At 41.5% G+C, this 144,179-nt stretch overlaps 1 protein-coding gene and 1 pseudogene across 2 annotated transcripts; one reads left to right on the top strand and one right to left on the bottom strand.

The window, feature by feature from the left end:
• Window positions 1–31,247: 31,247 nt before the first annotated feature.
• On the bottom strand, window positions 31,248–102,607 carry adgrl2b.1 (adhesion G protein-coupled receptor L2b, tandem duplicate 1). Of its 2 annotated transcripts, XM_085378818.1 has the most exons (22): window positions 102,491–102,607; window positions 86,555–86,768; window positions 81,750–81,859; window positions 79,482–79,496; window positions 77,446–78,246; window positions 69,289–69,588; window positions 65,890–65,990; window positions 63,863–64,048; window positions 61,858–61,896; window positions 57,799–57,982; window positions 56,095–56,217; window positions 54,203–54,408; window positions 53,760–53,933; window positions 52,412–52,621; window positions 48,184–48,404; window positions 47,354–47,420; window positions 45,138–45,229; window positions 42,087–42,255; window positions 40,039–40,167; window positions 38,868–38,964; window positions 37,673–37,798; window positions 31,248–33,082 (listed from the first exon to the last, which is right to left on the bottom strand). In XM_085378818.1, exons 1-22 carry the CDS (start codon window positions 102,564–102,566, stop codon window positions 32,211–32,213), a joined length of 4,512 nt encoding a protein of 1,503 aa, XP_085234944.1. In that variant the 5' UTR covers window positions 102,567–102,607; the 3' UTR covers window positions 31,248–32,210. The 2 variants fall into 2 exon arrangements, with proteins under 2 accessions (XP_085234944.1, XP_085234943.1); XM_085378817.1 differs by lacking the exon at window positions 79,482–79,496.
• Window positions 102,608–141,877: 39,270 nt separating this feature from the next.
• On the top strand, window positions 141,878–142,815 carry LOC146613364 (uncharacterized; annotated as a pseudogene).
• The last annotated feature ends 1,364 nt before the right edge of the window (window positions 142,816–144,179 follow it).

The following is a 144,179-nucleotide window of genomic DNA, read 5'->3' as shown; positions in this document are numbered from 1 at the left end:
TGTGACTAGAGAGTATGCTGCATTCTTTCAGCCTTCTTTTATCTTAATCACAACAATAGCCACAATGATTATTGTAATTATACTGTAACCGCGACTCTCGACTCATTTGATGACATTGTAAAACAATGATAATTCTATTCTAGGTGCTTATTTGTCCAAGCAATTGAAATATTGGGTAGAGTGGCTGTATTTCAGACACGCCCTGCTACACATTCACACAGGAGCTGCCTAGTACAACCACAGATTTCCTCTGTTGGCAACCGACCAGCTCTACTCCAGTGGTTGAGGCTTGAGTGCCTTCATCCACAGCACATCAGCTGAATTTATAGGGAGTAGGGTGTGTGATATTTGCAGCTCTCCAGCTCCTGGTTGTCACTGAATCCCTTAATTTCCTTCCACTTGCTGGGATTCAAACCAACAACATTGGAATACCACATTCACTGCAATCATTTTGTGGCCGCTAAAACCTAGGGAGTGAAGTTATTGGACCCATTTTGCTTAAAAATCGCCTATTCTTCTTTAGGCAGGGGGCGTGAGTGGTGAGCTTGGGAGTGATTGTATGAATATTGCTACTATTAAGCCTCACATGAAACGAGGGCAAACTGATCAACGTGTATGCTTAAATATGTTCAAATCTGCATTATTCTAACATTGTGAGCTGTTCTGGTTATCTCCCTCTTATCAGTCACCAGCTCCTATTAGGATGTTGCATGTGGTTCCAGGACATTACCCATTTCCTCCTCTGTATATCAAAGCCTCGAGGTGCCCCTCCCTCTAACCCCCTAATTTACTCCAGATGAGCACAATGGGACATTTGATTTAGTGTGCAAAGACACATGTATACAGCTGTGTCAGCTTGCCTCAAACAGCTGGCGCAGAGCTTCGGTACAACTTTTAATCATGCATTTGTTTATGTAATTAAGATTTAAAAAAAAAAAAAAACAGCGCCAAAGACTGTGTCGTATTGTGCTCAGCTGCGGTCCGATCAGATATTTCAGTATGATGTAGGTCCTGTCTCTATTGTAGCTCACATTGCTAGCAAATGCTCATGGTTTAATGACATGCAGGTGATACAAATCAAGTGCAAACTGCCGAAGGTCTTCCAAGAGTGTGTCAACAAACGTGACTGAATATATTTTTGCTGAATATGTACTTTGGACCCCAAACAAGAGGCTTAAATAACCTGTTGCAAAGACCGCTTGTGAGCTAACATGTGGTCCTTTTTTTTTATCAGCCTTTATTTAACATTTTTATTACAGTGATAAAATGTCAGACATGAGCTGCAAGAATGCAGGACACATTTTGTATATTCACTTCCCGTTTTAGTTTTACAGCCATCAAGTATTGATGCTTGAATTTGCTGCTTGGCACCCTAGTCCTGTGTTAGCTCCAAGCAGGGTGAGCACTGGGCATGAAGAGGTATCATATATTTACAACACGTCTGTCTGGGAATGTTGATCTGAAAACCATAAGGGCTTTTCTCTATTGGTTCTCTGTTCACTGTGCTAAGTCTCCTTTGTGTCTTTATGTGGGAAATAAGTTTTTTGTCCTTTAGCAGCCTTCATGGTGCACTACTACACAAATGCCTGTAATTTCCCAACCGCAAGATAATGTATTCTTACCAACAGAGGATGGTCTCAAAGTGCTCAGACAGTTGCAAAGGCAGCTAATTTGGGATAGATGCACAATATCCCTTTGAAGTTCTGCTTTAGCGCTAGCGCTCTAAAATTTCCCCCTTAGAAAGCAGCACATAAGAGCTCCTCTGTTGTGCACTGTTTTAGTTGCTGAAGGGAAAGCAATGTTGCATTTGATTAAGTGGAAGGTTTATTCATTAACAAAACAGGGCGTGCACGTGGAAGTCCAAGTGCAAAGTAAGAAAGTGTTCTGGGTCACCTTGCCAGAATCCTGCTTGTTTCATTTCAAATAACTGCAATATTTTCTTCTTCAGATGAATAAACTATATATTTTTTTCCAAGATGTATCCAGGGTTTCCTCAGAACTGTTTCTTCCCTGAGCTTTTATTAATAGATAAGGTGTTTCATGCTTACTGTGCGGGGTGAAAATATTGCCCAGTGCAGAGACACAGAAACCCTGTCAGTGTTTTTTTCCACTGCAGTGTTTCAGCGATGGCAGAGATTATGGGAGGATAACACTGCACAACATGGCCGCCCCAAAACCAGATCAAAGCAAAGACAATCAAAGCCAGAGTGAAAGCTACAGCAGTAAGCTCTTTTAAATGTCTGGCTCCCCCCACTCCGCCCCGACTGAGCAAAAGTGTTACCCTCGACTCAACTGTTTCCATCCCCAATCTTTCCTCTTCTGGGGCAGACATAAGCCCCTTTGACTGAAAACTGGACAGTGAGTAGGCCGGACGTAAATCCTTCAAAGCAATGCAAACAACACAGTAAATGACCTATGATAATATTAAACCTGAGCTGTCGCGCTGTAAAGCCTGTGTAATGCCAATACTGATAAGACATGACACTGGTCATAATCATTTATGGTTCAGGATTTGGCTGTACAAGATTGTCATGACAAACGATTTATCATGACTCATGTATGGTTTTACATGAAAGAGTGTAACCATGGGGCTCGTGCAGGCTCCATCATAGCAGAGTTGTCTTGACCCACTTTCCCACAGAACAGATTACGCTATAGAGGATTGGGTTACTTCTCAAATGTAATAAGTCACCCTTTAAAAGTGTAATAACTAATTAAAATATTTTAAGTTCATTTCTAATTTCCTTTCTTCTTTCAAACTGGTATAAAAGTATAAAAGTCCTCTACAGGCTGCAGATGTTGGACATTGAGCATTTTGTGAACTTTTATGTTATTCGGTGTTTTAGCCCTTTTCAGATTTTAGAAGGAAAATAGTGAACAGATACCCACCTTAGTGTGGTCAGCTAGTACAAGTGTAGTAGTCATATTATAAGGAAAGGTTTTTTAAAAAGTTTTTTAAATAATATATGTTTTTAAGCCATAAATACATATGAAAGAGTTCAAATATGTCACAAAATCTAAATATTTAAATAAAAATAGAAAAAAGTCAATATGTTGAAATTAAAGACGGATAAAAGAAAAAGACTCAAAATTCTGAGCTTAAGGTTTTGTTCATTTTATTTATTTATTTCTATCTTAAAAGGGGCTACATAAATAAATCTACTTACTTTTTTTTTTTTGCAGAACACTGAAAAACTCAGGATTCAGAGATTAAAGTTTTGTTTTCTCCACACTCTGAAAAGTCACAGCAAAGTCAGAATTCACCTTTTCTAAGATAAAAGTCAAAAATAATTTTTTTTTTTAAAAGGTCAGAATTGGGAGATTAAATTTATATAGATAATAAAATAGATAAATGTACATTTTGTCAGAAATGTGTCTTTTTCTCAGAATTCAAAAAAAGAAAAAATTCACAGCCCCCAAGTTGTTTTTTTTTTTTAAAGTGGCCTTAATCCTTCTCAATAAAGTAAAGTAATGCATTTGAAATATTTAAAATGCATTACTAAACTGCGAAAGTTGCGCTTAAACATTTGTGAGAAACATGTGTTTGCATTTTCCTGTGCTTTGTCATTATGAGCAGCAGGGAGGCGACCGCAGTGATCTCTTTTCCAGACACAGTCTTTTTCATTGCTTTGTTTTGATCGGTTATTACAGAAAAGGAGGCCTTACTTAAATAAGTGGGTTGCTATTTTTCTCCGTGTTTTGAGTCGCACTGCTACAGTGAAGCCATTACATGAATCCGTTTTGAATACAGATATGAAGGAATTACATTTGTTGCTTTCTCTTTTTGTGCGGTTTTATTGCAGTTGAATTGCTTTGACAAGTAGAGACTGCATCAAAAGTGGTTACATGTGGTTTGTTGAACTTGCAGAATTGAATTAATTATTGTTTCGGTATTTTTAGGAATTATGCAGGACTGATATCATTTTTCAATTAACTTTTCTTTTCTTTTTTAAATTGAGCACGAACTCTATTACTCCAAATTTCCTCTAGTGGTGCTGCTACCTCCATATGAGAAATGCAGACAAGAGCCAGTGCACATTCAAACAAGAGAATCAATCAATCAGTCAATCCCCACTGATACTATATAACGGTGGCTACAGAAATCTATTGATGCATCACCATATTTCAAAAGTCAGGCCTCCTTAACTTTTCAGCCTTTGACATTTGACCTCCTTGACATTTGCCCATGTGGTTTTAGATTGATGGATGCATTTTTTCTTCCTCGCAGACAGCTACTGGTTTCAGTTTATTTCAGTGTGGTATGAAAATCTATATCAGAGCACGGAGCCTTGCTTGAGAAATTTAATCCGCCACCCTGGGCATTCAGCTTTCTTTTTAGTAGCGGTTGCATTAATGATAATGTATTCTATAAACCTGAATTGTTTTTGGGATGTGTTGAATTGGATGTTACATTAACGAATATTGTATTTTTCTTCTTTTTCATTTCGAATCAAAGGTTCCTGCCAACATCGCCTAACCCTCATCGATCCGCAGGTAAATAATTTGTATTATCGCACCGCGATACAGTACAATGTTCAACATTCATAAATATCTAAGAGTATTTGCTCCTATGGATTAACTGTCCAGAGCAAGATTTTAAGCTCTGCAAGTTCATTTTCAAACTGCACTCGACAGTAAACAGTGGCTCCACGGAAAGAATGAAACACATTGATCGGTGTTTCATTCAAGAGTTGGGCGTTCACCTTGTAATCGGAAGGTTGCCGGTTCGAGCCCCGGCTTGGACAGTCTCGGTCGTTGTGTCCTTGGGCAAGACACTTCACCCGTTGCCTACTGGTGGTGGTCAGAGGGCCCGGTGGCGCCAGTGTCCGTGCGCCCCAGGGTGACTGTGGCTACAATGTAGCTTGCCATCACCAGTGTGTGAATGGGTGGATGACTGGATATGTAAAGCGCTTTGGGGTCCTTAGGGACTAGTAAAGCGCTATATAAATAAAATACAGGCCAGAAAGATATAGACTCTGCATATGACCTCAGCCTCACCCGTTTCCATTTGCCTCAGAGATAGAGGTGACAGGTACACCGGGAGACCTCTCAGGGAGAGATTTACCGTGTGGATCAAATGTTTTAAGTGGACTTGCAGCAGCAAGGGACAAACTTGTATCAATTAGGAGCATCGCAATGATTACGAGTGAGATCAAACAGCCGACTTGGCCCTGCTTGTCAATTCCACAGACAGCATCTTTTCGAGTGCTTATAATGTCTGTGAGAGCAGAGATGAGCCCGCTGAGGGGGAACTTTCATTTTGATGATGTTTCATCAATCTGTTTGAAGTTTTTTTTTGGTCCCTTTTTTCTTTTTGGCTGCACTCTTGCTTGGTTTGCAAAAGCTTTCACTCCAGGTGACTCATAGCAGTATTTTGCTATGTTTGCTGTCCTTGAATATCTCCATGGTATCTAAATCTACAATTTAATTAGACCAAACTATGTTTTGGGGGGAGGGTTGGTTGGTTTGTTCCGAAAAGATAGGTCAAACTGAAAATGACAGTGCAGCTGATAATGGTCTTATCAGGTCCATACTGCGGGAAGATTTCTAACTCGAATTTAACTCTCCCAGTAATGCACAAGTTGCTGCTTATTTTTATCTACAGCCTCTTCTTGTATTATTTTTACTATTAGTCTTATCAATAGAGCTTCTTCAGTTATGACAGTTCAGTTTATAACTTTTCTATTGTTCTATTTTCCTCTTCTTAGTTTCCTGAGTACTGAATAAATTACTTTTTGGCATGAGCACAACAGACTGTGCTTGTGTGTTTCAGGCAAATAAAATGTCTGCTGCCGCTGCTCTAAATATTTAGCCATTGCAAACACGCAGTTCATGCTCTGTGTCTGCTTTAATAAGATGTGACTGTTTCTGGATCTAGCTCCGTTCACATTATTGCAGTTTTCAAATAGCTCTACATTTTTTTTGTCTTGGACATGAAAGAGAGGACACGAGTTCTGGCCCGCGATGCGAGTGTTCAGCAGGGAATGTGTTGTTAAATTGCTTAAAAATCAGAACTGAGAAGTCTGCACAGGCTTCCTCACACATAGCGCTGAAGACATGGTTGATTCCAGGAGGGCTTTCTGATCTCACCATATTCAACTTGACTCCAACTTTCCCTTTATAAATCAAGAATGTGGGAGCGGTATTCTTAGCTCATCTCAGGGGCTTTTTTTATAACCCTCTTGATAGTTCTGATTCCTATGTTCAACATCTTTTTCCAGCTAAGGTCTGCCTCATACCATTGTAATTAAGACCAAGAATTATCAGACCGGAATCAGATGAAAGGCTCATAAAGCACTGCTGAATTCAGACGTATGCCAGGGGCCAGCTCGGTTACAGACTTAATTCATATTCCCTTTGTTCCTCTCCAGTCTCACAGAGGGCTTGGGGCAGCTGAAGGACTGGTGGGTCTAGTGACAATATAACAGGTATTAAATAGACCATTTCCAGTGTCACCATGTGGTAACCGGAGGCTTCAAAGAGCCACCAATTTGCTATGAAATTAAACCTGGGATCTGTCTGACCCACATGATGCCTTAGTATATCTTTAGCGATCCACGAGTGAAATGTTGTGATTCAGGCACTTAGCATGCACTCAGCAGCGGCTTCTAAACAACATAATTTTCTTGTAGATATTAGTCCAATGTGGCATTCATGTGAAAGACTTCTGTTCACTCACCGTGTGTATAAATCACGATGTGTTTCTAGAGGATGTGGCATGAACTGGAGTGTGCTACATCATCCGTTTTGCTTTCCACTTTTGGCTCAAACCCTCTAATAGGCTGTTTCAAGTCTATTTCTGTAAACATGGCAGAAATTATGCAGCCTAACCTTGCAAGTAAAATGATTCTGTTTGTAAAGCCTGTTTGGTATTCCGGTCATTCCCAACCAAACCATCTGGTGGCGGTCTTTGCACTCTCCCCGTGGAACATTACTCTTAGTGATCTTGTTACCCTATCAGTTGCTACCTCATTAAAATGAGTGATGATAATAAATTCCATAGGCCACGTTCAATGAAATCATATTTATCTGCAAATATGCACACTCGTATCCCTCGTGTCATACATATGAGAGCACAAACAAGCCCGGTGCAAAAGCACAAGGAACCACTCCACTATTAAAATAATTCATTTGAAACCCAGTCTCACTGTGCAGCACCTTGCAGGGACACGCTATAGACACACTATAGACACATAGGAAAGGCTGCTTTTTCTCTCTCTCTTCTGAATCCAAACCAGAGAGGAATGTTTAATCAGCCAAGGCCACTGTGTATGTTGCTATGCTGTGTTGTTGAAGGAGGTTCTGGGAGAACAGAGGGACCATCTCTCATCTGTATTCTCTTCAGATGGCTTGCGTTAGTAGGATCATGCAGATATGGGATTTTTCTCTGAGAATTAAAACCCAGATGTCACGCTAACAGACACACACATCCGCACCACAGTAAAATATTATTTATGGCTCCGCAGTCAGCATAACTAATGCCTCACACTCAGCAATCACTCACAGTGAACAATGCAAAAATAGTCTTCAATTTGAACTTGTTGGCAATAATCCAGTTCCACCCATGTACCAGAATTTATCTGCCCTACTAGCTCCGCTCACACACACACACACACACACACACACACAGGCGCACTTGAATGTTAAACATTAAATTATTTCACAGAAAGGAAAACAAAACAATGCTGTTTCTTCGATTTTAATCTCACAGCGGCCCGAGTTATTTCTGAAAGTTAGTGTGAGTGTCAGAAACACCGAGCAAAGGGACGTTTGCTGCACCCTGCATAAACACACTTGGTTAGGCTGTTTCTGCAGCACATCCTGTGGCGGTCGTATAATCGCAATGCTGAATGCAAAGGGAGCACACCTCTTTTGATGTTTAAATGTTTTATGTAATGCATGAAAGTGTGAATGCTGTCAATAATAGCGTAATAGTCTGTGCAATATCAGCTTGCCTATTTGATATGCAGGAACACTCGCACACAGAGGCTGGTTACATGTCAGAAGCCTTCCGCACAGAGATATTTAATTTAACATTATGATGAGTTCATATTTGTAGAGCATCACTGTATCTGCAGATAAATGTGACACTATGACATGTCCGTATCTGCTGTTGTTGTGGAATAAATTCCATCCTGGAGTGGCGGCAATTGACTGAGCTACAGATACGAAGTCTCTGAGAGCCTTCTGCTGTTTTACATGAAAAAAACGAGGCTTTGATGTCCCCCGCCGAATTGCGCCGCAATAACAACAGAAGACATCTCAACACATCACAGGTAAAGCAAATGCAACAATATGACAACTGGGTTTCATGCAGTGTTTGGGTATGCTAATGCACTAAACAAATAAGATCCGGCATGAATGTAGGCGCCAAAGAGCAGTTTAATATGTCTGTTCGTTGCCTTTGAGACAAACTACAAGCTACAGAAGTGATTATTGTGATTTTTGATTTACTAACATAGAAGAATATCCCTCATCTTTACCCAACGGAAGCCTGAGAGCCCTTCTTTTAAGACCCCTGATGGGATACGAGCTGCAGCAATGAGAAAAGATAGCACAGATTCACTGTGTGCTGAGAAAAGGGATCAGAGTTTAAGGTGGGCTAGTCTTTAATTATTGAGCTGATAATAAAACATGGAACCTACACAAATAGGGGCACTAGTTTAGCTTACTGAATGGTTTCAGCTGTTTTATGACTATTAAGGTGGTTAAAACAAAAATTATTTTAATTACAGCAGATTAATTCTTTTTACAGATGTCGATAAAACTATTGAAATAAATATATTTAATATTCAACATCGTAACAACCAATTAATTTTATACCAGTATAACATATTCTAATTTCTCTCTTTCTTTCTTTTTCACTGGAGTTGCATTTTAGTTTCTTATTTTGTCATTCATGAAGATAATTTCTTTTTCATTTCCACTCAAAAAAAAAAAAGAAAGAAAGAAAGAAAAAAGAACACTGAAGACATTTGGCTTTAACAAAAGTTATCTCGGGTGATCTCACATGCACAATCAATTCCAGGCTGGAAAAAAAGTAGGTGAACCTCTCGGCTAATGACTTTTCCAAAAGCTACTTGGAGTCAAGTGTTCCAGTTAAGGGCTGTGAATACAGACATACAGAGTCTGTTCTTCTCACCAAAGATAGGTCATAACCGTGCCTCACACCAACTTTTAGGGCGCTGTTAAAGAAGCATTACAGAGATGCAAGAAGCTGGAAAAAGATGCATTTCTCATGGCCAGAGAGGTATAGTGCAACCGTTCTTTGTCTTAGATGGTTCTGCACAACCTAAAATCCAAGTCAGAGATAACAGGTGTCACCAACATCCTCTGTTAAGCCAGGCTTTCTGTTTCAGAATTTGGACATGCTCACATTAAAAAAGGAACATTTCACGCATCATATGGCTTTTCTTTTGCAGAAAATAAACCTACTCCAACCAGAGATGTTATCAGATGATAATGACTATGAAAAGGTGATAAAAATCTATTTTAAAAAAATGTATTACCATTTTAATTTCAGACCAGTATGTAAATTGATGGCAGCTAAATTCAGCCAGCGTGTAAAGTTATAAAAGTAAAATGCAACACTGCTGCAAATTAGATAGACAATTAATGCAGCAGAAGTAATCTCTGGGTTTAGCGCACAGAGCAGAAAAATAAACATTTTTAACTTGAGTTAATTTTTTAATGCTGCTGGGGTTTTTATTCTAATGCGACAAGTTGCAGATTACAGCTCTGAAAATGTTCTTGATACATTTAAACATTGCAGGTTAGTGTCCCATAATCTAATAGAGGAGACGTAGAAATAGATTTTGTTTGTTGACAAATCAAAGTGAAAGTAATTGTATTGATTGATCTGTAATTTTGGTGATAAATAACCTGATCAGTTTTTCTAATCTGTGCATTTCCACCTGTAAAACAGACTTAACAGCACATTAGAAGCCCATATGAAACATGTATATATTTTTTTGCATCACTAGCTGAATGTGACATTGCCACGCACAGTTAATTCACTTTACAGTCAATTATTTGGGGGATGTACATCTTAACAACTTCCACATATATAACATATTCTTACAACGGAGAATCTACATAGTGCTTAAAACCTGCTGGGAAAAAAGGATCCGTGAGTGGCACTGTGCGCAGCATCAGTTACCACGGTGATTTAACCAGGTAAAAAGAGAGCCACTTTCATAAGACATAAAACTCTGACTTTAAGTTAAACAACATAGCTCACTAACCCATCAATCTCATTTTCAGTACACCTTTCTGGTTCACAGAAATACATTTCATGTCAAATAGAGAAAAATCAGGAATTTCGCTGCTCTCCCCAGGTGTGGGCACCTCTGAACGATCACAGAGCACACAACCTGCGGTGTGCAAAGGAGGCGATAGAAGCAAAACACCTTCAGAAATCTTTGGGACAATATTTATGCCTCGCTGAGACAAAGGTTGAACTTTTTTGGCAAAGATCTTCAACGCTTTATTAAATTTGTATCAAGAAATTTTACAGAAAATGTCAGGGTAATGGTCCATGACCTGAGCTTAGGAGCTCTTGGATGGTGCAACCACACGAGCGCCCAAACGACACAACAAAATCAGTCACAGGATGTGAAAAGGGAAAAAAAAGTCAGGTTCAGACAGACTGGTGACCTTAAATAAATAAAGATACTGTGGCATGACCTGAACAGGTTTAGGGTAAATAAAGACAAGCCAAAAATACTGAGAAAGAGACAGAGTTTAGCAGGGAGAAATCTTAAAAATGTTCCTTATCATCATGGTGCAGGAAATATCTAATGGGAGGCTGCTGCTGCTGAAGCAGGTTCTGCTAGATTGATGAGTCAACCCAAAATGTGAATGATTAGTCAGTGGATTTGATTAGGACCTGATATGTACAATTGTCAGTTTAGTGAGGCTGGGTTTTTTTTTTAATTTAAATGTGGAATTGACTTAGATGAAGAATGAATGAAGGCAGGCTACATGTTGTGAGTAATCAGTGCAAAAATCCTTTTTCCATTTGTTTTAACCACAATAACTACAACTGGTTTGCTTCTATGCAAAATGTGTATTGCAATATAAATGATTGTTTGTTCAAAAATAAATATTTTAATAACTTAATAGGGTTTTATATAAAAAGGTAAAATATTAATATTCAGGTTTCTTATCCTTTGTTTTGCAGGCTGTATGTTGGATGGAAATGCTAATGTAAAAGAGGCGAGGGTATAATTTTAATGTTTTCATTCTTTTTTTGGCAAAACACACACATGCTCTTTGGGAACCCTTTGAGTGAAACCTTTTTGAGTCTGTGCCCACATTATTGCCTTTTCTGTCCCGTCATTATAATTCCACACAACGGAAAAGCGCTCAGAGCCAGCACCAGCCGCGCATACTTAGAGCGGAAGACATTAAATGGAGACATACCTGAAGTGACACAAACTTGGCTGGGCCGAAATAGTTTCCAGATAGTCAATTAACCTCGGTGGCTGGTGCAGCAGTCTTACGTGGCTGGTCAGTCGCAGGCTGTTCGGGGATAAATGCAACCAGTCATGTTGACATGTCAAAGTTCATACATGTCATGTGTGTACTGCCAGCCTTTACACTTTGTTTAGAGCTGAGTTCACAGGGGATTTTCACCATGGAGGAGGGGGGTGAATTTGTGCACAGCCGTAATGTTATGCAAACACGCCAGAAGTCTCTGTGTCTGTCCGTAATTAACTCAAAAAGTTTGTAAAATGGTATTTCTACAACCCTTTGTTGAAAATATTATATTATTCATTAGAATTAAACAAAGGTTTTTGACATGAGAGAGGAAAAGAAAAAGCAGTCTTGTCATGTCCCGGCAATGTGAATAGTTTTTGGTTTTATTGCCCCAAACCCCAAAAGAAGGTTAAGTGAATTTTGTTGGTCCTTCAATAAAAAATAGATTTGAAACATTTTAAATGTTTCTAATAATTCAAACAATGTGGACCTGAATATGAGTTCAGACCAAGGTCAGAAAATTAATCTGCAACAATAGTTGACATGTACTATATATATATATATATATATATATATATATATATATATATATATATATATATATATATATATATATATATATAGAAAGGGTCTCCAGTATGAAGAGTTGGACAGCACCAGGGCCCGACATGGTTCACGCCTACTGGCTGAAGAAGCTGACTGCACTCCACGAGCGTCTGGCAGCACAAATGAACCAGCTGCTAGTTAACGAGAGACACCCGGAATGGCTAACTGAAGGCCGGACGGTCCTGATCCCCAAGGACCCCAAGAAGGGACCGGTCCCCTCCAACTACCGACCAATAACCTGCCTCAGTACTACATGGAAGCTCCTGTCAGGCATCATATCGGCTAAGATGAACAGGCACATGGGTCAATACATGAGCGGGACACAGAAAGGAATTGGCAAGAATACCAGAGGTGCAAAACACCAGCTACTGGTAGACAGAACAATCAGCCGAGACTGCAAGACCAGACTGACCAACCTGTGCACTGCCTGGATTGATTACAAGAAGGCCTATGACTCAATGCCCCACAGCTGGATACTGGAATGCCTAGAATTGTACAAGATCAATGGGACCCTAAGAGCCTTCATCAGGAACTCAATGGGGATGTGGCGTACAACACTAGAGGCCAACTCCAAGCCCATAGCACAAGTTACCATCAAGTGCGGGATCTACCAAGGAGATGCTCTGTCCCCACTGCTGTTCTGCATAGGCCTGAACCCCCTCAGTGAGATCATTAACAAGACTGGCTACGGATACCGACTACGGAACGGAGCAGTTGTCAGCCACCTCCTGTACATGGATGACATCAAGCTGTATGCCAAGAGTGAACGAGACATCGATTCACTGATCCACACTACCAGGCTATACAGCAATGACATTGGAATGTCGTTCGGACTGGAGAAGTGTAGTCGGATGGTAACAAAGAGAGGGAAGGTAGTCAGAACTGAGGGGATTGAACTACCAGAAGGCAACATTGCAGACATAGAGGACAGTTACAAGTACCTGGGGATCCCGCAGGCAAATGGGAACCATGAAGAGGCCGCTAGAAAGGCTGCAACCACCAAGTACCTGCAGAGGGTCAGGCAAGTCCTGAGGAGTCAGCTGAATGGTAAGAACAAGATCCGGGCCATCAACACATACGCCCTGCCCGTGATCAGGTACCCTGCTGGGGTAATAGGCTGGCCAAAGGAGGAGATAGAAGCCACTGACATAAAGACAAGAAAGCTCCTGACCATGCATGGAGGGTTTCACCCCAAGTCCAGCACCCTGAGGCTGTACGCTAAGCGGAAGGAAGGGGGCCGGGGACTGGTGAGTGTCAGCACCACAGTCCAGGATGAGACAAGGAACATCCAAGAATACATTGGGAAGATGGCCCCAACTGACCGAGTGCTCAGTGAATACCTCAGGCAGCAGAAACCCAAGAAAGAGGAGGGAGACGAGGAACCATCATGGAAGGACAGGCCCCTGCACGGTATGTACCACCGGCAGATAGAGGAGGTGGCTGATATCCAGAAATCCTACCAGTGGCTGGACAAAGCTGGACTGAAAGACAGCACAGAGGCACTAATCATGGCAGCACAAGAACAAGCTCTGAGTACAAGATCCATAGAGGCTGGGGTCTATCACACCAGGCAAGACCCCAGGTGCAGGCTGTGTAAAGATGCCCCAGAGACAATCCAGCACATAACAGCAGGGTGCAAGATGCTAGCAGGCAAGGCATACATGGAACGCCATAACCAAGTGGCCGGCATAGTGTACAGGAACATCTGTGCCGAGTATAACCTAGAAGTCCCGAGGTCAAAATGGGAGATGCCCCCAAGGGTGGTGGAGAATGACCGAGCTAAGATCCTGTGGGACTTCCAGATACAGACGGACAAAATGGTGGTGGCTAACCAACCGGACATAGTGGTGGTAGACAAACAGAAGAAGACGGCCGTAGTGGTCGATGTAGCGGTTCCGAATGACAGCAATATCAGGAAGAAGGAACACGAGAAGCTGGAGAAATACCAAGGGCTCAGAGAAGAGCTCGAGAGGATGTGGAGGGTGAAGGTAACGGTGGTCCCCGTGGTAATCGGAGCACTAGGTGCGGTGACTCCCAAGCTAGGCGAGTGGCTCCAGCAGATCCCGGGAATAACATCGGAGATCTCTGTCCAGAAGAGCGCAGTCCTGGGAACAGCTAAGATACTGCGCAGGACCCTCAAGCTCCCAGGCCTCTGGTAGAGGACCCGAGCTTGAAGGATAAACCGCCCGCAGGGGCGTGCTGGGTGTTATTTATATATATATATATATATATATATATATATATATATATATATATATATATATACACATGTATATATATGTATGTATATATATACAGTATATATATACAGTATATATATATAGTATATATATATATACAGTATATATATATATGCAATGGAAAGCATGTGGGGCATTTTAAATTTGGTGTAGTTGACTTTTGACCTTTTGGTCGTAAAAGAAATTATTTCACCCTCAACCGGAGGCAGCGGATGGCTGCCCCTCGCCAACCCTGATTCTGCTGGAAGTTTCTTCCTGTTAAAAGTGAGTTTTTCCTTCCCACTTTCACCAAGTGCTTGCTCATGATTGTTGGGGATTCTCTTTACCATATTTTTCGGACCATAAGGTGCACTGTCGATGAACGGGTCTGTTTTCACAAGGTGCACTGGATTATAAGGCGCATTAAGTGAAACAAAACAGTCAGATAACTCAAACTTTACTCAACTGATTCTTCTTGCTTCCTCCACTTCTGTACCATTGATTCATTAATGTTGAATTCTCTAGTTAACTTTTATCAAGTGGAAAAAAGTTAGCATTCATCCTTCAGCTTTACTCTGTTTATGTTATGCTAACATAGCTGTGTCACTAGCGATCATGTAGCACATCATTATGTGCTAGTCCAACTTCAGTAACTCGACAAAAGTCACTACTGTTTATTTTTCTGTCTTCATTTATGTTGGAAGTGATAGCAGAGCTGTCCGTTTAAATTTTTTCAGAAATCTCTCAGTCAGAACATGCTAGGTGGAAACTCGCGAGCTAACTTCCTGCTAATTTCTAACTCTGTTAAATTTAATAAATTCTGTTTTCATGAATACCTGGATTTTAAACTTAATTGTTACACCTGGTAAAGCAGCAACGCTGATCATTTTATTAAAGATAAAAGAATTTAGACAGTTTTTAACTCTTAGTGATGTCACAGTGTTCGTTTGACATTGGGACGGAGTTTTGGACCCAGATTACTCCGTGAGGCTCCTGACTACGGCAGCCATAATGCTCCAACAATCCATCAAGCGGTGCGGCTTCGTAGCTTACCAAAGTCGTGCTAAAACATTTTTTGACAGATTTTTGTGCACCATGTACCACATAAAATCGGTTCGAGGTCTGTAAGCACAACAGAATTCATACATAAGGCGCACTGGATTTGTCGATTTTTGTGAAATTTAAAGGATTTTAAGTGCGCTTTATAGTGCGGAAAATACGGTATTTTCCCTAGCTTTCTAATTTTGAAAAACATATGAGTAGATTTTGAAGACAATTGTCATTTGCAGCCTTACTGGGGACATTTTCTCACTGGAATGGCTAGCGAGTGAATACGTTATTGAGTTTTAAAGCAGATAGGTAGTGAAAACCATCCCGATGCCTGAAGTATTAAATCAGTGTGCTGCATGAGATCCAGATGTCACTCTGCTGCGATTTTTATGGAGAGAAAATGTCAGGCTAGGAGGTGGCAGCCCCAAGTAACTATTAAGTCTATGGAGTGACATAAACATTTATGTGCATCGCTCTCCCGATTCTTTAACGTTTCCATATTTCTCACCGCCATCTCACACGTAGCTACATTTCAGCTAGATCTTTAAAAGCTATGTCCTAATCAGAACGCCTATGACTGAACTGAGGCTGAAACATCTGGACGGTAACACCTCACAGCTTCTGGAGAGAGAAAAAAGGCATTAAAGTTTGCTGAAAGAGATCGCATGTGTCAGAAAAATGGATAAAGAGTCGGTGGTGGAGTCGGTTGAAATAAGGGAACAATGACATGCACATGGCTGCGATTACACAAAAAGAATAGAAAACGGGTGGAATCGGCATGCACCCACTAGGGACACAATTTTATAGTGTTAATTTTTTCAGGCTTTCTCCCTCGGTGAGGAGAATTGTTCTTTTAGACTTGTTCACAGTCTCAGAGCCTCCACGCGGCCTTTCCAGACTCATCCTGTTAGTTCAAACACCAAGGACTGAGACATTTCTATCTCAGGCTCGAGCAAGCCCAGTCACATCAGTGGAAACTTCGCCTCACAACTTTATTCAATTACTCAAAGAGATACTTGAAGACTTGTCCAGGCAAACGAAATGAACGCAGTGTTTTGTAGCAATTTGTTGAGCAAACCCTGTCAGTTTGAAGAGATAGATTTGCATGATATTACTGCCAAAAGCAATCATGGTTGACATGTAGGATATCCCAACTTTTTCCCTATATAAGCCTCGCAAACGTCATACCTCAGCGCCTACCGCCTGATTCGTCCCCCGTCAAATTCTACCCTTATATTTTGTTTTAACAGAGCTTAGGTGATTTAAGAAACCCTAACAGAAGAAGACATGCGGTTTGTATTCTCATGGCTGTCTCAGCTTAAATGTCTCCAGATTTTTTATGGAACGGCTTGTAGGGGGTGATTTGCTGACGTTATTTACATGGAGAAGGTTTTGTAGCCTCCCTGTTGGCCAGAACATCAGGATTTTGGAATTTTTTGGCAGTGACCTACATCTGGATTTCTGCACTAGAGGGTGCCCCACCCCCTGACTGCCTCTCACAGAGCCACAAGCCAGATTTTTTTTTCTCCCTTTCTCCGCGGTTCCACTGCGAGATACTCAATTGTGAATACAACCCTTAAATGTTCTCTGTCACACATATCACAGCAGAGTCCGGTTAAGTCTTAAAACAACACTTCCTCGCTGCATCTCTCTTACAAATGTGAAGCGAAGGAGAAAGAGACACAGAGCGTCCTTCGGGTCTTATTCTTCATGCTGTATGTGGAACAGTATGTGGAGCACCCAATCTGGTTTTCATCCTCCGCGCCCCACCCTGGCTGAAATACAATGGACTGGGAGCAGGCCTGTGACTTTTAACTCACTCTGCAGATTCTATGCTCTGCCGCCAGTCTGGCCAATCTGCAGCCCAGCAAAGCCCCTTGATGTGAGGGCCAAAGCAGCTTTGAATCTAATCATAAGGCCGTAGGTTCCCTTGTAATAGTACGTCCATGTTCCCTCACTTGGACACAATAGAATTGCGTTTGTTCGAAGCGATGTGGAAAAAAGATGAATTGATTTTTTTAGTCATCAATCTCTGCTATTGCATGTCAGCAATAGTTTAGTAAACACTTAAAATAGTTTTCCATTTTTTTTTGTCAGTTGTTGAAATTTCAACATAACTTTTACATGCAGTCGAACAGAGCGGTTGGCACTTTGCCCAAGGGCGTGCAATCAAATCTATATTTGTCTTTGTTACTTCCAGCCGTTTATTGAAGCACTGTTTTCCATAATAGGCAAGAATGGGCACTTTAATTAAAGAAAGCTGGGATAAATGAGTGAATGACAGTCTTTGAAATCCCAGTTGTTCATTCGTCAAACTTTGAACCGCCGTACTACAGACTTCTGTGTCTCCGCAGTGGGTTTTGAATGATTTTCTTGTTGTAGCCACCGTACAAACAAAGGCACCCCTGTAGATTTATGTCTCATCCCTCTCTCTCATATTGGACTCTGAGGGCTTTAAGGCTGTAATTAAATTCCAATCCCCACTCTCACTTCTCCACTGACTGTCCCTGTCTCTGTGGGAGGCTGAGAAGCTGGGTCTTACTGCCTGTTGTGGTTTGTTTGAAAGATCCAGAGTTCTCTGGAAACCCCAGCCATTACGATAGAATTCACACATGTGGTGCAGAGAGAGGGAGAAAGAAAAGGCCTTTGCTCTCGCACAGACGCGGGAACTGGTGTGACATCCGGTCTGGTCGAGAAGTTGAGACACTGCAGCATGTGTGCGTGTTTTACCCACATCACCACCTCTGCCTGTGAACTGCAGGATTTGAGCATTCTCACGTCAAAGTCAGGGATTGTCATTCCAACACGTTGCTATTTCATGCATATGATAGTGCTTTCGAGGGGTGTTAAGATGCCCATATGAATAACTCCATCATTGTACCTATCAAAGCCTCGCCTTAGCAGACGGCCACCCACTGCCAAAGCACAGATTGCTGGCATCAGCCCATAGCAGGGCCAACAAACTGGAATCAGCTGCAGCAGCAGGCTGTCAGTTGGGACCCCTGACAGCGATATGAGGGGCTAGGCTGAGCAAGTCCAGTCCGGCGGGGACCAGCGGGAGAGGAAGGATGAGTTCTGCACCACTGATCCAGAGTGACAGTGATGGACAGGTTCAGAGAGGAGAGCTGATGGCCAAGGTTTTTCTCCTGTCTGGACAGTGTTTGAAAAGATGGACATGACGGTCGCAAGGCTTCTGAGTCCAACAGGGCATGTGTGCCTGCGTGTGTGCATGTGCATGAGTGACTGTTCCAGAGTGTTGACGCGCGTGCACACGCTTGTCAAACGGTCAAGCAGAGCAATAAATGTGAAAAGTGACACTCAAAATCTGACATCAAAAACTTGTTTGTGTACAGTTTTAGCTCCATTTCAGGCAGAGCAGTCTATTAAATTATAGAACGTCTTTATTTTTAACTAATTATGTTTGCCTGAGTCTGAAAATGATTCTTGCTGCGTTTGTTTGACTTTCTTGAAGCAGCAGTAAGGACGGGTGCTGCTATTTATTGTATTCTTTTCATAGGCAATAAAGCCCTCCATTAGCTCTTGTTCTCATAGTCCCATATTTATCACTTGGTTCTTTTAATTATTTTAGGTTGATTGGACTCATTTTAAACATTTTTTTAGAGACATCACCCTTGAGTAGAAGTCCAGTTTCATATCTTCGGGCTCCTAAAACCTCCAAAAGAAAGAGAAGCAACAAATATTCAGAAATGAACATATTTGGCATTCGTAGTAAAAAAAAAAAAAAAGAAACATATCCAAATATCTGTTCATCAGCTAATGAGCTGGTTTATAAAATCACCTCATTTCTGGCCGGGTCTTTGCTCGAGCTGCCATTACTGTAAGCACCACTAGCAGAGGAGCAAATTCCCTCTTTTTCTCTCTTTCTCTTGTTTTATAGAGCAGGGAATCGACTCTGTCTTGTTAAAAACCTGAATTATTTGTCACAAAAGACGCTCCTCTGCAGCTCACGCTTCATCGAAAGTCAAGGTTCCCCTCTGACAAGTAATTACGTCAAGAACAAACATTCCCAAAGGCAGCAATTAATGCTGAACTCATAACGCACAATGATACTCCGGGGTCCCGGATCTAATATGAACGATGGCACCCCTGGTTGGCGTGTTTACCACATTGTCTGCATCTCACAGTTTGATTTTCTTTTACTCACTTTAAAGTTTTGCTCATCACGTCGAGTGCGTGCTTCAGTCACTCTAAATATTTCCTCTTTGCCTTTAATTGGCCCGGGGGCAGATTGTGCATGCTACCATACACAAAGACAAGCAACGGAAATCATTGCTTCCCTCCCCAGGTGAGCTGATTCATTTTTCAGACAGATATATTATCAAATGGTACAACTTAAGGATGCAGCCCAGCTATCCATTGTCTTTATGATGATTTTTTTTTAACTTCTCCTACAGGACAGATCACTCCCCCATCCTCCCCTCTTCCCCCCGTGGAAATAAACTAAAACGCAACCCCTGTCCTCCCCATTTCTCCTGGATGTCTTCAAGGTCTTCACCATATCTCACAGAACCCTTGTCCAAACTTGAATTATGTCAGTACATTTCTTCCATGGTCAGGAGAAGCTTTCAGAATAAATAGTTGATAGGCTCGGTCAGAGAAATGAAAGTGAAATGACCACTGCCTCTCCGCGCCGAGGAAGATTGACATGCAGCATTTGGAGCCTGGCGGTTTGAGGGACGGCTTCCTCTTTTGCGTGAGGTGGTCAGAGACAGCTCTGGGTTTAGGCTTTAGGGGCTTTGTGAGGTTGTTAAAAATGTTCCTGTTCACTTTTCCAGCTGCAGCCTTTTAACGGTGCATTAAACGACAGTTAACCCAGCCCCCCACCCCCCTCAAAAAAAAGAAAATCCACCAGGGAAAACAAGCAATGCTGTCTGAAAATCAAGGAAGGGTCAAGTACAATCCTCTGGCAACACAGACGTGCAAAGAGAAAAAGCAGATATAGTTTTAAGGTCACTTTAGATGGGAAAAAAAGACATATTAAACCCCTAAGTCACCAACAAAGAGGCCGCAAACAAGCGCCAGTAACACTTTAAGCTATCTGAGGAATTTTTCATCACTTGTATTTTCTCATATGTGAAGATAATTACTCTTATATGAGCAAATGTTTCATATTATTGCACCAGGGTTTAAAGATTACAGCAGGCATGTTTGGAAAATTGTAGTCGGCGCGCTGCAGTGACTTAATGCTAATGCCAGCAGGCTAACTTACCCAGAGTGACAGTGACAACATGTTGACGTTTAGCGAGGACGATGCCGACCATATTTACTATCTTAGCTCAGAGTGTTAGCAGATGTTTGCTAATTAGTCAGGCTGACAATATTTGATTCGCTTTATTAGAATTTAGCAAATCTAATGCAGCTTTACGATGAAGCTGAGCCGAGGTATAAAGAGATCACTGTAACAGCTGATCACAAGGGGGGCAATTATGGGGGAAAAAACAAATCCAAGTTCAAAAGTACCAGGGGTAAAATCATGAATTTCATAACAATGTAGTAGTTATTAAGATATTTTACTAAAAACAGATGCCAGCCGCATGGCGCAGCAAGGGGGAAAGCCAGGGGATCACAGAAATACATAGTTAGAGCTAAAGCGCAGCAACTAAATGTTTGGCGAAGCCAGAGTATGTCATGTTGACATGTATTTTGGCATTTGATTTTTATGCCACAGCAATACAAAAATCAAAGGAAACCACATGTGAAGTTACAGCAAAACACAGCTGGAAACCAAACCAAACCGCCGGCTCAGTCCAGCTCAGTCCAAATCCAGAATCCAAGTCCAGACAGCAGCTTGATCCAGTCATGAGGAATATAAATAAAATGAAAAAAACACAAAATAAGAGTGGTTCTGAAAAAAAAAACCCTAAACCATCATCACCACATACACACAAACACACACAAATAAATACATAAATGGGATAAACTTCAAGCAAAGTAAAAACTTTTAAATTCCACAATGAAGTCTGTTAAACTGCTGTTTTTAAATAAAATGTGAACGTTCATTTCCCATTGTGGTTTTATTGTTACTGGACTTTTTAGACACATTATGTTGCTCGGAAAATTTATTTTTGATTTTTTTTTTTATCAAAAGGCCGATGACCTCAGTATTTGCTGACTACTGTTAGATCAAGGTAAAGTTTTCTTAAGGTTTTTTAGCAGTATATTTCATAAAGGCATCCTTCAAAATAAAAGTCTAACGGATAAAAAACAGGAAAACTTCAAATGAAGGCGTTACATTCTGTTATAATATGAAAACTTCCCATCAACCTGGTAACTTCCCATTTTTCTGCAGTAACATTCAGTAGTTTCTGGGCTATTTCAATCACATAGCCACACTAGCAGCAAAAACTCATCATGTGTGATATTTCCTGTTTTTGAGATACTGGTCAGGTTTGCAGCAGGTAGAAAAATGGGTCACTATCAGGGCAACATGCTGTTTATTAATCTTTCTTTTTTATGAGAGGAGAGAAAACTTTTGCCACCGCCGTGTACTCTTCTTATTCCCACCATCATCTTTTTTCCCTCTCTAAACGTCTCAATACAGAGTATTCACATTCTTGGCACTCTCGAAGCAGACTCGAGTCAAGACCTTTCAGGGTGTAGACGAAGCAAAGCGATAAGGAAAGGAACAGAGGGTTCACTGCAGAGGCCCTGAGCGCAGTGTGGGATTTTCCTTTATGCATTTACTGAAAAGACCATTCCTGCCCTTTCTTTTTGACTGTGCTGAACAAGATGTGAGTTCTTGAAATGCAGCTAATGTGCTAAAATGCACGTCCATGAAAAAGTTTATTTATGGATAGTAAGGGGGGGGGCTAGAAAAAAAGAAGGAGTAATGTGACCAAGGCAGGAACAAGTGTTGCTCTGCGCTTTACAAAGACTGAAATGTGAAAGACATGTGGAGGGTGAAAACTTGGGAGATTTTTTTGGGCTGCCTGGAGCTTTTTTGAGTGTGAGCTCACACAGAACAGAGAACACAGAGCAGCAGCTCAGAGTGACTTTCCATAATGGTTTTTTTGCTGTCGGCTTCTGAATGTTTTTTTCTTTCTTGCATTGCACAAATGGAAAAGAAAAAAATAGAGAGATGAAGGAAATGCTTCAGAACAACAGAGAGGATATTTTCCCCTGTATTTATTATTTATTTAGCAGTGTTATATGTCTTACATTTTTAAATCATTCCTCTTCAGGAAAACCAGCAAGACTAGTGAGTCAACTGAGGATACTTGCTTTTCACTAAGAGCTCTGGGTCTCTCTTCTTTTTTTCACACAGTCATTCACCACATGGAGAAACCGTGGAGCCACTGGAGGAGACGTCAAGTGGACTGAACTGCAGGCCTCTTGTCGGGGTGCCCATAGTATGCGAGCAACCTTTCAACGCAGCGCTTTTGTCGGGTAAAAATGCAGAATGAATAGTTATTCATGTAGCGTGTTAGGTGGGAAAGAAATACAGCCTGGTTATTTTGCATTAAGGGCTTTGGTATTTATAGTGGTGTGAAATAATGTGAAACACAGTCTAATATCCTCGGGGATTTAGCATAAGAAATACATGAGAAATAAACCTTTTCTTGTGTTTCATGCACAGAAACTACTTGCTTCAAAACAGCAAAATATTTAGAAATGAAAAAACTGTGGATCCTAATTGTCACTTGTGTCTCTTATTCTTATTGCCTTCTATTGTCAGATATAAAAGACTCAAGCTAAAGTCATATCAGCCCAGCGGTACCAGCAGATTTTCTATGGCTTATTTTACTTAAAAAGTCATCTTTTTACACAAGTTATCCTCTCATTCTGAGCAAATCAGGGTTAAAGACCGTGAAACTAGTAGCCTCTCCGCTTTTGTACTCTTGTGCCAGAAAAGAAAAAGTCCCCCCACGTCTGGGGACATGCTTTCTTCTAATTGGCTCGGAGATCTGGGGCTCCTTAGAAGCGAGGCTCACAGCTCTGCATCTTCCTCGCCTTGCTCTGGGGCACGCTGATAGTAGGAAGCTGCAACAACTGAGGAGCTTCCTTCTGAAATTTGATCTGTACCTCCATAAAAGTGTCAGGACGTTTTCCCTGAGCATCAAACCGTGCGCCCAAACTGACTCTGACAGGAAGTTTAGATAACAAAATATTTCCAAAACAAATGTCACAATGAAGCATTTTTATTACTCTGTCCTCATTTTTCTTTTGTTTTAATGCGTTTGCGGGTGGTTTGGAGCATGTGTGTCTGTCTTAACTCCTAAACCAAATATTTTGCTGGAATATGAACCCTTGTTGATGTAGTCTGCATAAAAGGTCATTTAGTGGCTACAAGAAGGCAATAATAAAGCATTTCACCGTGTGTAGTAGCTCAGTTCATCGCAGCTCGGTATAGTTTCAAAGCCAGGGCCAAGCTTTCTTTTTCTTTTCTTTTCTTTCTTTTTTTAAACCCATCACTTTGATTTTCAAACTGGTGGCTCAAGAAAACATTGCTTTAGGCATCTATGTAACTTCAAGCATGACATTGATTATCTTAGCTTCATAATTATCTCCACATGTTACTGTACCACTGTATTTCACATCCAGACTAGGCTGGGCACAATCCTGGGTGGGAATGAAAGCCTTTTTTAAATAAAGGCACCCTGCAGTTTAATGCTATAAAACGTCTCAGTATTCCAACTGCGAAGTTGGCGCCAAACAAAAGCAGGGCACGCTTTCAGTCAGAAAATGACTAGAAATGGCTGCCATACATGAGAAATATATGTGATTTCAAATGAGAACAAGGCTTTAAATGATATGATGAGGAAACAAAAGTTTCTATATGGAGGCTTATATTTGCCACTGGGAAAAAAAAGAAATTAAAAAAAGGTAAGTTGAAATTTCAAATTAGTATTTAAAAATTTTGAGTTTTGAAGTTGACATTTTGAGATAATAAGCTGTTAATTTTGACTTAAACATGATGTAAAAAAAATTTATTAATTAAACAAATGAATGTTGAAATTATTACATGGATTAATTATATTTATTATTTAATAATTAAAAATGAATCTATTTTAAAATAACTGTATGCATTAATTTTCCTGCATTTTTCCATTTTATTTATTTTTTCAGTTCTCCTACTCTGTTATTTTTTCTTTACACTTTCACCTATACAGGGAGTGCAGAATTATTAGGCAAGTTGTATTTTTGAGGAATAATTTTATTATTGAACAACAACCATGTTCTCAATGAACCCAAAAAACTCATTAATATCAAAGCGGAATGTTTTTGGAAGTAGTTTTTAGTTTGTTTTTAGTTTTAGCTATTTTAGGGGGATATCTGTGTGTGCAGGTGACTATTACTGTGCATAATTATTAGGCAACTTAACAAAAATATATACCCATTTCAATTATTTATTTTTACCAGTGAAACCAATATAACATCTCCACATTCACAAATATACACAGCAAAATCTCCAGTGTTAAATTAACACTGGAGAGTGTCTATATGGGTCCACACCTCTGAGTGTTAAATACAACACTGTTGAGTGTTAATTTAACACTTTTGACAGTGTTATATGTTTAAAAGTAACCTAGTCAGTTTTGAAGATTAACAATGGCTAACACTGAGCAGTGCTGATTTTCTAATACTGGAATATTTCTAACATTTTGAGTTATTTTCCAGTGTAAATAATTGAAATAATTCCATTTCAATTATTTATTTTTACCAGTGAAACCAATATAACATCTCCACATTCACAAATATACATTTCTGACATTCAAAAACAAAACAAAAACAAATCAGCGACCAATATAGCCACCTTTCTTTGCAAGGACACTCAAAAGCCTGCCATCCATGGATTCTGTCAGTGTTTTGATCTGTTCACCATCAACATTGCGTGCAGCAGCAACCACAGCCTCCCAGACACTGTTCAGAGAGGTGTACTGTTTTCCCTCCTTGTAAATCTCACATTTGATGATGGACCACAGGTTCTCAATGGGGTTCAGATCAGGTGAACAAGGTGGCCATGTCATTAGTTTTTCTTCTTTTATACCCTTTCTTGCCAGCCATGCTGTGGAGTACTTGGACGCGTGTGATGGAGCATTGTCCTGCATGAAAATCATGTTTTTCTTGAAGGATGCAGACTTCTTCCTGTACCACTGCTTGAAGAAGGTGTCTTCCAGAAACTGGCAGTAGGACTGGGAGTTGAGCTTGACTCCATCCTCAACCCGAAAAGGCCCCACAAGCTTATCTTTGATGATACCAGCCCAAACCAGTACTCCACCTCCACCTTGCTGGCGTCTGAGTCGGACTGGAGCTCTCTGCCCTTTACCAATCCAGCCACGGGCCCATCCATCTGGCCCATCAAGACTCACTCTCATTTCATCAGTCCATAAAACCTTAGAAAAACCAGTCTTGAGATATTTCTTGGCCCAGTCTTGACGTTTCAGCTTGTGTGTCTTGTTCAGTGGTGGTCGTCTTTCAGCCTTTCTTACCTTGGCCATGTCTCTGAGTATTGCACACCTTGTGCTTTTGGGCACTCCAGTGATGTTGCAGCTCTGAAATATGGCCAAACTGGTGGCAAGTGGCATCTTGGCAGCTGCACGCTTGACTTTTCTCTGTTCATGGGCAGTTATTTTGCGCCTTGGTTTTTCCACACGCTTCTTGCGACCCTGTTGACTATTTTGAATGAAACGCTTGATTGTTCGATGATCACGCTTCAGAAGCTTTGCAATTTTGAGACTGCTGCATCCCTCTGCAAGATATCTCACTATTTTTGACTTTTCTGAGCCTGTCAAGTCCTTCTTTTGACCCATTTTGCCAAAGGAAAGAACGTTGCCTAATAATTATGCACACCTGATATAGGGTGTTGATGTCATTAGACCACACCCCTTCTCATTACAGAGATGCACATCACCTAATATGCTTAATTGGTAGTAGGCTTTCGAGCCTATACAGCTTGGAGTAGGACAACATGCATGAAGAGGATGATGTGGACAAAATACTTATTTGCCTAATAATTCTGCACTCCCTGTATGGTTTCCCTCGGACCTATTCATGCACGGTTGTCCTTCACAGTGCATTAAAGGGTCAACCTTGTGCCAGTTGCTCCCAAACTCACACTCGCATTTTTATTTTTCAAGGATTTTATTTGGTTGAGATTTTGGCAGATTTGGTCCTCCATACTCTCTGTGCTGTCAAATCAAACAACACTTTGAACTGGGACACACAGCAGAATCGACTACATTTTATCTTCACAAATGTATTTATTTTTTCCACGTCTAGACTCCAGTGAGATATGCTTTCTCACACATTCACCTTTCTAGTCCTAGATTTAAAAAAGAAAAAAACAGAAAGAGAAAAAATAATTACAATCATTATGTTTTGTCTCAAATGGCCAAAAAATGTGGGACCAATTGCTTAAATATGGGAAAATTCCTTTCTTGACCGTTTGATTAATGGCAGTCGTGTGTTGTGTTTGTGCCTCCCGGGAATGTATTGATATTACTTTAAGGGAGACAACCCAACCAAAACACAGCCCTCTACAGAGTGTTTACTGTATAATGGGTGTGACAGGCTACCTTAGCCCAATTCTGAGGTCACTGCTGGTGTTTCCTACGAGGTATGACAGTTTTACAACTGCGGGGCTCAGACTCAGATTGTTTCTGACATGTTAGACTGCTGCTGCTCGCCGTCTGTCTCACCATCTTTCCCCTTCGCTTTCTCCTCTTCAGCCTCCCTGACTCGGTCTGAAACACACTCCATTTCTTTCTTTCCCTGCAAATTATATACAGGCTTTCTGAGCCAGCCAGCCAGGAAAAGGGACTCTTGAGCATATTTTAAGCCAAAAGTCTTAATCTCTCATAATAGCTTTTATTTGTTAAAGTTGAGTGAAAGCCCATATTTCATTTAAATGGGCCTCTGCTGGGACCGATGAGGGCTAGTTGTGGTAATTTTCTAACAAGCTTTAAAACAACAAACTAGAAATGTCAAGGGGCTAAAATAAAATAAAAAATTAAAAGAGAATCACAGCATGGTTAAAGTGCCATAAACTGCACAGGAAAAACAGATTTTTCTTTTCCCCACTCCTATTCAACACACCTTTCACATCTATTCTCCACCAGCATAAAAATGCAAGGCAGCTTGATTTCGCCTTGTTTTGCAGGCAGGTTTGTGTCACACAGAGAAGCCGAGTGAGCCAAGGCAGTGCGGCGATGTTCGGTGGGATGGGTGGCAGCAGATGCAGGAGCGGTTCAGATATTCTTTATCTTCATGCTGCAGAGCAGTGAAATATGGAGGAATGCAAGCTTTACATTTACAGAGGCCCCGAGGACACACAACTCTCCCCCTGCATTGTGGTTGTGATAATATAATCATGCATAGTTTCTGCACTAGCTAAAGAATAAAGATTGCTATCCAAGAATATAAATATTGTCTGCAAGAATGTGTTTTAATTTTAATAATAATGCTCCTCCCTCCTTTCCAAAAGACAGACTTTGGTGGAGTGGGTCAAAAAGCTGTCTCTGTAAACATCCTGTTCATGTTAGCTTTGAGAAAGCTTTGGGGGGGAATTTGTTAAGAAAAAAAATGTACCTCCTTTCTAAGTACTCACACAGTATACAGTATATAGGCAGTCATTGCACACACACACACACAAGCACACCACATTTGGCCGAGGCTCTGTGATCTGATTTTGAATGCAGCATCTTGTTTGATGTCTTTTTGATGATGGACATGAAATAATGTCCAAATCACCAGAGGCTGGAACATCAAACAGTTCCAAATGAAAACACGGTAATGTCTTCTCGGACTGAGCCTTATTGCGCCTTCATTTGCCACTGCCCCATGGAAGCTGGGCTTTGACTACGAACAGATAAAAGATGAATTGATAAATGAAGCACTTTCATCTCCAACAAACTTTGACAACTTTTTCATTTGCAACACAAACACTGCATGGCTAATACGCTGCATCATAATATAATCAGATAATGAGAGACGGTAATGTCAGCAGCTCAATGAAAAGTCAAAGGTGGAAGGAATATCTTTGAAGAGGATGAATGGTCGGAAATCATCGCAGCAGGATAAGGAGTGCCCGGGAAATGCTGATCTTTGTATGAAGAACCCCACACACGCACACCCCACTCCAACACACGCAGGCAGACAAGCACAAACAGTACAGGATCATTTATATATTGTTCTATTTCAAAATCCAATGTTCTTTAAGATAATGGGGTGAGAGAGCTATTGCAGAGCACAGGTGACTTAGTGATAATGAACCAATATATATGCATCATGCAAAACTGAGCCTTATGCTTGGCAAAGAGAGCTCAGCACATCCATTCATCTCAGTTTCGCCTGTTATGAATCACAGGCGGGGAAGCCATCCTCGCAGTTGCATCACGCGTGCCTGTCCCGAAGGGTTCGTCTCGTGTGAAGTCCCGCTGCGAGCTCGTCACGTCCGGCGTTTATCATAAGACGGCTTTCGCAGAGGGTGCGGGCTCATTCCCGGTGAACCGCGAGCAGGTCATCAACTTTGCATTTAATTCGAGTCTTAAGTGAAAGGAAGCAGAGTTTCTGGATGACTTGCAGATGGGTTCGGTGTCTCCCGCGGGGCTTTTGGATGGCCCTGTGTAAACCGAGAGGCCGATGTTCAAACAACAAGACAGAAAGCCACGGTGGACTCAGAGCTTTGCTTTGGCCTCCGTGTTAGTTCCCGACAGCCTACTGGCACCCAGCTCCAGTTAATAAAGTGCACCACCCAGATCCTGCAGTATGTCTGCTGAGTGGGTGTATGTGTGTGGTCAGTACAAGCTGAAAAAGCCACGGATGAAAGACAAACTGCATGCCACATTTGCTAAGTCTGTGATGGGAGTCTCATCCACTCTGTCTTCTCCTCAGATGATGCGCAGCAGCTCAGCACATGGAATGATTTAGACACAGAGGATGATCAAAAATGATTATGGCACGTCTTGTTAAACTTGCATAATTACTGTCACAGCGTATTCTTGCAGTGGCAGTCAGAAGCTCGAGCTGATTATTTTTTTTGTTTCTTTTTGGTCAATAAAGCCCACAAAAAGAACTACACAGGCCACGAAGCTTCAACTGCTTTGGCGCGATCATTAAATGGCCGCGATAGTGGGCGCAGCTTTTTTAAATCCGCAGTTCATTCCTGCAGCACAGCTCATTAAGTAGTGGAATTTAAAGAGAAGAAAATAATCTAGTGACGTATTGCTTTAGGATGGTCCTGGCAGATTAAACCTCTTCTTTAATGACGATCTCAGATGTATCCACGTCAACAAGCTCAGTGGATAACCTCCAACCCGTTCGAGCCAACTGTCAGGAGCTTCCCAAACGCAAATGTTTCATTTTGTCTAACCGAGTTGGTGTTGCTATAAAAAGAAGCGATAACAGATGGATCTCAATTAGTTCTGAGTTGTGACTGCAATTTATCACACGCTGTCAACTTTAGATTACACCTGCAACTCTTTAGCTGAGTTCTTTTCCTTCTTCCCCAAAACGGATTTACACCACTGGGGGACTTTTTACGAAGCTTCTGCCGCCGCCGATGCTGCTGCTGGACACGGAGCAGACAGGCATTACGGTGAGACAACAAACGTCCCGTACAAAGCTGCGAGATGCAAGCGCAGATGCAAGAAGAGACAGAATGAGGACAGAAACAACATCTTGCTGTGAGAACATCATGGCTGACACACATAAAGGAGATGTTTTTCCTCTTTTTTGTGCACTGGAAGGCTAAAATCAGACAACATGCAGTCTCTGGGTAGAAAGACAACCATCAGACTGTTAGAACGATGCCGATTGAATGTTGCACTCACACTATTTGCACATTTACAAATGATTTTGATAAAATGCAAAACATTTGTCTAGTCTTGTGTCGATGCGCCTTCTTGCCAACAGAGCATGTCTGTGTTGAACGCGGGAGCTCCAGGGTGTCTCCTGTGGTGTCTGGCAGCGTGTCCTTTGGGTGTTTGGGTTTTGCAGGGTTTGGGCCACGGCTGCTCGATCTGATTGGGATTTGGAGGATTTTTTCTTTTGGATGCTGGGTTAAGACTTTTGGCACTTTGCAGTGTTTCACGTTCCAGTGTTGTCTGGGGTTCAACTGAGGGCACTATCCTGCTGTGTGTGAGGATGCTGCCATCAGGGAGCATCAACACAAAGTGTATTAAAGAGATAATTAATTCAGTTAACATACAGAATATTTGATTCTTTATGTAGTGAAAAGGGGGGATAGTGTGATAGCTTGGCAACCTGTTCAAATGGGCAGCTGGGACAGATTTGAGCCCTCCCCTGCAACCCTGAATTGGTTAAGCAGCTGAGAAAATGCCTGTGTGAATGGAAAAATGGGGATTTTTGTTTTTTATATGTCATGAATTATAAAATTATCCATGAATTTATTTATATTTGAAACACAATATGACGTCACTAGCAAATCACGTGTGCATTAATCCACCCAAGAAAATACTTCCACACAAATCCACAATTTATTCCCATTTACGCGAAGAAGAAAATTGATAAATGTGTCCACATGTTTATGTAAAAATGCTTGGTTTTTTTCACCAACGAGTCTGTAGTTTGGGTCTATTTGTGGGTTTTACCTTCAATAAAAGTGTGAAATATGTCTGTGATTTATTATTCCGAATGCGAATAAGCAACCAAACATCTGCGAACAAGAAAAAATTTCACATTTATTTGATATCAAACAGGAGTTGAATTAAATACCAGCTGATGATGGGCTCTTACAAAAAGAAATAAAATGAACCTAATCAGTGCTGCAACAACTTTTCACACTTCCCAACCATGTTCTTTTTTTGTTTTTTAACATTTTTCTTGGAATAATTAATAAATTAATTCGTGTCAAAGGATGAAATGTCCTCAAAAACTGCAATATCGCATCTACGTCGCATTAAAAAAGTCTCAGAAACCCGACAATTTCTTTCAAGTAAAATAAATTACACGAGGATCCAATTTTACTCCAAATCTGTGCATGGCCCGGTGTTAACAAATATTAACTACTGGCGAAAACTCATCATTCATGAAAGCAAAAAGCACTTCACAAGCAGAGACGTGAGCATGATGATTTCATATGGATTTTGCATCTCCCAAAAACTTTTTTTTTTAATGATTTTCTCATATTCAAACATACTACAACAAGTCAAGTGTGAGAGGAAAAGCACATTTCCACCATTTTTGATTAGCCTTGTCTGAAGAATCTTATTAACATTGAAAGGGCAAGAACTACTGAATGGTTGCCTTTCTTCTTCTTCTTTTTTCCTTTTTTAATTTCACTTTTTACACTAGTGGTACAGCAAAATATATTTTTTTCAGCTGTTACTTTGACAACAGTTAAATGTGCAATAGAGAAAATATAAGGCCTGAGTCTGAATTAGTGGTTTCTTAACTTTACAGTCCTGACTGTGTAGTGGAGCCACACTAGTTCTAGCTCTGCACTTCTTGACTAAAAAGACCCCGGTTCTTCAAAGCCCCCCCAGGAATACGTCAGGAGTTTCATAGTTCTTAGAGTACTTTCCCCCCTTTTTTTCTCTGTTTTTTTAACTCTTATTCTTCGATTTTTCTCACAGTACAACAGAAATGCCAGATTTATCTCGGCCTACGTGTCATTCTCTGCTCCTCTTTAGTCCAACAGCAGAGCCTTCACAGTCCACATTTGTCTGGCCTCAGATGGGATGTGTTTTGTGTGTTAATGAGATCTGTGTGCAAAAGTCATGTATTCATTCATTCCTTTTTCCACCCAACAACTTTTCACTTCTTGTCCTGACACAAAGAACAGAAAGAGCGTGTGAAGTGCGGAGCCAGGCTCGCCGGCTCTCTCCGATGCACCCGTCCTGCTAAAACCTGTGCAAACAAAGCGTCGCCCGCTCAGAGGCTGGTGATGAGCTGCATTTGTCCGTCGGCGGGCGCCTCTCCGTCATGCGCACAGTCTTCGTTGTTGGGTGGGATGATGCACCCGTCGCTGGTGCCCCGGTTTATGTGGTAGTAGGACAGCGGCTGCGGCGCATCGCCGAGCTCAGGCATGCTTTTGTGATACGCGTCCTCGCTCTCGCTTTGAGGTGAGGGGGAGAGCTCCTCCTCCTCTTCTTCCGGAGGGTATGGGGAAGCTGAAGGCGAGGGGGAGTCTCTCAAGTTTGGCATGCTGGTATAAAGGGAGTCTCTATTGTTGCTGGGTGAATGGGAGCCCATGTCCTCCTCTGCGGTAACAGTCTCAGAGCCATGGCCGCTCTGGCCCTCCAGGCACCTGGGGGCCTTCTGGGAGCTGTACAGCAAGGAATGAGTCCTCTGGGGCAGGAGAGGGGCTTCCAGCACCTCCTTGTGGTGGGGGTGCAGGAGCAGCTCCAGGGTGGCGTGGCCTCCTCTTCCGCTCCCTCTCTGCGGGGATGAGGCATCGGCGTGATCTGCCACGATGGCGTCATCCTCGCTCCCGCTCCCACCCCCGCCCCCTCCCCGGTCCACCGTCACCCTGGTCTGCGGAGGCAAGACTCTGTCCCTCTCCTGTGGAGCATCGCGACCTTTGGGAGCCCCGCGGGGCCTGAGGTTGTTGTGGACAATCTCGGATATGATCAACTTCTCAAAAGCGGCATCGTCCAGGTTGAGGCCCCCCAGGTCACCCGGGGCTCGAACGCCCACGGCCTCATAGTCGTCGTCTCGCAGGGAGTAGCTGTTGTTGAAATTGCCGTTGAGGGGGAGGGTGTCCATGGCACTGATGTCCCTGCTGTTGCTCAGAGACTGCTGTCCTGCAAAGAAAGGCGGAAATGAGCAGGTGAGACGCAACGTTTCAGCTTTTCACAGAACAAGGCGGTCTCCACTACATCATCCACATGTGCTTGATACTGCTCAGGACACTTTACTCTTGTACTCTTTGATCTCTTGATTCATTTTAATTTTAAACAAATATCCAAAAAAAAAGAGAAAAGAAAACTTTTAAAATTCAAAGGAGAACCCAATTAGCTTCCCACCACGTCCAAGCTCATTACTGCTGAATATCATTAAAGCCAATCTAAGAGATTATCCTGAACAATATTGAAGAAATGAGAACAAAAGATGGCTTAGAAATCAAAAATTATAGTACAGCAACATGTAATTAGGTAGCTCATGACCAGGTAACAAAGCAGCAGGAAAACAGAAGAAAACTGGAATAAAAGAAAGAAAGAAGTACAAGCTGATGAGGAAGTGCAGTGATGTTAACAATGAATAAAACATTCCAGCAAAACTATAAAAAAAAATAAATAAAATAAAGAAACGAGGGCATAACAAAAGAGTAATGTCAAACACAGATGGCAAACCACCTCTCTGCACTGGGGCCCCACAAGCACAGCAACAAGCCCCAAACACCACAACACACAGGCAGGGTGCAATGACTCACTTTGCCACCACTCACATCAAGTGTGTCTGCTCAGGCTACCTGGCCTAAGAACAGCTGATTTGCAAAGAAAGCAAAACAGATGCTTTTTTTCAATTGAAGCAGAAACAATAAAATCACTCAAATAGGAAAAAAGTGGAAGCTCGTAACATCCATCCCGGATTCAGTTGACCCAGCTGGGATTGTGTCCTTGCGCTTAACTCGAGTTTAGTGCAGAGGCTTTGCTTAAATCGCTGGACGTAGATGGAGAAATTATTTTGTTTACCAATTTGAGCGAGCTAAAGGACAAATCATGGACAACTGAATCCTGGACTCAGCAGGTGAAAGGGTTCAGCAGCAAGCAGTCTTTAAAAAAAGAAAAAAGAAAGAAAGTTGACAGAAAAAAAAGAAAAAGAAGAAGTCAAAGAAAATATTTCCTGATGAAACTATTTCTTTCTGAGAAACACAAAATTTTTCCGCCTTTTTCAAGTGTACATCTATCAATTTTACACGAGCGAAACACGCACACAGACGTACACACAACAGATTACTCCTATTCTGTGCAGCCCTCTGACTAAGCTCAAGTAGCAGGATGGATGTGGGGAAAAACAGAGGGAGGGAGGAGGCTGACGGCTGTGTCGTCACGAGCACACATAAAAAGGGGAAAAGGGGGAAACTGCACTCTTTCAAACTTGTCAGAATATGATGATGGTACCTGAAAAAAAAGCTCTGAAAACAACATCAAAGAGATTTCCTTTAAAAAAAAAAAAAAACCCGCAAAAAGAGTGCAGGGTGCAAAAGGAGACAAAAAGGCAGTGGTGGTAATGGTGGAGGGATTATTAGACAGTTCTCTCAAAAGGCCCGACTTCCAGATTTGCATTTGTTTATGCTCAGCTGGGTGATTTTGTTGCAGACAGGTATTGTCTACCGGGAGAGTGGGTGAGGGAGGGAAATGATGTGAACAGAATTCAACTGGACACAGAGACAGCTGCACTCTGGGAAGCTTTCCAGCAGAGATTCATCCAAGATGTTCTCCTTACCAATTTTACAGCACCGGATGAGCATCTGTGGAGTATTACTGAGTATTAATACACTTTATAGTAAAAGACATGCTCATCTTTTTCGCAGGAGCTAAGTGTAATGACTCTAGCAGGGGAAATTTAGAATAAGCTTGAGTTAAACGTGACATTCTCTCGGCACTTATTTCATCCTTGGATGGTGATCTTCACACCGGGATTTGACATTTGTGTGTCGCAGTGCTGTCTTCTCTCCTCAAACTAGTTTCCATATGTAGATCCTTACATCCTTTTACTATTATATTTTTGTCTTTTTACTTTCTGCTGCCCTCCTGTTTAAACGCAGCTCAGCAAAGCGGTCCTCTGCAGTGGGATATAAACTGTTTCTACAGGTAAAGTGGAGATTTAAGCTTGGACCCAAAATGATCTGCTAATTAAATATTGCCATTTTTACCTGCCTGCTCTGTTCTGGTGTTAACCTGCAATTATCCAACAACGATTAAGCAGGTAAACATTTTAGGCCAATAAAGCAAATGCTGTCTACACACACACACACACACACACACACACACACACACACACACACACACACAGTTTTGTGTTGAGCTGCTTCGCTGCTGCAGAGCTCTAGAGAGCAGGGCAAAAATATATATCACAAAAATGTCTTTGAGTTCCTGAACAGACATTTTATGGTCCCAACCCTGCTTCATTATCTCTAAGTGTGAAGTGCACTCATTGTGCTGCAAGCCAGTTTGCAGCACAAAACGAGAGCAGCAGCCGCAACATGTTAAAGCTATATGTTACTGCAAATCTTGCTCCTTATACACTTTTGCCATAGAGCTTGTATTTTTTTAAATATTCTCTTTTATCATCAAATGCGTGTGTATATCTGAGAGCTGTGACTCTGCCCGCATTGCGTCATGTGCTTCTGCTTTCTCCCCTTTGATTAGGTTTCCTTTGCTTTGCCAGTGAGGAACTAGGTCACCATAAACACTAACACAATTTACGCTCGGGTTTTTCTTTAAGTTAGCTAAACAGAATGCAAAGATCTCGCGTAAATACGTCGCTCGTAAATGGTATAAACGATCCGAATCGTCACCAAAAACCTTGCATTCAAGAGAGGGCAATTCTCTTATGACTGCTAAGTGGACGAGATAAGATAGCATTGACGTCTCGGAGTTTATCTCCCTCTGTGTTTACAAAGGAGAAAATTGCCTCGATAAGAACAAACAAAAATACAGAGAAGGTGTGAATGAAGAAGAACAAAGCGAATTATTCTCAACATTTCCATTCATGCTGTGTCACAACCGCAACCTCAACAGTTTCCATGTTTTTGGTGAATTTAGTAAACAGACTTAATGGAACAGTTCGACATTTTGAGAAATCGTTTCTGGCAGAGGCTTAAATGAGATGACTGGTACCACTCTCGGTATCTGTCTCTCAAATATGAAGCTGCAGTTGGGAGAGGGCAAGCTTAGAATAGCATAAAGACGGGAAGCAGGGGTAAACAATTAAGACAGCTCTGTTAAAAGAAAACAAACTCTGGCTACAGGCAACCCTAAAGCTCTCTGATAGACATGTGATATCTGAAATTATTATAATACATGCAAGAACTTTTGCTTAACTCTCTCTTAACCGGTAACTTCCTTTCTCCGCTCGTTGCCTGGGAACTGCTCAGATCAAAGAAAGAGCCGGCAGATGACCTGCCCGGAAGTGGCAAATTGTTGTTCTTGTATGGATTAAACAAATGAGATGGATTAATTAGCGTTAATTAGTGTGCTTTCCAAGTGCTGATAGATCGATGTTGTCACTGAAGGACCTCAGGCTGACTGTTTTGCCACAAAGACTGAAACCTGTTGTTCTTACACGTTTGCTTTTGCACAAATTCAACAGACAGGATAAAACCTGTTAATTAGTAAGTCTTGCACTTGCTGGTTGGCGGATTTTCTTATCATTTTGTGAGGCTAAGCTAGCCATTTCCATCTGTTTAAACCACAGACTGTAGTTAAAAGATGGATGCAACCTCAGGGCTGTCCTGTCAAGTCTGTCCTGTAAAAAGTTCCGTGCATTGAATTTCATTGACTAATAATGTGCAAATATCAAAGAAAATACCAGATGTAGCAAATATGATATCAATGAAATATATATTCATGTATGCAAATTCATTTTTTGCACTTCTCCCGCTTTTGATTAAAGCTGCTGTCGCTCCCTTCAATCCCCCGCCCCCCTTTCAACAAATTAGCTTTTAACCTAAACCTAGCGTCGTCCATGTCGAACTATGTGATGTTGGGAGGACACGAGTATGTTTGCTCTGGTTACAGATCCGTTTGCGTAGCCAAATACAAACATGGTACTGTAAAACAAGCCCTATGGAGGCTGCTGCCTTATTTTGGAGTGAAAAGTGATCATATGGGGCTAAGTTTTAGCTAACGCTAACTTAGCTGGGACAGCGCCGCCATAGGCTATATAAGTATAGATTCTACATTTATGGTTAAACCAAACTCGTGTGCTGACATCCACCCATCAGCCATGGCAGTCGTATCCGCAGTGTAAATAAAATTAATTTTGCACAGTAGTTACAAAGGGTAGTTTTTTATGCTAGAGTGTAAGCTTTTTTTCTCCTGCTCTTCATGCTAAGCTAAGCTAACCTGTTGGTTTTCCAATTATAAGAGATAAAACATTAAAATTAGCAGGCTTTCTAGTTGCAAGCTGGAGGGGTTTCTTTTCTTTTTTTTTTTACAATGCCAAGCTGTCTGTTTATCTCTAGTTTCACTCTTTTTGCTAAACTAAGCTAGCTTTGGGGTTGACTGGCAGAAATGAAAGCCGTTACAATCCTTTTGTTTGTCATTCATCTAAAAATGAGCAACTGAATGAAACATAATGTTGCTTTAAACATAAAAGGAAAAGCAAAAACAAAACAAAAAAGCAGATAAAATGCATAAGAAAAAAGGTGGAGGGCGGATGTGCACCTGGGGAGTGAAAAGCCGGTGGAGAGGGGGTGTTGCACACCACGGTTTCTGCCAGAAGGTTGTTATAAGGGTTAGTGTCGTGGGTTCGAAGGAGAGGGTTAGTTAGGAGGTAGTTGCCAGTCATCCCTGAAATAACAGGAAGAGAAAGACAGAGAGGGAGAAAAATTAGGAGGGGTGGAAAAAGCAGCTGAAGAAGAGAGCCTGAGTCATTGTATCTCATGGTCTGTGGTTATATGTTGGTTAGCTGTCCACATAAACAACGGAGCTGACGTTCACTGTCCAGAATCTCACACTGCAGAAGATTTACAGCCTGCGATCCGTCTGCCTTCTATTATGGACAAGGCAGCCATAGAAACGCCGGTCAAAGCAAACCATTATCCAAACAGTCATCTGCTCTAACTGACAAACAGTATTACTGCGACAAGTGTCAACCAAAAAAGCATAGCTGCACAATCAGCTGCTGTGTTTATATGGAACTAATTCATCTAAACAAACTCGTTCGGTTGAGACAAAAAACGAAACACGTCTAAGTGGCGCGTTGTGACCATGTCACAGCATCCCCATCATCCTCAGCATGCTTGTGTATATCTTTAGGAATGCAATAACCATCCCCTAAAAAAAATAAATAAAAATAAATAAAAATAAATCCAAACTAATTGAGAATTAGAGCCAAATCTGTGCTGGCGCTGTCTGCAGCCTGAGCTTCATGATGCTGGGATCAGTCCAAAACCTGCTCTGACCTCAGCCTGACTTTGCTCGTCTCCCTCCCCTGCTTTCATGCTGACAATCACCCCAGGATGAAGATGATTTAGAGGGCTGCTGCGCAGTCAGTCTCTCTGCTCAGGGTCGTTATTTGAACTCAAGTCCTCGTCTATAACTTTTTATGCCAGACTAAATATCGCACCTCCTTTCTGTAACTATTTTTTCCCCTCCGTTCAGAGGATCCCGGCGAGCAGGAGCGTAGCGGAAAAAGCTCTGAACTTAAGATACACAAGTAACATTTAATGCTATTTTTTGATTGCTTGGCGCTAAGAGAACGGAGGCATTAAAGGTCTTATCTTACTCCTTTCTGAGCTGCCACATAGCCAGGTGGGTCGCATCCATTGATGTGTTTATTGTGAATTCAGAGCTTCATCACAAAGAGAATGGCGTATGTGTCTCGTCTGGCGGTGGCGAAGGAGAGATGGCTGCTTACCCTGGTTGAGTGTGGAGGTGCTGTTTATGTCTCCTGAGATGAAGGAGGACTCTGACTGCTTCCTCACAGTGTCGTTCCACATCCGCCTGATGCGGCTCTGGGTTGAGAAAAAAGGCAGCCACTGATCAGGACTCAACACGGCGCGACTTTTATTGAAGGTTTTTTTGCCCCAAAGGGTTGAGTGGCTATGCGAGTTTGTGCTTCAAACCTGCACTTGTACACAAAAAAAAAATCCAGCTCATTCACCGCTTGATGACATGTTTGTGTTCAGGTACAACAAAGCCCTTCACGTGCTATTGATCCAACCAAAAATGGATACGCTGAGAGTCTTACGGTTTGTAATTTGAGAGGTCGGCCCTGAGCAGCATTTTTTTTTCTTTTTTCTTCAGATGCTAAGAGCAGGAGCATCTGCCAAATTCCCAGAGGTGCTCTTAAGATAGCTCTCACAAAGACAAGAAAGAAGATATTACCACATGCATGTATCTGGGTTTTTTTTTTTTTGTTTTTTTTTACAATTTTCAAATAGGGTCTACCTGCGGCCACGATAACACACATATGAAAGAAGCACTGGGTGTAAATGCCTTTTCGGGATTTTAAAAAAGGAAAGATTTCTTAACACAAGTGACAAGAAAACTTCAAGTCCATCCTTTGATCACTAACATTTAACATTACACAGCCAAACAATCTGAAAACTACACTTAAGCTACAATGTGAAGGCTGAAATGTGACATAACGCACTGCACTCTGTGACATTTCTATTTCAATGCCCAACCTCTGTAGAGAAGCTTGGCTTTACGGAAGAAAGTGCAAATTTAGCGTTTAAGAATCCTTTTCAACACTTTTATATTTTCAATCAAAAGATAAGAGTGTGTTACTTTGTCTCTCAAACTTCACACCTTGTCTGTACTCATGGAAAAGCACTCAGCCTGAAGGCCATTTGTAGCTCAGTCTTAAAAATGGCTTAGAGTCTATATATGTTTAAGAAAACAGGGCTAAATACTTTGTTTTATTTTGGCCTTCAAAAGTGCAAGAAGGTAGCGAAAAATACTTTATGAAAAGCCCGTAAAATGTTCAGTAATTAATGAATTACTCATTCTCTGCGGTGCAGTCTATTTTAAGGTACAGTTCTCTAAATCCTAAACCTTGATATGCCAGATTCTCTGGTGTGTACCTGAGTAGCGGACGAATAGCGGGCCGTGGATCGAGACGTGGCTGTCTTGGCTGAGCTGTGGGAACCCTCAGACGGCAGCGCCCCGCAGCACTGGGACTGACGGAAACATTTGCTGTACTCTTTGCGTACCTGCAGAGGAATAAAAGATCAGGACAAACTCAGCATACAGACACAGACAGCAGCCACCCCCTGAGAGATGCAAATCCCAAATCTTTATCAAATGCCATCCAGCTGACAGCAGTTTAAATGTCATATGTGTAAGGGCAGGAATAACAAACAGTGTGCAGCATATTGCAATATTGTAACAAGAAAGCATTTTGACATGAGTGTTGCTACATATGAATATATGAAATACCAGTTAAAAAAAACAAAACAAAAAAAATAAACTGGAAATGCTCCTATAAAGAGATACAAATAGCCACACCTGGAATCTACTTTAGATTCAGTGACAAGCAGGCAAATCTTAGCTTAAATCTTTAGAAAATTCCCCCTTTTAGAAAAGGTGAAACAATTACTGAATGTTTCCTCTATTTAAAAAAAAGACAATTATAGATAGCAGTTAACACACATATTGTTCTGTCTCTACAGCAGTTTAAAATGAAATTAATTTATTACCATAGAGGACAAAGAAAGGCAAAAAAATATCCTGACATTTAAAAACCTGCAACAAGCTGTTCATATTTGTCCTAAAAAGTAACTATAAACCAACTGGGCAATTAGTTAACTAGTTAATATCTCCTCGCTAATTTCCTGCCAATCAACTAATCACTTAGAGTGATTAATTATTAATAAAACTTATTAAACTTGTTTAAGTAATTCTCTTCCTTTAGTTTACAAAATGAGAGAAGACAACTCAAATCATAGCTGTCACAATGTTGGATAATTAAAAGCTACTTTCAGCTGCTCCCTTATTCACAGCAGGTAACTGAACATGTTTGATTTGGCAGTTTTACACTGGATGCCCTTTCTGACTCAATCGCAAAGGCCATTTGTCTCTATGGTTGGAAATGAGTAAACCGCAACATAACGAAGCCACAAAATGTGGAGATACCGGGGACTGAACCCAGGGCCTAATACACTCTATCACTGAGCTACATACACAGATGCCGGGAGTGCAATTATCGTGACTAAACAAATTCCCGCATAAATATTGCATATTTGTCACATGTTCATGTTTCAGATCATCAAAGAAATTAGACAAAGATAACTAAAGTAAATACAAACGGTGATTTAATTTATTAGAAAGCCATCCAAACCGCCCTAGTCTTCTGTAAAAAAGTATTTTTCGGCAGTTCATAGAATATCTTCCCTTGGTTATTTTTTGACGAATGTGAGACGAGCCTTTGTCCTCTTTTTGGTCAGCGGTGATTTTCTTCTTGGAGCTCTCCAACTGTAAAATCATGAACTCTGACCTTTACTGAGACAATTGAGGCCTGAAGTTCTTCAGATGTTGCTCTGGGGTCTTTTGTGACCTCCTGGATGAGCCGTCGATGCACTCTTGGAGTAGTTTTGATAGCCTGCTGTTCCGCGTTTTCTCCATTTGTGGATAATAATGGCTCTCACTGTGGTTCACTGGCATCCCAAAGCCTTAGAAGTGGCTTCGTAATCCTTGGCAGACTGATAGATGTAAGTGCCTTTGCTTGTCTGCTGTTTCTTTAGATCTGACCGTAATGTTTGGCTTTCTAAGATCTTTTAGCTTACTTCACTTTGTCAGGCAGGTTCTATTTAAGCGATTTCTTGATTCAACAGGTCTGGCTTTCCAAAACATTTTGGTAAATCAGAGTTAATTCATGATTTAATAAGGGGGACAATTACTTTTTCCACATAGGCCCAGCTAGGTGTGGATAGCTTTTTTCCACTTAATAAATGAAATCATCATTTAAGTGCATTTTGTATCAACTCGGGTTGTCTTTGTCTAATATTAAAATTTGTTTGACAATCTAAAGCATGTAAATGTGACAAATACGCAAAAAACTAAGAAAACAGTTTTTCACCTTACTGTTAATCTATTTTACAGCATATCTGAGACACAGAAGGACAAATCTTACTTTTTTCTGCAGCAGGCAGTGAAAGATGAAGATGAACATCCCTTGCAGAGTGTTGAAGATGGTAAAGAGGTAAGCCATCACTATTGAGGACTCATTGAGAAAGAACAAGCCAAAGGACCACGTCAGCCCCAAAAGACAAAGTAGAGCAAAGGCTCCTAACACCCATGACCTGCAAAAGACAGGAAAGAGCAACATTAAAACAGCAAAAAATCTTAAATTCCCTGCTTCTCCACTCCTGGACAACACCTTTTTGAAACACCGGTTTTTTTGCTTGACAATTTGCACTAGTGGTGGCAAAGTGTAAAAATGCTGATACAAATTTTGCAGACAGCGCACGTTCACTGTCTGACAGTTAGGAAATTTCCTTGGTCTTCCTCTGAATTGTTGTCTAACAAGACTGCAAACACAGCAGGATTTTCCTTGGTGGTTTCCAGAATATAAGATAACTCGACAGTCAGTTTCAGTGGCGATGCCTGGTCGTTACTGACACACAAGAGAGAAGTAAGGCATCCCCAGAGAGATACCACGAGCCTGGAAATAAATGGGACAACAGCATGTTGTCGGTGGGAGAAAAATCACAGTGAACAATGTTGAAAATGACGCCTAATTCTCCTTGCTGTCTAGTGCAGCGAAGATGTTATTTCATTGTTTAACAAGTTCCTAAATTTGAGTCAGAGACCAAATTCATAGCAGATTCAAGTTGGACCATAACAGTTAATGACTACTGAGTACTTATTATAATGTGAGAAATCCAGCATCCATAAATGTGAGTTTTGTCTGTGCAAAAAAATCCAAAAACCAGTTCAATGCCTTATCTTGGGTTTGGACCAAAATCAGAGTGAATGTCTTTGAATCAGACACCCACATACAGTGGGGCAAAAAAGTATTTAGTCAGCCACCGATTGTGCAAGTTCCCCAACTTAAAATGATGACAGAGGTCAGTAATTTGCACCAGAGATACACTTCAACTGTGAGAGACAGAATGTGAAAAAAAAATCCATGAATTCACATGGTAGGATTTGTAAAGAATTTATTCGTAAATTAGGGTGGAAAATAAGTATTTGGTCACCTCAAACAAGGAAAATCTCTGGCTCTCACAGACCTGTAACGTCTTCTGTAAGAAGCTTTTCTGTCCCCCACTCGTTACCTGTATGAATGGCACCTGTTTGAACTCATCATCTGTATAAAAGACACCTGTCCACAGCCTCAAACAGTCAGACTCCAAACTCCGCCATGGCCAAGACCAAAGAGCTTTCGAAGGACACCAGGAAAAGTATTGTAGACCTGCACCAGACTGGGAAGAGTGAATCTACAATAGGCAAGCAGCTTGGTGTGAAAAAATCAACTGTGGGAGCAATCATCAGAAAATGGAAGACATACAAGACCACTGATAATCTCCCTCGATCTGGGGCTCCACGCAAGATCTCATCCCGTGGGGTCAAAATGATCATGAGAACGGTGAGCAAAGATCCCAGAACCACACGGGGGGACCTGGTGAATGACCTGCAGAGAGCTGGGACCAAAGTAACAAAGGTCACCATCAGTAACACACTACAACGGCAGGGAATCAAATCCCGCAGTGCCAGACGTGTTCCGCTGCTGAAGCCAGTGCATGTCCAGGCCCGTCTGAAGTTTGCCAGAGAGCACATGGATGATACAGCAGAGGATTGGGAGAATGTCATGTGGTCAGATGAAACCAAAGTAGAACTTTTTGGTATAAACTCAACTCGTCGTGTTTGGAGGAAGAAGAATACTGAGTTGCATCCCAAGAACACCATACCTACTGTGAAGCATGGGGGTGGAAACATCATGCTATGGGGCTGTTTTTCTGCCAAGGGGACAGGACGAGTGATCCGTGTTAAGGACAGAATGAATGGGGCCATGTATCGTGAGATTTTGAGCCAAAACCTCCTTCCATCAGTGAGAACTTTGAAGATGAAACGAGGCTGGGTCTTCCAACATGACAATGATCCAAAACACACCGCCCGGGCAACAAAGGAGTGGCTCCGTAAGAAGCATTTGAAAGTCCTGGAGTGGCCTAGCCAGTCTCCAGACCTCAACCCCATAGAAAATCTGTGGCGGGAGTTGAAAGTCCGTGTTGCTCGGCGACAGCCCCAAAACATCACTGCTCTCGAGAAGATCTGCATGGAGGAATGGGCCAAAATACCAGCTACTGTGTGTGCAAACCTGGTAAAGACCTATAGTAAACGTTTGACCTCTGTTATTGCCAACAAAGGTTATGTTACAAAGTATTGAGTTGTATTTTTGTTATTGACCAAATACTTATTTTCCACCCTGGTTTACGAATAAATTCTTTACAAATCCTACCATGTGGATTCATGGATTTTTTTTTCACATTCTGTCTCTCACAGTTGAAGTGTACCTCTGGTGCAAATTACTGACCTCTGTCATCATTTTAGGTGGGGGAACTTGCACAATCGGTGGCTGACTAAATACTTTTTTGCCCCACTGTAACATATGTTGGCCTGCCCTCAAACATATTGTTGAGCAAGAATCCAGGCATAGAAACGGTCAGAGGCTTTCGTCTTTTCACAACCAAACGCAGCAGACAGAAAACGAAAACACTGAGGCCCCCCTGTTTTTGTTTTAAAACTTCAAATCTGCAAAGATTGCGGTTGAATCCGCCTTTCAAAGAAGCCTATAAACTATGCCAACACAGGAGCAAAAAGATACAAAGGTCAGAATTGCAGTTATGAAGAAATAAAAAAAAAAAAAAAAAAAAGGCAATATACCCCAGCGTAGCGCAAATACAGAAATCATAAAATGAACTAAAAAGGCACCACCTACGGACTGAAATAAAATCTAAAGGGAAAATTACTGGTCTGGTCGGGTTTAAGAGAGGAGAAAATCAAATAAACGTGTAGGTCAGAAGCTGCTTTTGAAATTTCAGGAGGTAGGCAAAAGCAGTAATGGTGCATATTATTTTTCTTCCCACTCCCCCCGCTCAGCAAACACACACACACTCTAACAGCAAGCAGCCACAGCTCAGCCTCCTTATCGACTAGAGTGACACCCCCCCGCCTCCCTCACCTTATACCCCCGATCCTGGACGAGTCAGGTTTCATGGAGGTGGAATGCTTCACCATCTTGTACATGGTCACCACCAGGAAGATGACATTGACCTGTCAAAACAGATGCCACATAAGGGTTAACAGAACGCATTTAGGTAGTCACGTGATTCCTGCTGTTACCACCAACGAATGGAGCAAGTGCTCCGATCCTTTACTGTCACGCTGACCTTGTGTTTGATTTCTTTAATTCTATATATGCAAATAGAAATCTTGAAATTAAAAAGTAGTCAGTGCAGAAAACAGCTCCCTTAACGTTTTACATTTTCAACCAGAATATTTTTTGAAGCTATTCTCTCGCTGGCTCCGTGGCGTGTGTCAACACAAACACACCTTTACCGAGAGGAATATGAAAATTTAATGCCTCTGTGCAGATCACAAAGTACATTGACTTTCAAAGAGGAAAAACAACTGTGAGAGGTTATCGCCTTGGTCTGCTTCACACAGCTTCGATATTCAACATCGGCTACATTCGAAATTTCTCCCTCATGTTTGTCATTACAGCTGATTCCAAACACAGAGTACAAATCCACAAAATAAGGGACGTCTATCTGATGAAACAGATCTAATAAAGTGCAGGCAAGAGCGCCGGGAGAGAGAAAAAAAGTTAAATCTAGTGGGGAAAGTATAGAGTTTGAATGTCATGTTTTAAAAACAAGCTTCACCGAGACCAGGAAAAAAACATTTAAGTGATTCAAGCCATACATCCAGAAAGGTTTCGATGCTTTCAGGATGTCTCTATCTCTAACTCTCTAAGCACTGCAGGCCTGTAGCCACAAAGGGAAAGGGAGGAGATGCACTTCAATTTGGCACGATACCACATTCAACCTTTGAAATGTACTTCTGTTAATATTCAACGAAAAACAAAAAAGAAAAAAATGGATCCGGAGTCTTATCACATGAAAAACTTCTACCCTCAAAAACCTGCTCCGGGCGTGCATTTTTCAAGCCCACCCAAGCGCTTCGAGCGTGAACGGGGGATAATAAAAGGCACGAGTTGGCATAAAAACGGACCCCTAATGATCGAGATGTAGTGCTCTCCAGTTTATCAAATATTTCAGTTTCACTTCTCATTCACAAATCAGCGGCAAGATCCCCGGCATTATCCCGCGTGAACGCATCCCGAGAACACAGGCGGCAACAAAAGCAGGGTCCTAAATGGAAACAAAGAGGCTGTGAGTGGAACGCAGATGGAAACCAACAACAGCGGCGTTGAGAAAGATGGAAGAAAAAGGAGTGGCTAAAAAGACAGAAAGAGGCTTTTAGATCACAGCTTAGAGTAATGCCGTGTTTTGTCTCCCAGCCACAGGGGCCGATTTACGTCTGCTTGAGTCGAGAGGCTGGAGATGCATTTAACACAGCTGTAAGTGGTGACACAGATACGATGAGACAGACAGTGAGGAATGGAGTAAAGGGGGCACTCTGCAGAAAGATGAGGCGAACTGCATGTGCCATCTAAAATTTGTACTTCCCTGCGAAATCAAGAGCATATAACAGGGGCTGCCTACACGGGGTCTGGCGTCCATCTACAGCCTATGGACAGATTTACATACGTGTTACTATATACGCCTATATGGATAAGTGCTCTGGGTCTGCTTAGGTCATGCTGAATGCGTGCATGTGATGCGCACACGTTGTGCGTGTGTCTATGCGCATGGCGAACACCCAGCGCCGTGCATGAAATATTAAAAGGTGAAGATGGAGATGTCCGCGCTCTAGGATTGGCTGGGGATACGTCATAATCCTCAGCAGGGCTATGAGCTGTGGTAATAGTTGTCTGGCCCACCCACTCATTACTTCCATGTTCACCACCCCATCCCCACCCCCCGCCACCATCACCCTTGTTTTCCCACTGAGCAAATGACCTTCATGCCTGAAACGATTTCTCCTCCTGATTGCAGCAGGGGAGTATTCTCTAGATGTACAGCAAGGACCAAACAGCTTCAAGTTGTTGCCGCTCACCAATTCTGATTTCAGAGGATTTCATAGCTGAGTGGACACTGATGTCCTCGTGTCAGCTATAATGGGACCACTTTCCTTTCATGCAAATTGATCTGAGAAAGCAGAGCTAAGAGGCTGCCAGCACAGACGGAGAGAGAGAAATCTATAAACTATTCTCTGAGCTTTTCTTTCAAAGAACAAAAAGTTATCACACGCGTGCACAAATTTACAACTTACCACAATTATGAAGGTTACAGGTCCGATGAAGCTCCAGATGAAATGGTTGTCGACTCTTAACCAGCACCTATAGGGTGTAAAAGGTGGTGTTCAGTTCATTAAATCGTCTCTTTGTGAAAACAAAGTTGCTTCTCATTGATCGGAGCCCAGCAGAGCCGGCTGCATGATAGGCCGCAGCAACAGAATAGAAACTCCTTTGACCGCAAAGAAGAAAACCCGACCTTAAGGGAGTGCTGGCCTCGTGCCATGAGAAGCTGCAGTGTAAAAGCCAGTGGTTACTGGACTCATGACTTCACAGTCTGCAAATGTCTACAAATGTGGGATATCTGTGTGTATGTACAGTACAGTAAACATTGTAATGTAGACAGTTTAAGAATGAATTGCACCTCAGCCCACGTTTATCACCGGGAAACAGAATGGAAAATAGAGTCTGAAAAAGGCGGTTTACTTAAATTCCATAAATTAGAGAGGACTCGCCGTTTTACAAATCATAAAGCTTGCTGCTTGGATGAAGACCAGCAGAGGAGTGCATAAACTTTTAACTGACATGGGCGGCAATTATCCACATCCACAAGACTAAAAACCCAGCGAGCGAGTGCAGCTAGCCAGCACATTCATTAATGCAGCTACTTTGCTCACAGCCTCTTCTTTTAGCAATGACAGGCTGTAAATTTGCCAAGGGGCCAGAGGTGGACTACTCTTTGTGATATTACTATCATTAGCACATACAGTACATGCTGTGTGGGTGTGTCGCAGTGGGGAGAAGGGAGGACTAAAGCTTGTGATATTTATCCCGGGAAGAAGAGCCTCTGCAAAGATCCCACACTTACGCCCGCTGAGTGCCGTAGCTTCTGTAGTCAATGGCCGCTGAGATGCCCACCACCACGGCTGGGATGAGGTACCCAGACATGTAGTAATACTTCCTGCGTGAAAACTCGCTCTCAAACACCTCGACCAGCATGAGGTACAGCTGCACGCCCTCCAAACACATCCACACGAACGCGGCCAGGAAGCAGAAGTGGAGAACTCCAGCGATGATGGAGCAGACCAGCTGATGAGAAAATACAAGCAGACGTTACACGCAGAGGTAAAAGGACAGTGAAAGAGCTTATTTTACTAAACCCTGCGCCTTGGATGAACACGCTTCCCTCCCTGCTGCTTTGGAAAGGTTTATTCATGCGGTCAGCTTTCTGCTGTCTGGGCTGAGAGGAATTCAGAGTGTCATAACACCAATCAAAGCAACCATAATAAATGTGTAATTCTATGCTACAAAACAACACTCCTGACCCGGATGACCTTACCCTGCGAAACCTGTGGAACCCCCTGATGGTGACCTTACCTTGTGCTTTTGCCAGCACTTTCCACACACCCTCCATGTTTTTATCATTATTTTTCTATACTGAAAATAAAAGTCAAAAGATAAATAAATAGAAAGATTTTTTTTCCCTTTTTCATTATTACCAAAAATGACTTGTCTATAGTATTTAACACAAATCTGTATGTTTTTGCTTTAGAACGGTGGTTAGTTTAAGTTAGTCTAGTTATTTATTTTTATTAAGACAGGACTAGATGTTTGCAGATGTATGCTAGCAGATTTCTGCATCTTTTAGCTGAAAATGTTTGTTTTTTAGTCCACAGCTTTGTTGTTGTCATTTGTGGGATCAGAAATGTGCCTTAGTAAGACCAAATACATGCTGCACACTCCTAGAAAAGCTTAATAACACTTTCACTGGGAGTCATTGGACACCAAACCAGAGCTAAAAGCATAGCAATGATTGATAATTATTACCTTTATCTTTTAGATGGATGTTAACTGATGCAAAGATTAAGCTTTTTAACATGTTTTGAGATACACATTTCTGTCAAAGTTTGAAATTAAGAAGCTACATATTCAGTGAGTAAAGATGTATTTTAGTCTTTTTATATAAAAAAATATCTAGCAACAAATCAGCTTCATAAATATCAGAATCAGATGTTTGGAGGTACTTTCATTTTTCTATTGATCAAATAGTTCAAACACTCATTTTTCACACTTTATTAGAATTTAAAAATCTGCATCTTCCTCCTATAAATGTAACAGATTCCACAGATCTCAAAGTAGCAAGGTTTCTCGCATGATGTCACGTGCACATTTCTGAAGAGTGTAACATGTGTGGTTGCTGGCTGTCAGGTGAAATCGATCACAAAGAGGATGCTGCACCAAAAATCTCCTTGTGTTAGCTGAGGTATGACTGAGGCAAACGTTCTCCATTTCAAGTTCGTGTCGAGCTTCTTCCAAGTCTCACTGCTGCTCAGCTTTTAGTTAATGAGTGTTTGCAGACAAGTTGGCATCTCCCATGAAAACTACAGGCAACCGCAGCAATGTGAGACCAGAGCAAACACAGACCAGGAAGGAAACATAACTTTTTCCCCCCCAAGCAACCAGTTTCTTTATTCCCCTTTTAAGCTAGTAAACAAAACAGAAATCTTTTACATAAATTTAAATACTTCTGAGATAGGTGAGTGTGAGAGAGAGAGATTAAGCTGTACCTGACTGTGGACCTGATTCAGTGTAAATCTGCAGGCCAACTGCAGCTAGCCAAGTCAAACTGCTCCTCACTCATGAAAGCAGATTTTTCAACTGCAAACTTGGTTTAAATTGAATATTCTGGAGGAATCTTACAGCAGACTAAATTTTTACATCCTCTTAAAATGATATGAAGAGTTATGTTCCAAAACCCAAACCGTAAAATTATAAAATGGTTAAATAATTCCTAAACAAAGCCTTTTATTTACTTTAAAGCTTCTATATTTATATTTTGGAGTTTAAGCCCTTTAACCTCTTGTGTTAGTTTTGCTCTCAACGCAAAGGAAGGCAAAGTTTCAACAACCAGTTTCCTCACAGCCGGGGGCAGGTCATTAACCAGCCTCCAGGCCTGTGTAACTGGATCTTTAGCAACCGACTTTCCCAGTGACTGTCAGCAGCGTCCATTAACCACTCGCCAAAAAGTTGCGAATACACATTTTTGCCTCACGCTCAGTGTTTCCCAGATGGCCCCGGACTGTTCTCTAGGCCGGTGAAACTGGGGGACACTGTCAACATGATTGTCACACGCCCAAAGTGTTGCAAAAGTTAACATCCCATTGTTAGCAGTTACATGTTTGCAAAACCTCAGCAAAAACATAAATAATTTCAGACATCTGTGATTAAATTACAGGAAGAATATTTGATTTCAAATAAATACAGTGGGGCAAAAAAGTATTTAGTCAGCCACCGATTGTGCAAGTTCCCACACTTAAAATGATGACAGAGGTCAGTAATTTGCACCAGAGGTACACTTCAACTGTGAGAGACAGAATGTGAAAAAAAAATCCATGAATCCACATGGTAGGATTTGTAAAGAATTTATTCGTAAATCAGGGTGGAAAATAAGTATTTGGTCACCTCAAACAAGGAAAATCTCTGGCTCTCACAGACCTGTAACGTCTTCTGTAAGAAGCTTTTCTGTCCCCCACTCGTTACCTGTATGAATGGCACCTGTTTGAACTCATCATCTGTATCAAAGACACCTGTCCACAGCCTCAAACAGTCAGACTCCAAACTCCGCCATGGCCAAGACCAAAGAGCTTTCGAAGGACACCAGGAAAAGTATTGTAGACCTGCACCAGACTGGGAAGAGTGAATCTACAATAGGCAAGCAGCTTGGTGTGAAAAAATCAACTGTGGGAGCAATCATCAGAAAATGGAAGACATACAAGACCACTGATAATCTCCCTCGAGCTGGGGCTCCACGCAAGATCTCATCCCGTGGGGTCAAAATGATCATGAGAACGGTGAGCAAAGATCCCAGAACCACACGGGGGGACCTGGTGAATGACCTGCAGAGAGCTGGGACCAAAGTAACAAAGGTCACCATCAGTAACACACTACAACGGCAGGGAATCAAATCCCGCAGTGCCAGACGTGTTCCGCTGCTGAAGCCAGTGCATGTCCAGGCCCGTCTGAAGTTTGCCAGAGAGCACGTGGATGATACAGCAGAGGATTGGGAGAATGTCATGTGGTCAGATGAAACCAAAGTAGAACTTTTTGGTATAAACTCAACTCGTCGTGTTTGGAGGAAGAAGAATACTGAGTTGCATCCCAAGAACACCATACCTACTGTGAAGCATGGGGGTGGAAACATCATGCTATGGGGCTGTTTTTCTGCCAAGGGGACAGGACGACTGATCCGTGTTAAGGACAGAATGAATGGGGCCATGTATCGTGAGATTTTGAGCCAAAACCTCCTTCCATCAGTGAGAACTTTGAAGATGAAACGAGGCTGGGTCTTCCAACATGACAATGATCCAAAACACACCGCCCGGGCAACAAAGGAGTGGCTCCGTAAGAAGCATTTGAAAGTCCTGGAGTGGCCTAGCCAGTCTCCAGACCTCAACCCCATAGAAAATCTGTGGCGGGAGTTGAAAGTCCGTGTTGCTCGGCGACAGCCCCAAAACATCACTGCTCTCGAGAAGATCTGCATGGAGGACTGGGCCAAAATACCAGCTACTGTGTGTGCAAACCTGGTAAAGACCTATAGTAAACGTTTGACCTCTGTTATTGCCAACAAAGGTTATGTTACAAAGTATTGAGTTGTATTTTTGTTATTGACCAAATACTTATTTTCCACCCTGATTTACGAATAAATTCTTTACAAATCCTACCATGTGGATTCATGGATTTTTTTTTCACATTCTGTCTCTCACAGTTGAAGTGTACCTCTGGTGCAAATTACTGACCTCTGTCATCATTTTAGGTGGGGGAACTTGCACAATCGGTGGCTGACTAAATACTTTTTTGCCCCACTGTACGTTGCTGCCATAAAACTCCTGCTTTTAATATCTGCATTAAATTCTACCACTGGCAGACTCCTAATAGAAATATGATATTTTAATCTAATGTGGATTTTTTTTTTGGTTTGCCACTTCAAAGGAAAACTGAAGGGAAAATTCAGGCGTACAAAAGGTTAATTACAGCAGATGAGACTATTAATCAGTAGTGTGAAATTAAAACCTTCTGCAGAGTCACTTCCACGGTACCTTTGGTTCTGTCATGTTGATGCCCACAAGAAAGAGAAGCTCGCCGATGAACAGGTTGAGGCACAGGTTTTTGTGAATGGTGTTGCGGTCACTCTGCAGACCTCTGAAGAAGCAGAAAGTGAAGAGGCTGATGGCCAGGCAGACCAGAGACACAGCAATGCCCATCCTGGTGATGACGGTGAGGAGAACCTCGTGCACGCTCCCGTCCCTCTGCAGACAAATAGAGAAAGCACGGACTGACTTTAAACTTTGCACCTCTCATTATAATGGGCAGCGTTTGAGCACGTAATGAGTGAAGCTGTGCTGGCCTAATGGGGACACACACGCACCCTGTATGTTGTCACTGAATCGAAATCTCTGGAGTGTTTAATCCTCGCTTATTACTGGGAAAGTCGCATCACCTTGCTGATATTAATGATTAGAGCCTCCACAACATGTTTTGGTGTTCATATGACAACTTGACTGATTAAAACTCATGAAGTTTCACGAGAAAGTGTTGCAGAAAGTGACATCAACAGAAAAATGCCGCAAAAAGAGCTGTGAACATGTGGCATCCGAGTTCTCGCTTTGCGGTTGAATCACGCTGCGTTTCAGGAGGTCCAAAACTGAGCGTATTTCAAGACGGCCACCTGGCAAAAGTGAAAATAGCAGACACGACCATAAAAAAATATCACTCAAGGACATGGTGGCCTCAAAGTGAGCCAATTCCTCCTGTGATATTTGTAATTTTGAGGGCAGGAGTTACAGTTGAGGTGATGTGTAGGGGATTGGTGGGGCTAAGCCTAGCCTCAGGGCTCTGGTTTCAAGCTGTGGTTAAGGTTGAGGTTAAGACAGATGACAGGCATAGAGTTCATGAGTTGGGACGTATTATTAGACGAACCACAAACTTATCCTCTACATTTATTACTGGCTAGGTCCTCGCTGCACATGCTATTTATCATGTAATTGGATTGTAATTGCATTTCGCGACCAAATGGGTCCAACACCACTTCAAGAGGGGTGGAGACACAAGTTAAAGCTGAAGTTATGTTGTTTCCCATAATTCTCTGAGACATATGCACAGAGGGATATTAGACATGGATCACAGGTAGAACATAATTACTTCTGATAATGGTATGGCACTTCCTGACACAAACTCGCACTTTTAAAGCGACAGCCCTGCTGCCTTTTCTCCACTTCTCCCTTTCTTCCCTGCCCTTACCTTCTCCTCCAGCTATAATCTAATTATCTCCACTGAAATGCCATTCTTGTTCTTGCCGCGTGTGCACAAATCTTTAAGTGAGACGGAAGAACGAGTAATTGAGACTGAAAAATAGCTTGAGCGAGCCACAAGGCGAGGGCCACTTACCACATTTCCCCGATGAGCCATGAGGATGGCAAAGTTGGTCAAGTGACTGCACGAGCAAGTGGTGTGGCTCTTATTGGTTTCCAGCAGTTTACAACCCTGAGTGGACCAGTATCCCATCATGCTCCTCTCTGAGTAATTCCAGAAGGAACAGTTGGGATTGTAATAATGTTCTTTCTGCAAAACACAAAAGCAGAGAGGGGGAAAAAATTAAACATTTATGAATATGCGCAGTTAAAGCACGTCAGTCATGTGTTTACTTCTCCTTTTTTTCGATTTTAAAAAAACGTACTCAATTATTTGTGAAGGAGAAAGATCAAAATGGTGCTAATCATCACTAACGGCACACGGTTTCTCCTTTACTGTAAAAGGTATTGCAGTCTATCCTGTTTTTTGACAGCCTGGCTCTATAGTGTGGTCAGGGTAAATCTCAGAGGGAGGCTTACATCCAGGTGCTCCAGTGTGAAGATCACGGGGTCTGCCACAAACACACGGCTCGACTCCTTTGTAATAGAGGCTGACAGGATGTGGGAGTTGACAGTGAGAGAGAGGTTGTGTTTGTTCAGGTCTCCCATTCCCCGCAATGTGGCATTTTCTGTGCTGAGGAACTGACCCAGGTGCTTGTAGAGTACAAATACCAGCTTGGCTACACCTATAGCAAACAATAAGAAGTACAGCATTAGACATAATTTACAGTTATCTACCAAACAGTAATAATTCACTCCCCCAAAATAACACGGCTCACTGCATTTTATATAAAATATATAGATTGTTAAAACTGGTGCCTCTGCCAATGAACACACAGGATGTCGAGCCAGTTAGACAGATGAGGTGCACAACTCATCTGTCTGACTGCTGCAAAGCGCACTATGCTTTACTCATTACAGTGATAATTAAGATTAATTTTAAAATATGAAACATCTGATCCATGTTCTTCATGTTTTGCATGTTTTTAAAACTATTTTTAATGGCAACCTTAAGACTCTTCATTGCAAAATGATGTGCTTTCGCTGCGTTGCTCCAGCAACATCATAATTAATGTCCATTGTTGCCACTAACCGACCATGTCACTGGGAAAAGATAAAAAAGATTAAAAGCCAGGTGCACATGGGAGACATTTGCCTTTGTGGCTTTTTGACCAAAACCATGATCTTTATCTAGACCAGGTAGTTTGGTTCAGCCTAACAATACTCCAACTGAAAGCCTCAACATTAACGCAAACATCAAACAAAGACTAAAACTAATGAGCAGTGAGTTATGGTTATGCGTACAAGCGTCCCAATCTCCTGGGTGAAAGTCCTCTATTTAGTATTCCACCTCACCAGAAACTTCTGAAACATTTTGAGCAGAAGTTCTGTTTTCTGCAAAAGTGATCGTTACACTTTTTCCCCCCTTCCTCGAAATATCAAAATGTTAAGATTAGATCACTAATCTCAGATCTACGTGTGTTTGTTTGTTCACAAACTCCTCCTAAGATCATCAGGAACATCTTAGGCCCCTGTAAGTCTTTTACGTAGTCACTGGTTCTTATCTATATCAGATATTATGATGTTATCATGCTTCCAAGCAACCACCGAGCAACAGGTTTTTTTAAGCCTTTATGCATCGTTAAAACCTTATGAAAGCAACCGATAGTTTTCATTTCAGGACAATAACATCCCATTTATGTCCACAAAACCTGAATTATACATGAATATATAGCTAAAATGCCCAGTGTTTAAGCTTTTAGCATGTGACTGGACAGCGGAAGTAAGACAGAGAAACTGGCAGAAAGACACACAGTAAAAACCCTTGGGGCAGATTTGAACCCAGGCCTCTGCATGAGCCTTGCAGCACACAAGTCAACCGCTCAACCCAGTAAGCTAAACCAGCAGTCCTAGATAACACATATAATAAAAAAAAACAAAAAAAACAAAAAAACTTTGAGAACAAACAGGTCAAGCAATACTTCAGCATAGACATGCACAAACACATGAAACCTAAACAACGGTTGTTTTTGTTGACCCATATCCAAGGAGCATTGCCTTTTAGCATCGCTAATTCGTTCCAGGATTTATGCTAAGCTAAGCTAATAACCTCCTGATTATATTACCCCATACAGTGCAGTGTATGAGACTCATATTGTAACTCCCGGCAAAAAATAAATAAATCAATGAGCATATTTCACAAATGTCTTACTAATCCGATTCAAAATGCCTTAGCACGTAAAATCACTTTAAGGCATTATCCCAACTTAATTACCCAAATGAAAACAACTATGTGAATTAGGACATGGTTATGAACTACCATCGAACCATCTGATCAGCTAGGTGTTTCTTCTGCAGTGACGTTCTCTCACCGTTTTTGCTGTTGACTTTCACCGTGTTGGAAGACAGCTGAAGAGTCATTCCGCTCTTGCTCGTCTGTGGAAATCTGAAGTCTTGCACCTGCCCGTCGGTGCTTAGCACACACACCTCCAACACTGAGAGATGGCCGAGGTAAAAGGGAAAGCGACAGAGAGATTGAGAGAGGGGGAGATGTATTACTCATAGGCAACATTTGAGAAGCATTACATGGTGTTTAATAGAACTCTATCGCTCAGGCCCAGTGGGGTATGTGTAAAGACTCGAGGTTCATTGTACCAGTAACAGAATCCAGTCTCATTGGCAAAACCCCGTCGAGTGTCATTTACTTAAAAAACCATGTCACTAAGCTGTTGGCTGGCATTGTGAAAGCCTTGGAGGCAGGAGCGGAAGAAAAAATAACAACAAGGGCAACGATAGAAGATGAGCAAATTCAAGCACGCAGCCTACTGCGGCATGAATGTCAAATATTCATAGGATCAAAAATATCATTGAGCTTTTACTTTACTTTTTCTTTCCCCTGTGGGTTCAGATAACTCTGAGCCTCGACGAGCAAATCTCTGAAAATCCTCCAAATTCCTGCAGCCCCTCTCTCTGGTATGCCAGCTGCCGGGTGGTGCTCCCTTTGATGTGTGAAATTATTAAAGGGTCAGGAGGACACACGTATCAGCACACTCCCTCCCATCAGAAACGGCCTCACTTCCTCAGATAGGTGGCTTCTGACAGACGGAGATGAGGAATTGTTCTCTAGCTGCTCCCCCCACCACCACTACCACCCGCCATCTACCTTTTAGCTCCCTTTCTCCCTTTTTTCCCTCGCCCTGCCCTTGATACTCGCCCGGAGATGCCATTTGAGCTTCGAGGAAACTGCTAATTAGAATCAACAATCATTTTCGGCTTTTTTCGACTCTTTTAAGAGAGGTCAGGTAGGCTGTTCTCTGAGGTTTCGTCATATTTAGTTATGTTTTTTTCATTATCTATATTGTGCAGATAAGCAAGCACTTGACAAGCTCATAAAAACTGTCTGAATGCGGTGATTAAATGGCTAATGTGAAACATATTACACAATGTGTTAATCAGTGCTTTTGGTAAAGACAGAGCAACTAGTCCTTATCAGTTTGGCTAACTACTTATTAATGGGAAAGGCTTAGAGGGAACAGATAGAGTGCCATGTGAATGGAGCAGTGCCATTCAATTGGTTTCTTTGTTTCCCCCCCAAGAGGTCTGGACAGTTCATCTGGCAGCACCCATTCAGTGAGGTGACTTTACAATGCGAGAAAAAGATTAAAAATCAATGAGGTATAAGACAAAAAGGGTAAGTGGAGGACCATAACCATAGAAACAAAGAGATACGAGTAGAAATATGACAGTTCACTGCACACAGCTGACTTATATGAATGAGATCATGTTGATAATAAAGTGCCTGCCTTTGAGGGCAAATTAGCTTTTTTTTCTCCCCACTTTTTTTGAGTCAAATCTTTTCTTATGACGTCAGTGAAACGAGATGAGATGTGGCTATTTTCAAAATGACGCTCTTCTTAAAGAATAGCTGCCTGAATGTGAGACAATTTTTACCGCTGTGTTTAAAACTATCTCCCTGAGACTGAAAAAAAAGAAAGAAAAGAAAAGCCATCAACATCACAGACTGTGAATGATGGATGTGCACATGTGGTTTTCTCAGTTACTGGAGAGGAACTTACGGATATTCTCTGCGGGAACTTTCACGATGGCGGGCTCAATGAGGTTTTCCGCGAGGACAAACGCCCCTTCCTCCAGGGTATCCAGCAGCATCGTGGCGGCGTGCGTTTGTTCCGTGGAATTCATGTCTTTCCAGGATTTTAGAGCTTCTGGCCTCAAGAGGTTGTCAACAGTGTCCACAATCGCCTGTATCCATGGAGACAAGACAAATTTGTCAGCTTGCACTCCCTCCACCCCCAAATCATAACTTGAGTTTAATGACAAAGAGCAGGGACTGGAAAACAAATAATAATAATAATTATTTAAAAAAAAAAGATCACAAAAGCAAAATCATTCCAACTGAAGACATGAAGGTCAGAGAAAGCCATGGGTAGCTAAAATAATAATGACGATGGAATATTTAGTGTGTATTATTTAATATTCTGTTTAAAAAGAATAAAGCTAATCTGGGGAAGTCTCTCGTGGGCCAGAGTCTTTATTGAATGATAATGCAAACATCCTTGAGGGTAAAAAGAAATACAAACCAAATGTTTTGGGATTTTGTTCCCCCTTCATTGAATGCTGCATTTGCCCTTCCTGCTTTAAGCAGCTATTTTTCAAAAAACAAACCAAAAAAAAGAAGAAGAAAGCAATCGTATCCATGGACAATACTCTTATTTCCATAACAGGATCTGACCATAATGACTTGGATACAATTTTCCTTGAGGAAAGAGGGCATTATCGTGAAATCCGTGTTCGGCGTAGTAGTGCAAGTGAAAACAGCAGAGAGAGGGGAGGGTGGTGGGATTTCTGCTTGTTTTAAATGGCAATCCTTTCATTTCCTGCTTTCTGATAAGCAGTATGCGAGCAAAACATTCCACAAAACCTACACAAGTATCATATGTTGATAAAACAAGAGTTTCCTTTGACCCTGGCAGGGTGAGTTCATGACTCCTGGCTGGCACAATTAAGAAACAACATCATTAACTTTCTTAACCCCCCTCGAAAAAAAGACAGACATTTGTACACAGATCTAGACGAGCCCTGGGTGTGATAAATCAGAGTGACAATTTAACCATAGGTGCCATTACCCACAGCAAGACCCACCACAATAACGGTAATTAATCAAAACAAGCCCTTGCTCACTGTACCAATTAGTCACAGCTGTGATTATCCAAAACACTAATTGACCAAGGACAGGATTATCCATTTGCTCGGAATAACAAGAAAGGGAATGAACCAAAGTCTGCACCAATATATGATTAACCGCAACGTTTTAACCACCGAGCTGATGTTAACCGCAGCAGTGATGGCTGCATCCAGACAGAGTGCTCAGCATGTCTTTATATCTTGGGTCCAAGCACAAAAAATCAATCTCTGTGGCCCTAACCTTGCAGGCAACTGTGACTATGACAGGAGTTAAGTGTGTGTGTGGTGTCTGTGTGTGTGTGTGTGTGTGTGTGTGTGTGAGTGAGTGAGAGAGAGAGAGTGAGCAAGAGAGAGAGAAGTGGCGATTATGGGGTTGGAGCCATTACAACCAGACAGACACTAAATGGTCTTCTCCTGCCCCCTGGTAAGCCATCCTCAAAGGACCCATGAAATCCAAAAGAAGGGGGGAAAAAGTCTGTCTCCAATTTGTGTAGCACAGAAAGAATCTGTCTTCTGATTTAATTCATGCCTGGGTGGTGGTCAATTTACAAATCACAAGAGTGCAACCACCAGGGGAGCCCCTGTGGCTGCCCATATCAGCTGCTCTGACTTAAACAGCAATGGACGATGATCAGTGACACTGAAAAATAAAATAACAGCCACATTAGCTTTAAGCTAATTGCTAATGCCGGGATGCCAATGTGCTCAATATGGCAATGTTAGGTTCTGGATATTTAGGAGTTAGTTGTAGGTTCCTCATCTTTCATTAGCATGAGGCTTCTGCACAGAGCTCAGACTTTGGTTTTAAGATATTTAATGAAAAACCAGAAACATAACTTATAACAGTGCAGCCGGTTCAATGCCCCAGGGCCCAGAAGGTAGAGGGGACCAGTCAACATCACTATCAAGTAGTCCCCCCCCCGGCTTTACACAGCATGCACATATTCACTGTGTTTAGATAAAGGTGGACAGATGTTGCAATATATTGCTTTTATTTCCTGCCCTTCTCTCTTGTCATTTGTGGAAAATGCTTGCAAACCTCCTGACGTCAACTGTGAAACAATTTGTTTGGCAGAGAGTTTCTTACAGAGTAGTTTGTCAGCACAGCCCAGGGGACGACATGGTGGTAAGGGCCCAAAGAAAAATCTGTACGGGGCCAAACATGGTCAGAAGTGTCTGTGACACAATTATGGAAAAAAACAAAATGCTTCGAAATCCAGCATTTATACAGCATGTTGCTCAATTAAATAGTAAATTCTTGCATAAAAGGCTTTTCTACTCTACAATGCCTCATTCGCCCATTAACACAAGCACTTTTTTCTACACTCAGGTGCTTTCTATCTAACGTTCTCACATATTTATACTTCAATGAATGCAACAACTTGAGGTTCAGTATCTTGGCTGAGGATACTTTGGCATGCAGACAGGAGATTGGAGCAACCAGGGATAAAACCACAAAGTTTCTGTTTAGATGACCCTCTCTACCTCCAGAGCTACAGCCCTGCGTTATCCCAAGTCCAATCTCTGTACATTTTCTAAGGTACAGACTTGATGATTTCTCAATATCTCTGTTCTCTATACCTGCAAAATACATCTGCTGAGAACAAAAATGATCCTCCTTGTATTCAGAAGTTTTCTTCAGCAGCAATGTTCAGTGTTTCAGTCACAGGATCTCCTACTAACCAATTCCAGGTACCTCTGAACTCAGATTTCTGGAATTGGGACGACTTAGCGCATTCCAGAAAAAGTGAAAACTAAAACAACAACAACAACAACAACAACAACAACAACAGGTGATTCAAGTACCACTAGCAACACAATATAACACTTTTTTTATGCTTAAAAACACCGCTGCAGCAGATTCATGGACAGAGCCTGGTCTGCAACTGGCTTGTTCGTTCAGTAAGTCATAAATACACAACAGTGGCAGTGCTGATTAAAGGTTTTACTACTGTTTATGTTCACTGCCGCCATTTTGGATTGTTAACTCTGGGAGGCTGGGGCTGCTTTAACTTTTGGAGGAGGATATTCGAGTATATGGGGAGAACAGACCATAATAATGCATACTTTCAAGCTGCTAAATCTAAACCAAATACGGGCAGGAGGTGTATGGGAGGAACTGCATAAGGAGAGGCCCATCTTTACAAACCATTGTACTTCCAGCAAAGCTAGAGTCTGGGATACAACCACTGGGCACCATGAATATTTGTGTCAATCCACCACTGACACAAAATCTAAACACCATGCAGTGCATCTTCTCCCATGTGTCTACATCACGGCCTTGTCTTCCAGCAGACCCAAGCCCGGGAAAATAAACAGTACTGCACTCCACTAAGTAAAATGTCTGGTGGACAGCCTGCAAAGATCAGACTGGAACACAAACATATTTAATGGGGTTGGAAATTAATCCCACAGATAAATCAAAAAGGGGCCAAGAGGTTTTTTTTGTTTTTTGTTTTTAATTTTATTATTCTTATTATTTGCAATGGCGACAGTAGAATTTGTACAATATAAGCAAGTGAAAATTGAGCACATTGCCACTTTGATCACACTTCTGCCTGACAGGGAGGTGCAATTACAACCGTGGGAAGGCAATTATTCACACGACGTGTAAAGAGCCGACAACAGAAGAGATGGAGGGAGGCAAAAAAAAGAGTGGCGGAGGCAGAGGAGGAGGAGAAAGTTTAAAAGAAAAAACGAAGGGAAGATTTACGAGTGAAGAAGAATATGGATGGCGGCATCCTCAGCTGGACAGAATGACAGGGCAGCAGACAGCCGAATCTGAGGAAGTGGCCGCATTTTGTACAAACACATCAGCAGGCACACGCTGTAACAAAATAATCAAAGACATAAAGACAGACAGTGCGGCATGCTGCAAGTCAGACGTTAGGGATCGGGGTGAAAAAGGAATGCAGAAAGCCTGGCAGTTATACCTTCATGTACGCTCTGCATGTCTTCTCCCTTTTTTGAAGCTTTTCCGCACAACCAGACGATCAAGTGCAAGAAACGGATTGAAGAAAGAGGAGGTAAGAAAACAGGAAGCATTAAATCATGCCACTTACCATCAATTACAGAGTTAATGAAAAGAAGAAAAGGCACAGGTCTATTAACTATAACCCAAAGAGTAATAAGTGCTTTTCAGGGGAGCTGTGTTTGAATACTAAGTATAAATTTGGATCAAGTCAAAGTGAGGGGAGAGAGACGAGAAACGCAAAGCAGCAGTGAGGAAAAAACGCTGAGACCAGATTCTGAAGCTTCCCCATTAGTGATGCTTTAAAATACATTCGGAAGACAAACAATGTGGGATGAGGTCATTTGTATTTCTTGTCATGGAGAAAATAATACAGCGCTAGCTCTCTTTAAAACCCCTTTGTTAGGCTCTTGGCTTTAAATAAGTTGGTGTCTCTTCCTAATTGAGTCAAACCAGAGAAACTCACATATCGTTGCATCAGAATTTGGAAACAAAGAGATAAAAATGTTCCTTGTGTCCAAATTACAACCATACTTAAAGGAAAAAAAAAAAAGCACACACAGGAAACCAGAAATGGTTCTTCAACGCAGTCCAGATTGCGCCCGTGGACGCCGGCATTTACTTGTTTATTTGGAGGAAAGGGCTGCGTGAAGCTGAAAGCACCGCGTTCTGTTTTTGTTGGGGGGTGTTCTCAGTTCAGCTTTCTTGAATGCAAATCATGTATGCAATACATTTCTTCTAAACATTTTCAAACCCATGTGTGTAGGCTCGGATGTTCAGGCTTCTTCTTTTTTTTTTCTTCTTTTACTGGCACCCATTGGTGTCTATTTATTCCAGTATGGCATGGAAATCATTTGGCAGACAGGTTTCAGTCTGCCTTCTGCATTAACCTGATTTCTTTAATCATAAGAAAGCCAGATTCTATAAATCAGGGCAAGGAATTTAAAAAAGATCTTGATTTTGAGTTTTCTTGGTCTTGCAAATACATGTGTGCATGGCTGAAGTGCTCAGACGGGGGGAAACTGTTGGTGGAGAAGCGCAACGAGATCAAAGGAAGGATAACTAAATTATTATATTCACAATTCCAAGCAGGCTGTTTAAAGAGTGACTTTAAAATCAGGCACGGTAGTAGTATTTCTCTGTCAGATTCACCCCTGGTGTGCTCGAGAGTGAAAGTGTGTTTCATTGCAGCTGCAGAACTGCAGGTACAAACAACAGCTCTGTGACAGGATGTCACAATTTTCAAGTAGTTTTAAGTTGAATGTTGTTGTTGTTGTTGCCTTTGAATTGTTCCAATCACCGCAACAATATTGGCATTGCAGTAAGAAACCTGTTAGCTCTTATCTTCAAATAATAGCGGTGCAGCTGTCTGAACACATGGGCGCAAACAATGGGCGTCATTTTTGGTTGTTTTGGGGTTTTTTTTGTTCAAAATCACTTTGTTTACACAGCAACTGCTCCAAAGTCTGAATAACAATGTAATTTTTCAAAACTGTCACTCAAATCGCCACGGGACTGCCAGCAGCTACGAGATGTAGTTTTGTCTCAGGCCTGCTTTCTTTCCACTGAGCACCTGCATGAGCTCCAGGAGGGGGCACCTCCACACTTGTCAGCAATGAAGAGTTATTCTTTGTGCTGGTTGGGGGCTCGTGGCCATTAGCTCCTTAAAGGTGGAGCTGCCAGGTGAGCCTGTGTTTTCCAACGCTGGTAATTACCAAGGAACTCTAGAGGAATGAGCTTCCCCCGCAGGGTTAGACCTGCCTCCCTAGCCCCCTCACCTCAGACTGCGTGTGTTTGGATGATGCATACGTGCATGTAAGAAAAGCGCAGAGCGGCTTGTGTGCATCTGTGTGTGTGTTTTGCTAATGAATGTCCTGAGTCATGCTGACACAGAACCAGGGCAAAACAGGGACAACGTTTAACGAGAGGTCAGAAAAGGAAAGGGCCAGGGAGGATTTTCACAGCACCTTGTTGAAGCTGCGTCCAGCTGAGTCCTTCTCGTTGGGCTTGAGCTCCTGCAGCTGAGCATCGAGGATGTCCACGAGCTGCTCCATCAGGCGCACCGATGAGCTGACGTCGCCGGCAAACACCGGGCCCTGTGTGTGACGTGCCAGCTCATTGGCTAAATTTGCAGCGTTTTCGCCGCTTCGGATCTAAAAAAAACAACAACAAAAAACAACCACGGGGAGAAACACGGGGGTGTCAGTAAAGTGTCAGTGATGCAGCGCTCAGATCAGAGTCATGCAATATGAACCTGGACTAATATCTCTCACACACATCTGAAAATTCACAGCAAGTCTAGAAGGAATTTGTCTTTGTGTGCAGACGGAATGCACTCATGGTGACTGTATGATTAACCAGGGACGTTATAACATAACTATGTCTTATTAAATGCACAGCAGTACTCTCTCCAAACAGAGAACCACTTCAATACTGTGTACATATTTTATATAAAATGTTCAAGGTGTCTTTTGCCACAAACGAATCAATTTTTTGCACTAAAATGCGGCAACAACGACATCAATCAAAATGTGACTTTGAAGTGCCGCTGCCAATTAAACTTCAAATAGAGGAAGCTAATGCAAAACCAACATACCATTAATCCTTGAGCCATTCAGCCTCCAAAAAAATAATTCAGGGCTATCAGAAGTATCTTGTAGCTACATTACAATATCTCCCCACTTACTAAAAAGTACTACAGTGGTGTCAACAAACCAGAAGCATTGCAGCTCTAAGGCCCACCATCGCTGGCAATTATATCTTAATAAAATCTAACATCAGGACTTATACAGCCAATTCAGCCAATTAAACGCTGTTCATATTAGTTTCACTTTTTAATGAGCAAATATGCAAAGCTTAGAACAGATAACTAAAGCTCCTGCTTATTATATGTCATAGCAAGGCTAGCAGTGTGTATAATCGCCTGAGAGTAATGGAGTTGTGTGAGTTTTTCGACTTGGCAACAGTGCGTAAGATGCAAAATGTTTTGTTGGGTTTTTTGTTTTTTTCCCCCCTATCTCTGTGCGTTACTTTGAGGGAAAATACTGTTAACTGAATGCTTCTAAAAATATGCAAAAACATGTTGCATTAAAACTTGAATGACGAAAATTCTGGAAGAAGCAGAAACTGTAAGTGTTGCTAACTTTTGTCCAAACACGGGATTCGGACCTCACTTTCCCAGCTGAAATTCCTCTTTTCTTCCTTTTTAAAGCCTATTACACCTCTGCATTTGACTTCTATTTGTAACTGCTTAGTATTCCTCATCCAATGAGGTCTCCAAGGACTCCACACAGATGAGGAACATGAGTCTAGCTCCCTCTCTAAACTAGAGTATGCTGAAAGGTAATTATGGATTTTAGTCCAGTGATGCCGAAAACATATTGCATACCCCAGTTTTAATGCAGTGTGCATACTTTCTCTATTACACTTCATTTTGCTGTGTTTCTAGCGTAAAAACTGAGCGTATCCAACACTTTTTCACTTACTACTGTTTTTTTGTTTTTGATTTTTTAAACACACAGCTGTTCATTAGCCAAGATGTCTTTCAACAATAGACTGAAACCCTGCCTGAACCTGCAGCATTCTGTAGGTGTTTTTATTTTTTCAAGAGAAACAATAATCTCTTCTTTAGGGTTTGCTATGTTTTACATTCCTGTGCATCTAAGCAACTGTTATCTGCACATCTACATTACATTTCTACCTGCATGACATCAAAGCATAAATGTCACCGCAGAAAGAAACCGTGGCTCTTTGATTCTCACTAACAGACTGCAGTTCTTGGCATTTACTCCTGATGCTTTAGCTCATTTCTTTCTGCTGCCAAACAGCATTTTAGTTACCCTTGAAAGTTTCGTGTACACTTGAAAAGTTCTGTGCTGGAAAAATAAACCAAGCTAGGGAACGAGGTCAGAAATTACCGCTGTATGTTGGATCGCAGCCATTTTACGTGGTTGTTTGCTGCTATATTTTTGTGATCGACAAATTCTCCTTTTACCTTTTGTGCCACTTGAGTCACCCAGTGGGAGGTGCAGTTGCTGAGGTCTGGCCCTTTGGAGCACCATGTCCCTGCCATGGTGCAGAGGAAAGAGGCGATGCCTGCAGTACCACAGAATAAAAACAACAGTTGGAGGGGAGCCAGAATGTTGCTCAGATACAGTTTCTCCTGCTTATCCTTCATTCATGCAGACTCTTCACCCGGAACAAAGATTTCTAAATGATTGAAAACCTAAAAGCTTTGTAGACTGTACAAAAAAGTACAGAAAGGACACTAAAAGACTATTAGAGTTCTACAAAGCTTGGGGGAAAATACACAGAAAAAAAGAAAAGGTGGACGCAGTGGTTTGTTATTGATCGTAAACAAATATTTTAAAGACCTCTTGCTATGCATGTACAAATAAAACACAAATCCTCCAGATAACATGCAGCTTGACTAGTAAAAGCTAAATCTTTTTCCTTTCTCAATATCATCTCCTTTCCCACTTTCTTTTGAGTCTTTTCAGTTGCCAATCTTTGCAACGGGATGTTTAGATGGATTTTGTGAGATTACGGCAGATGATCACCTGCAAAATTAATGGCCAAATTTCTTCATTTGTAGGAGGATTTTTAATCTGGCTATCTAATAGAAGCAGTCCAACATCTTTTTTACTTTTACTTTTGGTCTGTTACAGATAGTTTTTCCCCCCTCTGTGTGATTTCCTTTCAAGGAGAAATGGGCTTCAAAATTACAGTAACTAGGTACATTTCGAAATCTTATTTTTGTCAAAAAGGCTCAAATCCTGCTATAATACATTTTTAGACTGACATGTCCATTTTATGAAGTTTTACAAAAAACAAAAAAAAAGACAAGTAAACCAAGATGGAAGCGAGACCTAAATAAGTACAGCTAAATAACTCTGCAATTTTAACATGTTTAATTGGGAGCTTTGCTTTTTTTTGCTAAACTGTGATTTGTGATCATTCTGAGGTTTGGTTTATACCTGATTGTTAATGGCACTAATTATTTGGCACTAACCTCCTAGAGAGTAAGGACCAATTAAGGAAATTCAAAGCAGTTGGAATAAGACGCAAAATAAACATTTATGAATTAGTGTTTCAACAGAAACAGTATTTCTGTAAGCTGTAAACTTTTGCAAACTGTCAGAGAAATGTATATTTTAATATATGAAAATATTGTGTATTGTTCCTGTGCCATTGTTTTAATTGACCATTTAAATGAATATTTTCACATTTGTGTTCAAATATCTTTTTGTCTTTATGGTGAATGTTAGACACCATTAATGTCAAAATGTAACTGTTAATACATATCTTTAGACGTGTCATAAAAATAGACCTAAACCCTAGAAACAATTACTTTAGCTTAGCTTAAACTCGGACAAATTGATAGGCAGAAAAAAAGCTAGCATAAAATTACCAAATGATTTTTGTAAGAAGTCATAACAGAAGAAAACACACATTTTTCACAAAACCAGCAGTATATGTCTTAAATAAAACAAAATATAAAATGTTGATTATTAAACTTTAGAGGCAATACGAGACATCTTTAGGCTAGTAAGCTTAGCACTGTTTCCAGTTTAAGCTAAGCTAATAAGCGCCTAGCTCTTGCTCTATACTTAGTTCTTCAGATAAGAGATGACAGTTTCATTTATTTTGGATTTTCTGTAATGCATACAAGATTACAATCATGCACACAAGCTCAAATATATACATACTGTATACCCCCACTAATATTTGGTCAACTGTCCCTTAGCTAGCTGCACATTGACAAAATGCAACCAATTAACAGGTTTCTGGCATAATTCTGGCTGAATATTTGACTACTCTTCTTGGTAGAGTTGATTTAAATAGGTTAATTCCCTGGCACCGACCCAGCTGTAACGCCCTAGGACCTGGCGTCCACATATGTGGACATCACATTTTGGGTTGTCTAGACCAAAATTCTAAATTTTGTTCTACAGGGGCCTTATATCCACGTACGAGGACATTATACTGTCACTGTTCTCTCGAAATTTAAAACAAATGTCTTCATATGTGGATCTTATTTTTCTCAGAAACAAAAATCAGGTAAAAAAAAAAAAAAATTACGGTAATTCTTTGTTTTTACATTCATCAGGTTCCAATCAGCCCAAATAGCATAGAGAAATTAAAATTGCATGCCATGAAAGAGTTTGGGTCTTAGGAGGTTAAGTCTAGTCCAGAACAGGGCTGAGGTCGGGGCTTCTGAAAGGTCATTCAAAAGCTTGATGTTAGCTCGCTTTATCCATTCAAAAACCAACTTTGATGTGCGTTTGGGATCATTGCCTTTCACGAACACACAATAGTCCAATTTTCACCCATCAAGTTTCACCACCCTCCTTCCACAAGACATTTGGCTTGCCCGTGAGGGCAGCTGCAAATTTTTGTGAAGCTTGAAGGTGTTAATTCTGGAGCTGGGGCTTCCATCAGCCGGTGTTTAATCAGTTTCCAGTTCATGGCAGGCTTCAGCCTTTGTGGTTACTGGTTTGTTTTTGAACATCCTAACCAATTTCCTCTTACAAAGGTGGTGAAACATCCTAATAACTCATAGTTGTATACAATAGTTTGAACCTGCAGTTTTCTAATCTGCAGTTGTCCTGCATATTTGAGTTGGCCAAGACTTTACGCCAGGTACCCTTCCTGACGCAGCTCTCCCCAGTTATCCAGGCCTGGAGCTGGAACTATAGCAGTACACTGGCTGGTTCCAAGACACCTTCCAAACTTATATAAATCTAAAACTCTTTCCCAGTGCTTTGATATTGATTAATCCAATTAGTGCTGCCAAACAAATCCTTTTGATGCTGGCAAAGAGAAATTACAAGTTGTAATCAATTATGACCACTTACAAGAAGTTACTAGACCTTGGTTTTGTCAAGTTAAAATATATTGTAGAACTTTAAGCATCAAAAACTGTAAATGCATGTATATTTTTGACCCTGTGTTGATTAGGAAAATTCAAAATAAATTCAAACTTTTTGAACTGTCTTGTCTTGTTTTTTTCTTAACTTGTTAAAAGTGTATGCTGTATAGTCACTGCACCCAGGAAAAACAACAGTATAAAGAAATAACTAAAAGCCCAGAATTACAGCAACATTCATGCCTATGAGGACTGTATATAGACACACACACACACACACACACACACACACACACACACACACACACACACACACACAATGGTTTTCTTGTCCACACTTCAGAGGGTGAATAAGTATTTCTTTAAATGTCAGACTGTTCCTCTGTTAAAACCCTATGGTCACAGGGCTGCTAAAAGCTTCAGTGGAATACTTTTACAGAAAAAGAAAAAGAACGTCTACCTCTAGCAGGCACACAGTAGACAAAATGTTGAATTTTCATGTTTCAAGAAAAGTGGAGGAAATACCTCTGGTCCCCTTGGGGCAGGGCCTCTCCACAGTAGTCCCAGTGTGGGTCTGGGGCCAGTCAATGGCTCTCCTCCTAGTCGCCTCGCAGAAGCGTCTGGGTGTTGGAGGCAGCTCTGGGATAGTGGGCTCAGCGGTACTCGAGCCTCGGCTGTCCTCAAACGGATCTCTGCCATCTCTTGGATCTGCTCCTGCCACTGTGGTGTCACCGCGCCCCTTCACAGTGGACGCGGCAGTGGTGGTGGTAATTGTTGTGGTCTTAGGCATGGCAGACGAGACAGAGGCGTCTTCGGTGGTTGGCACTAGAGAGAGAGAGGGAGGGAGAGAGCAGTGACGCTGTTAGAGCTCGAGACATAAACGTCCTAGCCTTGAACCCCTGCTGTTTCTCGCAGTGGGGGGGACTGCATCTGCTTTGAGCCTCATGGTTTGTTGGTATTACTAGAGTTACTGCTTCCCATATTATCTGGAAATAAAAGCATTGTGCGGCTTTCACTCTTTATTTCCACTTTCTCCCCCCCCAGCTCATTTACTAAAAGAAATCAAGATAAACATGCAAACACAACAGTATCACTTACTATTTTATACTTTACTTAAGCCCATAAATAACAACAACAAAAAGGCAATGGCAGTCAGGCATCCTTTGACATAGCAGTTTCTTCCCAGCAGAGTCAGTACCTTGGACTGATTAAATATCAACAATGAAGACAAAGCCTGTCTGCATTTTACCTTTTTTCTGCCTTGTTCATCTCTCTTTCACTCAGATAAAGCTGGTGTGCGGAAGGAGAATTGCACTGCTCTGGGCAAAAACCATACATCAGCAATAATGCGATTCCACTGTATTCAGTCCACGGTTACCCTGCGAAGCAAATCTTTGCGTGAATGTGCACGTGTGCACGTGTGCTTGTGTTTGCTCGATTAGTCAGGTGTGTCTCTGTTTAAAACCACTGTGTGCACACAGATGGATATCTGCTGCACAGAGCCTGGAGATAACTGGGAAATGGGTTCAGAAATGGGAAATCTATAAATTTTATACAGTATGAATAGCCAATAAGAATAAAAGGAAAACACATTGTGTGTATGTGCACAGGTCTACGTGTATATACTGGGCTACTTGTCTCCTGCATGAATGATCATACAACCACTTGATTGTATTTTGAGATAAAAGCAGATTCCCAAAATGAGGTCTGCCGCTGTGAAAGGCACCATAGGGTTGTCTTCAGTTTCCCTGGGAGCTGATGGGAAAACGCAATATCATCCTGTCTGACAGTCCATCATCAGACACATTTCTCCATTTCCTGAGAATGGTGACTGTCTCCACTTTAATCAGCCAGTCAGGTGAATATGTACGTTTTCACTGGACAAAAAAAATATTTAAATATATTAAATAAGTTATATGTGGTGATGCAGGGAGTGGAGAAAAGCATTAGTGTGACAGTGGGTGGAGTGGGGTGTTACTCATTTGTGCCGGAATTGTGACAATTCTCTCAATGACCTTTCCTCCAGACAGGAGCTCTGGGTAATTACCTTACACTCATTTGGTCCTGGTGTGTTTGACACCTGCACATGCACAACCATCAGCTAAGGTGCAGTTAGCAGTTAGCATAGCCTTCAGTTATCAGGACAATGTGCAGAATAAGCTAAAAAATGACGGCCAAAACATACCAAAGCAATCAAAAAGAAAAGTGGACAGACATCCGATTTCCCCCCCCCCCTCTCTCTACCTTTTGGGAAGATGCATTAAACAAACTTTTATTTATTCCTTTACAGATAAATAACTTTGAGGCTATCAGATAATAAAAAACAATGCTACAGAAAAAACAACAACAAAACAAAACAAAAAAAATGGTGTTTCAAATATATTATATATTGCAGATGAGGATTTTTTATTGACTCAGGAGAAGTGAGATGATTCATAGGCTGACTTGGTTGATTCAATATACGCATATAATGCAATACAAGGGCAAGTGTAATTAGGTTTCAGAATATTAAACCTCTCCATACCTGAGCAAACTTGTGCTTTTCCACAGGCTGATATAAGCTCTAATATGCATCTGGCTGTAACAGCATGCTTGCTTCACCTGATTAACCTGCTCCTGAGACGCTGTTTCTCCAACTCAAGAGACCAAAGCACCAAACTTATTACCCTGTACTGAGAACTATTTAGTTTGCTTTTCGGTATTTATATTCTGTTTTATATTCACATCGTGAACCAAAACAGCTCAATTATTTATTTAATACTATTTTATTTTAGCATTTTTACCATATTTTAACATAGCTTTTTTTAAATTAATGCCAATCAGATTTTGTAACAAATCAAACACAATCAATTAGCTCCAACACAGTCTGAAGCAGACTAGCTGAGATTTAAATGTGCAAAAATTCAATACAAATACTCATTTAGTCATGAATATTTAATAATAAGTGCTTCAGACTTATTTCTGTTAATCACTTAATTGATTATATGACTCATCACACAATGCCATTTCAAATATATGAGTCAAAACCCTCGCATAACAATAAAGCATTCCCAGTTCAGTATTCCAACACAGAGCTGTAACTTGATTATTCTTATTAGTGATTAAATTGCTTATAGCTTCCCTAATATAAAAGAAAAATGCCCAAGGTTTTTAAAAAAAGAGAAGATCATCACATCTGTAACGTTGAGAAATTATAAAAAGGATTCAGAGTTTGTGGGTCGTCATATTCGTTTATGTTCATGTGCATTTTAAATTGATTATCCAGGCACAGGGTGCAAATTTCGACAGCTCTATAGCAGCCGGCATCCCTAAATATTTTTCATACTATTAGATCATATACATCATTTACTATTAGATGGTCATTGTCTCTTGTAAGAGACTGTCAGGGAGAGTCATGGACTCGTATCACTGTAATTAGGAGTGGTACTCTGATGTCAAGAGCGATTTTTATTCTAATCAAAGACGTGATACCATCTTTGTAGCTGCTTATAGTCATCATGTCTTGGGTTTCATATCACAATGTGACTGAGAATAACACCAAGAACATCAAATATCTATTCAGTAGTACATCCAGTAATGTGCTTATCAGATGTCGATGCATCTGAGGGGTTATTTTGATGTCTGTGCACCATGCTCGCTACAATTTTCCTTTGATTGCAAAGAGCAAATTCCCCTCCAGTAAGAGCCCTGTGTCCTCTGATAGCACTCAACCAAGAGAGGGCTGCACCAATTAGCTACCATTTCTCTCGAGAGGCAGCGAAGTCGCTCTTTATGGGCAATCTGACACCAAAGGCATACTGTTGGCATATGGTGAATAATACCTCTTGTAAATAATGGAAGAGTTTGAGATTGAATGCTTGAAAAATGACTGTCACCAGTGTCAAAACAGAGTGTGTAAATTAAAACAGAGCTAAAAGGAAGGAAAACCATTATGCAAGATCATCCATCAAGACACTGGAGATGGAACAGAATTAGTTTTATCACTTTATAGCCCCCCAGAGTCATTTACGTATCCGAGAGGAAGATGACAAAAAATATTAAACCATAATCAGATGATCAGAGGTCTAGACACTCTGTTTGTCCTTGCGTTTATAGCTGACACGGCTGTACTAAAACAGCGTGTTTTTGGGTTTGTTTTTTTTTTTTTTCATATCAAATTACACACATCGAGCGAGAGCAGTAAAAACTATGTACCTGTCCAGATAGACACCAGAATAAATGCATCATAAGCTGCCTAATACTTGCAATGACAGCTGCAGTCAAATCAAGCTGTTTTAATTGCTTTCAGTTTTGAAGCTGAATCACTTACAAGGCTAATCCTCACAGTAGACGAACAAACAGACCCACACAGCTGAAAGGAAATCATTGCCATCGGTTAGAAATCATCCTTGCATTACCAGGATTCCTTTTCGGAGCTATACGAGTTGATAGATTTGTAATGAATGGAAGAAGGAAGCACGGTAAATAATGTACAGTCTGATGGGTAAAAATAAGACTGCAGCCAGCAGCTGGTAGCTTAGCCCACCGTGACTCCATGTGGGGGTCCTCGTGTATCCATGTGTGGTTTGATTGGCCTGACTCCACAGCGAGGGGGAGGAAAAGAGCCACGCAGAAGCTACAGTTGGTTTTTTGCCTCTTTACCTAAAGCCACTGCTGGTAATTAATGACAGAAACAAATCCCAGAAGTCATGAATTTTGCATTAGGCTGTTTATATGCACTAATGCTCTTCTGCCTGATTCAAGCTTTCGTGACTTGAGCTTGGCATGCAGGGTACAAAAAAAACCGCAAAACAATCCATGTGTACTTTCTGATCCGATGCCAAAGTTCATGTTATTATTCCTCCTAAAAGTACAAAAAGTGGAGTTATTATGAAATTGTTGCAGGGCTGACTGCTTTATTGACACTTATTCTTTAAAGAGCAGAAGACAGAAAAAGGCTCTGCCCGACATATCCTATGTCTGTGTGGGGTAATTTATGAGGCCTGAAACTGAATACCGTGGAGCAGCAGACATAGCACAGTCACAACCTGACAGTCTGAGTCAGAAGGATGGCAGAGCGGCTCACAATACAGACACATGCATGCAGACAGGAAGATATATGCGCAGACAGAAATACACTCTGAGCAAAACACCCCAAAACCCTCTGTCATATAGGCCTATAAGGTCCACTGAAAAAAGTTTTCCTGTCATAATCCACCAAGCAGAACAATTAGAGCTGTTCCAAATCCCCGACTCATTCTCTGGAGCCCCTATTTCTGTTGCCAAACATCATGCATCAGAGGGTGGAACACAGGCTTAGTGCATGACACATCTATAAATGTCCTCCGTCTTGAAGGCACACCTGTAGGCGTCGTTCTGAGATATGAAAGCAAACCAAAGTGCAGCATGGCGCACAGCTGGATTTAGCCGACAGATATGCGCTGCATGCAGGATATGATAATAATTGTTTTGTAATTTAGCAGAGAGCCCACTTATTGCTCACTGCTACCATGCTATTCCAAGGAGCTAAGCGTTTCGGATAAAGCCAATAATTTTATGCCTCTTGTCTTTAAGACCTCAAATCGATGCTACCTAAAAGACAAATTAATTTTCTGTTTTCTCTCCTTGTTCGCATGAAAAGCTTTCTGCAATTACTGGTCCTTTTGATTGACTTCTGAGCTGTTCGGACTGAAATCCGCTAATGTCTCTGCACATCACAGAGAATACATTACCGCTGTCCCTCTTGGTTCTGTAACTACGGGCACTGAGAAGGTAGACTCTCCAGATATTGACCAGAGCTTTTCGTGTTCTCAACGCATTAGCAGAGCATAGAAGTTTCCTCTAAACTTGCGCAAATTATTTAGAGCAATAGGCGAGAGCGATCGATTTGGGGAATGATCCGAGCTAATCACCTCAACCCGGGGCCCGAATTAAGAAACCTGCACTGTTACCAACACAAGGTAAAGGAAATATAGACAAGTTGCTAAGGTCAATTATTTTCTGCTTTGATCAGTTTGCTAAAAAAAACAAAAAAAACAACTTAATATAAACCCCTAATCCTGCTAGCGTTTCAGCGCCTCTGTAGGATGAGCACTACGGCCAAGGTTGATGCTTCTGACAGAAAAGGACACCGACGTTCATTGTATTACACGAGCTCTAAAAAGGAGAGAGATACATTGGGTTTGGTGTTCGAGGTAACTTCACTCTGTGGTCGATGAATCTTAATGGGCACAATTAATTTCCTTTACGCCTCAAGTGCCCCACAGTTTCAGAGAGAGAGAGAGAGACATTATTTCAGCACCATTAGATTACCCTGCAGAATAGGTTGTTTAATTCAACGGCATATCATGGGCAGCAATAAATCCTAATAGCTACACAGTAAAGAAGTTAAAGGTGTAAATCTGAAAAAAACCTAATAAACAAGAACCAATTATTTTCAAGTGCCATTCACGGGATCTGGCATGCTGCTGCTGCTGGCCTTGGCATCTACAGATGCCTCCTCTCTCCTACTCGAGCTCGCAACATTTCATAATGTTCTCATAAGGCGCACTTAATGAACCACACTGACAAGTTCTGCTGCAAAGACACATTTCTGATTGGATCCCAATAACGGAACAGTGGCAGGAAGCCCGCACTTCGAATAATGAGTGAAATCAACAGCTATGTTCTTTGGGGTTTCTTGATTAAATGCACTGTTGCTGCAGCAAGTGGCAACACCAGGCTTCAGTGGCATTTATGTTTACCGAGCCATTGCAGTAGCTGAGGGAGCACATTAGGCCCTTCATTGAAAATGCTCTGTGATGGCCACTTTTCTCCTCTCCCCAAGACTCCTTTTGAGACAAGGAGGGTAATTATGATAATTCAGTTGTTAATTACATTTACATACATCAGGACGTGAGGAGTTGAGCAGGCAGTTTGCATGCATGACGAACTCATTAAAGTTGGGAGTATTTTTCATATCTTCTCCAACATACTCTTAATTGAGGCTTTGGTTGTTCCGCGACTCAGACACAAACCCGGAGCCTCCCTTGGGTGTCGAGTTATCATGCCGGGGGAGATTCCAGGGAACAGCGGGAAAACAAACAGACGTGTTGACAAGAGGCCAGAGTTCAGGAGCACACAGCCTCCATTGAGACGTCAGCGGCAAACCGCCCCCACCCTACCCCCCTCGCCACTTTTCAACAGCTCAGGTCAGGAATCAGATTTCCCCCACCGCTGTGCGTAGCCCCTCCCGAATATCCAGAAGTTAAAAAATCATAACCTAATCCGGACCACTGCCTGAGGGCAACCTGAGCTTCTAACGTATCGTCGAGTCAGGTCAAGATTCTTGTTTTCCACACTTCATACAGAAGACTTAGAGAAGCCGAGCTTTATGGGATAAGATGGCAGCAGTCAGGCAATTAAACCCATTATCAGCTGGATGTAAGGCCGCAGTGTGGTGACACGTATGTCGCCTCTCAGCACTTCACAGATTAATTTAAGCCCCCCCCTCCCCACCCCACAGCCCCCGAGACGAGATTCTTCGGCGTAATCGCTTTCCAGCCACTCTCCTTATTTGGCCTTACACAAAAATCTATCAACAAGCTCCAACGTGTCCAGAACTCTGCTGCCCGTATTATTACTAGGACTTCTTCTACCCACCACATCTCCCCAATCCTGAAGCAACTTCACTGGCTCCCGGTCAAATTTCGCATCCATTTTAAAATAATTCTGTATACATTCAAGGCTATTCATTCTCTCTCTCCACCGTACCTCTCTGACTTATTACAGATGAAGCTCCCATCCCGCTGCCTCAGATCTTCATCTTCTCTTTCTCTCTCTGTTCCCTCTGCTCGTCTGATCACAATGGGAGGGAGGGCCTTTAGCTGCTCTGCCCCTCGACTTTGGAATTCCCTACCCCCGGACCTCAGAAATATTAGTTCATTCTCTCTTTTTAAGTCCACCCTCAAAACTCATCTGTTTAAAATTGCCTATTCTTAAATTTCTGTATGTTTTAACTTTTATCTTCTATTTTTATCATTGTGTATATTTCCAGTTTTTATCTGTTGTACAGTGTCCTTGGGTGCTTTGAAAGGCGCTATTTAAATAAAATGTATTAGTATTATTACTCTCCTGCTCGTGATTCACCGAGTGGTACATAAGTCTCCCACACCTCAGTCTGGCGATTTTTAAAAATATTATCCCACAATAGGGTAGCGATTATCTTCTGATCTGTTGCAAAAATGGCCTCTGTGAAGTTGATGAGGTAACCATGGCAACAAATTGAAAACCCGAGGTAAAGAGGGAGAGGATAACCTGTGTCGTACTGTGCACAATACCTCTCAAGCATATTCCCAGCAATAGAGGCGAGTTCAGGAGGGCCGTGTTCATAATGGTTTTGGATAAGGCCCGAGATTAAAGAATTTGATAGGGTCCAAACTTCAGCTGGAAGGAGTGCCTCGGCTTGCCTCATGGTAATAAAGGAGCTGTTTTTTTGGTTGCGATGCAAGCCCCACTGGGAGCTATCCCTCATTCCAAGGTGAATGTGTAATTTCTGTCTGCAAATGAGCCCTTTCCCCAAGACTAATGCAACGCTTTTTTTTTTTTATATATCACACCTGACTTGCATCCAAAATTAAAAGGCAGCCATCTGTGACATCCCACACTGCAGCCAAACAATAGAAGAATTAGACAAAGACTAAACAACAATGAAGCAGCTCTCACCTTCGGCGGGATCCGGCGGCCCGAAATCCAGGTCGTAGCGCAGGATGTAAAAGTTATTCCACACGTACAGCTGGTTGTCCCTGGGGTTGTAATCCACAGCGGTGATGTACTGGTATTGGTTGGGGAACAGGATGTCTGTGTACTCGCCCTGGCTCAGCTTGGTGTTGTAGATGTAATCGATTTGGCTCCGGCTCGCCTCGCTCTCGTTCTCCTCATAGGTGGAGCGTACTACGTGCAGCACGCCGCATACCATGAAGGCGTTGGAGGCAGAGCGTTTGTCGTAAGCCGTCTCCCAGGTGGCTTCGAAGCGGAGCGTGTAAGGGTTGAGCTGGCTCACCACTATGCGGCCATTGTTCTGCTCTGTGGCGTAGATTACCCACAAGCCCCGCTCGTCTACTGCGAGGTCAATGTCGGTCTTGCCACCCCAGCGGTAGGGAGAGGTGTCGTGGTAGTTGGCATTGTTAACGATGGCCTCGCCGCTTTTGATGCGCGTGCGCAGGTCGAACTTGACAATGTTGCGCGTGCGCTCCTTGTTAAAGAAGATGGCGCCGTCATAAGCGACGAAGCCCGTCCCGTCGACACGGTGCGGCAGTTTATAGGTGGTCGTCTGGCGACCATTTTTTAAATCCTCCAGAGAGGCGTATTCGATGAGGGTGTCAGTGCGGTATGGCGTCCAGGGCATGAAGAAAATTTTGTCTCCGGCCTGCAGCGGGTCTTTGCACCACGAGCCGGCCTGCTGCTCGCCTTCAAACAGGAAGGTGGCGGCGCCGATACTCTTCAGAGTCCCGGGACAAATGAAAACTAGTGACAGAGAAGAGAGTGAAACAAAATAAGGCAAGAATTTATATACTTTTGAGAAAAGAAAAAAAAAAAAAAAACAGTATTATTTGACAGGCATCATTCTCGCTGCTGTGCGACTTGAGTGCAGGACAAAAAAGATCAGGGACTGTGATTTTGGAGGAATCTTTAAACTAGTGCTTTTGTACTACCGCTAATGAGCAGGGAAAAAAAGAAAAGAAAACAAATGCATGTATCAACAGCGATTGTTCACAATGAGAAACGTGTGGTTGAGAGAACTTGCATCTCAGGGGTCTGCTGATACATCCTAACGGGGACAAAACAAAACAAAAATGAGAACACAAAGAAAAAGGAAAAATCCTGCAAACGAAAGACGTGGGAAATGGAAATAAGAAGTAGGGTTCACAGTGTTTCGATTGGAACTTGTTTCGAAAAATACCAGTCTGTTGTGATGTCAAATGGCACACGAACAGCTGGGTATATGGACACACTGCACATGCATACTCACATGACTGAGGTCATAAACCGAAATGATAAGGGGTAACGGGCTTCACGTCTTTCGATAGGAGTGAACAACAGGTTGTTAATGGTGGTGGTGGCGGCAGCAAAGCAGAAGGTAAAAAATGAAAGTGGAGGTTGGAGGGGAGGGGGGAGGCAACAGTGGTAAAGGATTTTCACTACTTCTGTGGCAAAAAGACAGAGTAACCACTGATGGGTGAGGGAGGCCATGGCAAGGTTCCCGTTTAGCTGCTTTTAAATTAATTGGTTCTGGATTTTAAAAAAGCAAAAAACAAAGGGAACACAGTGAATTGCTGTTTGTTTGTTTTTTCTTCAAACTTTTTGTTCAGCCTGTGCCAATCTCACTCAGCCATCACTGCTATTTCACATCACGTGCTATGGGTGCAGCAGAAGTTGGGCCAAGCAAACTACGACTGAGCCAAATAAGAATATATACACACAACTAGTGATTCTTCAGGGTTCTGGAACAAATCGACACCGGACAGTTGGTGATTTCTGTCACACTGTCAGGGAAAAACTACGTTTAATGACCGCGGATGTCATTTGAAATTGTGTCCATTTGGACTCCGTGGGTGCAAACAATCCTCCTATGGGTTTAGCATTTGACAGGAGAGGCAATCAGGAGAGGAGGGGGGGAAGACGTGAAGGGGGAGCTGTACTCAACACCACAGAACAAGGAGCCAAAGGAGGGGGAGGGAAGGACCAGACCACTCATTTACCTTTTTGCTCCACTTCTATTTCAGGCATTGGAAAAGAAAGCAAAAAAAGAGTGCGAAAAAGGGAGAGAAAGGTTATCATGAGTCAACTACCAGGTACAAAGAGAAGAATTAGTCTGAGGGAATGACCATGAGATGAACTGCAGCGCTGCTTAGGGAGGAAGAGCTGGAGGAGGGAAAGAAAACAAGGATGTTTGTTAGTGAAAACGGCCTCTCGTCCCTAGGATATAAAAACAGACAAGTTATATGACCAGAGACGAGCTACGCGCCGTGTTTTCCAGTGCATTAAACGTTTCGTTTTCGTCGTCTTTGTCTGCCAACAAAATAATGCACTGGCCACTGCAAAAGCAGAGCAAATCCCTCTAAAAATGCTTCCCCCTAAGTGGCAGGAGAATAGAAATCTCAAAGTTCGGCTCATATTTAGATGGATAACATTCTTAGAGAAACAGCACAGTAATTATTTTTGGCTTGTATTGACTGCGGGTGGAATTTGTTCAAACTTTATAAACACAAATCAAAACTCGCTTCCAAACTCGCTCGCCCACACACGTAAAACATGACACGGTGCTAATGTTACAGACCAAACTCTCAAATGAGCCAAAGAGAGCAACAGCACATGAGATGACTGATGGATATTCGGCCTAATATGGAGTTTCTTTAGTGGGCTGTCGAAGCTGCATATACTGGGGCAGAGGAATGGGGTGGGGGGAGGCTGGAGACAATATGTGAGAGATCGAACGTTGAAAGGAAGGAGAAAAAAAAATCAAGAGCAAAGAGGTTAGTCGGGGGGATTAGACAGGAGGTGAAAGGGAGGTCTGTTTGAAAGAAGAAGAAAAAAAAAGAGTGAATATTTCTGAATATGTTTACATTTCATCAATTTAAATACGAAGGATTTAAATGAAGCCTGGACTAACTTTTTATAAACTAGTCTATAACACTCTTAAGGTAGATTTAGTTAAACTAGACACCAGAAACAAACCAACCAACTCTCAAGCGATTTAATTAAGCCACTTTCATAATGGAATACTAGAGACACTTCACAGCTGAATACATGAGTTCTGGTTTAATCTAAGAGCAGATGCACATTCATTTTAATTTTTAATCTGCCTCTTATTCAATGTGTTCTCAAATTAAATGACTGAACACACTGTATGAATGCAAAAAACAAAACAAAAGCAAAAACCAGTGTACCCAATTATTTGTAACATCTCGGCGAAAGACAACAAATCTCAAGTTAAGACCGGTGGAAGGTCAGCTCAACGAAATTACCAGTAAACATATTTTCTTCCACACTCCTAATGGTATCGCCTCATGCAGATAGTTTTGGGATTTTATTTTCTTTTTTTTTGTAGGTGTTTTGTTTTGCTCGTGAAAACTGCTGAAATTTCTGCTAGAAGCCAAATACAAAAGAGACAGTTTTACAAAAGGGGAAAAAAAAAAAGGGGGGGGGGGGGGGGGGGGGACCTTTTACTACGGCTGTTTGTTCAGTGGAAAGTAGTTCCAGTGATAACTCTTGACAGTAAGCGCTGCGGTTTATCCAGACAAACAGCAATTCTGCTCCTGAAAGAGATTTTGCTATTGAAATACTTTAATTACGACTTTTCAGTCCCGCGTGCTGCACAAATACATCACCGCTGCAGACAGGGATGGGGCTTTATATATGGATCCGAAACCAGACTCAAATCTGCTTTTTGTGCGTTGCGTGTAACATTTTGTTTGACCCTGTCAGAGAACGCCTGGTGGACCTCAGCTTCATAAAAGACATTTTTGCTCTTGCAAACTTAACATTAACCAAACTGCCAGCAGTGAGAGTTGCTATTTTATCAGGCAGGGTCAAGTGAAAACAGGAATAAAGCTTCTTGAATGTTTCCCGAATAAGACTAAGGCAGGATGGTCATTACAAAAAAAAAAGAAGCCTTTAATTAATCCAGTTATTTGGAACCAGAGCCAGAATTAGGGTCAAACGGATGTCAAATAAGGTGATTTAAACGTCTAAAACGGCCTGCATGGGTGGATTCCATTAAATGTAATTTCGATTTTTGTTTTCATTATTGGGGTGAACTGGAGCTTTAAATGACCAAAACACTTCATATTTCAACATAACTTAGCGTCATTAATGCTACAATCCCGTTTCAAATACATCAGCGGGAGCACCGTCCGTAAGGGCGAACTGCAAAATACTTGCAAATGATGAGACACAGCGGTTACATCACACCATTTTCAATTGCACACAGTAAGATTTCAGTATGAGATTTGGATAGCGGTACTTACTATATGGAACACACTCATACTGGACCTCTAAGTACTTGTAGGTGCCAGGGCATGGATCGGGAAAGACATCCGAGCCAGTGACAACCACGCACTGCGTACGGTTGTTGCACCTAAAGAAGAAAAAAAGATTGACCAGAGATTTCATCATGACTACCCACAGCAAGAGCACTCCTCAAAGATAACATTAATAACAAAGATGAGGCCGGGAGGGGGGAGAAAGTTCATCGTTACAGCTACACTGTAATTGATCAAATCCCAGCCGGAGCTGTCACAAATGCACTCAAGTTTAAACCTTTGCAAACAGAGAGAGAGGAATGAAAACATTAAGGAAGAGTAAATGAGCATGATGTGATGAACGACAGAGCGAAAGAGCTGCTAAAGGCATGTTAGGAATTAGTCTTCGCACCGCTATTGAAAGAGAAGACATTCATTAAGACACACGCGACAGGTGGCGGTGACATGCAGTGGACATGAATGGCTGGCCTCTAGTGCAACAGCAGCTCCTCTGCATGGCACGAGAGCGTCATTTCGATGAGAGGCCTTGCAGTGTGAAATGGTGTCCCTAAGTCAGAGTCTGACGTGCGGATTGCAGAGACGGTATGCGTGCATGTTAGCAGATGTTTCTGGGTGCTGAAAAAGTTCGAGTAAATCAGAAGAAAAGGAGGGGAGGTGGGGAAGGAAAAGAACAGCAGTGGATTGAGTTTGTTTAAATACTGCCTAGGCTGAAATTGGCTCCACTTCAATCAAGCTCTGCTGAGATGGAGGGATTGAGAATGTCACCAGTGACAGAGGCGAGCCAGAAAAAAGCAAGACAGAAAGAAAGAAAGACAGAAAATGGCACCAAAATAGGACATTAAGCAATTTGCAAGCCTCAGATAAATTTTTCAGAAGGTCTGAAGCACAAATTCAAGTTGGACGTACATTTGAAGACCGGACAAAGAACCATTAGTCATTCGAGAAGCTTCCTGTCGCTGCAAATGGGAGTCGTGCTGCACGGCAACCACACGAAACCATGACAGTGCACTTTTTGGCTCTGGTCGAATTAATGAACGTAAAGGTAAATGTGTGTGCATTAAGAGACAGAGCATGCATCTTAACAACAAGAGCCATTTTCTTCAAACTAATGGATTATAAACGTTATACGGTGTGGGGGTGGGGGCTCCCATTAAGGAGTTAACAAATAGCATCGGCATCATCGGCCACGGTTTCAACATCACTGACACTAACGCTGCCAGCTGCACTTAGGAGAGGTGCTTTTGTGGCTTCACTGCAGTGAATGCTCAAGAGGGCTGCTGCAAAGGAGAAGGGTCACTGCATCAAAATGTGAACTGACTGACGGCAGATAAGAACAACACACTTGATTAAAATGCACCCCAACATATTTGATCTACTTCTACGTTATGAGTTTATGAGCCGGACCGACGACAGCCCCGGTGATAGAGGGTATATTTAATCAAGTAATATGGTTGCAGGTATTTGTAAATTGCTTGTGTAATTCATTTTGTGCTTGTACTTATTTTCAGAGGATTTACAAGAGTATATCAGAGAGATAAAACTACCGTATTTAGGTGTTGCCTATAGATGAGTAACCAATATCAAGTCACTAAAAACATTCACAGCAGAGTAACATATTCCTTGAAAGTGAGCATTTTTCAGTGAGTCATTTATTTTCAATGCTTGCATGCGTTGGGCTTATCATTACAACTTATCATTACGTGCACAGTCACTTTGATGAGTTCTGTCTGCCACGTGGTACAAAATCTTCCAGAGGAAATAAAGGCTTGACTGCACAACCAAAACAGAAACAGGACAGCACTTTTTATTTTTCCACAAATATCAGGAACTTTCCCCGGGTAGCTGAATTAGCGGATGCTGGAAACCCTACCTGGCAAAGGAAACAGGAGTGCAGCTGTCGGAGGAGGCAGAGAATGCAAAGTGATTTAAAAAAAACAAAAAAAACAAAGCAAAACAGTAAAAGACGAGTAAACCTTGGGCTGGCATTCACTTTTTGGTGAGCACTCCTGGTCTTAAGAGAGCTCAAAAGCAGCAATCAGTGGACATTATTTCTGGGTCAGTAAGTAAGAAAATCTACCTACTTATTACCCAAACACAAGCAGGAGTTTCTAAATGAAAAGCGATCTGCTCTTAAAAGCTGTAGCGTGGGTGCCACTTTTTGTTTTTTTCCCCACTTTTTGGTCAAATAAGGGTAGAAAAATACAGAAACGCCTGCCTAACTACACAAAGCGCTGAAACATTAGAGATCATTTGGTGTCCTTTAAGCGCTGTTTTGGTCTCTGTTACCTGCAGCTATAATTATATGGGTCTCCAGCTGAGGACTTGTGTGTTTCACTGAGTCGTTTGTTGGAGATGCAGACTGTATATAAAAATGGAAGTGCCTTAGCATTGTCTAAAGTGTAGCTGTCGTGTAAACTTGCATTTTGGATAATGGTCGGTCAGTAGTGGGTGACTCCTGGTTGCAAAAAGAGGTCAAACTGTACTGAAATGACCCCGCTGCTCGCTTGATTTATGACCGCAGTAAAAACACTCTCTTAATGAGGCCATGATGGACTGTCTAGGGTGTACCCTGTAGCTGGGATGGGCTGCAGCTCTGCCGTGACCCTGAATTGGATAAGTGGTTAAGAAAATGGATGAATAGATAAATGGATGGTCGATTTCTCTGTCAGATCCAGATCCGGTCTAAGAACGTCAAGATGGCCAAGATGCTCATTTCAAAGCCTCATAATGGGACTTCACTATCATGGTGGCTACTTCCATCATTTATATACAGCCTGTGGTTACAGACAGAGACGTGCAGTGAGTCTGATGCAGTCCAGGAAACCAAAGCCAGGAGTTAAAAGATGAACGGAGGGATAACTGGAGAGTTGGGGGCCGATGCTCTGAAGGGTTCATCGTTACAAGAGAAAACCCTTCACATTGCACATTATCGCTTGATTCATTGTAACTACAAAATATCGATCGGTGTACCTTCAAGTAAAGGATATAAATACTAATGAACCCACTGTGGCATTTATTCAGCTTTAAGTTTTAGTCCTAGTGCTCTGGAGAACAGCAGATGTGTTGTTGCTAAGCATCCTGACAGTCTTCCTCTGTTTTAAACTGCAGCTGAAATCACTGCATGCAATCTTTATTGCACCGAGCACAATCTAATGAAAGTCCTTGAAGTCTCGCATGAAAACGCTGCACCTTTGATCTGGTAAAAGTTTTATTAAAGTGACCTACAAACCTGAGGTTCCATCAGTTCCTTCATGCATCTTTCATCCAAACACTTTTTTGCGTGAACAACAAAACATTTCACTTGACAAAACACTTTGATGTAGATGCTGAAAATCAAGCCATTTGATTCCTGTTAGTTGGTTTTTTGTTGTTGTTGTGGAAAAACAGGCGGTTGATGAATACTTTCTATCGCAATTTCCAAACCGGCAAAAACTGCCACTCTGTGCAGCAGGCTCCCCACTGTTTCTGTCTCCCCAATCTTGTTTAATATGTTTGTTTATGTCCGTGGAGCTATTGCCTTTTGTTAATCTTGATGATTCTGGCAGGGGAGTCTGTGTCAATGTTGTCTTAGTTGTTCTTGTTCTGGTTTCCTGCAGACTGAAGGAGGGCTGATCAGTGTCTGCCAAAGCTTTGTGACTGCTTTAACATCCCCAGTTATCACATCAACTTTAATTACGGTCAGGAGCCCATTTCCTCTGATCTGAATCATTAGAATAATTCTGGTTAAGGGCTTGTGGTGCAGACTCTTCTCAAAGCCTTCACTCGCACACTGCCTCCAGGGAATCTTCAATTGAGATAAGTTTGAAGTGTAGCTTCGGCGAGTGAGAGTCTGACTTGTCAACAGATGTGGCGCACAGTGTGGCAGGTTGCAGTCAAACCGAGGGGCATGGACACTGTCAGCAGCATGTTACTATGTGAGCGTACTGAGGCGGTGCTGTAAATTTAGAAAGACAGAATAAGATTGCTGGATTTGATCTATCCCTCATGGGAGTAAATACAGAAGAGAGCGAAGCAGGGAAAAATCCCAGAGGTCTGAGATGGTGGGTGATGATGCTCAGAAGCTAGTGCACGGGGGGGGGGCGGTTAAAGACAGAGCAGTGCATTAGAAGATGAACTGTGCTGGTTACTATTTATGAATAGTTCATCCAGTGCCCTTTAAAAACACACACTCCTCTAGGGGTAAGCAGCAGTGGAGCTAAAGTGTTGCTGTGATGTCATTTGACAGAGAGGCAGCATCCTGTGAGAGGGTAACCAGGATAAAAGGCATGATGATGGGCATTGCTCACTACCTGAGGCAAAGCCACTTCAATGCACTACAAGTGTTTGAACAAACCAAGCCCAATGTTCCAGATAGGGAATTAAGAGGGTGTTCATGTGACTCGCAGTTCTCTGAGCTACGCTGATTATGACTCAAACAGAGGCAACAACGCGCAGCTGGTTTGAAGAGCTCTGCAGCACGGATGTCAATTCCTGCCTGTCAAGAATTAATGTGCACCCCAGTTTTCGAAAATTTCAAATGCCACCTACATAATCTCGTCAATGGACGAACAAATTACATTTAACAAGGGGTGAGATGTCGATTAATTGTCCGGTATGTAGGTGGCTGCACGAGTGGGGCGATAATTTTAACAGTTCTTTTGTGCGAGGGAATGTCTGGCGCGGAGAGAAGGGGGAACGGGGAAAAAAAACAAAAAAACGAGAGCCTTACTTTTAGTCCTCAGCTCCTGGTTGTGTTTGTGAAATAAGATCCGCCCTTTCATGACAGAGTTTTGTCTTTTTTTTTTTTTTACCTTTGTGATATAATCTTGTAGGCGTCGGGGAGGTAGCACTGGACGTTCTCCATCTGGAACGGGTCAGCATCGCAGATCTTGTCGTCAGTCCGGCCGTAGTTGGCCGTCTCGATCATAATGACATCACTCCCCGGGCAGCGGAGATCAATTGCATATCCTTCACATGAGAGCTCCCTCCGGACCAGCCCGAAAGGCAAGGCAGCTCGGCTGAACCCTGACAGAGGGTGAGACGCACGGAGACAGAGAAGAAGCACATTAAATCAGGGGGGGAAAAAAAGAACGAGTTAAAAGGATCACTGCTCTTGATACAATAAGACCACACATCATGCAGTAAAAATCCGCTGGCGCAAAATAAATAGGCAACAGCAGTCCAATGTTTACCACAGTTTTAAACAGAAGGGCCATTACACGCGATATAGGACCGGGGAAAGACGAAACAATTCATGTCTCCATCGCTTTGTGGTCTAAGCCTTTTGGCTAAGACATCAAATTTTGAATCACTGGAGACCAATGGTAACCTCATAAATTCTTGAGCAAATACAAAGGCCACAGTGCATCCGGAAGGTCTCCACCTATAGAGAACAACCACCGCAGAGCCAAACTGAACTGGACAGAGAATAGTTTGTTTTACGGTCGTTAGAGACCTCCACCCCAGCATTTGTTTCTTTTGCTTTTCTTGCTCTGTAAAGAAGAAGAAGAAGAAGAAGAAGAAGAGGAGGAAAAAGGGCAAAAATCCCAGCAGAAAGGAGTGTAATATAATCCATTTTACAGTGCCGGCAATCGAACAGGGGACAGTCTGGAGTCCACACAGGAGGAAAAATCTATAGATGGAGCGCAGCCAAATAGCTCTGCTTTAAGGGGAATATTAACTATTTCATTCAAATCTCTGCCTCCTTTCAGCAAATTACACTGGGACAGGTTATTTCTCAGCATTTCGTTTTCTAACTTTTTTTTCTTCCCCTAAGTAATAAACTGCTGCATCACGAATAGAGTGGAGCCACAGATATGATTTACAAAGAGAGAGGGAACAAAACTGGAGAAAGCAAAAGAAAAAGATCCATTATGTGGGGTTAAAATGATCCGAACTACAAAAAAAAAAAAAAAAAAACGAAAGAAAGAGAAAGGAAGAAAAAAAAAACATAACTGTCTGCAATTTTGAGAAAACAATTAGGTAAAATCTAAGCAGAACATGGAAATGTGTTCCATTTAAGAAGTGCAAGCAGAGCGCTGCATGAACTGCCAATAATCGCCGTTGTTTGCAGCAATGGTGGGCCCCTGAGGGGGCAGCTACCATTTGTATTTTCTGCACTGCTCTCTCCTAATTAGCCCTCCTTTCAGCCTGTTACCTTTTTCCATGCTCCCATTGGCTTCTGAGCATTGTCATGTACTAACACTTACCACCCCGGGTTCACATTGCCCCCTCACTCTAATTATCCTCACACTTTTGACAGTCAGGGTCTGATGCAATTAGCATTGTCTGAACTGCTCAAAGCTGAAGTGATTCGGGCTTGAAATTCCTACCCTTAAACCCCAACACACACGTCTGCTAGCCATTCCAGCCCGCTGTGCCTGGCCCCGGTTATAATGATATTCTATGTCACTCTGTACATGTCACACCAGCAAACAGACAAAAAAAATAACATCTGTGAAACACACACTGTTGAGAATATAATGTTAAAGTCATTGTGCATTAGGAAAAACTCCTGCACACACTAGAAGCGGTAGCAGGACAGCAAAATATGAAACTAATGGTATAAATTCTCTGGCATTCGGCCACTAGACATTTCATTATAATACCATGATCTATCTAATGGCCAGTAGATTCTGCTTAGCTGGACTGTTTATCACCTCATTAGGAGACGTCATTGTAGCCGAGCCATAAGTGGAGGGCTGCGGGGTCACTCCATCTTTCCCAATAACTACTACAATTACCCAAACCTTTCAGAAAACCTGTCCAGAATGGCGGATGATAAAACACAGAGAGAAGTCGTCGGCTTTGCTGCAAAGACTAATGATCGGTCTGCCTGCCATTCCTCATGGAAGGAGTGACGGGTTTATCACGGCAGCTAGAGAGGACAGACAGAAAGAATGCATTTCATTGGGTTTTAAAATTCTAAGCAGGGAGACGAGTCTTTCGGCTGAAACACCCTCGTGGACACACACACGCACGCACACGCCATCTGCCTTTTGTAACCTCCTTTCTCTGGTTGTCCACTGACTACTCTGCCTATCTATCAGACCGCTATGGCATGATAGCATGCTGTTGTCAACAGAAGCCTAACGATTGATTAGGCCTGTGCCTCGGCGGCATCCTCCTCCCTCGCTTGTATAGATTTCTCTGGTTATAGGCTAACAGTACATCAATTAGGGGGAGTATCTAGACCGTACTGGCGGCCTAAAGAACAAATTGCTTCTTTTCCAAACTGTAGATAGTCTCGGCCTCATTAATGACCGTCTTGTCAACTTGTAATTGGGCAAGTAATGACAAATCTGTCTAAAAAAGTTAAAATACATATAATGGTTTTTATTTTTTATTTTTTTTTGGTACTGTAGGAAGAAGAACAGAGCCGAATTCAAAGTAAAATATTTTCGGTCGACTTAATTGGGTTTCGCTTAAGATTTTAGGATTTAAACACGGCTATGAAGGAAAAACCTTGTGCCAATAAGAGGTTTCTGGGTGTCGGTATCCTTTCGTGTTGATTTTCTCGGTTTAAACAACTTTTGCGAGATTCTGGAGAGGAGGGGGAAGACTGTTTGTGTGCACAAATGTCAATGTCTTAGGGAGGCATGAAAAGCTTTTCATCTCGCGTTCTGTGCTTTGACTGTTCAACTTTGCAGCAGTTGAAGATTGCGACAGAAGGGCACCAGCTGCAGGAAAAAGAAAAAAGAAAAAAAAAACGGTGTAGAGAAAACTGCAGGAAAAATCCATAACACAAACACTGCAGAGAACAGACTGCTCCAAATGTATCCGTACCTCAGATTAACTTGAAATGGCAAAATTATTGAGAGAGTTGAATTATGTTTAGCCATGGTAACCACTTTGACTTGGCTATAATTGGCTGTGATCTCTATTCCTGGCCTTGTTGACATGAAGTCTTATCATGCATTCTGGTCAGTGAGTGACTGCGAGAGGAAAGTAGCTTTTCAGATTCCTCCCCCTGACCTGCCTGCTAAGCTGTCTATTGAGCTCAAGAGAGCAAAGCAAGGGCTGGGACTGCTTCTCAATATGTTGCATTCTGGGTGATTTTTTTCCCCCTCCTTCTTCTTCTTCTTCTTCTTTGGCTTCTCCAGTTGACAGCCTATAATTCACTGGTGACAATCCCCCTCATAATACATATTTTGTTTTCTATCAACACCCTTGAAATTGGAAGTGGCACTGTGGCTCAGATGGGTGCATCTAAAACCATCCACAGACTTACACTCCGTGGCTCTTAAAACCCTGGAGATGAAGCGAAAAGATAATGGAGGTTTGGTGTCGAGGTATCGCCATTTGGCGACTGCACGCGGCAGACCGTAACACACATGTTCGGGGTGATCTTTGCTGCTCTGAGCATTCCCTCTCAAGAGTGCTGTCGTGACCAACCTTTAACCCTTCAAAGGCCACGGCATCAGGACTAATTTGTGTTGTACAGTTATTTCATTTTTAACCTTAATTTATATTTTATTCCTTCCTAGTTAAATTTACCCTTTTTAATTTTTCATATTTATTTCCTATCTTATTCATAGCCTTTTCCTTTTTTGTTCTCTTTAGGTCACGAGCAGTTGTCCAAGCATTTCACTACATATCGTACTGTGTATGACTGTGTACGTGACAAATAAAATTTGAATTTGAATTTGAATTTGAATTTGAGAGAGAGAAAAAAAGTTAAGGAATGCCCGATCGGAAAAAAAAAACAAAACGTGGGCCACTTTGGGAGGGTAGACAGAGCGGCGAGGGCTGGCACAGACAGAGAGCAAAGGCGTTGGCTGACGCTTGTCATCCTCCATTAAGGATCCTTTGATTGGCCTTTGTGGTCCGGGAAACGGCAAACAGCTGCATGCAAATGGCCCTGTTTCCCCGAGGCTGGCCCCCATTGTTCTGGGCTTCGGTTTGACAGGGACGCTTTCTCCACAGCATAAAGGAGGGTGTAGCCTTTAGTCAAATAAGAGTGCCCCCACAGAGGTCACAGCAGGAGTACTTCAGGATTGTTTGTCTTTTCATATTGTTTCATTCCCCATACTACTGGTAGCCGACATCTCTGGAAGAAAGAGCAAATCTCGGAGTCAAGCTTTTGCTCCAACGGTGGGAGATGCATCCATAATCCAATATCCGAGTGGTCACAGAGCAGGTTTTGCTCTAGTGGAGTAAAGATATTCACTGGGAAGGGGGGGAGAAAATAATAAAGTCTCATTTGAATTCTTAATATTTTGCCTCTTTTTTTCCCAGCTTCTTTGTTCTTTACTGAAGTATTTCTAATCTGCTCAGGGGAACTTTCTGATTGCTGGCCAAGGAGAGGGAAAAAAATAGCTCATAAAAAAAAATCAAGAGACCACTGCGGTAATTCTTTCATGTATTAATTAAAACACAAGTACCCTTTGCTGTCTATGCACATGCCTCTCAACTAACAAACTCAAAAGTTGGGTCTAATTCAGCTTGCACGGTCCAAAGGCAGCAGGCAAAGTCTTTTTTATTTCCCCATCCCTCAATTTGTGAGGCATCCGGCGATGCTGCCTAAAATGTTCCCAAATGCAGAACATGACCACCCATCAGATGTGAGAGACAAGCCGGGAGCGAGGTGGGAGATGAGAAAGGAGATTTGGGATTTACAAAGTAACACCTGCTTTTCAAATACAGACAACACCCCGAGAACTCTTCGCTGCGCCACCGGCAGATCATATTTCATTCCAACTGTCAAAACGCGCTGAAACACCGGGAAATCAACGTGGACATATGGCACCGTTTCCCATGACACTTAAGTCCCAGCTCTGGTCCACCTTTGCTGGGAAGTGTTTCTAAAGACAGTGTCAGACAAGACCACAAACCACGCCCGCCTTTCCCAGACAACTGCTATCAGACACTCTTGATTCCGATATAAGAATTTTAAAATAGAAACTGGCAATATAGGACCGAGTCCATTTGTGGTTAGATGAAGCGCTCTGAGTCATATCCCTTTTCTCTTTGGTGGTACACGCATTCAGCACTCCCCCTTCAAAAATCTCCACTTTTTTTTTTCTTTTTTGCATTCTTGCTCATTGCCTTTTCTCTGATTCATCTCTTAAATTTATTTCTTATATTGAGGCGAAGAAAGAGATCAGGAGGAGGAGGTGGGGGGAGAAAAAGAAATCACGTGCTCCATGTTGGTGCATGTCTCGTTGAGGGGGTTTAAGGAGAAGGATTTGTCATTTTGCTGAGGCTAAGCGTGACAGACTCCGCTGCTGCCTCTTAACTCCTCAGGTGGATCCGTTTAGAGTGCGCTAGATCCATATCACACCTGATGCAGCCATGTAATATTTCCTCTGTAACGGGAGCAGCAAAACCATAAATAGAAAAAAGTAGGGGTTTTTTTTCCTCGCCTCGGTCTTAATTCTCATTAAAAATAAATAAATAACGAAAACATCGTGAAATGCAGACGCTCCGTGTAAAGGTGATGACACCATCGCACTTTTAACATGGAGCAAGACTCCGCTTATGTTTAAAAATGACCTGGCACAAACCAGGGAAGCCAGCCACAGAACAAAATGTATATTAAATTTAGCTGCACAAGAACTTTTCAAGATTTTCCCAGGGTACCCAACCTCTCACCCTTTTGTGTGTGTGAGTGTGTGGGAGAGACACTTGCTGGCAGGATCTGGCTTTTGCATCTTTTGGCCCAACAAGATCCCACAGCAAATAAAACAGAAAACCTCAAAGCTTCTTCTTCATGGAGAAAACACTTACAGTGCATTTACAGTCCCATGCAAAGGATGAAGTCTACACAATGCAATGTAGGTCCATGCACTCCAAAAGACTTCCTTAATATCTTGGCTTCCCATCTTTACCAACTGAAACTTGAACAAAATTAAATAGATTTTTCTTGCTCTTTTCAAAACTAACAAAATCTGTCAACATGCTCACCAAGGACCACTGAATAAAACAATCCTATTTTTAAATCCATATATAACATGTGGAAATGACACATTGTGACTTTTAAAGACAGTTATTGATGTTTATCAATGCCAGAAAGCTGTTTCTGCTACATATTGTATAAAATAATATTATAATTCTTCATTTGCTTTTTTCTGATATCATCCTGCTTGTTAAAACTGACTGTAACATGTAGAGACTAACATGTTCACTCCATCATTTTAACCATTTGCCTGTCCTGGTCTGTCAAAATCATTTGAATTGAATAGAAAGCTGCAGACAACCAGTCATCTGGCTCAAAGCCTCTTCCCCCCCCTCTGTGAATTCAAGGAATCTAAACACAAAACTGGTCCAACTGACCAACCGTGTACACATCTGCAGGCTTTGGTAAGAACAATTTATACACACTCAAGTTAACCATTACTTTATATGCAAAACAAAGCAGAAACGGAGACACATAATGCACTACTAAACTTCTCTATGTGGGGAAACCCCTGGATTAAGTCTATTTTATGGCACTGCGTTTGTGTTAGTTTGCATTGGTATTTGTCTGCACAGAAGGCTACGTAACCCATGCAAACATGCTTGTCTGCAGTCCTCCATAAATCAAACAGCATGCAACTGGCCCTGAAACAGGAGCGAGGGAGCAACAGGAGAGTTCACAATAACTGATTTGTGTTGATGAGGATATGAAAGCTTCTCTGTTTATAAGCACTGGCATTTTTTTTTTGCTGCTGTTAGCCTCTGTTAGCTGCTGTTAGCTGCTGTTAGCCAGCGTTAGTGAAACTGTCTTGAAGTGGATCTAACATTTTACTCTGATGTTTACTGAATAAACTGTTATGTGACATAAGAATATAATCAAACTGTTTATCAGGGGGAAAGAACATCCCTAACTGGATTTTTAGCTTATAGCTCCTGTTGTCGTTTAGCTGGCTCATTGTCAGCGGAGATGGGTGGGAGGTTTGCATGTCTAATCTGCTAACAATAAGAAATAGTGACAATATCAGGAATAAATAAGCCTGTTTAGGATTTTTAGTTCTTTGGTAAAGGGAAGTCCTTCTCCGATGGTAAAACATAGGTATGATCCTAAATAGCGTCTGAAGTTAGAGGCACGAGTTTAAATGTCCCTCTACAGCACAAAAACACCTAGGACTTCTTTTCTCTGACTTTGGCCTGCTGCGTATGTGGTCGGTCTCAAGACACATGAGTAAAACGTTATCAGTCAGAAGGGAGACGTCCTTCCTGGCCACTGTATTCAAATATGGTGGGTAAACATGGCACCTTCCACAGACCAACGCTTGCTCCCATGAATTTTTAATAGATTAATTACAAGTTTGTAATTAATACTTAGATTTTTAAGTACGGTATCCTTTTTTTCTGTTAAATAACCTCAAAAAAAATTAACTGACTGTACCTTTAAGGATGTAACTTCTGGCAAAAACAAAATACTTGAAATGCACAGCCTACTTTATTTTGATGTTGCAGAAATCACTCTCTGGGATTACAAAACTCTCAGAAAATGTTTCAGTTTTGCCACAAGTGATGCGAGTCGACATGGTGGATTATTTTTGCCTCTTCAGAACAGCCGGCTCAGCTGCAGAAGACTGCAGATGAAGAATTTCCCTCATGGGGCAAGAACTGAAGAAAAAAAAAAAAAAATCAGAAAGTGGAGGCTATAATGACTCTGTCTTAATTTGCCTCAGAAAATCAGGGTTCGCTCCTCAGTCGATTGGTAGGATGAACCCTGACCCCGTGGGCACACATCAAAGACAAGCAGCTCGGGAAGAGGGGGGCATCATTACATTACTAATAATCTGCTAAATGCAAAGAGGGTCAGCGTGTAATGCACGTCATGACAGGGAATTTTCAGCTGGAGAGATGGAACTAAATGGAATGTCTTGTTTTATTTGGTCCATGGATACATCAGTCAGATTAAAGGAAAGCATAATTCGACACCTTGTATTGTCTACTGAGCAAACAAGGCTTTTCTTAGAAATTACAAATAACTGTCACGAAGGCTAAACATTTTAGAAAAAGATGCTCGACTTGGAAGATAGAAAAAAAATCCTATATGCTCCTGGGAGAGTGCCACTTTGACAGAATTAGTTCATTGCTTGTTCAATATCTAACATATTGTTGCATCTCTTCAGGGGAGTTGATGAAACACAAAGAAAGAGAGGTGACTTAAAGCAAGTCTGCACTTAAACCCCAGCTGGATTTTCCACTCAAGAAAATGTCTCGGAGTAAGTCAGGTGCCCCCCTGAGGGTGGGGATTGAGGGGGGGAAGCAGGGGAAGAGAAAATGAAGGAGGATGTGGGATTGTCTCCATCTCATGCTTGTGTCTCTGTTTTTGTTTGCTGTGGCAGAATCTCCCCATTTCTCCCTCCTAATCAACCCCTACTTCCTTCACTCAGCCCTGCCTGTACCGAGCACAGCCCAGGAGGCTTACTCTGGACGTCACATTGACACGGTGTCAGAAAAGGCTGCAACTGGAACACGGATGACACGAATAATGAGTCAGAGAGTACAAGAATGACAAGGGACAGAGATCAGGGCCTTGAGACGATAATGAAGCGACAATTCTGATAAGAGACGCGGAATTACTCTTCACGCGGACTCCCAGCCTGCAGTAGTCTTTAACACATTCGCACTTCTATCACTTCTGTTTGTAACAAGTCCATTTTGGTATTTTCGTATATCTGAAAAAACCCACTTGTGGCGAAGTGGATGGAGTGGTAACTCAGGCTGCGTTTATGCAGATGAGGTGGTGCAGAGCAATTTTAGTACTCGTTTTGGCATGAAATTGTGTTTCTCTGTTTCATCCCAGCACAATATTCTTTTGAGGCTTTTGTTGGTGCATGAGAAAAATATATTTTTTTGAAAAACCCTTTCATGCATCTTTTATTTTGACATGCGTTTTTCATTTAGTGCAGAGTCAATGCACACTAACATACAGTTTTTAACGCAATTAAAGCTCAGTCTGTGCTGGGTTAGATTAATGGGGGATTTCTTTTTAAATCAGTAATGTCTTCAGCATGCATCCTGAGATCCATTGAACAGTGTTCATCTTGCTAGAGCTCCTACTCTATTTGATATTTTGCACGAGGGCTGGATTGGCACATCAAGTCATCATAATTCAAAAAATGTGTTGGTCACACCCATGTGTGCTTGCAAAATAAAAGCGGTAATATAAATACCGTTGACAGACCAGCACCAGAAAATTTCTGAACATGGGAGAACTCCCACTCGCGGGGTGGTCCAGAATGAAGCGGGCGATACTACTACCTATATGCCAAAAAATGTGACACTGAAGACAAATGACCACTTTCTTTTTAATGCTGTTGTTGTTGTTTAGTGTAAGCATCACTGACCCTCAGCAGCCACTCCACAGCATTCATCATGTGGATACTGCACATCAAATGAGGCAATAGCAAAGAATTTCAAGCTACCAGACACAAGCAGCTTCTTTTGTTTTCTACTGATTTGGGATCAGCACGCTCCTAAACTCTTTTGAAGTTTCTGTTCAGAAATGTGTGCCACCGAGGGGAGTGTGTCTCCCACATTAGAATTCTTAACCCGCCAAGCATGTAATAGCAGAACGCTAGCATTTTATGGGCAACAATGCCTTCCTTGTTAGTATTTCTTGTTTTCACTTCAGTTTTGACATAATATTGATCACCATCTGCAAGGGTCACTGGACGAAAGCGGCAAAGCTAGCAATTTTTAAACTAGCTTATCTGCTGGCATGTGAAGTGCTGGCTCTGCATCTATTAGGGTATTTGGTTGTATAATGCTCTGGCTTGAGGTCTTTTTGCTTTATTGAGTTCTATCGAAAAATTGTTACTTTGACACAAAAAAGAAATGTTTTCTGAGTATTTTCTTCAGTGCCTTTGAGCAGTAACCTCTTTATTGGCAGCCATTACTCCTGATAAAAGATTTCTGGGCGTCGTGGATCTATATATATGTACTGTACTGGGCAACAGAGAAAGCTTTTGTGGCCTTTGAAGCCTTTCAGATTTACCGGGAAAGTCAATGAAAAAAAAGAACACATTCCTTAGCAATAGCCCCCTGCTATCACTGCAACACTGACCACTTTGATTGACTTGAGCGTGATGACCTTGCCCGTTCCCTTCCACCGGCATACCGCTGAATGCGAGTGGAAAACAGGAGCACTGATAAGAGATGCACAGATTGCTGTGGGGGGGTGGGGGTGGCGGGAGGCTTGATGACAGACAGTTTCCTGCACCTCATCTTCGATGAGGGCATTGTGCCTTGCACATTCAATAGGGATATACACTACAAGGAGGAGGTCAATACTGATAGAGCAAGGCAAACAAAAATGTTCTTTGTGCTTAGCTGTTTCTCTGACTTTTTTTTGCAGTGTACTTATTCAATTTCCTGCACGGCAGGAGAGGGCTTCCTTATCTTAGACTGTTTATACCTGCAAATCGGCTGGTGGCCTTTTGTTTGCAGGTGACACAGACCCTCAGCCTGAGGAGATTACTAATACAGTGAATGCAACAGAGAAGCATTCATGGCCTGTAGTGAGAGTAAGACTGCAGGCGCCGAGAGACAGAAACCCCAACACACATCAAACACATTGATTCACATCATATATGACCATTAGCGATGCAAAATTAATTAAATAAGACCAGTGGCAGCGTACCCACTTCCAGGTCATATTTAAATATCGCTCTGACTTCAGAGGACGCTTCTGAAAGTCGGCAAAGGCAGCGAAACGCACAACTGAGCCACGAAAAGCTCGTTTTTACCGAATCCTTTGTAATTTCTTTTATTGATTGCCATCCCTTCCCCACTGTCAACATTAGTTTTAACACCACCATTTACTGTGTAAAGCGGCAGTAACAAAAATGTGAGACCTGAGCTGTTGTGACAGTTCTGATAAGGAGCGACAAAGACAGGTAGAGACAAATGCATCATTTTTGAACAATTTTCACACAGGGTAATTATAATTGTAGCCTCCCTCGCTCTCTAACAACAACCAGGTTTTTGTTCAAATGGCCTTGTTCTGTACATGCACTGCGCGTCGCCATCATCAAGCTGTCCTTAACAAATTAGTGCCCAAAATGTATGCTGTGATAACAGGGGGGAAAAAACGCCTGGAGTGGCAGTGTAAAAAAAAAAAAAAAGTTGCAGGTATTCATAGCAGCAACCTGCTTTTGTTGCTTTTGCACAGTCTCCCTTTGGTGTTTAATGCTATATAGCTGCTTTTGTTTTTGCATGTTTGTTTGGCTTTTTGTTCAAATAAATTAGTCCTGACGTGCCTTCCAGCTATTCAGAAGTGTTGGGAACACTAAAATCCGACAGGTTCTTGTTGTCTCCGTAAATAATTTTGTCTCAGATCCAAAACACCTTCTCACATACAAAGAAAGAAAGAAAGGGGGGGGGGGGGGGGGGGAGACTCGGCTGCTTTCCTATAGTGTAGAATTGATTTTATTTGAAACCCTTCTGCTTCCTTTCAAGATTAAATGCATTACTTTGTTATGACAGCTGAACCCTCCTGTGAAGCAGCGACTTACACTGAGCAAATCCAAAAGTTTAGAATCGGAGGAAAAGTACTTTGTGGTTGTACGTCGGGCTCATCTATTATTTGAATTAGCCTGCCCGGAGGAAAGAAAACGATAAAGGAAAGAAGAAAGAATACACGTGAAGACAGTACTTAAGAAAGGACGACGTCATGTGGGCATCTGGTCCGCTGTTTATACAACTTGTTACCGTAAGGGGTGTGAAGTGAACAACTCTGAGATGCTATTGAAATTTAAGGCCCGCTTAACATTTGAAATTAAACTGTCATAAAAGCGCAGCTCTCGGCCCCATAAAGTACGTGTTTGTTCGTCGGCCTGACTTTTACAATCACGTCTAAACACACAGTGGAGGAAAGGAGGCTCTCGCTCTCAAAAAACCGCACTCAGGAAATCGCTGTTGCAATAAATCTAGGATGACCCCATCGAGGGCGATATTGTATTTCATTTCCTCTGAGCGAAATCCTGATCCCGAAGATTCATGCGACTCTGGCTCATTTCAATTTCGCGTTCTCCTATGATTTAAAACTTTCCAGGTCCTCGGTTATTATTAAAACAGTATATTGTAATGCTGTGTCGTGCAGAAATATGTCCGCGGCGCGGAAAAGCGAAACGCCGCGTGCACCAGAGATTGTGGCAAAAATGCAGAAAGAATTGTATTAGCAAATGAGAGGGAGCGACTGAGAAATGGGACGATTTATTTGTGTCAGCGTGCCTCTCAATACGAAGCAAAGTCCATTCAATTCAAATGATGAACCCCTGCCTTATTTTTTGAAATGCTTCCAGCTGGCCAAAAATTTCCATGCAAGCCTGATATATCAGATTTTTTTTTCCCTTCCTCTGTGCTTGTTCTCACCACACAGATTGACCAGTCATCTGTGAATCTCCCATGGTTTAGCTGATAATTCATGATCGCCCTACCATGGACCCGCAGCATTCAATATGAATTATAAAATGGCAAGCCAAGCATATCAATGGATGACAGACTGGATGTGTATGGCCCCGGGCCAGAGAGGAGTTGCAGCACAATAGCTTCCCCCTTTCAGTCAACCCCAGGACTGCAAATACCAGTGTGGCACGAAGGAGGGTCTTCCATCAGCACAATGTATGGCGCTGCTTGAGACAAATGTTGAGCTGAGACGTAACATTAACCTTTACAACCTTTTCGGGGGAGAAACGCAGGCATGCTGGTGTGTTCGACTAAGTAATATTTTACAGTTTAAAAAAAAAAAAAAAAACTCTCTTAGTGAGAAGCAAACAGCGAGTGATCCTGAGCAGCGGGGGCTGAAAACCAAAAAGCATAACGTTGCAAAAAACTTTTTTGTTTTAGGGCAGGGAGGGCGACTCCAGTGCACCATTTAGCAGTTTCCTTACAAACGACTCTCGAGTCCGCCGACTTGATTATTCAACACGCTGCATATTAATGCCTCTCGTTCACACATTCGTCATGCTGGAACAATTTCTAGGACCTAAACAAACACTGCCTCTTTGCTCTGATCCTCCGTCTCTGCAGATACGGCACAGCTATCAAACATAAACTACTTAATCTTTTTACATTCCTCTTTTGTGCAATATTTTGATACGAAGGCTGCGCTGTCTGCTCTCCTTTGGTATTCAAACACAACAGCCAACGGAAAGTGTTGACACTGACTACATGACATAATCCCTCCTTACATCTGTCTCTCTTTACTTTAAAGACTTAGATAACTGCTCTCATTCAGGCACAGCAGGCGTGTACCTGTGCACTCGCCCCACCTTTGTGGCTGCTCACTTTGAATCCGGGCGTCTTCTTTCATATCTGCAATCTAGGCGGTTTGAAACATCTGAAACGAACGTGATACCTGCATGCCCCAGTTTACTCCAGCAGACGCGTCATTTTATAGATCTGTTTTATAATCGTGGAAGAAATGCAGGGCGAATTAGGCAAAGTGTGGCGTTTGAAACATTGACACTAGTTCGGTCACAGCTTAGAGAAGTTTTTCTTATTAGTGTTGGAGTAAACAACTGCCTTCACCTAAACACACAAACACATAAGAGATTCACAGGAAGTGACGTGTGGATAAAAGCCAGCATTGCTGCCTTCACGTCTGCCTCTTCACCTCATCGTCTATGGGTGGTAAGAGCCAATATTTAGCCTTGTTTTAGTTTTTTGGTTCTGGTAACTCTGTGTTTGCTGTCTGGGTGGTGAATCAGTGGTTCCTATTGCTTTTTAGCAGCATTCTTTTTGGCCTCTTTTATTAGAGCAGTTAACATTTAACCCTATAACCCCGATCACCATCATCTGTGTTTTTTTAACCCTAATGCCCTCATATGTTTTTGTTTAAGATGAACAAAATGCGAGCCATAAATAGCACAAAAAGGCAGGTGCAGCAAAAATGATGCAAATGAAAACTCATAAATGCAAACTGATATGTCAGCAGGTTCAATAAACAGTCCGTTTTTAGAAAAAAAATAGCATTTCCTGGTAATTATTTCATAGTTCATAGGCTTTTTACAGGGTTAAATTACAGGCAGCTAAACAATAAGCTGAAACATGCAATAAAACTTGATAAAGCTGTGCAGAGCTGCAGATTCAGGAAACAACTCCCTAGTCCCCCCCCCCATACACACACACACTGTCATTTTATACATTACTATAATAAAGAAATATGCTGTATATAACTCTAAGTGAATGCCACTTTAAAAAAATAATGCTGTCAATTCCATTTGATTCTGCACGAGTCTGCCCGAAACCGAGCTCAACTGGTGTTTTTTCTTCCCCGCTGGCTGAGAAAGTCAATACCAGTAGAGTGAAAAAAATCACCCTCTTTTCAGGTATGTCATCGAGCATTTCAAAGCAAGGGGAATGTTTTGGGTGAAAATCATAACCTGATTATAGCCTCTCCTGGCGAGGGACAGGAGGTAATTATCAAGTGGAGTTTTGCTTGCAGGAACTCTCAGGGAAACGCAGATCATAAGCCCTGGGATGCAAAACCCTCCGGGCTGCATTGGCTGAAGGTGACTGGCATGTGGATAGAATCAGATATTGTTTTCAGATGAACCTACACACACACGCACGCACGCACGCACGCACACACACACACACATTCCTTTATTGACGGATGGGCAAATATGCATTCTTAGGCCTGAGAGCCCTCACATCAACTGAAACCCAAAACCCGCACTTTCTGCATACCAAAGCAGTATTCCTCTTTAAGAAATTCAACAGGACTATTCAGCTCAGTTTCTAAGCCAGGCCAAATCAGAGGGCTATTCTTCAAGTACCTCAGTAAGACTCTCTTCCATATTATCTAAAATTGCTAATCTACAAAGAAAAAAAAAAGACTGAAGAGGTAGCCTGCTCTATACTAGACTGCACTGCTACCTTTGTTAATATAAAATAAAAAACTGTACGCTACAACCAGGAATAACATAAAAGTGTAGGGTGTATCTATCACAGAACAAAACAGCAAGAGAGAGAGGGAGAAAAATGAAAGATCCAAATTCAAAAGGAAGCCCCAAAATAATGTGCTTCAGCATCTATGTGTAATCAATGCTTGGCACACGAGCATGCTATTTTGGCTTACTTTGTCTCCCGTTACAATGGGACTGAAACGGGGGAAAAATATAATGATCATCATTAAGCAGACATACCAACATCAGTGGTTTTGATGGGCATGGAACTGATGGGAGTGTTTTGTGACAATACTTGTAATTACAGCCAAATGTACTAATCAAAAGTGAGGGAAGTAACCAAAAAAAATGTCACTGCAGACAATTAAAAACACTGACACATTCCTTCCCAATTCCTCGCTCTGGCACAGAATCAAGTGCCCCGCTTTTGATGGTTCCAAGTACACAGGCTGCTCAGAACAATCTGATTAAGGTGCAAATAAAAAATGCATCAATCCTCTGCGGCTGCAGTGCCTCAAAGTACACTCAAATAATCTGTTACACAGCTCATCCGGCAGAAAAGGTGTCGTTATGAGGCTTTGGGGGAAGGACACACCATTTGAGTTACTGTGGAAGTGAAGAAATGTGTCAGTCAAAGTGTCCGTGCGCTGCCAAGAATATTCAATGAGTTCCATACGAGGTGTTTGAAAGACCTTTTTCAAACTTCAAGGGTAAAACCACTGAAGAAGAACTCAGCAACCTTGCTACATAACAGCTCTCCACTTCTCTAGTGTGGCGACAACAATGTGTGCTAATAAATTCAACACATTAATAAGCTGAATAATAAGTGGCTTCTTGAAAGGTTGACTAGCAGCACATTAACGCTACTTTCTGCCGTGCAACTCCATGGTAACTCACCTTGTGAACAGTGAAAGCAAAAGAGAAGGAGCAGGAGGCAGTGAAACACCGGACACCTCCGCAGTGCAGAAGCCATTGTGTTGCTGTATGCAAACGATCCAGGAGCCTGATGGCTAATAGTGCTGGTTCGGCGAGTTGCGGAGGGAGAGCTGAAGGCTGAAGCGACGTCAACGATCAGTAGTTCTTGGAGAAGCCTCACCAGTCATTTTTTTCCATCTGGAAAAAAAGGGGAGAAAAAAGAGAGGAAGATTGCATAAAAATGGAGGAAGTTGGTGAGATCTATGAGATCATTAGCGCTTCGCTGGTTTAATTGGCGTAATTTCTACAATCTGCATCCTACACCAGTTCATGTGTGAGTTGCTTGTTAAACGCAGTCAAGCAAATATCTAAACACCACAGGAGGAAAAAAAGAGAAGATCCTGACTGCTGTTTGATTGAGCAAACAGAGCATTTCTCTGATTTCAAGTTTCACAGAAATATTCAAACTTTATTCTCAAAACGATTTCGAGAGCAGCGGCATGAAAGCGTGTAGCGCGCCTGATGCTCTGCGCTTATTTAGCACGCGGTGGCATGTTACGACTAAATGTTTACACTGCCTCATTCTCCCACTCGTCCCCGTTCCACCTTCCCCATTTACTCCCAGGATCCCCGCGGGAGAAACCTTGTCACTCCGGCAACACGCTCGCAAAGGACGCCGTTAGAGACACAGCTGCTTTGAGAGCTACTTTTGTCTCCTTCCTTATCGAGGGGTGGCAAAAACAGGCCTTTGTCTGCAAAAGCAGCGAAAGGTTAGAGCCTGAGACAGACTAACACGGCAGACAGATAAGCTGCTTACCAAAGTCAAACACCGAGGATGGGTGAGTTGTGTCATATGTGAAATTACGCACATACACACACAAAAACTCATATGGACTCATTCATGCACAAATGTACAGCAAAGGACGTGGATACGCACACACAGGAACTTCCACACACCTACACAAGCATGCAGGAAGATCTTGTTTATTTCTTGGCGGTTGCCATCTAAGCATCTCCCCACGACATGCACACATATCCACACAAACTTTGCAGCCGTCGCTATGCAAAGGAGAGCGAATGCTTCCTGCTTCTCAACGCCGCTCCTTCAGAGCCACCCGTCAACCGCTCTGATTATTTTATAATGAACCTAAATTTGAGCAGCAGAGCAGTCAGCTCTGAGCGCTCTCTGGGCCTCACTAATGCGCCTGGATATTTTTGGCAACACAAAAACCCACAAAACATGGAAAGCTTCCACATTAGCATACTGAGCAATAATTTAAGCCACTATTAGATTCGTTCTATACGTGTCCAAAGCCTGGTGGAGGGATAACAGTTTAACAAAAAAAGCCTCCACCTAGCCTGTTGGAGCCGGATCGTATTTATTTTAATTTGAGGTCATCCTGGCCGAGCAGTTGTGCTGCAGAGTGTGCACCAAGGAAACTCGCACACACACTCACTCGGCTAGCTTATAATTTATCAGTTAAAGTTGGGTGGCTTCGTGGGATTGTGGTTTTATTTGTCTTCCAGTTGTTTACCTGCCAATGGCGCCAAACCAGATCAGGTAAGGGCCACAGTGGAGGGGACTCGCTCTCCTCCATGGGAGAGCTCACACCACGTCTACTCAGGCTTCTCATAATCTCGGATCTTCCACCAGCTCCAATACCGGGCAGAGCATGTGACGTCTTCCACAGCAATTTATCATCCACAAATATGAGTCCTGGGGGCCACGGAGTAACCATAATGGTGGCTGACAGGAGGAGATTGCAAACTGTTGGGGGGTGGAAAGGAGGGGCACCCCCCTGCCCCTATGGCCTGCTGGGCCTGCTGAGCCACTCGGCCCCTCCAGACACCAGGGGGCGAGAGCCCGCCAGGCCTCGCGGCTGAACGCTCGCCCTCACCACCCTGGGGTTCTTTCTCCCGATCAGCCGTCGCCCTGCTGAGTAACATGTCTCCTTTCTCCCTTAAGCTGGTGCAGGACACAGCCATGCTCCTCTTCCTAAAAACACAGTTTTGTTTGGTGGGATTTCTGCACTGAATCGGTCCGGACTTGAGATAAAGGGATTAGGCGATTAACACTGAGATGCTTTACACAAGCGCTGACAGACGTATCATAATTTCACATCAGGGGATGCAGCGGGGAAGAGGGGGTTGACGTTTGTCTAAGGGGAAGGGTGGGGGGCTAAGATGATCTCGAGCAGAAAATGATTTTAAGAGGTAAGTGAGGCATCGTTAACCCCTCGGAGATCGTGCCGAGGAATTATGTACACCCACCCCCCACCTCGAAGCCGGGGAATTGAGGTTACTTGTTACTCGGCCAGTGATTTCTGCATAATGATAATCATGCTCCACAGAGGCCGATATGTTAAAAAAAAAGGGAACACAGTTATGACTAACTGTCACCACCTACACTACATCTAATGAGCTCAAATCTATAATATACACCAGGAGACAAATGACACAAAAGTTATTAATTTTCATCTGCGTTTTTAAGCTCCTCTTCCTACAAAAATACAAGGAAATCTATTCCCTGAGGTTTTTTCCCCCCTCTCTCCCTCCCCGTCCTCTATTAACAGTATATCTTTCTGGAAACGAGACAAAAAACTTCACCAATGAAATGAAAAATGCTATGCAAACATTCACGACATCTGTTTTTCTTTTGTCTCTTACACACACACAGTGTGGAGACCCAGGGAGAGAAATCTATCATCAGTTAGGATAATGGAGAAAATCACAGTCCACAGCAAATTTTTCACATCAGCCTGATAGAAATAATAAGCAAGCATTGAAAAAAGGATGGCGAGCAATTAAAACATAATTAAAATAAATGGATGGAAGGAGACAGCCCACATGTCTTCACATGAAATACTAGGCTGTGTGTAACAGCCAGCTGAATGAATGTGAGGCTCCTTTGACAAAGCTTGTATCTGCTTCACTCAAGCTGGAGAGGCGTCCAGTGAAAGAGAGTGGGAGAAGAGGGGGAGTTTGGGAGTTTCTAAGCCGGGAGGGACTAAATAGATGGGAGAGGGAAGAGGAGAGGAGGAGAAGAATGGAAGGGGGAGAAAGAAAGGGGCGATGGGGTCACCGAGGAGGATTGACAGGCTGTGAGTATGGCCTGACCTCCTGGGTTTGCCTCCAAGTTTTCTCCACAGGCTTAGCGAAGACAAAAATAAAGCCCAGGAATGTTAATTTATTTTCAATTGTCAACGCCGAGAAGAGAGATAAAGAGCGCATACATACATATCAAGTACGAGCGGAACAAAACTAATGCGCAACTCCAAGTGTAAGCTCAAAACCTACAAGTGAAATAGAGCCGCGGCCCTGTAGAGCTGGATCTTCCCAACACAATGATCCGTCTTCCACTCTTTGAATAACTACTAATTTGAAGAACTTTCTGGCCCGCCCCTTTGCCCTACATTCAGGACAAAAAAGAGAAAGGAAAAAAAAAGAAAAAGACACACATGTGAGAGGAGAATTTGAAACATCAGAAAATTGTTGATGAGCTAGAAGTGGAAGATGCGAACTACAGGAACTAAGAAAACAGAGCCTCCAGACACTCGTTTTTTTTTCTGTCCTCGGTGCGCCCTGATGTTCCCAAGGAACTCTTTTGTCATGACAGTCCTGTAAGGGCTGCGCTTTCAACCCCTGCAGCGACATGATGTCATTTCCTTGGCTCCACCAGTGATGTAGGGAAGTTGCCGTCAACTGCCAGAAATAGAGACGCGGTGACACCGGGCGCAGTCTGCAGAGCGTGCTTTATCAACACTGCTGATAAGATAAAGCACTGTTAGGATTAACAGGCAGTAAACAGGGGGGTTTACAGCCTCACACAAGGAAACAATTAAAGACACATATCTCAAATAGGGCCGAATCTTCCTTTTTTTGTCTTCAGCTGCCGTTCTGTAAGCACAACAAGAACTTACAGTTTTCAGCTTTACAAATGTTTGTTCTTTTAGGTGTTTTCGGTGAATGCTGTTCGGGGAGTCGGACGTAGAAAAGCGTAAGAGCAGTTTAAGTACTTAAATATGCTTACGTATATTAGTAAACATGGAGCCGCAGCAATAAATAGTAGCAAAATATTCAGATGATCTCTTAATCGTTAAAGCGCTGGTTCCAGATGTGGCTCAAATGTTGACGTTTGCGGGTTTTCGAAATCTTGTTTTGGCTAAACAGATAAGATTTTTGACGATTCGCCCAGACGTAACAGCAAATTTTTTGAGTTATTTTTTTTATCTCTAAAAGCGGAGAAAAGGAAATGATAGAGCGGTAGGTTGCTTTGCTTCGTGACGCACGGATGTTGGGAAGTTTGCTTGAATGTTTTGGCAAATGAGTGTGTTTTCACACGCTAATTTTTTGTGAAAATATGTCTTTGCATGAGTTCCCATTAGGCTGCACGTGCTACTTATTCTCTCATAATTACAACAGGCTCAGTGCCCATAAATAATTCATATGTCAACAGGTAATTTTTTTTTAAAGATGGTTTGCAGATGACGAGGTCAAAAACGTTCCTGTAACATGTAAATATGCAAAGCTGCAATTGAAGGCAGCTCCACTTTCTGTCTTGTTTTCTTTTTGGGATAAATGGCTCCAGATTAAAAAGAGACCTTTGTGGATAGCATGCTTTTAAGTAGAAATGGTCGTCGGTGCAGCTCAAAAAGTGCAAACACACACATATACACAAACACACAAAAAGAAAACCTGAAAGGTGCAAAGCTTCACTATTTTATTGAGAGAGCACAACAGTTGGTGTGTTCAGCGGCTCTTGGCCAAAAGATTGAGCCAGTAGATAAGATAGAGTGCCAGCGGGCAAATGGACACGGTGAAACAGAGAGGGGTGAGCAAAGAAGCTTAGCAAAGTGAAGAGAACAAAGAAGACCCGGGCTGAACAGCCAGGTTAGTGTCAAGCAAAATGAAGAGAGGATGGTGTGTAGCTTTCAAAAAGAGCCGTGCGGGGGAGCAGACACTTGGATAAAGGGTAAAAAGTGGAATCTTCTGTTGACGCCGGTAGTTGAAATCACCTGTCAACAAATAATGACAGCTGCCTAAAATAATTACCATCCCCGGTCAGCTTTGTCTGTCAACGATCAAATTAACACCTAACAATTATTTTTACCACAGCTTATGAAATGTCACCGATAAAAAAAAAAGCTTCCAGTTGAGTCTAACGGTGACGATATTGAAACAAGCAAAAAAAAAAAAAAAGTGAGTGATGTGAAGCTGTACACACAAAGAAGAGTGAGGACTTCCAAGTGTCCTGAGTAGATTTAAGATTAGTTCTGTGTTTCTAAAGCGAACAAACAATATCTCAATCGAACAATTTCACTGGGTTTTGATGAATTTGTTTGGAGTATCAAAAGAAAAAAAGGCTGCGAGTAACAGGAGTAACAGAAAATGATGTTTTGCTCCAGTCTGCATGTATATTGCATTGTTTGTTTGGGTCTTCGGGGGACTGTGTGTTTCCACACTGTAATTCTTTAGAAAAATGTGGCTTTGAAAGATTCATTTGAGACAGCGAGCGCTTCTCTTGCTTCTTTCTTCTTAATTAATCTTCATGTTTGAGAAGCTACGGCAGTGCATGTTCAGCATTCTGCTTGATAACCGATTTAAACAACTAATACATTATCAAAATTGTTGGGAGATTCATTTTCTGCCAAGAAAACGGCTTTAATGAGCCATCGCTTCAGCACTGGCTTTATCATCACTGCTGTGACGCTCCCCGATTCCCCCAGTTGACCCCGGATCTGTAAAAGCTACATCATACCACACGTATTTGAAGAGATCAAAGAAAAACAGAGGGAGACAATGACCGAGGTGTCAGTTTTATTCACTGATATCTGGCTACAGGCTACTACTGAGCGCCGTAGCTGTTCCTGCTTGGCACCAAAATGAATAGGCTGACCTCAGAGCAGTTGGTTGAGCAGTAGGGTCACTGGAGAGGAGCAGAGAGCAGCTTGACACTGACACGAAAAAGAGCGGTTTCTCCTTTCAATCAGTCTCTTCATAAATTTACTGAAGGCCTCACTTCTCACCTCCTCCACGCATAATACTAGCACTCCGCCCCCCAACCCGTTCGCTCTTTATCCACACACAAACACACCCACACACCTCGTACAGCATTAAAGCTGCATTTGTTATGGGGGAAACGCGATTGGCCTGGCAATATCACCCCCCACCCCTCCACCCTTCAACCTAACCTTACTACACACGAGCAGCGCATTCACAACAGATTCATTCACTTTCAGCACGTTTCCACTGGGTGATATGTTGATGTTCACACCTTTTCGCAGGGGGGGGGAGGTTGCGCACTGACTCGATGTTAAATTTTTACACACTGTAGCTCCATTCAGACTGCATTAGGTTTTAGTAGGATGTTAACCGCTAACACACAACATCTGTGATATTAATGAACAACATGCAGGCGAGGAGTGACGGCGCAATCAGCCTCCAGCTTTGCAAAACTTCATTCATGTGTTGCCATCAAATCGAAATAATCCAGCATTAATTTCCACATCTGACAACAACTTGTTTAAACAACGAGAAAGGAGAAGAAATCCTACATGTGGCCCGAAGTGATCTCAGCTTTGGGGTCTGGGCCAGAACAGACCGAGGGGAGAGGCACGCTATTTTGCAAACTATCTGAGGGTTGTCATTTCGGATATAGGCCCGGCTTAAGGTGTTATCAAGAGTTTATTTCTACTCGCCACTGGTAGGTCAAACCACTAAAAGCCACACAAGTTACTGACACGGCAAGACTCAGATGGGGCTGAAATATACAGACATGCTCCGTTTTAAACGGCATTTAAGTGAACATTTAATCCGTGAGATATTTTAATATAAGAAAAAGAAGCTGCAATTTTAACAGTATGTCTCGGTGTTTTTACATGATAAATGTGTAAAGAGACAGAAAAAGTTCTGGTAGCCTTGCTATTATAAATGGAGGGCAGCTTAGTGCCCAGCATTTATATGTAATATTTTAACTGTGGATCCACTAAAGTAAAACTAGAAAAACTGGCTTTTTTCTGTCATTTCATTGTTTATTACTACTTTGGCATAGTATGAATGGGAATACTGTGGAGTCTTTATCAACAGGAAAAACTGTAAAACCTCAAAACCTATGCAGTCCTCACATTTTCCAAAGCTTTCCAGTGGGCCAGATTTGAATCTTTCCCAGGCTGATTCTGGCCCCTGAACCTTATAGTTGACACCCCAGTAGTAGATGTTACAGTAAAAGAAGCTTTAAAAAAATTCTCTGGCACTGATATGTTTTTTTATTAAGTGAGATGGCACATGTAGGCACATTTAGATATTTAAATACATCTAACATGTTCCTTTACTGCAAATTACTGCATCACTACTTGTTTGGCCAAGCAAAGATAATATAGATTCAGATATAAGCATTTCTATATCAATTTTTATATATATATTATTAAAAAATGTTAATAATAGTATGTTGCTATTGATCAAACGTATGCTTCTGTCTGGTCTTTGATGCCGATCCGTTTTGGCACCTTTTTAAGAGAGAGAATATTTAGAGTAAAATAAATCCTGTCTCGCTAGACTACCGATCAGAGAGCAGGGGTGTAGCCTGACAAGTAAAAATCAGGGCAAAGGTATTCTCTTCATCTCACTCGGGTTTTCTCAGCTGGACTGTCAAAAAGAAAGGAATCATTTTTGCGTTTAAATCAAAGGAAAGACTATAAAAGGGAAAGTGTTTTGACTTTTTTCTAAATGAAAGGAATCATGATTATTGATTATATGTCTACTTTGTCATCTGGCACAGTCGCATTAGTTCATTATTTAGTTTAATTATTACTGAATAAAAAGTTAACTTTGGATTAAACCTCATTTAACATTGATTAAAGTTTCCTCTAATCTGCCAGTGGTGCAGTCCCTCCCTCGCTGTGTTTCACCCACAGAGCTGCTACATTAATGTTCCTCACAGAGCCGGATCTTATTTTTAACACAAGGACATGACACTGTACATCACTCAAACAGGCTGTTATGTCTCTCCTGACATCTTGGTTTACACTTCATGCTCGCTGCATTTTCATACAGATTTTAGAAGCTATTTAAAGTTGGATTCTCTCAACTGGGAACAATTTAATGCAGTTCCTGCTTTGCCACAACGAGATCTTCATGGCTCACTACACATACTGTGATGTATCTATCCTTGCGGCCTCATCGCGATCCATGTTTGTCCAATTTAAAGTGCATTTAAAGGGCTTTTTTTGGTCAAAAATTCAGTCTGTTTTGCATAATGTGTGTTTGTTCAGCACATGGTGTGTTTCCCCGCTGTGGGACGTCTGTGAGGTCTCTATTAGATCAGGGTCGTAGAAGTCAGTGACATTCACGGATACACATTGATTTTTTGAGATCATCTTGGAGTTTTTGTTTGTTTGTGTGCTCATGATAGGCAGATTTTTAATCACAAATCAGTTTAAAATCAGGAAATCCATATGTCACAGTCACAAAAAGCTGGTGGTGTTTTCACTACTCGTGTTTGAAAACTGGTTCTTTTTCTTTTCTTTAATGCTCGTGTTAAAAATGCAAAATAAAAAATGAAATAATTATCGGTGTCATTGCCAGGACAGAAAAAATATCAACTTTCTGTGATTCACTCCAGAAGCAAATTCTCTAAAGCGCCTTATTCAATGTAATAACTGAGCTGGTATATATATATATATATATATATATATATATATTTCTTAGTTATTATGTAAAACACCAAAGTAAAAGTCTGCATTTATGTGAACCAAGTTAAACAAGAAGTATTTTTGCTCCTTTTGGTTACTGTTTACAGTTTTAAAAGTGACCTTTGAACTCAACTGTGTCTACATTAAAAACTCACTCAAAACCTTTTTTATTCTCAAAGGCTTGCACTTAATAACTATTGTGTGTGTGTGTGTGTGTGTGTGTGTGTGTGTGTGTGTGTGTGTGTGTGTGTGTAGTATGTATGGTAACTTGTATTTCTTTATTTATTCTTTATTTCTTTATAAAGTCTTTTTTGCTGTTTTTTATTACCTTAAGGCACAGTAGAGCCATTCAGGTTTTTATTTTCTTATCTTTTATGTTAAGCGTAACATATTGAAGTGTACTGTGTGAATAAAATTGCCATTTCATTTGCAGATATTGTGAAGTCTTCCTACTCCTATTCCAACAAACACCTACACAATTGCTGTTTTCTGAAATTTCTGGAAACAAAGTCCAATAAACGTACATATATATTTTTTCTGATACTATTACACACTCACTAAACCCCTTTTCTGCATTACAGCCTTTATGAAGTGGGTGGAGGGGGGTTATAACAGAAACGTGCTTTTAGCTACATCCGTTTTAGGTAAAAATACAAAAAATGGCAACTCGGTGTAAATCACAATATGACAAGAAATAAATAAAAAATAATAATAATCTAAAGCAATGAGTCACCTGGCAGAGCATTAACAGCAGGTGTTTTATAATCACTTAATTGTGCTTTTTTATACACGAGATTCAGCAAAACAACACACATGAAACATTTAAAGAAACAATAATGTAGTAAGAAAATTATATTAAATTAAAGGATGCTGAGAATAATTGTTAGGCGCAGCACTAATGTACTAATTTAACCCTAAAATAATCTGATTGATTAAAAAAAGAAAAACAGCTTGCAATAATGAATGCGAACAAGCCAAAACTGTCAAACAATTGCGCTGATATTTAATATTACTGATATACTGACCTACTTTCCAGCAGGGGCGGAGCGGGGGGGTGGCTTACGGGGCTTAAGCCCGGGTTGTTTTGTCAGAAGCCCGGGGTATTTTGGAGTGTAATTTTTTCATAGTTAGATGCCTGGCTGACAACTGTATAAAACAAAAAGTACACACAATATTCGAAGCACATAGTGCACACTGTGGGAATTTACGACTGTGCGTGAATCCCCCCCTGATATTGGTATGATCCAAGCTCAGGCACTAAGCGACTGAGCGAGGGGGCGGGGCAGCTGCTGCCCGTGAGTGCGCTGTTGGAGAGACGGAGCCAGCCATACTAAGGAGAGCTTAAGTTTGAGCAGGTACCAAAGCAAATCATTCGTACCGTACAAATAATGTAAATATGACGGTGCATCACGAAAGATTGATATGAAACTGATCACTTGACCAATATTATTTTACTTGCTCTTCAAGTGAATCAACAAATGGCAAAATGAAAAGCCGAACAAATGCTATTTTTTTTAGAGTCTTAGCTTACGTGTGTTTATTTCATATTCTCAGTTCTTACCCTCCCGACTAAATCGGTTTCAGTTATGTACTGAAACATAAGAATGGACATTCGAGGGTTCTTTCAAAGAAAAAACTCAGGTAAATGTTATTTTATATATTATGCTTTGTATGTTGTTCAGTATATTTCTATGCAAAACAAGAGGGATTTCAGTACACAGCAGGATATTCACATTTGTAACCAGATATTTACATACACTTTAGGGAGAAAACATAAAACATTTTTACTGTACAACATCAATTTAGAGTAAACTTTTGTTTTAGATAAATATTGAAATATATTTTGAATTAGTTAAATTTCAGAATAAAGAGAGACAGAGCTATTTTTATCACTTTCATCAAATTTAGGAGTACATGTACACTAAATTTATTGTTAATTAATAAGAAAACTCCAGACGATTCCATTCTGAGCTGAAGAAGCTTCTGATAGGTTAGTAGAGTCCATGTGAGTAAACTGGTGGCACAGCTGTGGATGCATATAAGGCAAAACACAGAGCCTGTTTCTTTGACATGGGAAAATCAAGAGATATCAACCAAAACACCAGGAAAAGAACTGTGGAGCTCCATAAGTGTGGCTCAGTTTGAATACAATTTGGTGCCATTTGCAATTAAGAAATACAGATAGTTTCTCTCTTTACTCTTAAAGTTAACAAATATGTTTTTATATTTATCAATCTAAAGAAATAAACATTTAGTCTGATTTGATGTTACAATTAAAAAAGTGTTTTTATCTGAAGAGTAAATATCTGGTTTCAACTGTATATTTGATGATTGTCAGCACAAAGAGGGAGAGAGAGGAGAACGAGGACAGAACAGATGAACAAGAGCAGGTGAGACACACATTTTAGTCAAATGGTTGTTTACCAAAAGTATCACCGTATCACAGGTCCTCATGTATCTCGTACCTAGTGTTTCTTTTTAGGTTTGTTATTTTTCAAATTCTGTATTTATTAAGTTATGCAGGCTTGTTTGCACAACAAGGCTAAATAATTATATAAACTTTTCTCAATCTAAATAGTGGACTTTGGTAGAATTAAAAAATAAGTGTAGTGCAGGTCTATGATGATTTTTAGTGCTACTATCATCTAGTTCTGATTCTGGTTCTGTCTTGGTTAAGTCCTCAGTAGTCCTGATTTTGAACTGTTGTAGTCCTGTTTTAATTCTGGATCAGTTCTGGGTCTGGTTGAATTGGGGTTTAGTCCTCGTGTCTTGATGCAGCCCTGACCTTGTTCTGCCTTGCTGCTTAATTAAAAAACTAGTTTAAGGCGTCCTGCACATGTGATATATATTTTTCCCTATATGAAGTCATTCTTTTTTGAACAGAGCCTATTAATCTTTCAGTCATTTCTACACCCCCCCCCCCCCCAAAAAAAAAAAAAAAAAAAATCCCACATGCATACTACTCTTTGGGCTAAGCCCCGGGTGTTTCAAATGTCTGGCTCCGCCTCTGCTTTCCAGTGCGCACTCACATAATGCAAATCAAGCACCACATGGAATAGTAAATAACCCTTAAGGACTCCTCTTATATAACTGAAGCTCAGTGACTGGAGACATAAAAAATGTGCTGATATGAGAAAATATTAAGACTATAGCGTGAACGTGTATAATTATAGGACTAAAGCCTCTGACTGGGTGAGAATGGAGGGAGGTGGAAACTGACTCCACACTCTTCTCTACAGGGTTTTCCACAATGTTAAAGGAAGTTTATATCCGGTGACAGGGGAAACCATACCAGGAATTTGATTTAATTCATAAAACCGCCGCAACACGGGGAGCAGCAACAGTAGTCCTGTAAAATTGCCTCATACACCTTGGCCATTACACCACTGTGCGGAGTAATCGTCAGACCTAATGAGTCCCACGAGACGGCTGCCAATGCTATTACGAACCCACCGCCATGTTTAACAGTCGACAGCAGACACATACGGGTTTTCTCTGCAGGTAAACTCATTAGATTTCGAGAAAAACATTTAGCACCGTTTTATTTTGTCTGCGTTTCGATGCCAGGTAGCTAAGTGCAAGTTTATGGCTGAGCACTGGATGAAAGCGATTTGTGCCTGTTCGAATCATGGTGTGCAACATGCGAACTTACGGTTTAGACTTTTAAGCTGTTTACTAGTAAATATCTCAGTTTTTGTGCTTTTGTTCACATCTGATAAGGAGCCTGTTTAACCTCACTACCACATTTTTTTTTTTTCCGTCCACGGCACTTTTTATTAAAAGTTTGCTATCTCTTTTTTTTTAGTCCGACTTGAGGATTAGGGCCCGCAGATGGAGCTGTAAACAAAACACTGACATATGATGACCAAGTGTTTTTATTCAATCTGTTAGCAAACAACTGCCTAATTACACATCCAGCAGTTAGAGCCCGGCATTATCATTCATTTGGAGTCGCATTTCTGGCCAATACACCCCTCTCTTTTAGCTCTGCCGTGGTCTCCAAAACTCCCGAGGGAAATATCTGGCTCTTAAGCTGCTAAATGCTCCATTATTGACTAGTTGCTAAATTTGTCTGTCTGTGGTTTGTTGATGGGCAGGTAGTGTGCGTAGGGGTTTTTTTTTTTTCCTCTTTGGTGAAAAACAACTGTCTGCTGCTGCAGTAAATGACACTATGAGAGCACGGAGAGTGGACCAAAACAGTGAAGTTGCAGGCTGTGAAACCAACACTATAATCTAAAAGATGCTCAACGCTCAGCAAATTGAAGGGATTTCTGAGCACAAGAGCCCACTTTTGTTTTTCATGCAGTCGTTTGAGCCGCTGTGATATGAAATTTTTGATTATTGGATTGTTTTGACCCATGTTTCTTGCGTTTAAATTACTTCACCACAGTTTGGCTTCTTATTTCTTTTAATAGTTTTTAGTTGTCTTTTTTCAAAAATCAGGAAAGACCTTGAAAACAATGCATTATCGCTACACAACCATAACAGTTATGAACAATACCTGGCACAGTGTTGAACATTAATTTTCTTTTCTGTGCCCAGTACCTGCTAATTCAAGTAATGACTGCTCAGACCTGCTACTTTCATGTTCAAATGTGGTGCTTAGTCTCTTTTGAAGCTGACTCATTACTGTATATTCAGCTAAGCGCCATTCATCAGAGAAGCAACTGAAATTTAGTTAGACTTTATTAATTGAAAAAAGAGCAAAAGAGAAAATTGGGTATGATTGATGGCATGTTAGTTGTGGCGGTGTTTGAGAGAAGCCAGAAAATATGATTAAGTTCACAGACACCCGGCATGTCCCAAAGGGACAGTTTTGGAGCCGAATATTCTTCTGACTCAAGATCTGAATTTTAATCAATGTTGTTTAAAAGAAATAATAATAATGATCATTTCAAACTCCTAGTAATCTCGACTTTGTCTGTTCAAATCTACCATCATTTATTGAAGACTGATTCCTCTGAATTAAAGCACCGATTAGAGAAATCCTTCTGCAGAGATTCAGTATTTCACCCATGCTCAAGCTAATATCTTTTAGCCATATTGCCCACATTCACAACTTGGCTGTATTGAGCTGGAAATGAGCCATGGACTTAATATGCACATACGTGGAGGCCTGGACAGTTTTTGTGCTTGTTTTCTTCACAAATCTTTTTTTTTTTTTTTTTCTCAGTATTGGTTTCTATTAATTTGTCCACCCCCTCTGTCTGTTCCTTTGATGCCTGTGAGTTTGTTTCCAATCTACAGCATTTCCAGTGGGAAATGGAAGCTGGTTGGACTTGTTTTTCTCGTTTTCTTTGTACATAATTGCTTTCTTGTGCTGTTCCTGTCTTCGCTGAGACAGTCTCGGGGTTATTATTCAAGAGTGACTATCGCTGATTGAGCTGTAAACTACTTTAAATTTTCATTGTGAAGACGGACCACCGCAGGTTGACGAATGAATGCAACATGACCTCCAACACATCGAAAAAGACTAACGCAGAGCCTCTAAACAGCTGGATGCGTCTCTAAACTCAGAATAGGATTTCTTGCTTTAAATGCACCAAACCTGCGACGATTTGACAAAAGACAGGCTGCTTTTTAAGGCCAAACTTAAGATTTTTTTGTGGCTGAAAAAAAGCAGACGCTAGAATAAAATCCAAAATGTAGCTTCAAGCACAATGCTGCAGATTTCTGCTTGCTAAATTATACGCTTTACCGGTATTTCCACCAGTTCGTCCTGCTCGCTCCATTGTAATGCAAACACGAGGCCCAGTTGAGAGGAGAGAGAATGAATTGGGACAATGATGAAAGTGCGAGCTATAAGAATCAGGACAGCTGTCAGGTTGTGCGGGTGTACAATTAATGGCTGAGGACTGATTTTACTAGAATGCAGCTACGTTTTCAGTAGAGACAGACACAGAGAAGAGCTCTGTGTGTGCAGCAGGTTACACAGTTTGCCATTCAGGGTCAAATAAACAGCTCAGACCTCACTTTCACCAAAAAACTAATTAAGACTCAAGGCTGTGTGGTTTCTGCCTCCAAGAGCATTCATAAATACTGTTTACACTGCCTTGGAGCAGATATGTACCAAAACCTTGAGTGTTTATAGCCACATTTATCAAATTTGAAACTGTGAGAGGACACAAGGACTTCACATTTGGTAAGAGCCTGCTAAAACCATCCGTTAAAGAACTGATCATTATCTTCGTTTTGTATATTATCCCGTCTATGTTATTCATTTATCCATCTGTGTGACATCTTCTTATTGCCTGATTTGTCCAATCAAAAGTCCAAAGCCCAAAACACATCGAATTATCTCTGATTACAAGCGAGAGAAAAGCCAAAAACATCCAGCCAGAAACCAAAGAATGCTTTGTGTTTTTACTTCTCTGGGATAATCAATCAGTTATCACTTTTTATTTGACCGCCTAATCAATTAATCAACTCGTTTCTGCAGCCTTACCCGGGTTACAAACTTTATTTGTCCGCTTTTCTCTTCTGACATCACATCCTGTGTTGACACATGTACTAAACTTGAAGCATGTGTTTCTGCAAAAAAGGAAAGAAATCGCAAAAGGCAGACTTCTGTGTGTATCCTTGCAAACAAAAAATACGCGGCCACCACATCACTTTTCAATGCTTCAAAAAAACAAAAAAAAAACAAAGAAAAGGCTTCAGTCGATGCAACGCTTTTCTCTGCTGCCAAATTTCCCTTGTGCTGTGGCTTAGCCCAACAGTAGCGTAAAGGATGCATGCTTCTTTTATTTTATTTTCAGCCCCCTGCCTCCGTTTTTCTTTTCCTCCCTCCAGTACATCATTCCTCTGGGTGTTTGTGCGGTGTCCCTTAGTTACCGGATAAGAGACCCAGCAGCTCAGAGAGTTAAAAGCCTGCCCTGTCCCACTCATACGAACAAGACCATCAATAATTCACCCTCATCGGGAAGCATTATCTAACAGCCTTATAAAAATTTCAAGGTTGTGGGTGACAACATGGAACCAGTGAAGAAAGTGCTCCGTAAGAGAGCACTCCAGGTGCCAACAATGTGGGCAACAGATATGTTCAACTAAAGGCAGAGGTACACTCGTCTGCACTATCATGTAAGCCAGTCCCGCAAGGTTGATTTAACCGTTACACGGAAAACACAGAGGTCCCTCTGAAATAAAGGACAGCCACCGCATATCTCCTCTTGTCTCCACCGTGTGTGTGTGTGAGTGTGTGAGTGTGGCACAGAGGTGGAAGCGTTTGCTCGGCTGTATTAACGCCCAGGCTCATTCTCATTGACAGTGAAATCCCTCTAAGCCTAGATCAATTACATCCAGCTCTGCTGTAATTAAAATGTCCTAACAAAGGTCTTAGGAGCACAGGACAGAAACCTACCCATTCAAAATAAGCTCGGTCCAATCTATAGCAATAACCCCAAGAAAATAGTTTAAAGCTTCCTTTGGTGATAAGCACATGCACAAAGTGTCCACGCACGGCTGCTGCTCGGCTCAAAACAACCCCAGTTTATCCTTTAATGAGATCAAGATATGATTTAAGATGTGAAAAGCACACGGGCTCGCATTAAGCACAGTTAGCAGTAATATTTTTAATCATTGCAAGTACATAGTATAAAATACTAATTAATCCATGAAATAAAAAGCTAAAACAAAACCCGTGCACGTGCTTGTTTGGTAGCCCCAACTACTAAGACAACTAATTATTTGTTCTCTTAAGTACATCTGATGCTTGACTATGCTCTGCTGAGAAATGACAGAATGCTTATGAGTCTCCTAATTAAAACTCAGCAGTGGAGTGATTAGCAATCACAACTCCACTCTTCAAATATCAAGATCTGGTTTGCTTGGCTGATCAACAACAGGCTTCCTTCTCTCACTGCAACCCTGAGAGCCTGCAGCCCCTCTCAGTGTGTATTAAGGAGGCTTTTGAAATGTCGGAAATCAGCAAGAAAGGGCTCAGCTGAATTTTGAGTTTTATATTGCTCTTCTTCTCTCTTTTTTTGCCAGAATGCCATTTGCATTTCTTTTTCCTTCTTTCTTTCTGTCTCTTTTTTAATATTGACTGCCAGCAATCACAAAATAGATTACACACTGACGGTGATGAACGCCTAAATGTTTTTGGTTTCACAAGCTAATTCATCATGCTACGAAACCCGAGTAAGAAGAAAAACATCAATAACATCACTTATGGTAACCAGTAAAATTAAACTTGAAAGCTGCTCCCTCATTGCGCCGATGAGGGGACTGTTCCTGACACGGAGAGCGCAAGATGGCTGACTGCACTGACACATTGTGAAAGCACGCCTCGCAATCCTAGGTAATAGATTCTCTTTGCTGTGCGACTCCCACCACTCCTCATCTTCTGTGACAACGCCTGCCAATCAAAGCCCGAGGAACATTCAAGGGCTTTGACAATATCTCCTCACCTTGAAAATACATTGGCTTCATCACAAGGCACCGAGTGACACCAAGTAGGCATCAAATAGCCATTAGACATGGGAGACAAAGAGCCGGCGCACTACAGGTGATCCCGTGCCTCTCTCCTCTTATTTTTCTTTTCTTTTTTTCACCCAATGTAGCAAAACAGCTCCTTGAAAAATTGGCATTCAAAGTATTCTTTCTGTACATAAAGACACAACAAGAACAAATGCCAGCAATACCGTGGGAGGTGACATTTAAGAGTTGGACAGAAAATGCACTGCATGAGAGCACTAACGGTGGAAGCGTTTTTATGATCATTTGAAGGAATCTGCAGCAAAATTGAAGGAAGTGAAAGAACCCCAATATTATGTTCAATTTAGCTTTGTAATACACTAAGTAGCTTCTCGGGAAGCAAATGCTCCTGTGATGTTTGTGCGAAAGCACTTAATAGCAGAATTCGTGCTGTCCATCACGCGCGGAGGCCATGACGATTACTCATTTGGAAAATAAAACATGGGTGTGGGTGTATACCTGGTCCGATCTCTTTGAGGAATAACGATGTTACCCCACATCAGCTGACTCATTTCCATTTTTATGTGATTCATGAATATCATGAAGGATGAACAAGGAGATCTTTCTGCAGTGAAGCATGGCCTGAGCTTCAATTTCTGGGATAATTATATGATACTATTTAGGAATTTGAAGAAGAGAGAAGCGCTTCCTCGGCTCAAGACAGATGACCTGTCAGATACACCTAATACCAACACAAAGCCTTCAGCCTTTAATCTGCACACTTCCTGTGACCTATACTGTGGCAGAACCAAATAAAGAACCCTATCTTCGTATCCCCCTGAGACAGAGCAGTGTCCTAATATGCTAATGCCAGCCAGTGTTGGAGAAGAAGCTCTGAGGGCTGCCCAGACAGCACAGGTCAGTGCTAATCTTCTGATATATGGAGCTTAAAGACCTGGGACACATCCATCACATGCCGCTGACGGCTCCCCTACTGGGCGAGATCTGCACACTCCAAAGGGTTAACACACACCCCAAAGAGACCTCTGACGATCCATCACTCAAGAACCGGTCTCTGTTTGAGCAGAGTCCCCTAACAACACAGAGGAGGTAGCTTTCTCTGCGGTGAGCGCATCTACAGCCAGCGTGACTACTAGACCTAAGCGCCAAGCCTCTGTTGATCATTAAACATCCATTTTTAAACCAGTGGGGGAAAGTTAACTGTCATTTTAAACGCAGGAGGTGGTAGTATGGGAGAGAATTTTTCTCCCTCAGATCTCAGCGAAAAGGAGCGAGACCATATATCTATCCATCGGGTTAACTACCCTAACACATAATCATTCGTTCCAGTCATCTGTCTCTTTATTTTTGAGGCGAGCCACAAAATGGCTATGATAGGATTCTGCAGCGAGTGAGAAACTCACCCCGAAGCACTTTGTTAAATAAACAAAATGCCCTTTGCTTTCTTCTTTTTAAGCCCACACTCCTCTGTTGTGCATTTTCCTCCCTCCTTCTGGCTAACAGGCAAGAGTACCGCTTCAATGTGAGCATCACCGGTAAATATCAGGTTTGGTGTCAGCCCCTAAGATTCAGACACTACTCTCCAGACCTGAGACCATTTTGCAGCAACACTCAGCCAGGACAAAATCCATCTTAGAAGGAGCACTGATGTCAAATCCCTCCACTGATAGCAACCTCAACAGAGCAGAATGCATGTACTTCTCCTCTTCAGCAGCTTTTTAATAATTTGAAGAACCGGGCTCGGCTCAGCACACCGCAGCATGGTTTCTTCCCCACTCTTGTTTCTTTCCTGACTCACCAAACTCACCACAGTTGCTGCTGCCCTGTCCTCCTACACATACACAATGAAGGCAGCCCTGCTCTCTGAGCTTTGTCAGAAGCCATTGTAGACAACACAGGAGTAAGTCAGTCCTAACAGGGAAGGAGAATTCAACCATTCATGAGAAAAGCATCTAAAGTGTGCTTCTCCACTAAAATGAATATAATCCCACCTGCGCCCCTCTCAGACCTTCTTCCTGTCCATTTGTTTGTCCAACTTTTTCGCAGCGAGCCAGTCAGAGGAACAGAACAAGTCAGCTGTCAAACCCGCCTGCCGTGAGTGAAGATGGCAGGTGAAGTCCTGCTTTATCCACCTCCGCCCCCCCACCTCCTCAGCCTTCTCTATCCTACTCTTTGGTTCAACACGGAAAAGTGGCCTCCTACTCTCGCCTCTTTCACAAGTTTTGTGATCATATTTTGTCCAAACATAGGAAGGAGAGGAAGCAGCGAGGTCTCTCCTCTTGAAGGTTGGGAAGTGGTTGGCTCATGTTATTACCCAGGAGCAGGATGACCACGAAGGGGCCACCGACCCTTACCGCGCTTCCAATGGCATTTCCATTCCCTGTCTCTGTGTAATAACATCTCACACACTGCACTTTCTTTCACTATTAACCTATGCTGATCCTATTTTCAAAGTAAGGGCACGCACAAAGCATAGAAATGGCTTTTTTTTCCCCGTGTCTCTCCTTCTTTGCAGTGCAAACGTGCGAGTGTTTATTTTCATCTACTTAACCTGCCTAAAATTGCTGTGAACATTAGGCCACGTATCCTCACACAAAGGGAGGAGAAGGGAAAGGGGGGGGGAAAAGACGAATCCATCAAAATAAACAGCGTCTTGCCGCATTCCTTCTCTGACAAACAACAGCTGCACAGAATTGGAAATAAATATTATCTCTGCGACAAGAAAAACAACACCGCTAGGTTCTCGAGAGTCGTACACAAAGCTTGAACGCTCCGTGTCATTACATCTACGCTCGCTCGGTTTTGGAATTAAACCATTTATTTTGTCAGAAAGCGACTGAAAGCAAATTGATTTTGGAGCCTTTTTAGATGCAGGCCGCGGTGACCAAAACGGCAGTGAAAAACAAGCAAACATATTTTCAGCAACTTCTGTTCTTTTCTTTTTTTCCCCAATCGCCATGATTGCTCTGATGGTGTCCCATTCTCCTAAAGAGGTTGAAACACAGATCTTTGTTCCTGGTCTACGCTCGCCCCGAGAAATACTGAGCGAAAATGTTTTAACAGGCAAAATCTTTTTTAACATGACCACGTCTCTGAACGGCGTCCAAAATTTCCGCTAAATACGCGGCTTTTGGTGTTAAGCTTACGGCCAGCAAGTTCTCCCAATCCACACTAAATCTGTTTCCAAGACAAACACTTGCCTCTCGCACACACACATAAACCATGACCAACTGCAGTGTCCAGCAATCCTGTCAGTAGCTTCCAACAGCAGCAGCAGCAATTCTCTATCAGAACAAAACTGCTTAGAGGAAGGGGGCTGGTAGCTCAAGTTCTCCCTATTGAAATGCAGACACTTTGATATGGAAATTGGCAGTTACAAAAACCCGCTAGAATTCACACTAGCATGCACTGAAACCATTTGCGCAATGTGAGATGAGATGGCACTTCCTCCCAAGAAAACACAAGACAAATGGACTAAACCAGCATGTCTGGGGTGGGCGAGAGATGGAGTGGAGGTAGAGACAGGGTAGAGGGAGGCAACAGACCATTTGTCCCCCTCCTCCTCCTCCCTTCCCCTCCTTCTCCTTGAATTCCTACCATTCACTGTCCAAGCACTTGTTTCAAGACACAGACCCCCCCACCCCCCGAACTGAGGCATTTTTTTTTTTAAGCGCAACATCTATATTCAACAGTAAAGCCTCCTATCGGCAGGGGAGGAAGTGACCTTTTCATCTTCAGCAATCACTGATGGGTACGTCAGTATTAACCAGACGCTCTGAGCATCATCCCAGCCGAGGGAGACTTTTTTTTTTGTCTTTGACCGACACGACACAAAAAAACTTATCCGCCACGGCCCCAAAATATGCCTGGATTTGTCTGGTGGCGAGACAATTAGTCACACTGTGCATATAGCTTATATAATGCTGCAGTTTTTCCTTTCGCTTTTTCCCCCCCCTTTGTAGTTCGTGACTGAATTGTGAATTTTGTCAGGTTTCTTTTAAGGCCAGCTCATCCATACTTTTCTGCATGAAGCTGTTATATAAGCATATGAAAGGGAAGCTCTCAGTTTCCCCAACTTAGCTTATATAATGTTGCACCACCATCCTGATCTGGTATAGACAGTATGGATTATGTGCAAACGTTATTTAACCTTCCCACGTCTGCCCAGCACAGTCATGCTCTCCTCTGGCTTCTTGCTTTAGTCTGTGCCTCCCTATCTCTAAAAGCTTCACGTGAGATTGGGAGATGGTGCCTGTAAAAACTGTGTGTGTGTGTGTATGTGTACGTGAGAGACAGAGAGTGTGAGTGTGTCCCATCATCACACATGGCTGACTCTGGTCTGTGAATTATACATGCCCTGTGAAATGATCTTATTTTATAGCCGCAAAATGGAGAAGTAAATGGAGACAGTAACTGACATCCAACTACTTAGCTCCTGGTGTCCTGGACTGGGTGGAGATGTTTGTGTGAGCGCTCTCTTTTTTTTTAAATATCACTCTTGAATATCCTATAAATATAAATCAACTTCTCTTTGTTTTTTCCTTATGAAGAAAAACAGGCTTCAGCTTCATGCTAAGGGATTTTCTTGTCATGTGTGAATCTTGATTAAAAGAAAATCCCATTTGTAATGTGAAAACCCAAGAACTGTCATAGAATAATCGTTTTTTAAAAAAAGCACCTCTCAGTGGGCATTTAAGGTAAATTACATGGGATTATATATACATCTCAGTAACTAAGCAACTTCACATTAATTTAAAGTCTGGATGCGAAAGCCACCTAAAAATAACGTCGCCTATACTCTGGGCTTTATATTGATCCCATCACCACAGTTTTAAACTACCGGAGGAGCCCGTGGGCCCGTTTTCTGACATTTGCCTTATCCTATCCTGGGAGTGTAAATAAATGGTATTGATTCAGCGAGACATAACCCAGCATCTCCCCTGAAAGACTCAAAACATCCGCTTTTAAAGGCTACTTACAGAGGGTATACGCCGTGCCAAAATACGGATCCCGGCGCGGAATGTGAATCTCAGATCAACACCAGGAGCCCCCTTCTTCTTCTTCTTCTTCTTCTTCTTCTCCGTCTCTCCCTTTTCTTTTTCAGAAGAGGCCCCCAGAAACTAAACAGCGGGTCGCACAAAGACGGCTGGGGTTCGGCTGCATGCTCCACTTTCCTCACAGTGGAAGAGAAAGGTGGGGTTTCCCGTGCCAGGTATCTATTCTTCTTCCAGCCAACGCGCCCGGGACCGGACGAATAGCTCCATGGCGAAGGGTCTGTTCAAAAGTAATGATCGTTACTCCCCCGCCTCCTCCTCCTCCTCTTGTGCATGCACCCAGGCTCCTTCCGACGGGAGCGCTACGGATAGACTGCATAAAAAAAGGGATCACTTCAAGGAGACGGAGATGCGCCCCAGTCTCGTTTAAAAAAATCAAACTCCGAGCTCTGCTCCCGCACTGCTAAGTCTTTCTTAAAGTCTCCAGCGGTCGGGTTCGCAGATAAAGCACGGAGGGGGCTAATAGGACTTCTTCAGGCTGGTTTTCAGTGCGTTCCCTCGGTTGTTCCCTCTGCGCCTTATCCACACGCCGTGCAGACAGTCGGAGCTACAGCCGGACTGGAGGCAAACAAGGCGAGGACAAACGGCTCACCGGTCCCCTGCTCTGCAGCAGCTGGCTGTTGAGGAAAGCGCGCAAAACCTGGAGCGGATCGCCAGGGAGCGCGCGGATTAGGATCCTAATGCCAATTATGACCGCGCGCATTAAGGCTAATATTAAACATTTATCTCCCGGGTGTTCAGATTTTATGCATGCCTTAAAGCGCGAGCGTGTTCTGCTGTTTTTGCTCCGGCTTGTGAAGATGGACTTTTTAACAATCCACGAAGCGCAATATTTTAATCAGCATTCCCCGGTGTAATCAGGAGAAAGGAAGCAAAAAAGCAAAAGAAAAGTGCAAGACCATTCATTACCAAAATCCACCTTATTCCAGGCATATAAATACGATACTATTTTTAACCCTATTAGAATTTCAGTATTGTGGGCAGTAGTTTTCACCTGGATCATTAGTATTAATAAAAACAGCACAACAACACAGGATAATGAGGCCGGAGCAAGAATTGTTCTAACTGAATCAGGCCAAAGACTGGAAAAAAAAAGCAGAATAAGAAACCTTTAAATAGAAGCAGTCAAAAAGAGAAAAATACTGACCACTGACCACCAATGTTACCCCTCAGTCTCCTAGCAGGCACACCTATGGTACTGATTTCAAAATCCTAGGTCGCCTTGTTCTCAAGTCACCGCATTCCCAAGATTTTCAGAAAACTTAGTCTACCTTCAGCTCAAGTTCACTGATATCTGAACTTGGCCAAGACTTTTAGTAGCTACATCTGTGGTATCAATTTGAGAATCGTATGTCCCCTTGTTCTCGAGTTCATGCTTTCACAGTTGAAGGGTAAAAATCAGTTTCTGTACTTCTTCTCTCCTCTTTTAGCTATCATACTCAAGTGTAGACTAGTAAACTACTACAAACCAGTTCCTGGAGCTAACTCATTTAATCATGATATCTAATTAAACAGGGACAGAGTGCATCTACTGAATAAGCAAAGTGTGCTCAAATATGACCAGTTTGCATCATGGAAGAAGAAAAAAATCCAGCAAAAACTACCAAAACTACCAGCGTATACAGTGATATTCAGTCACTACCTCAGAGCAGATGTTGTGCAAACATTCAATATCCATCCATATGCTCGTGGAAAGAAACTGCAGCGTACAGTTCCTCCCTTTAATCTTGTCGACACAGAAAGAAGATGCTCATTTGAAACCTCGGATAATAGAGTAATGCCGCTAATGATAACATCTTCAGGGACGTATTCAAATACATTTAATTTCATTTAGAGTCCATTACGAAATGTCACATGGTAAATTCTGCTCTGAACTCATGCAGTTTGTTTTATGTGACAAAGGATTCCCAAGTTTCACACTTCAAATGTAATATAGATTAGATTAGATTAGATTAGATAGAACTTTATTAATCCCTCGGGTGGGTTCCTCTGGGAAATTCGATTTCCAAAAAAGCACAGCACCGACAGAAGTTACAGAGTTACAGAATATTATATATATATATATATATATATATATATATATATATATATATATATATATATATATATATATACACACACACACATATATATAAATACAGAGACAATATAAATAAAATATACAAAGGGGATAAATAGAATAAATAGGAATAAAAATAAAAATACAAGTGAATTGCACATTTCAAGTATTGAGTCTATTGCACCGTTGACTATTTACAAAAGTATTGCACAAGGTATTGCACAGTGAGGTGAAGAGGCACTACAGCTTAGTTGTTCCCCCCTCCTTTGTCCTCCTGTTTCCCCTCCCTCTCCCCTCCAGGGAGGAGTTAAACAGTCCGATGGCGTGTGGGACAAAGGAGTTTTTAAGTCTGTTAGTTCTTGTCTTTGGGAGAAGCAACCTGTCACTGAACAGACTCTTCTGGTTGTTAATGGCCGTGTGCAGAGGATGCCCAGCATTGTTCATAATGTCCAGCAGTTTCTTTAATGTCCTTTTCTCTGCCACTGTCACCAGAGTGTCCAGCTTCATGCCGACCACAGAGCTAGCCCTCCTGATCAGTTTCTCCAGCCTGGATGAGTCCTTCTTTGCTGTGCTGCTCCCCCAGCACACCACAGCATAGAAAAGTACTCCAGCAACCATATATGCGTATCTTTAATACGTATCATATGGAGCATTTAGGCATATGCTCAGCAGGCCCTCTGCTGGGCCAAAACACCAGAGGTCTTACGTCAATAATCTTTAGAGCATTGATCTCTGGTGTCCTGTGGCGTGGGGCACCTGGGTCCTTGCATGCTGCAGTTTGTAGGGTGGGGTCACTAAGGATTGGGTGTGTTCTGTTGCATCTCACAGATGCAAAATCCAGTTGAGATCTGGGTAAAGCTCTTTGTCATGTTCTTAAAGCAGGTCCTAAGCAGGTTTTTATGGTGTGGATGGGCACAATTTAGTCTCAGGCCTGATTTGGAAATCTACGTCGTAACTTACAACGTAACCAGAAACCCCTTTTAAACCTACGCCGTAACCTTCCACATAACCTGACGTGCACCTCCAGAGAACTGTAACGACACGTCAGGTTGACACAGTCCACAACGACTGAATGGAGTGGAAGGTTAGGCAAGGGGTTAAAAGAGGTTTCCAGTTACGTCATAAGTTACGATGTAGATTTCCTGCGAGTCTAAATCACAGTTTAGGTGAGGCTGCAGCCTACTGGGAGTGCCACTGGCTGCATGAATGTTAAGTGCACGTAAAAGTAACAGGCACATAAATGCAAGAACCTAGCAGAACATTGCTTTGTAATGAAATGATCAGAGTTATTACATTACGGTTTTAATTGAATCTCCTCCCCGCTTTAATGTTGTGGCAGTGAGAACAGTCATGAGAAAAAGAAAGGACTCTATGAAGTCCTAAGTTTGCCCTTACTGCTTGACTTGGAATTAAGTGAGGGTGTGCTAATCAAATTCAGTTGATGAACAGATCATCAGTAAGTGTGCGCACATCTATAAAAACAGAAGTTTTGGGAATTTGCAGGACTAGTGTGTTAACACAATGCCACAGTCTTCCCAGGAGTGGATGTCCCAGCAAATTCACCTCTGGGTCAGAATGTGCGATCAGAGAAACTGCAAAAAGAATGGCTTGAATGAAGCCTTGTAGACTGAGAGTAATTGCACTAATGATGCAATCATAAAAAAAAAAGAAAAGATTTAAATCGTTTGTTTGCTCAAAAAGCACATGTGCTCTAAATTCCAGTTTTCACATGAGGCTTCTAAAACACATAACTACATGCTATCCCTGTTGTAATACTCTATTGCAACAGGAGAGAAAAACATCAGGGTGCTAAGATCTTGTCATGCAGGTGCAGTGAAAGCCCTCACTCAAATCCTCAAGAAAGAAGGCATGGAGTTAATAGGCACTGTCTCGAGGAAGATGAATATATAATGTGTAATGTATTGTCACTGTTCCACTGAGACTTGACTAAGAATGATGTACGACGCAGACATTTTCTACTGCATTGATTCTGCCTTCATTTTTAAAGCACACTATACTTGCTCTCTTGGTCACAATGGAGAGGGGGGCAAATTGAATCCTGATTTTACGGTCGCGAGCGGGGACTCGAATTGTAACTGACTTGGCAACCTCCAAAAAACATGAAACTATAACTGAGTTGACTGGAAATGATTCGGCTTTGTCGATGAAATTACACTTCAAAGCTGAAAGCCCATTAGGATTTTACTGTAAGCTGCAAAACATTAGCATTAAATTGCCATTTGCCGACAAATATGATATAATCTTAATGACAAACTGGACAACAGCGAGTTTGTGCACAGCAGATCCCCAATTATGAAGTCATGATTTGTTGACTGCTCTGGATATGCCTGCTGCAGGCTACATATTTTTGTCAGGAACTACAAAAAAAAGGAGATATAAATGGATTTCATAATGTTCTGATTTATTCAGTCATTGCACTAAGGCTATCATTAAGGTTATCATTACACCCATGATAAGCCAAAGCAACACGGTGCACTAATGGTTCACGAGACGTGTAATATCTACCTGTGCTGTACTACCAGCTGTGTCCTCGATACGAGCAGAGGTGCCTCTGAACAGCAATCCTTCTGCTTAGACAACATGCAATTTTTTTGACATGTTGTCTGAGCTCTGTCATTTTTCCCTCTAAATATCATGCGAAGCTTGTGTTGTTGTCATTTCTCAACAATCGATGCACTGGAAGAAAATGATCTGCCCAGCTGGAGGCAGGTTTATAGTAACATTTTCCTCAGGTTTCTAAAGTTCAGCCACATGCGGCTTTCTTTTGAACATGATGTTATACCGCTCGTAGGAGCTTTCATTCTTCCCCACCACTCCTCCTATTTTTAGAGCCTTACTTTGCAGAATTGTAATAAAAGAGCTACCTCGGTGCTGCAGAATCAACCGAGGGACTTTTTTTTGCATGAGAATATATAACAAAACGCTTGATTGCCAAGTTTGGATGCATTAATATCCGAAATATCTCTTCTCATCTCGTCTTCTCTTGAGCCAAAGTACATAGCTAGGTCAGTGGTCTCTGTTACACGTGGCTTCAATAAAAAAAAAGAAAGAAACAGTCCCCTGGTCGCACAGGGGAAATGTGAATTTGGGTCAAATTCACCAGGTGTAAAGCGAGAGGATTAGTGCCGAGATCGCATGTTTTCCGAGGCATAGTTTTACATAATAAAGAAAAGCAGAGTAAAAGAAAGCAGATGTAATGATGCTGATCTACTGGCCCATATTTTTATTTAGAGAAACAATGTTTATGTATGGCCTACAACAGCAAGTGTAAACTCTCTATTTCATCTGAACTGACCCAGGAGAGCTTGGCTCGCTGGTGTTTTATTCATTGTGGTCAACGCAGTATATATGTAAATACACACAGCCGGCCCTCGTCTCTGTTTTTTTTCCTCCCCACGTTTTTTCTTTTTCTTTTCGAGGACTGATGAAGTTGTCAGAAAACGCTTGGCTTTGCTTTTTCGCTGGAGCCTGTCGTTCTTGCCCGTATTCAATGTGCAATCAAAGCCCTGAGTTATAAAACAAAAGCAGTAAAAAAAGAAGAAGAAAGAAGCAAGTCTCAGTGTTGCTGCTGACTCATCTAAAGGGTGTAAATACATTTCACAGTGAGAGATCGGAGCAGTGTCCATGCTGTAAATTACAGGTCTTTATGAATGTTCAGTTTAAGCCAGGCTAAAATTAAAGCAAAAACAATGTGCTCTTTTTTTTCTTTCCTGTATAGGCTGCTGACGTTTTGCCATAGCTTAGCTACTTTTCACTATAGCTCTTGCTTGCTCATTTGCTGTTAATTAGCAAAGGAGAGAATTACTACCATCCAGGCATACTCTGTACACATTACAGGATCGCTCATGATTGCTAGGTTACTGCTTCCCTCTTCAATGCAGCTTAATCAACAAACAAGCACAGGCATGGTTTACTTTGATCAGTACACATACCGTACTTCAGCTTTGTGGTTATGTTGTGTGTATGCATTTCATTTGTTGTTTAGCTGCAACTAATCCGACGCTATAAAACCGTACCTGCGTTGCTGATTTCTCTACTTTAAAATTAAAGGAAACAACGGCATTATAAAACAACCTCAAATCCATTTCCTGCGAATTAAATTTTTAGATGTTATTTTAGATTATAGGAGTGATAATTACATTGTTTTTCCCTTCCAGTGGTAGACTTTTCTGTGGCTTTTCAACCACAGCGACCTCACAGAGAGGCACATTTTAAGAATTCAAGTCCTTCCACCTCGACATCTTTTCTTTGATTTTGTCCTCTCATGCATTCTGTGTGTTCCCTCTCCAAAAGTGCCATTCACATTATGGTGAAAAACCTCATGCAATAATGTGGGGTGTTTCAGCAAACATTCATGTGGTAAATAAGAGAGTAGCTGGGAATGCTGTGGTAAATATGTCATTATTAGATGGTTTTACTCATTAAGATCAAAAGCCACAAATTCAAAGGCGATCTCAAACCTTGAAAAGGGAAAAGCTATTTATTGAGAAAAAGAGGAAAAATCAAAGGATCTTAACTGACTTTTTGAGGATTTTCTTCAGGATTTGTTAAAAGCTCTTGTTCCACGCAGACATAAACACTCTCTGTTCTTCCGCATCAAGGAGAAATTCTTTTCAGCATTAATTTCCGAGCTTATTGGACAAACCAGCTTTCTATAGTTCTGTAATCACAGGGCAGCATGAAAAACGATGGGAATTATCACGATCCTCATAATGGCAGTTTCCGTGATGGAAGGAGCTCAACCACAACTGAACTCTACTACATTCATGACAAGACAATGTCTTAATTCACACTGAGGACTAGGACTGCAGTCTGCACAGTGTATTCCTAAACCCATTATTTAGATTGTGCATCCAGTTTCCTATGATTCCAAGCAGCTAGTTTCAAATATCTGAAAACTATGCCACCCGATTCAAAGGAAACATTTTTTAAGAGCATCCAAACGAAAGCAAATATGTAATTTCCAAAATTAAGGACAAGTAAGGTGATAAACCTTTACCTCCATGGAGAAATACAGCACGTGTTTTCAACTTGGTATGGGGTAATGATTCAATTTAGAGTAAGTAGGAAAAAAATGGACATACTGCTGTTTTTCGGCTCAAAGTTTTGGATATTTGAATGAGATGGCAGAGTAAGGGTGATACCAGTTCATTTCAGTTTGATTCTATGTTATTGAATCATGACAACAGTTGCCTCAAGACACTTTACATTGTAAGGTAAAGACTCTACAATAATAGAGAGAAACACCCAAAAGCTCTTTGGTGACAGTGGGAAGGAAAAACTCCCTTTTAACAGGAAGAAACCTCTGAAAGAAACAGTCTCAGGGTGAGGGGAGGAAGACAGGACAAAGACATGTTGTGGGAGAGTTTATATTCTAAAGGTGCATCTGTAATTGAGAGTGATTTTACTTTCTAACTGGGTGGTGAAAAACATGTCAAACTAAATGTACTAAGTAGTGTGAAACTTTTAAATCAAACTTAAAAATAATACTATAATCAACTGTGCATGTTTAGGATTGTTGCACAGGCCAAACTTTATTTCTAAGTAAATACGTTACAGATAAAAGGAAGGTGAACTCTGTTCTTTAGGTGTCATATATATGCGTATATCCCCCTATTCACTTTTATTTCACTGTTATTTCAGCAATTTGGGGGTTTCAGTTTGGATGTAACCATAGATTGGCAACATCTGACAATTTTAGAAGGTTTCATGACCTACATATACTGTGTCACTTCACACCATATTTCTCTCCCTGTGTGAGAATGAAAAATTACTGCAGCAATTTCTCAGAATATACTGCTGCTTCATTTTCTTTGTGGTAGTTTCCATCATATTCAACCAAATCTGCAGACCTCATGACTTTCTGGTGACTTTCCCTTATGAGCATAGTTCTTCTGACTAAAATAAAAATATACATATACTTCATGTACTGTACTTTGGGTAAAAGCCAGAATTTAGACAGGTTACATAGGCTATCATGAATGTTCTTGGTTTGGGGGAGGAAGCCTTCCTAATTTATGTTTAGCAAAAACTTTAACTAAACATAAATTAGGAAGTAAATTAATAGTTTAATGACCTACTTGTAGACCTGCCCTTTACTGGCTGAATGCACCTGCAGGGGTTTACAACAGCAAGTATGCTTCTACTTTTTTTTAGTAACAACTAAGCTTGAACTTGACAAAGGAAATGTGCAAGCAACTCAGCTCACATAAAAATGTCAACTAAACAATTAGTAAAAAGCACACAGGCAGCTGCATATTGTGAATCATAACATAGAGTGACACTCACTCACTGATGCCTTCATTTAGATATATACTTCAAAGGTCCTTTAGAGGAAGCTCTGAGTTTCAGAACTATGTTGTATTCTTGGTAGAACCACAGTGAAACTATATAGTCCAGATTCAGCTCTCTACAATAGATAAAATCTGACAAGCAACATGGATCCAGACTTGTCTCCACTCTAGATCTTTTTGGCTCGTAACACTTTGCCTTTCCTCTGTCCTTAGGAAGCCTGTAAAAATGCTCTTATATGGGGAAAAACCCCGAACAAATAAACGTAATGCACCAGAGCCACTGCCTTCCAACTGGGTGAATTTGCTCCAAAAATATCACTGTGTCCCAGCCCAGAAAACAAGGTTATCTGAAAAAGGCATCTCAATCTATAGTCAAGCATTTTTAAGCACTTGGTAAAGTACTCGGGAACATTTTGTTTTAATTTAGTTTCCAATGGTGAATGTTTATCTTATGTGTAGCTGTATGTGTTGTTCCTATGTTGTGCAGCAAGTTTTTTCACATAGAGACTAAAACGCTGAAAAATGGAAACAGATGCTCATTGTCCCAGCGTGAAAAGGCAGACAGGAGGGGGGGGGAAAGGACAGGAAGAGAAAAAGAAAAGATTTATAGAATCTAATGATTCCATACAACAGTAGCAGATTCAAGATGAGTTACTTTTTTCACACATTTGAGCTGCTGAGAAAACTACGTAGCACTAAAAATATATTTCAAATAACTAGCTCCAAATAGAGGCAGTTTATTCTGCTGTTGTATCATTTAAATAGCAATACAGTAACACATTTTTGAGATATCTTTGCTGACTTTTTAGGGAATAGGGAAATGGGACATCTTTGCATGCCACTGAAAGGAATCCTGTCACTCAAGCTGCTGTTCTGGGACTGCCTCTATTTTTGGTACCTGAAGCACAGACACATGCCATACGGTTACACTGACACAAACAGAGACGCAATAAATAATAAATCCACCAAACAGGAAGATATTATCCACTCACGGCTTGTTGGAAGTCAATAATTTGCAAAGCAGCTCACAGGGAAAATTGGTTGCAATAAACCCATTATGCAAAAATGCAAAGTGGAATAGAAGCAGGAGGAACACAGCTAGCCTTGAAGTGAGGTGGGACTTTGAGGCAACATCCACCTCTTTCCATGCTAGCTTCGGTTCAATTAGCATCCGCAATTTATTTCTCAAAAATGTGAAGCTTTTATAAGCCTTTCTGAAAAGCTGCAGCATGGAATATATCTGAACACCGTGTCATTTTAATAAGCCCTACACAGGTGTTTTCACTTGGCTGATTAAACTTGGCTGATCCTCATACGACCATGTACTAACTCTGACTCTCCTGCTAGGCTTTCTTGCAGGTCCAAAGACGGCAAAAATAACAACTTCTGAATTTTCCTTTGTATAAACACAATTTCAAATTAGCCTTTTGTCCAACAAAATGAATGCACCTGGCTACAAATATTGGATTGTTGGCTAATTCTGCACAAGAAGAGCAATAATACACAGAGGTGGCAAAGGTACAGACGTGCTTTGCTTAAGTAGAAGCACTGACACCTGTGTTAAAAAAGCACTGATTTGACTTCTTTACTCAAGTAAGTCAGTAAACTGAAAAAGTACAGACTCTGAAATGCACCCAAAATACAAGAGTGAAAAGTAGTTCTGATGATAAACACCACAACTGCTGTGCACCAGTCCATTGCAGTGCTTTACAGTAAATTCAACACAATACAGCAATCTAAACTGTTTATCCTGCACTAAACTGCTGAGCATTTTCATGCAGCCTTTGAATAACACAGTCAGTATATCTCAGTTTGTTTTCCACATTGACATTTCCACCAGCTATTTTTCTGCAAAGATGACTGAACCTTTTATCAGTATCATAATAAAATTATATTAAGACATGGGAATAAAACTTTTTTTTTTTGCCTCCACACCTAAACATAAAGTATAGTCAGGGGAAGATTTAAGCAGATGTCATCTTGGCTGATTTCCACCCTTTACACTGACAGTATACTGCTTATTCTGTCTTTATACTACACAGTATATAAGATTGATTTCAGTGAATGAATTTAACCATCATTAGCTGAAATTGAAATTGATCTCTGCTACACTTGATGTGACCTAACTGGCCATGAACACCACAACCAGTACTGCAATAACAGGATGATAGCAGAAACATTAGTTTGGTTTGCAGGATGTTTCACAACATGAAAAAACATAACTTCACATCATATAAAGATCCGGTGCAAGATTCAAAAAAATGAAGCCATTACAAGCTTTAAAATTCCAGTTTATCAAATGTCACCGAGCGGTCCTTACCTTTAAATCTAACCTCTCTTCTTCCTCTCCTGTCCTGTCTTTCTTACATCTTTCTCCATCTCTGAGTGAAGTTATCGCTCACTCTTTTCTCGCCCTGGGAAATACAGAGGCTGTACCTTAAGCTAGCAGACACACTGTGCATCAAACTGCACACAAACATTTTGTAGGCTTGCTGATATTTGTTGAGCTGATAGAAATGATGCATTTAAAATTACCTGACACTTAAAAAACACACTTTACTCCCTTTAGCTCTTCTTCTGTGGCACTAGCTATTTAGTATTTAGTATTTATTTATTTATTGTCATTGTCAAGAACAATGAAATTGCGTTTGGGGCTTCCATACAACCCAAAAAAAAAAGAAGAAAATAATAAATACCCCTTAAAACCCAAGTGTACATATTTAACCCAGTGTGACTCCAATGCAATAAGACAATCCTTAGCAGTTGTAGTAGATCATCTCTGTTGTATTGAAGTAACCCCAGACTGTGTGAAATAATACACAGTACCACCAAAAGTGCAAAAGTGTAGGAGCTCCGGGCCGCTGCGTCTGTGCGCGCCGCCATCTTAAATATCTACATCTAGATGTTGAAGTTCTGCAACCACAAATTTCTGCACCAAAAATAAATGGAACTCTAGATCGTTCTGACCCAACCTAACCCCTGAGTAAAGATGATACATAAACTATATGTTTTGCCTCTTTAATCTTAGGTGATGGATACACCAACAGGATTGTCTCTTATGTTATTGTTCCCTCCATTTAGGACCAAATAGCTTTGATATTTGAAGGCTTGTCTTCAACATAAAGTAACGAACACGTTTTGAAAATGTCAAGAGTAGGCAGGAAAAGTAAATCATTTTAAGAAAAATAAATACTCCAAGTAGATACCTGAAAATTCTACTTAAGTACAGCAACAGTGCATTTGTGCTAAATTACGTCCCATCTCTGATAATATATGAATAGTTTATTCGTGTTCACCACTAGACTTCAGCTGAATTAAATGGGAGGTGTTTTGTAGTGTAGCATACACGATGCTAAAGGATACCTCACTGTATTTTGTCATTATATCTGTGATTAGCTCTAGTGCTAACCTTGAACTGACACCAGATAAATAGCCTAAATTAGCAAGTGCTGTTGTGTTATATATTTGGAGCAGTTCATTGCCAAATGAAAACAGACACAAACAAAGAGTGTAGACCTAGTTTTATAATTAACTCAGTAGATTGCATTAGTGGATTTAAATCAGTGGCTTTATTAGTAAAGTATTTGTTATGCTGGTTAGTACATTTCAGAGTGCTTTGCAGGTAATAAAGTAATAAAACTTACAAAATAAACACAATAATATCAGTGAGAGGTGCTAAAATATGAATAAAAATGAATTAATTTGATATAAAACAATATTTTTAAAAATCTTCATAATATATTAGTGTGTCTGTCCCAACAGCTCAGAGCATAAAAACTAAAACAAAAGTTTCTGTCCTGAGCTTTGGAACAACTAAAACACTGCTGCTAGAAGTCCTGAGAGACCATCCTGGTCCATGGTATGTCAGACATGTAGGCTGATGTGAAACCTGAAAGTTCTTTAAAGTAACACAACTTTAAAATCAATACGGAAACTGACAGGCAACTAATGTAAAGACTTAGTGCAGTATGTTCTCTCCTTGTGATCCCTGTCAGCACCTGTGCGGCACAGTTCTAAATCTATTGCAACTGATTTATAGCATTTTGGGGGTAGACCAGATAGGATAGCTTTACAAAATGCCCGCCTTCGAGAAATAAAAGCATACGTTAGTCTCTCTGTGTCACTCAGAGAAATCCTGGTAGACTTGTAAAAGGTTTTATGGGGGTACAAGCACAGATATCTAAACTACATCTAAAAGAAGCATCGGCTGGACCCGTACAGCTGTGAAAAGAAACCCCCTGATAGCACTATCTGGGGATAAAATGCATAAAATAAAAAAAGTAAAGGCCCCACAACTGTTCCTTGGGGAACACCATAAATTATCATTATTTTTTTAAGGGGGGAGGGGTGACTATTAACTGCCAAAGGAAAAAAAATGCAAACCAGCATAATCCTTTGTTCTATTTAAAAGAATTTAGCGATTAACTTTAACTAAAACCAGAGTTCATGTCAAATAGTACCAAGAAAGAAATATAATATTTTAATATGTCCAAGGATTATTTTCTACTTTTAAAAGGACTACATCTGCACCAGGACAGATATATCAGAAATATATAAAACAAATCTAATTTATTGTTAATAAATGAATGTTGATTAATCTAGGCTTTTTTTTTAAACAGACTTCATAAACTTAAATTGTGTAATAAATTAAGTTTTATAGGAAGACTCAAAACTATTAGAACTTTTGCACCCATCCAGTTGGTTGGCATGTGTACATATCTCCTCACCATCTGGGAGATATCATCTGTGTCATAAATTTACAATATGTCTGACCATCCGGATAACTAAAAACAAGATTATACGAGCGGTTCTACCCACTCAGCTGCACATAATAACCATTTAAATGATACAGCATGAATGCAACAAAAAGCCTGCTGTGGAAAAGATATAAATTTAAAGTTGTTGAATGCCCACACAAAAATAAGTTTTTTCTCTACTTTTAAAAGAAAATGATGTTGTAGAAAAGCTTACATCATTTGGAAAAGAATTTCTGAGAGTGGGACAATAACAACTGAATGCACAATAATTTGATTTACAATTTATTTTCGGTCTAGTGTAGAGACTTTACTTGATGATCGAAGGGCTCTCCCAAGTGTGTATTTAGTGAGGTGGCTTACATTTTTGCTTTCATGCTTTTACATTTCTATAAATGGTTCTTTTCACTGCAGTAATTCTTTCTACTTAGTTTTGGATATGGACCCAAAAACCACAATGTTTAGTGTTTTAGTTAAAGTCTACCATCAACGGGAGAACTAGTTATCTTGACCACTGGGTATCAAAAGCATGTTTTCAGTAGATACTTTTCAAGACAGATTAATCAAAAATATGTCAGTTAACACCATATTAGAAATAGAAATGTATAACAGTGGGTAAAATATCTCATTAGCTTTTTCTTTTGCCAAATTGTATGCATCTAGTCAATAAGCGATCCTAATTGGTCAATCAATAACTGCATGAAAACCATCCCTGCCTGTAGGAAGCTTTGTGTGAAAATTACCTTCGTGCTCAAGTGAAATCAAGAAAACAACATGCTTCTTTGACTACCACTCATCTCTTAGAGGCCATCATCTCTGCACAGCTCCTTTCTGTGCAGCATTGACTAAAGTGATAATCACAGCATTTCATAACCACAGGTCAGTACTGAGTGAGATGCCCTAAAGAGACTGTTGTGGTACAGGTTTCAGGCATCTTGTTCTCATTGCCTGCTCTTGTTGTTATCTGAAGTTCTACAAAAAGATTGAAGCTACATGTACGGTGTGCCACCTGGCATAAACTAATTTTATAGCTCCTCTATAAACGGCACCAATTGGCTTTAACACACTGAGTACCGAATACGGTTGTTCGGCAGCACCTTGCTGTATATTTCTGCAGCCTGTCCTGATTCTACTATCATCATAATTACATTAACGGCAAAGAGCTAAAATATGCATTTTCTATAAATAATCAACTCTATTAGTCTCACTGATGGTTGAGCTGTGATAGATGTGAGGTGGGAGGAAGCAGAGGAGGGATTTACTTTTTTATCTGGTTTTTTCCAGATAAGAGCAGCTAGGATGTCATGGCGACCGTATCAATCTGGACCCAAGTCAAACATGTTTGACATAATTCAAGAATGCATTTCACGCCATGGCATTCGTCCTGAAAGTAAATTGAGTCTGAACAGTAGGCAGAATAAATACGCCAATCACGGCTTCTGGCAAATTCTATGATTTATGCCTTTCAAACAGGATTGTTTCACATATCAGTTTTTCTACCTTTCCTTTCATGTGCATGCCATGTGTTGAGTTCTGTGGACGTACTACTGTGGTAGGATTCAAGCACAAGGCTTCATGACAGATACTTTACACATGCCAGACTGTTAGACGATGGAAGAACTGTGAGACAACGATAAAATGTTCATATTAAAAGCATTTACCCCTCTCCAGGCGCCAGACTGTCTGACACTGGCTCAAATTGATTCTTAATTGGGTTTGTATGGACCCTGGATCTACTGTTGATGAGCACAGTGAAAAGTGGACAACTACGGCTTCGACTCGTGCTTCGCAGAAACGTGATAACACCACGGACCTAACGGAGGGAGAAATTACTTCTTATAGTTCTCGCCTCTCTTTAGAAAAAATGATTGTTATGAAACGGATAATCTGCACATCTTGAGAACAAGTTTAAAAGAATGATCCATCATCCAGACACGGCAGAACAAAGCTACTGACTCAAAGGGATGTCATTACTCATCACAAGTCACAACCAGTTGGCATTAACCAGCTGTGTAGCTAGATGTCTTTTTGGGAGACTTTTTTTGGGGAGGGGTGAGATGCAATAAATCACTCAGAGTTGCTGTGGAATGCAAGCCAGTCCTCTGGAACAGTTTGGTCTTGGTAGAGGTGATTTTCTGTTTCTAGGCTGACATTCCTCATGACCTTTTTTGGCTTGTCGTGCACACTGACTCGTAGAACATGCTGGTTAAAAACTAAGGATTGAAGGGGAGAGGGACTCAAATGCTCCCCAGTGTACCTCTACCACCACCGTTTCCAATGAAGCTCAGCATGCCTCTATTTGAAGAGGAAGGGAGCAAGGTTATCCCTACCTTTCCCTTACTTGTGTTTTTTTTTCTTCCCCAGTCACAGAAGAGGCTTGTTACCAGAGCAAGCAGACGTAGTGGAGAGCTGTGCTGCAAAGCTTTATTCGAGCTGAGGGGAGAGTCTGCTGTGGATTAAGCCTTGTCCACAGCCTGGTCTGGTCTTAATTTCACTGCTTTTGTTCAGTCAGACTGGAGGGGTGCTTCTGATTACTGCCTATACCTTTGAAGAGTCACTGCAATTAATACATTTCAGGATTTACTAATAATAACAGTAAAGCATTAGTATATGATTATTTTTAGATTATTTAATGACAGTTTGAAATATCTCATTGGGCTACATTTAATTGACTTACAGGAATAATCAGAATCAGTGGAGACTAAGATACCATTGCATTAGGCTTAAATGCAAACCTATCCTCATACATGTTACATTAAACTGCACATGTCATCAGAATCGATTGAGTCATATTTTTTTGTGTGTGTTTGTAATTAAGCTGAACTTCATATATCTAGAGGTCATAAATTCAACTAAGGTTAATGGCCTGTATCATTGCACGAACTGGTAAATGTGTATTGCTTACTAATACGTGACTAGCATTTTCAGTTTTGAGTTGAGTTGCTGGTAATTGGAGTGGCAGACAGTCAAATAAGCGCCACTGACATGTAATGTATTATGTACCTGGCAGCAGCAAAGTGAAATACAGTTAATTTACTAATTCTTAACATGTTCATTTTTGGCGATGACAGGAAACCTTGGAGACAGCAGGGGGAAGACACAAAGCAAATGGCTTCAGGGTGGATTCAAACCCAGGCCTCTGCAATATCCTTGCAGCATATGAATCGCCTGCTCAACCCAGCAAGCTAGACCAACACCCTTTTTTTGTGGAACTTTCGATTTCAATTCAACACATACTGTGCTCTTATATATAAAATTGATCTGAATGGCCCACCATAGCCAGTAATGAACTGGACTGTAAAACTAATAACGCATAAACCACCTGTGCTTGTCTGTTTGTGTATATATTTGATCCATGTACAATAAATATAAAATATCAATGGACAATAGCTAACATACACAGCCACTGGCCAGTTCATTAGTTACACTTGTTCAACTGCTCATTATGCAAATATCTAATCAGCCAATCACATGTTCGCAACTTCATTTTCCATCTGCTGAAGTTCAATCTGAGCATGAGAATGGGGAAGAAACATGATACAAATGACTTTGAATGTGGTGTGGCTGTTGGTGACAGACAGGCTTATCTGCTGGGATAACCATCTCTAGGGTTTACAGAAAAGGATCCAGAAAAGAGAAAATATCGACTGAGTGGCAGTCCTTAGGGGGAAAATGCCTTGTTGATGTCAGAGGTAAGAGGAAAATGGTCGGACTGCATAAAGCTGATAGGAAGCCAACAGTAACTCAGATAACAACCAAGTACGCAAAAGAGTATCTCTAAATGCACAGTACATTGAACCTTAAGGCAGATAGGCTACAGCAGCAGAAGACCACACTGGGTGCCATACCTGTCAGCTAACAATAGGAAACAGGCATAGTTTGGTGTTCAGATAGATAGATTCATACTTTATTCATCCCCAGAGAGAATTTCAAAAATTCCAACAGTATCCCCAAATATGCTAGACATAAACAATACATAAGTATAATAGCATGCTAATAAATACACATTATGAAGTTAAAAACTGAGTCTTGATTTCCAGTGCAAGTCAGATAGCACAGCTCCTCTATGACAACGTCACCAGTTCAGTCCGATGCACCGCTGGACTATCACCTCCCTTCCCAGTTAGTGTTGGTGTCCACCAAGGATCAGCTCTGTCACCCCTCCTCTTCATTCTATGTATGGATACCATCACGGCCAACCTCCAGTTACCTCATCCATGGTCTCTCCTCTTTGCCGATGACATATTCCTCGCCAGCAAAGACAGAGAAGAGACCCAAACGCCGACTCAACACTGGTTCGATGAATATGGTATGCGGCTCAACACGAAAAAAAACCCAAATACCTGGAAGGAGGCCCCCAAACTGATGGCACCATCATAATTGACAACGAAAAGTTGAAGAAGACAGAAGAGTTCCGCTACTTGGGCTCAGTCATCAGCTACGATGGAAATATCACCTCCGATGACCGAGCACGAATAAATGCAGCCTGGTTAAAATGGTGACAGGTCACCGGTGTCCTTTGCAACAGAAGAATGCCAGATCGACTCAAGGGAAAAATCTACAAAACAGTGGTCCGCCTTATAGCCCTGTACGGCTCCGCATGTTGGCCCGCATTGACCACACATGAACAGGCCCTAAACACCATGGAGATGCGCATGCTCCGATGGAGCCTGGGAATTACAAGACGGGACCGTGTTACGAACAAAGACATACGGAAGCGACTAGGCGTAGCCCCAATTAAGGAAAAGATGCTTGAGTCCCTGAGTCGCCTGAGGTGGTATGGACACGTGATTCAAAGCGATGAGAACTCTAGCAAAAACGGCTATGACGATCGACCCAGAAGGATGCTGGCCTCGAGGCAGACCGAAGATAGGATAGAGAAAATTAAGGAGGACATTAAGACCGTCAACACATCACCTGAGGATGCCTTGGAGAGAACCAAATGGAGAAACCTTTGCCAAAGAGCGGATCCTGCACCAGCGGGAACAACGCCAGGATGAAGAAAGAACCCAGATAGCACAGTCAGAATTTGGCACAAACAGCATGAAAGATGTGGATTTGTGCTGTCTTGTATCAACAGTTTAGGCTCATGGTGATGTAACGATGTGGGTGACATTTTTGGCACACTTGGGGCCCCTCAGTATCAACTGAGCATTGTTTAAACAATACTCAGTATCAACTGAGCATTGTTTAAACAATATTGTTGCTGACTATCTCCATATACCCATCTTCTGTTGGCTTCTTACAGCATAATGTCACACAATCTCAAACTGGTTTCTTGACCATGGCATTGAGTTGTATTGTACTTACCTGACTTCCACAGTCAAGAGATTTTTGGGATGTGGTGTAATTGGGAGATTCCCATTATGGATGTACAACTAAGAAATCTGCAACTGTGTGATGCTATCACGTCAACAGGAACCAGAATCTCTGAGGAATGTTTCCAGCACCTTGTTGAATCAGTGCCATAAAGAATTAAAGCAGTTCAGGAGGTAAAAGGGTCCCAACCTGGTACTAGCAAGTTGTAGTAAGCAAACTGGCCAGGGAACATTATATGAAAATAATGGATTGTTTAAAAATGTGTAAAACTGCTTGACAAATATTTGTAGCACAACTTTGAGCTATAAATCACCAAAAGTGGCCTGGAAGAGTAATAATACATTACAAGACGACACAAGTGTGATTGCTGGAACAGGAATAAAGCAATGTTTTGCCTTTTAAAACAATCAAAAAATGACTCAGCCACTTGCTTTCTGAAGTGTCTACATTGCAATCTCGCCTTGTAGGTGTCATAAATTGGCCCAGGCACCCTGGGCTTAGCTGAGTGCCGGGGTGGTCCTCCACCAGCCCCATCTCAGGGTGGGCTAGCGTCAGCCTGCAGGCCCAGAGGGCTCGTCAATGTCACTTTGCTGCTGCTATTCTGGTCACAGAGTGGAGAGGAGTAAGTGGGTGAGTGTTTGGGTAGGACTCAGAAAAAAAGGAGAACCTGTTGCAAGCGAAGGTATGTTCCAAGCACATGGTGGTCTATTCATTTTCAAAGCACTGAGATGCATTTAAAGCCAGAGCAGAGGAATTTACAAGTCGAGACTGCAAAGTGCTTCTGTTTGAGGAATGGGATTTAAAAACTAGTATTGAAAGAATGTCATGTGTGAAATGCAAAAACCTGGAGTGACGGATCTGGTAAACTGGTTGTAAGAGAGTCACAGTCTCAACCACTGATCCCTAAGCCTTCTTAATCAAGACTCACATTTTGACAGCCTTTTGTTTTATCTTTCCTTTAAAATGTTATTATTCTTAAAAACAGTAATTGGATACATATGATTGTTGCCAATAAACAAGATTTTAGTGTTTCCCAGCAATGGGA

The sequence above is a fragment of the Diplotaxodon limnothrissa genome, linkage group LG18, assembly GCF_057381915.1.
Source record: "Diplotaxodon limnothrissa isolate DT_005_m linkage group LG18, D_limnothrissa_male_GT1.1, whole genome shotgun sequence".
In the NCBI taxonomy this organism is placed as follows: Eukaryota; Metazoa; Chordata; class Actinopteri; order Cichliformes; family Cichlidae; genus Diplotaxodon; species Diplotaxodon limnothrissa.
The sequence above is the reverse complement of the archived record's forward strand: the minus strand, read 5'-3'. Positions and strand labels throughout refer to the sequence as shown.

Excerpts from the sequence above, each read along its gene's own strand:
- adgrl2b.1 (XM_085378818.1), bottom strand. The coding sequence starts at position 102,566 with ATGGCTTCTGCACTGCGGAGGTGTCCGGTGTTTCACTGCCTCCTGCTC. Across the intron at positions 48,405-52,411 it reads TCAACATGACAGAACCAAAG|CTGGTCTGCTCCATCATCGC; the intron begins GTACCGTGGAAG and ends TTTTCTCATCAG. Across the intron at positions 42,256-45,137 it reads TCCAGGATCGGGGGTATAAG|GTCATGGGTGTTAGGAGCCT; the intron begins GTGAGGGAGGCG and ends TGTCTTTTGCAG.